The sequence below is a fragment of the Urocitellus parryii genome, chromosome 6 (assembly GCF_045843805.1).
Source record: "Urocitellus parryii isolate mUroPar1 chromosome 6, mUroPar1.hap1, whole genome shotgun sequence".
NCBI lineage: Eukaryota > Metazoa > Chordata > Mammalia > Rodentia > Sciuridae > Urocitellus > Urocitellus parryii.
The window spans coordinates 194,941,819-195,074,050 of record NC_135536.1 but is presented as its reverse complement, the minus strand read 5'-3'; the positions used below and the strand labels follow the sequence as shown (position 1 = coordinate 195,074,050).

At 50.9% G+C, this 132,232-nt stretch overlaps 11 protein-coding genes and 1 long non-coding RNA gene across 24 annotated transcripts; 6 read left to right on the top strand and 6 right to left on the bottom strand.

Moving 5' to 3' along the window:
- Positions 1-4,067: 4,067 nt before the first annotated feature.
- Positions 4,068-7,042, bottom strand: Tnnc2 (troponin C2, fast skeletal type). The gene is made up of 6 exons (XM_026408361.2): positions 6,932-7,042; positions 5,094-5,145; positions 4,840-4,983; positions 4,642-4,756; positions 4,410-4,546; positions 4,068-4,239 (listed from the first exon to the last, which is right to left on the bottom strand). The coding sequence occupies exons 1-6, from the start codon at positions 6,932-6,934 to the stop codon at positions 4,208-4,210; spliced, it is 483 nt and encodes a 160-aa protein (XP_026264146.1). The 5' UTR covers positions 6,935-7,042; the 3' UTR covers positions 4,068-4,207.
- Positions 7,043-13,299: 6,257 nt separating this feature from the next.
- Snx21 (sorting nexin family member 21) lies at positions 13,300-19,228 on the top strand. Of its 4 annotated transcripts, none has more exons than XM_077800269.1 (3): positions 13,300-13,701; positions 14,157-14,307; positions 18,164-18,274. In XM_077800269.1, exons 1-3 carry the CDS (start codon positions 13,440-13,442, stop codon positions 18,180-18,182), a joined length of 432 nt encoding a protein of 143 aa, XP_077656395.1. In that variant the 5' UTR covers positions 13,300-13,439; the 3' UTR covers positions 18,183-18,274. The 4 variants fall into 4 exon arrangements, with proteins under 4 accessions (XP_077656395.1, XP_026264167.2, XP_077656393.1 ...); XM_026408382.2 differs by having other exon boundaries at positions 13,309-13,701; positions 14,157-14,314; positions 18,164-19,228; XM_077800267.1 differs by lacking the exon at positions 13,300-13,701 and having other exon boundaries at positions 14,221-14,307; positions 18,164-19,228.
- Positions 19,229-19,327: 99 nt separating this feature from the next.
- Positions 19,328-33,061, bottom strand: Acot8 (acyl-CoA thioesterase 8). Its single transcript, XM_026408383.2, has 6 exons — positions 32,836-33,061; positions 31,453-31,589; positions 24,559-24,784; positions 21,840-21,997; positions 21,165-21,359; positions 19,328-19,466 (listed from the first exon to the last, which is right to left on the bottom strand). The coding sequence occupies exons 1-6, from the start codon at positions 32,961-32,963 to the stop codon at positions 19,348-19,350; spliced, it is 963 nt and encodes a 320-aa protein (XP_026264168.1). The 5' UTR covers positions 32,964-33,061; the 3' UTR covers positions 19,328-19,347.
- Positions 33,062-33,277: 216 nt separating this feature from the next.
- Positions 33,278-53,272, top strand: Zswim3 (zinc finger SWIM-type containing 3). Of its 2 annotated transcripts, none has more exons than XM_026408374.2 (2): positions 33,278-33,624; positions 51,314-53,272. In XM_026408374.2, the coding sequence occupies exons 1-2, from the start codon at positions 33,470-33,472 to the stop codon at positions 53,235-53,237; spliced, it is 2,079 nt and encodes a 692-aa protein (XP_026264159.1). In that variant the 5' UTR covers positions 33,278-33,469; the 3' UTR covers positions 53,238-53,272. The 2 variants fall into 2 exon arrangements, with proteins under 2 accessions (XP_026264159.1, XP_026264160.1); XM_026408375.1 differs by lacking the exon at positions 33,278-33,624 and adding an exon at positions 48,169-48,230.
- Positions 53,273-54,641: 1,369 nt separating this feature from the next.
- Positions 54,642-58,822, top strand: Zswim1 (zinc finger SWIM-type containing 1). Of its 2 annotated transcripts, none has more exons than XM_026408381.2 (2): positions 54,642-54,711; positions 56,081-58,822. In XM_026408381.2, the coding sequence occupies exon 2, from the start codon at positions 56,201-56,203 to the stop codon at positions 57,569-57,571; it is 1,371 nt and encodes a 456-aa protein (XP_026264166.1). In that variant the 5' UTR covers positions 54,642-54,711; positions 56,081-56,200; the 3' UTR covers positions 57,572-58,822. The 2 variants fall into 2 exon arrangements, with proteins under 2 accessions (XP_026264166.1, XP_026264163.1); XM_026408378.2 differs by lacking the exon at positions 54,642-54,711 and adding an exon at positions 54,721-55,096.
- A 24-nt stretch (positions 58,823-58,846) lies between these two features.
- Positions 58,847-60,906, bottom strand: Spata25 (spermatogenesis associated 25). Its single transcript, XM_026408385.2, has 2 exons — positions 60,040-60,906; positions 58,847-59,675 (listed from the first exon to the last, which is right to left on the bottom strand). The coding sequence occupies exons 1-2, from the start codon at positions 60,092-60,094 to the stop codon at positions 59,044-59,046; spliced, it is 687 nt and encodes a 228-aa protein (XP_026264170.1). The 5' UTR covers positions 60,095-60,906; the 3' UTR covers positions 58,847-59,043.
- Positions 60,907-60,999: 93 nt separating this feature from the next.
- Positions 61,000-63,506, bottom strand: Neurl2 (neuralized E3 ubiquitin protein ligase 2). The gene is made up of 2 exons (XM_026408384.2): positions 62,545-63,506; positions 61,000-61,236 (listed from the first exon to the last, which is right to left on the bottom strand). Exons 1-2 carry the CDS (start codon positions 63,290-63,292, stop codon positions 61,121-61,123), a joined length of 864 nt encoding a protein of 287 aa, XP_026264169.1. The 5' UTR covers positions 63,293-63,506; the 3' UTR covers positions 61,000-61,120.
- Positions 63,507-63,613: 107 nt separating this feature from the next.
- On the top strand, positions 63,614-68,975 carry Ctsa (cathepsin A). Of its 2 annotated transcripts, none has more exons than XM_026408377.2 (15): positions 63,614-63,700; positions 63,888-64,066; positions 64,231-64,342; positions 64,611-64,661; positions 64,751-64,837; positions 65,067-65,222; positions 65,535-65,626; positions 65,949-66,033; positions 66,415-66,506; positions 66,583-66,661; positions 66,754-66,893; positions 67,383-67,458; positions 68,195-68,284; positions 68,435-68,539; positions 68,737-68,975. In XM_026408377.2, the coding sequence occupies exons 2-15, from the start codon at positions 63,888-63,890 to the stop codon at positions 68,818-68,820; spliced, it is 1,428 nt and encodes a 475-aa protein (XP_026264162.2). In that variant the 5' UTR covers positions 63,614-63,700; the 3' UTR covers positions 68,821-68,975. The 2 variants fall into 2 exon arrangements, with proteins under 2 accessions (XP_026264162.2, XP_077656392.1); XM_077800266.1 differs by having other exon boundaries at positions 63,675-63,739.
- Positions 68,976-69,243: 268 nt separating this feature from the next.
- Positions 69,244-79,676, bottom strand: Pltp (phospholipid transfer protein). Its single transcript, XM_026408376.2, has 16 exons — positions 79,619-79,676; positions 78,935-79,045; positions 78,756-78,855; positions 77,748-77,876; positions 77,178-77,333; positions 75,842-75,905; positions 75,696-75,759; positions 74,869-74,960; positions 72,935-73,111; positions 72,789-72,848; positions 71,225-71,389; positions 71,061-71,128; positions 70,113-70,155; positions 69,955-70,018; positions 69,795-69,871; positions 69,244-69,447 (listed from the first exon to the last, which is right to left on the bottom strand). The coding sequence occupies exons 2-16, from the start codon at positions 79,032-79,034 to the stop codon at positions 69,259-69,261; spliced, it is 1,548 nt and encodes a 515-aa protein (XP_026264161.1). The 5' UTR covers positions 79,035-79,045; positions 79,619-79,676; the 3' UTR covers positions 69,244-69,258.
- A 15,414-nt stretch (positions 79,677-95,090) lies between these two features.
- On the top strand, positions 95,091-100,881 carry LOC144255325 (uncharacterized). The gene is made up of 2 exons (XR_013343719.1): positions 95,091-98,189; positions 100,365-100,881. It is a non-coding gene; the product is annotated as an uncharacterized LOC144255325 (long non-coding RNA).
- A 950-nt stretch (positions 100,882-101,831) lies between these two features.
- Positions 101,832-109,566, top strand: Pcif1 (phosphorylated CTD interacting factor 1). Its single transcript, XM_026408323.2, is given in 16 exon segments — positions 101,832-101,849; positions 101,851-102,007; positions 102,096-102,220; positions 103,417-103,554; positions 103,749-103,879; positions 103,985-104,139; positions 104,781-104,928; positions 105,006-105,089; positions 105,314-105,413; positions 106,692-106,854; positions 107,551-107,723; positions 107,854-107,940; positions 108,024-108,208; positions 108,850-108,943; positions 109,033-109,208; positions 109,314-109,566. Coding segments are annotated over 16 exon segments (2,172 nt in total). The 3' UTR covers positions 109,552-109,566.
- Znf335 (zinc finger protein 335) lies at positions 104,147-131,215 on the bottom strand. Of its 7 annotated transcripts, none has more exons than XR_013343718.1 (29): positions 129,298-131,215; positions 128,403-128,653; positions 126,639-126,879; positions 125,759-125,836; positions 125,201-125,506; positions 124,977-125,114; positions 123,476-123,622; positions 122,408-122,660; positions 122,134-122,311; positions 121,096-121,208; positions 120,026-120,044; positions 119,771-119,887; positions 119,617-119,693; positions 119,382-119,542; positions 118,687-118,919; positions 117,696-117,789; positions 117,474-117,568; positions 114,811-115,070; positions 113,798-113,909; positions 113,338-113,712; positions 112,225-112,367; positions 111,991-112,145; positions 111,749-111,852; positions 111,581-111,658; positions 111,320-111,403; positions 111,169-111,234; positions 111,008-111,089; positions 110,723-110,926; positions 104,147-104,425 (listed from the first exon to the last, which is right to left on the bottom strand). XR_013343718.1 is itself a non-coding variant. In XM_077799724.1 (29 exons), the coding sequence occupies exons 2-28, from the start codon at positions 128,601-128,603 to the stop codon at positions 110,799-110,801; spliced, it is 4,038 nt and encodes a 1,345-aa protein (XP_077655850.1). In that variant the 5' UTR covers positions 128,604-128,653; positions 129,298-131,215; the 3' UTR covers positions 104,147-104,425; positions 110,750-110,798. The 7 variants fall into 7 exon arrangements, 6 of the variants coding, with proteins under 6 accessions (XP_077655850.1, XP_077655852.1, XP_077655854.1 ...); XM_077799724.1 differs by having other exon boundaries at positions 110,750-110,926; XM_077799726.1 differs by lacking the exon at positions 104,147-104,425 and having other exon boundaries at positions 110,789-110,926; positions 122,408-122,657.
- Positions 131,216-132,232: the final 1,017 nt, after the last annotated feature.

Genomic DNA, 132,232 nt, shown 5'->3' with positions numbered 1-132,232 from the left:
AGGCCCTGGGAAGAGCAGCCTGAGGTGATGGGCCCAGCCCAGGTCCTGCAGGAAGAACTGCAAGGTAGACTGAGCATCCCAGTTGCTCCAACCCGCCTGGGTCTCTGCCTCAGCACCCAGCCTGGTGCCTGTCGCGATGATTTTCACCCACCTCTTAGACTCCTGTTGGCCAGGGTCTTTCTTTGCCCTGTGTTCCCCATCAAGCAAGGTAAAAGGAATTGAAGTTGTCGGGTCTGGGGTAAGAACTTGAGTATCCTCTGTCTGAAACTGTGTTCAGTTCTCTCTTATGCTGCATAGAGCTTTCTCAATTTAACATACATAGAAACCTACCAAGGATCTTGTTAAAATGCAAATTTTGGGGCTGGGGTTCAGTGGTAGATCACTTGCCTAGCACATGTGAGGCACTGGATTCGATTCTCAGCACCACATAAAAATAGTTTCATTCACAGATTTTTTTTTTTTTTTTTTTTTTAAGTGGTAGGGTTGCCTTTTGATGTGTGGTTCTTCCAGGAGCAAGGGCACCCCCCTGGAACTTGTTAGAAGAGCCAATTCTAGTTCCCAACAAGCTTTCCAGGTTCTGATGCTTTCAACTGTCAGAGTCACCCAGTTAGAGGATGCCTGGGAAAGCAAAGCTCAGAACCTGGTGCTAAGCTGGTTCTAATTAAAAGCTGAGGTGGTGGTGCAGGCCTGTAATCGAGCACCACAGGAAGCTGAGGCAGGCGGATGGAAAGCTTGAGGCCAGCCTCTGAAGCTTAGGCAACTTAGTGAGACCCCATCTCAAAAAGGATTGGGGTTTATAGGTCAGTGGTTAAGCACCCCTGGGTTCAAGCCACGGTAACCTTTCCCACCTCAAAAAAAAAAAAAAGGGTGGCGCACACCTAGAATTCCAGCAGCTTGGAAAGTGAGGCAGGAGGATCACAGTTCAAAGCCAGCCTCAGCAAATGCAAGGCCCTGAGCAGCTCAGTGAGACCCTGTCTCTAAGTAAAATAGAAAATAGGGCTGGGGATGTGGCTCAGTGGTGGAGTGCCCCTGGGTTCAATCCCTGGTACAAAAAAAAAAAAAAAAAAACCTGAGATATACCTATTTTTATCTGCCATGGAGAAGCATCAAAATGGGGTCCTTGATCATCGTGTTTGACCATCTAGATGGCCACTTGGCCTACTCTGTGTCCGTCACTAGGATCCAGCACTAAACTAGTTAAGAATCAATCACGTTTTCTGGAATTAATCACCAAGAAAGAGCAAAATCTATTTAGTGGAATTTCTAAAAGAGGAAGGAGTCAAGTCTCAGCTGCTGGTGAAGACATACAATCGAAGAAAACCAACAAAACCAAATAGATGAATTGGAGACAGATATTTCCAGTCGGTGGCTTGGCACACCAGTTCCATGAAACGTGCCATTTTGCTTAGATTTCTGACACAACAAAAAGAACTCTGAGCAGTGTATCCCTATAATCTCAGAGACTCTGAAGGCTGAGGCAAGAGGATGGCAAATTCAAGGCCAGCCTCAGCAAATTATCTCAGTGGTAAAGCATTCCTGGGTTCAATCCTTAGCGTATGGGGGGGGGGGGGCACGTGCATACCCACCCCCCCACACACACACATATGTATGTATATTCCAGGAAATACCAGATGGTATGATATTATTCCCACTCATGCAACATAATTGAAAGCCATGAGAGATGTGAAAAGCCCATTTCTCAGCAAGCACTTTAGGGGTATGGAGTGAAGGGGAGGAATCCAGGCTGCAGAGGTAGCTGGATGTCAGGTCTCCCAAGGATCTGAAAGGTCATATGAAGCTAACAAGCCTGGGTTTGATCCCAGTACTAAAAAAGAAAAAAAAAGGGGGGGGGGGGGACTTTGAGCGTTTTTTGTGAGAACAACAGGAAGCTAACAACCTGTAAACAGGGCGGCAACTGGATGAGACTGGTGTTTAGAAAATCCTGATGGAGGGCTGGGGATGTGTAGCCCAGCACTGCCAAAAAAAGAAACAGAAAGACGCTGCTGGCTGCCCTCTGGGGAGCAAACCACAGGAAAGAGCCAGGCGAGCTAAGGCAAGCTAGTTATGCTGCCAAGTGGGCCTGAGAGGACAAAGCAGCAGGGCTGGCCAGACGCAGTCGCACATGCTGGGACTCTGGAGGCTGAGGTGAAGGGTCCTGAGTTCAAGGCCAGCCTCAACAAGTTAGCAAGGCCTTAAGCAACTTAGACTCTGTCTCTAAAAATAAATAAAATGTAAAAGAGGGAGTTTGGGATGTAGCTCATGGCAAAGCACCCCCAATTTCAATCCCAACACCAAAAAAAAAAAAAAAAAGGAAGTAATAGGGGTGGAGACTGAGTGCCAGAATTCTTCTCTTGGGCCCCATCCTCAGTATCAAGCCTGAGATGGGGAACACAGGAGAACCAGACAGAGGGGAGTAGGATTCATCCATTTCAGGCATGGATTTAATTTCCTCAAATGTAAAGTGGGAATAACAGCATCTGCCTCTAGGTGTGTTGTGTGGGTGAATGAGACAATGGCTATAAGGCAAGAGCACAGCCCAGAGTGGGCACTCAATAAATACTGATGGTTACCAAACCCCAGCACCAATTTCTGGCTGAAAATACAAGCTGGGAAATATATGAATAGAACAAAAACAAGAAATAAACAGGACAGGAATGGAGAAAGAGGGCTGTAGCAAAGAATATGGTAACAGTGGGGTTCAATTTCAAGAATGATGATGATGTCTAGCACATATATCATATATATACTTCTTACATATAATATTTGAGGGTTTGTTATTTTTGTGTTTTGGTACTGGGGATTGAACTCAGGGGAGCTTGACCACTGAGCCACATCCCGTCATCTTTATGTTCAGACAGGTTCTTGCTAAGTTGCCAAGGTCGCCTGCAATCCTCCTGCCTCTGTCTCAGTGTGCGCCACTGAGTCTGGCTAGCATTTTTAAATATTTACTATGTACCAGGCACTATTCTAAGCACATTGCACACAAGAACTCCTTCTTAAAACCCTGTGAGATTAGCACTGATCACTATCCTCATTTACAGATGGGAAACAAGCAGAGTGGCTGAATTTGTCAAGGCAGTGAGGATTCAGACCCAGCCTGGCTCTACAGCTAAACTTCCTCTACACTTCATTAGCTATAAGGGGCACCTGCTGTGACTGAGTTGTTGACAAAGAGCTTGGGGAGCTATATCCTAGCCACCCAGGGCGGGGATCAAGTGCAGAGATGGTATCTTGTTGTGAGTTGAAGAATTTATAAGAAGGAGGAAAGCATTCTAAGGAGTCAGAACAGCATGTGCAAAGGCCAGGGGCCTGGAAATGTGCCCTGGTCCACAGGAATGAGCAGTGGGAAGGTTGTGAGGGAGAGGAGGGGAAGAATTGGGAGCTGGTTCTAGAAGTTATGGAAAGCCTTGGAGCGTTTCAGAGGGGGAGTGGCCAGGGCAGATTCCATTTTTGCTCCATTATGCTATTGGCCTCTATGGAGTGCTGTGGAGGGGGCTGAAGGCAGGGAGCTGGAGGCAGACCGAGATAGGGGTCCCGGGTCGAGATGATGGGCTCAACCTCTTCTGAGCTCTGCACCCTCCCCTACAGCAAGACACCTAGGAAGCTTGGAAAGTCGTTCAAGCAGCAGTAATGCTGGCTGAGATGGATGGACACCGCGACCCTCCTCAGCCGGATGGCCCAGAAGGAGGCAAGTCGGACACCCCAGACCCAAAGGTTCCAGAAAAGAAGGACAGTGGAGAAGTGAAGAGACTTCACCCCTCTCCCCTGGAGCGCACCTTCATCCTACCCGCCGTCCTGGGCGCCCTTCTGGGGCCACGGACTCCCCTGGACTCAGTTCCAAGTCCCTGCGGTCTCCCCTCCCCTGCCAGGTGCAACCGCTGGCCCAGTGCCCGCGGCCCGGAGCCGGCGGCTACCCCGCAGGGCCACCCCGCAGAGCGCACCCCAAGCCCCCGGGCCGCGCGGCCGCCTGGGTCCCCCACGGCCGCGGGTCCCCCACTGCTGTGCAGCATCCCACCCAGGCCCGAGAGCCGCAGTCCCAGTCCACCCGCGTCACTCAAGTCACGAGCTGAGCTTTGCAACTTGTGCTTTTATTCCCTCCCGACGCAGCCAGAAGGGCCGCGCCTCCGGGTGGGGCAGGGACGACCGGTGGGATGGCGCGGCCCGCGCCCGAGGGACGCGCGGTCTCGGGGAGGCGACGGCCGGCTCCTTACTGCACACCCTCCATCATCTTCAGGAACTCTGCGGGAGGGGAGGAAGGGGGTCAGGGTCCCGCTCGGCAGCAGAGGGGCCACCCGGCCGCCCAGGCACCGGACCAGCCCCGCCCAGCCCACCCACGAGGCCGGGGCACCCGCGTGAGAGCCATCCGCACTGGCACCGCGCCCCAAAGCTCCAGGGGCCCCTGGCCTCACCGTCGAAGTCGATGCGGCCGTCGTTGTTCTTGTCCCCGTCTTTCATCAAGGAGTCGATCTCCTCGTCCGTCACGTGCTCCCCGGAGGCCCGGAAGATCTCGGCCAGCTCCTCGGCGTCGATGTAGCCGTCCGCGTTCCTGCGAGGGCACAGGGCGCAGGGCGGGGTCACCTCGGCCACCCGACCCCCGGCCCCCACCCGGGGCCCCCCGGCGAGCCGCCAGGCCCCGCGCACCGGTCGAAGATGCGGAAGCACTCGGCCAGCTCCTCCTCGCTCTTGCCCTTGGCGTCCTCCTTCATCTGGCGCACCATCATGACCAAGAACTCCTCGAAGTCGATCGTGCCGCTGCCTGGGGAGCGGGGAGCAGGAGCTCAGCCCCAGCCGCCGCCCGCGCTCCCCGCCACCCGCCGCCCGCCGAGGGCCCCCGCCTACCGTCCTCGTCCACCTCCTCGATGATGGCGTCCAGCTCCTCTTTGGTGGGTGTCTGGCCCAGCATCCTCATGACGGTGCCCAGCTCTTTGACGCTGATGTCCCCGCCACCATCAGCATCAAACATGTCAAAGGCAGCCTTGAACTCTGCCGGGGGAAGGAGAATGGGGGGCTGAGGCGAGGCTGACCCTGCCCAGAGGCCAAAACGTTCCCCAACACACCCGCCGCCCCCTGGCGACAGCTGCCCACCCACTCACCAGCGATCATCTCCTCGCTGAGGTAGGACCGGGCCTCCGCCTGCTGGTCCGTCTGCGGAAGACAGAGCAGGTTCTCCCCTGAGCCCCATTCTCCTCGACCTCCACTTTTTAAATTTTTATGTTGTGTGTGGGGGCAGTACTGGGGATTGAACCCCGGGGCTTTCTACCACGGAGCCACAACCCCAGCCCTTTTTATTTATTTATTTATTTATTTATTTTTTGAGACAGGGCCCCCCTAAATTGCTGAAGCTGGCCTCAAAATTGCAATCCTCCTGCCTCAGCCTCCTGAGTTTTGAGGATGGGCCACTGAGCGCAGCCTCCATCCCCATTTCTGTAGGGAAGTGCCCCTGAGTCCTCCTAAAGACCAACTTGGCACACACTTCCTGGGATTTCTCCAAGACACCTGGGTTCCAGGAAACTTCACGTTTTATCTTCTGACACCCACTAACTGCCCCTCAGTGCACCCAGATCAGGCTGAAGGAGACCCAGAGTTTCCTAGCAGCACATTCTGTGCTAAGGACAAGGGAAAAAAAAAACAAAAAACACCAAGGTCTTTCCACTTGTCCATTGGAGGCCAGGTCAGGAACCCCCAATGACCTTGGGCAAGTCACTTTGCATACCTTCGTCTCCAGTGACTTTGGGGAGTAAGGTGAAATCAGGAGTGATGAAGGGCTTGGTATCCTGTCAGCCCACTCTAGCATGATCTTCCAGCCTCCCCCTGTCCCCTAATGGTGGCTTGTACTTTAGTAGTTGCTCAAAAAACATTTGTTCTCAAATAAATAATAACGCAACACAGCTATTGAGCACCTGCTAAGCGTTAGGCCTCAGACCAGACACTGAGACCACCAAGAAGAGATGGACACACAGTCTCTCCCCTCAGGGAATTTGCAGACGGGGAAATTTTAGGTTTCCTTCTCCTACCTCAGTCATTGGAGTGAATGCCTCTCACACTGGGCAAAACGTTATGAGGCTTTGGTGTGAAAATATAATTTCTGTGGGGACCTCCCGGGTCAGGGGCTTTGGGCTGAGGTTGGTGGTGAAGAACCACTGAGGTATCCAAGGAGTTCTTTGGCCAGCTGGTCCTGGCCCCTCCTTCTCCCCCGCCCCTGCCTTCTCCCCTCGCTGGTCCCTGCCAGGAAGACAGGCTATTTTTAGGTGGTCTGGGCACAGCAGCTGGCCTCTGGGGTCTAGTTACTCCTTGAAGCCAAGCAGGGAGAGGACCTCAGAGGAAAATGACAACCCAAATCAAGACCCCTTCTGGGAGGACGGGGTCTCTCTAGTCTGTCACCTTTTGCTTCTTCTGATCATGCTCAGGACCCTGGGAGCCCTGAGACTCGGAGACCACCAAGAAGAGGTGGACACATTGTCCCTCCCCTCAGAGAACTCGCAGACATGGGGATCTTGAGCTTCCTTCCTGCCGTTCAGTCATTGGAGTAAACACCTCTCAGCCAGCCAGCCCCAGACCCTGTGACCGTCCATCCTCCAGAGGACAGGAGGGCCACGGGGCCACGGGCCAACTCACTGTGGCCCTCAGGGTCCGAATCTCCACTCTGAAGGAGACAAGCAAAGACCCCTCCTAGCTCCACAAATGCTGGAAGGCTCAGAAGGTGGGCAGGGGATCTAGGCCCTGAGGATCCGACCCTGGACCATCCCAGCCCTCCTCATCCACGAAAAGTCAAAGGCCTTTTCCTGGGATGTCTCCAAGACACCTGGGCTCCAGGAAACTTCATGTTCTACCTTCCAACACCCCTAACTGCCCCTCAGTGCACCCAGATCAGGCTGAACGAGACCCAGAGACTTCTAGCAAGCCAAGGAAGGAAGTCCCTTCTTGTCCTTACCATGGTTGCTGGTCACTGGGACTCCTCTGCTGTGGGTCACCTCCTCTCCACTCCACCGCCCAAAGATGCTCTGGCCCACTCCAGCCCCCAGGATTTGTAGGGGCACCCTCTCCTCCCACCTCCCTGCTCCCCAGGACTGGATATCTTGCCCAATCAGATCCTGGGGTCACCAAGCCCCACCCCTCCCAGAGTCCTAGCCCATTACCTAATTTAGCCAAGGTCCCTTGCAGAGAAATTTAAGCCTCTGAGCAGGTGGCAGGCCTTGACGTCGTCCTAGATTCTTCTGAGGAGGGCGCGCCCTGCTCCACTACCTCAGAGCGCCCCTCCTCCAGAAGCACACTGGCTTGGAGATGGTAAGGATGGCAGAACAGTGACAAGGAGGCAGCACGGTGGGATGGGAAGAGCACACAGCTTGAAGTTCAAGGTTCGAGTCCCAGGCCTGCCTCTGCGAGCGACCTGACCTTGGGTGATGACCCTCTGAGCCTCCTTTCCTCATGGTTCCTCATAAAGAGACCATGGCCTCTGGGAGTGGTGGCACACACTGTCATCCCAGCCGCTCAGGAGGCTGAGGCAGGAGGATCACCAGTTCAAAGCCAGCCTCAGCCACTTAGCAAGGCCCTAAGCAACTCAGGATACTCTGTCTCTTAAAAAACAAAAAAAAAGAATATAAAAACGGATGGAAATTTGACTCAGTGATTAAGTGCCCCTGGGTTCAATCCCTGGTACAAAAAAAAAAAAAAAAAAAAAAAGAGTATGGCAAATGGGAGTCCAGGTATAAGTCACCTACTGGTGCCAGGTCCATAGGGCCGGTGTTTAGCAAGTGAAAGATCATACCTTTGAACCCTGGTAAGTGCTAGGGGACATGGTAGTGGTTAAGAGGAGAGTGATGGGGAGGCTACCGTTGATTGAACTTCACCCCAGGACACACCCTGTACTAAGCATTTTAACCACATGACCTCATCCTATGAGGTGGCAGCTATTACAATCCCCATGTGCCTGGAGGACTGTGTAAGTCATAGTAAATCATAAAGATCTACAATAAAGATGACGAGTTTTCTTTCTTTTTAAGTCTTTCTTTGAGACGGAGCCTCTGTTTATCCAGCTGGCCTAGAGCTCCTGGGCTCAAGCGATCCTCCTGCCTCAGCCCCCCCCCCCCAGTAGCTAGGAGCACAGTCATATGGGTGCACCTGGATTTGGCAATTCTCATTAAACCTGACTGGGAAGAAGGCGGGACAGTCCTCAGGGACCCTTCAGAGGGAGGAGGATCCAGAGGGCTAAAGGAGAAGGGGTCTGCTTTTGGAGAAAGAAGCATTGAAAACAAAGATTCTTCTCTCAAGTTACCTCTCTCCAGGGAAAGGGGATTTGAGATTCACTTTGGGGGAGGTAGAAGAAAGTGCTCTAAGTGGTAAAGGGAGAGCTGGCCCCTTCCTAGAGCTCAGAAGAAAGTGGAGGAGCTCAGGTAGCCCTCTGGAGAAGAGGGGGTGGGGGATCTAGTCCAAAGGAAGCCACCCTGAGAACCCTTAGGTCCATGCTAGGGCGGGCGGGGTAAAAAGCAAGGCTCCCAGAAGTGGCAGAGTCAACAGGAGGAGCCCTGGACACCAAGATCAGGGACAGGCCAGGAAAGGGAGACTGGACACAGGGGAAGTCAGATGGACAGTGGCAACTGGGCTGCCCCCGCCCCTATATATAGACATTCCCAAGAAAAGCTGGAGGAGCGAGCCAGGCTAAATAAGGCCTCCCGCCAGGCGGGGCCAAGGACTGCTACTCGGGATTCCAATTTGGACAAGAAACACTGGAACCACTCGATTCCTTTGGAACAGAAGGTCTGGAACCCTCCTCAGTCACTATTCATTAATTTATTCTTAGGTTTACTCAGAGAAATAGATAAGGATCAAACTCCTTAGTGTGACCGAGCAAGGTCCCACTCACTGTCTCTCCAATCTTCCTCTTTCTCTCCTCCCTCAGTTGCAGGTTGCTCTCCTCTAGTCAGACTTAAACATGGCCGTGAACACCACCTTTTATGAGCCCCAGGGCCTTTGCATATGATGCCAGAAATGCCCATCTTTCCTCTCTTCACCTGCCTGCTTACCTGTCATCTTTCTGGGTTTTAAAATCTTCTAGTGGGCATGGTAGCACATGACCTCATCCTATGAGGTGGCAGCTCATAATCCCAGCAACTCAGGGGGTTGATGCAGGAGTATCACTCTTTAGCAAGACCTTGAGCAACTTTAGCAAGAGCTTGTCTCAAAATGAAAAATTTTAAAAAGGGCTGGGATATAGCTCAGTGATAAAGTCCCCCTGGGTTCAATCCCCAGGCCCAGAAAAAAAATTACTTCCTCCAGGATTCCCCTTCCCTACACCCAGCCTGGAGGTCCAAGGTGGTCTCCAGTAGTTCCCTTAATCAGAGCACTGAACATGCCTTAGAATCTGTTTAGTCCAATTTTTGTGGGGAAGGGGGTACCAGGGATTGAACTCAGGGGCACTCAACCTCTGAGCCACCTCCCCAGCCCTATTTTGTATTTTATTGAGAGACAGGGTCTCAATGAGTTGCTTAGCGCCTTGCCATGGCTGAGGCTGGCTTTGAACTCGTGATCCTCCCGCCTTAGCTTCACGTGTGCCACTGTGCCCTGCTATTTTAGTCAGCTTTTATGTTGCTGTGACCAAAGATCTGACAAGAGCAACATGGAGGAGGAAAAGTTTATTTGGGGCTCACAGTTTGAGCGGCCAACTCCATAGCTCTAGGCCCAAGAGAAGGCAGAACCTCATGGCAGAAGGGAATGGCTAGGGGAGGCAGTCACTGCGGGTGTGCCTTTCTGGGTTTGAATTTTGTCCTTGTGAGCAGAGCTTCCTGGTGGCCATGTTTGGGCTTTCCTCCTCCACACTCTTTCACCATGACCTTCTGCCTCACCTCAGACCCAGGGCAATGGACTTCACGATTATGGATGAGATCTCTGAAACCCTGAGCACCAAGTGAACTTCTCCTCCTCTGAAATTGTTGCCAGGCTTTTTTGTTTTTGTTTTGTTTTGTTGTACCAGGGATTGAGCGCAGGGGTGCTTAACCACTGAGCCACATCCCCAGCCCTTTTTATTTTTTATTTCCAGACAGGGCCTCACTAAATTGTTAAGGCTGGCTTTGAATTTGTGATCCTCCTGCCTCAGCCTCTTGAGCCACTGGGATTACAGGTATGTACCACAGCACCTGGCTTGTGTCAGGTCTTTTGGTCACAGCATCAAAAACATTGACTTCATCAGGATCACAACCGATTCTGAGTTCCATGGGCCAGAGAAAATTTCTTATTCAACATCAAATCTCACCAGGCACAGTGGCACACACCTATAATTCTGGCAGCTCGGGAGGCTGAGGCAGGAGGCTTGTAGGTTCAAAGTCAGCCTCAGCAATTTAGCAAGGCCATAAACAACTCAGTGAGACTCTGTCTTAAAATAAAAAATTAAAAGGGCTGGGGATATGGCTCAGTGGGTAAGTGCCCTGGGTTCAATACCCAGTACAAAAAAAAAACCTCCCAGGACCTAAGCCAGACATGGTGGTGAACTCCTGTAATCCCAGCTATTAGAGAGGCTGAGGCAAGAGGACCAAACTTCAAGACCAGCCTGGACAATTTAGCAAGACCCTATCTCAAAATAAAGTTCAAAAAGAAAAGAAGAGGGATGGGGTGTAGCTCAGTGGTAGAGCACTTAGCTAGCAGGCAGAAGGCCCTAGCTTCAATCTCCAATACTGAAAAAGGAAAAAATTCAGCACAAGAAGCACGCGGAGGCAAGTGTAGAGTGGAAAGTAGAAGCTTTATTAAAGGACAGCAGCAAAGACTTCTCCCAGAGGAAGAAGGAGACGGAAAGGCGGAATCCATGGAAGGGGAGGTCCTCCCTCTTTTACAGCTAAGGTCTCCTGTTAGTCCTCCCATACTCCTGACCTGTTTCCCTCCCTCCGACCTGCAGTGATGGGATGAGGTGGGAAGGCAGAGGTGGAGACAGTGGGCGGGAGGAGTCTCCAGGCAGGAAGGCTTGGGGTTGGGAGCTGTTTCATCAGCAGTTCCTTAGGATGGGGTGGGTTCTGGCCCTTGGGGACATTAACATTTCAATGTCCCCAAGTACTGCTCTGGTTTCCTGGACTTCATTTTCAATAATGGCCTCCATTTTCTTTATCTTACTGGATATTAGACCTGATTTACCCAACTACACTAACCACCTATCTTTAAATCTGGCTTCACCTGCAGCGAGTACTGAGCAGGGTTTAATACTGTATTCTGTATAAGAATAACTGAACAGTTGAACCATGAACCCAAACCCACTATTACACATAGCTGTAATGCACTAATAAAAGCATTAAAAAAAAAAAAAAAGAGTAGGGCTGGGGATATAGCTCACTGGTAGAGTGCTCACATCACATGCACAAGGCCATGGGTTCAATCCCAGCACCACAGGAAAAAAAAAAAAAAACTTGAACTGAATGTCATTTGATTCTTTAGAAGGAGGAACTTCCTAACCGTCATGGCTGAACCATAACAGGAACGGTTGGCTTCAAGAGGTAATGTCAATGAGTGTGTACAAGTGGGAGACGAATACCCATCTCTTTGGGAGGCTGAGGGGAAAGGCCACTCAGAATCTAAATGGTGGAGACGTCCAGAGAGCTCCTTGTTCTGACCTGTTTATATAATGAAGCATAAGTCCCTTCCCCTCACTAAGCCTTAGTCGATCCACCTGTCCATGGAAGGGACAGGACAGATTTCTGAAGGGCCCTCCTGCTCTGATACCTTGAGTTTATGAGCACCAGTTTTTCAGCCAGACTTGAGAGACATATGCCAAGGACAAGTTGATATTCAGCCACAGTTGATGAGTGAGTGAGGGTTGAGTGAGTAAATGAAGTGCATCTTTTTTATCCCAACATCCTTCCTGCAAGCCAAAGGAAGAGGAATTAAATCTCTGAAATTATGGACTTGAACTTAAATCTCAGCTCCCGTATTTCCCAGAGGTGGATCTTGGGGAAGTGAATTTGCCTCAGTTTCTTCATCTTCAGAACCATGATTGCCCATCCCACCTCCCCAGGATGTTGTGAGGGTGAGACATGAAAGTATGCAAAGAACCTAGAACTGGATGTAGAACACAGTGGAACTGAAAGATGAGAACCTTCCGCTTTATGGAGGCCAGGGAGGGCGGTTCTCATTCAAAAGTATTTCCCCAACCCTCTCTCCTGTGTCACTCAAATATGGGAGGTGCTGCCAAAGAGATTTTGTTTTATTGTGTAACTAGCAAAATCTGCCCTGCTAGGGACTCATATTTAGGTCTTCTGAAAGGAAACAAGAAGAAATTTTTCTTGACCTACAGGTTTCCCTGCAGTGAAAGATAAACCACAGAGCTCCAGAGAAGCTGCTGAGGTTACCAGGATCAATGCCTGGGAAAAGAGCAATGTGCAGGAACCTCCAGGAAGCTGTGTGATCTTGGACAAGCAACTCAGCCTCTCTGGCTGTTTCCCAGCGTGCCTACTTCTCGTGTGTGAGGCTCAAATGACATCGTGAAAATCTGTGAACACTGCAGAAACAATGATCATTGTGTAATTGCCGTGTAAAATCGGGAGCTGGGAGTGTGGCTCAGTGGTGGACTGCTTGCCTGCTATGCACAAGGTCCTGGGCTCAATCTCCAGAGCCTACACAGTAACAAACAATAAGCCAAAACTAGAACATGCTTCTTATTGTTCCCGTTCTACGTAAGAAACTTCAGGCTCTATGAGGTCATGGCTTAGTGACGTTAGAGCCAACCCAAGGCTTTGATTTTTTTCACCAGAGAAATGGGATCCCTTAAATCGCATAATCACATTGTAAAATTAACGAGTGCCAGATGCCCTGCGCTGTGATCCAAGTTACTCGTGAGGCTGAGGCCCAGGCAGCAGGGTCCAAGTTCAAGGTCAGCCTGGGCAGTTTGGCGAGACCCATCTCCAAGTTTTAAAACAGGTAAATAAACAGGGCTGGGGTGCAGGCCGGTGGTAGAGCCCCGGGGTCGGGTCATCCCCAGTCCCGGGCCGGAGAAGCCCGGGGGGAACTGGGGTGCCCTGGGGCTCTCCGGGGATTCCGGGGAGACGGGGCTCCGCCGCCGGCCCAGGACTCCCAGGTCTCCCGAGGACGGCGCCGGATTCCCGGGAGCCCGGGGAGCGGGCGGGGCCGAGGCGGGCGGCGGCAGGAAGCGGCCGCGGCCGGAGCCGCCGGGCAGGTCAGCCTGGCTCAGCCGCGGGCCGCGTCGGGACCCCTCGGAGAGGCGCCCGGGAGTTCACCCGAACGCGGGAGGCAGCGGCGCGTGACGGGGAGAAAGGGGCGGGACCAGGGCCCCGGACCCCGGGAGGGAGCGAGGGACCCCGGGGCTGGCGGCGCCCGCAGCGGCCGGGGCGGGGCCAACGCGGGCCCCTCCTCCTCCGGCCTGGGCCCCGCCCTTGCTCTCCCGCCGGGCGGGGGTCCTCCTCCCACCCCGCCCTGCACCCGGTGGCGCCCGCTCCCCCCAGGGTGCCATGGCCTCGCGGCTCCTGCACCGGCTGCGGCACGCCCTGGCCAGCGAGGGCCCCGGGGAGGCGGCGGCGGGCCCGGAGGCCGAGCAGTTCCCGGAGACCTCCGAGCTGGAGGACGACGACGCCGAGGGCCTGTCCTCCCGTCTCAGCGGCACCCTCAGCTTTACCAGCGCGGAGGACGACGAGGACGACGAGGACGAGGACGACGAGGAGGCCGGCCCCGACTCGCCGTCTCCCGGGGACAGAACACCGGGAGAAGGGCCAGGCAAGTGTGGGAGGCGGAGCCGGGAACGCTGGGGTGGCTGGGCCTCGGTCCGTCCGTCCGGCCGGCCGCGGAGAGCATCCCGGGCGCGGAGTTGAGCCAGCTGACACGCGACACTGCCTGCAGCGCCTCCGAGGTCTTAGCCCTGTGACCTTGAGAGAGTCACCACCCCTGTGACCCAAGAATTCCCTTATGTCAAATGAGAGAGATCACTTCCATCTCAGGGTTTTCAAGCCTATTAAGTGCGCGGGACCTGGGATAGAGATGGAAATGATGTGCCAGCCATGTTTTGGGGATGTTGTCAGCCGGGCTTGGTGTTTGGTACCAGGTGCCTCTCTGACCCTCAGTTCTTTAAAAATGGGGAATAACGCCCACTTCACCTTGGATGAGTGAGGTCATGGCCTACCGTGTATGTTGACCTGAGGTCCTTTGATATGACTGGTCATGTGCTTGTGCAGAACGGTGCCCCCCACCCGATGGGCAGCGAGGCAGTCAACTCCTGGCCCGGCAGCTACAAGATTTCTGGAAGAAATCCCGGAACACCCTGGTACCCCAGCGGCTGCTCTTTGAGGTGACCAGCGCCAATGTTGTCAAGGACCCGCCCTCCAAGTACGTGGTGAGTGAGGTTCCAGGAACACCTGGGCTGTGAGTCTGGGGAAAAGAAACCAGGGAAGATTCGAACTTGATGGAAGTTCTGGCTGTGTAGTTATAAATGGCTGCCCTATTTTACAGATGGGAAAACTGAGGCCAGAAAGGGGATGTGACTTTATGTGAGTTGAGCAAGTCTTCAGGCAAATGACTTAGTTTCTCTGAGACTGAGTAAAGTGGTAGATTAAGGACCTGCTTTCTGTCCCAGTTTTGAGACTTTGAGAACTGGTATGTGTGCTTCCACCTTTCCCCAAGGTTTTTGCAAACTGTGGCGAGACACAGACTGAGAGCCACAGGTTAGTGGTCAAGGAAAGGTGCTTTGGACCTAGGTCAGCCTTGATTCACATCTCACTTTTCATTACCAGCTGTCTGACCTTGGGTGGGCTGTGTGATTTTTGTCAACCCCCAGGTTTATCATCTGAGCAATGAGGATAATGCTGAGGATTAGACCAGGAGTTAAAGGAGACAATGCAAAAAGAGCCCTTAACATTGTGCCTGGCATTATGAGGTGCTCAATAAAATGGTAGCTATTCAGGTTCCACATTACTTCAGAATCTGAAACTTTTGAGTGTCAACATGATGCTACAATTTAAATTCCACACCTGACAGTCAAAATACAGACACACTAAAATACTGAATAAAACCAGACTGAGGGCAAGGGTTATAGCTCTGTTGGTAGAGCGCTCGCCTAGCACATGTCTCTGGGTTCGATCCTCAGCACCACAAAAAAATAAAGATATTAAAAAAAAAAAAACAGACTGAGGGTGTATCTCAGTGATACAGCGCTTACCTAGCATGCTCAGGATACCCTAGGTTCAATTCCCAGCAACACACACACACACACACACACACACAGTATAAATAAATTTTGAACTTAAGTTTCATCCCCAAGATACCTCATTATGTATAGAAAGATTCTACAATCCAAAATCTGAAACACTTCTGGACCCAAGCATTTTGAATCAAGTCTTTTTTTTTTTTTTTTTTTTTTTTTAAAGAGAGAGTGAGAGAGGGAGAGAGAGAGAGAGAGAATTTTTAATATTTATTTTTTTTAGTTCTCGGCGGACACAACATCTTTGTTGGTATGTGGTGCTGAGGATCGAACCCGGGCCACACGCATGCCAGGCGAGCGCGCTACCGCTTGAGCCACATCCCCAGCCCCTTGAATCAAGTCTTATTTAACATTGGATTGGAAATGTCAGGCATCTAGGGCCTGCTGTGGCCCCCTCATAACTCAAGTGAATCTATTCCTGTGTGGAATAATCCTACTGTTCTGCATGGAATCCTGTGTGGAATAGGGGGTTCCGTAGGGGTGAGGGTGAAGAACAGCTGCAGAGAGGGCCTTGGTCTGTTTTCCTTGCTATGGAGGGAGAAACTGACATGCAGAATGAGGGCTGCCAGGTTCTGCTCCCCGTGGAGCCTGCAGCCCAGCGGGTGACTCTTCCCGACAGTGGCAGCTCCCTGCTTCTCACTCCGTCTTCACTACCCTCCTCTACCTCTGACTCAGCAGGAAGGGGGCCCAGAGCCTGTCCCACATTTGGGCCTCTCCACTCCTCTCTGTTGCTGTTACTAACAAAGGCCACACCCATGGGGTGGCTGTTCCAGTTTGAGCAGGGATTGACTCTGATGATCCAGCCTTTGTGTGTGCACACTGGAGACTGACCCCAGGTCCTTCTGCATGCCAAGTCTGTGCTCTACCACTGAGCTACCCTGCTGCCCCTGATGGTCCAATCTTAAGTGAAAAAGGTCCCAGAACTCTGGAGTGGGCAAGGGGTCATACACAGGAAAGGAATACCAAAGATCAGTCATCAAGGAGCACGCAGCTCAGAATAGGAAGGAATGGAGGTGACACTGGGTACCCAGATGGGAAGAAAATGACAAAAAAAAAAAAAAAAGTAGAATGGCAACTATTTTATCCCAGCTATGGAGAAGCAAGTCACCTCCTCTGTTCAATGGGCACCCTGAGTTTCCATATAACCTGTGGGGAGGGTGACAAGCAGGGGTTTTGGAATCCTATCAAATCCTATCCTGGGTTTGAATGCCAGCTAGGCCATTCGCCAGCTGTGGTACTTGGGGCAAGTCTTTGAGGCCTTTACCTCCTCTTTGAGCCTGCTTCTTTGCTGACAGAGATAAGGACACACCTTCCTTGGAATGCTGTTGTGATTAAATGAAATCATAGATGGAAAAGTGCTTGGTATAGTACGAGGCCCAGGGTAAGTGTTCAGTTAATGGAACTATATCATTATTCCCTGTGTTGGTGGGACATTACAAGGATTACATAAAATAATGAGTATTTTAAGCCAGCTGGGTGTCATAGTGCATGCCTGTAATGCAGTTGACTCAGGAGGCTAAGGCAGGAATATTGCAAGTTCAAGGCCATATTGTCACCTGAAAAAAGATCCTGACCTGAGAACTGCCTTTTAAAAATCAACCTGAAGCCTGGCACAGTAATCCCAGGGACTGAGGCTGAGGCAGGAGGATCAGAAGTTCAATACCAGACTCAGCAATTTAGCAAGACCTTTAATAACTTAGTGAGTCCCTGTCTCAAAAAATAAAAAGGGCTGGAGGGTGGGTAGCTCAGTGGTAGAGCCCCTGGATTCAATCCCCAGTACCAGAAAATAAATAAATAAACAAACAAATAAATAAATAAAACCCAAACTGAGAGCTTCTCAGTTTACAGTCAGATTTAAAAGGAAGTCAGGAGTGGTACCACACACCTGTAGTCCCAGTTACTCAAATGCCTGAGGCAAGAAGATTGCTTAAGCCCAGGAATTTGAGGCCAGCCTGGGCAACAAAGGGAGATGCTTTTCTCAGATAAAAAAGATGAAAAAGAAAATTAAAGAGAGGAATCACCTCCCATATCTGATGCAGTATACTCTAGTATACCATCTTTAAAAACTCATTTACTTGCCAGGTGCAGTGGCATACACCTAAAACCCCAGTGGCTCAGGAGGCTGAGGCAGGAGGATTGCAAGTTTGAGGCCAGCCTAAGCAATTTAGCAAGGCCCTAAGCAACTTAGTGAGACCCTGTCTCAAGAAATAAAAAGAGCTGAGGATGTAGCTCATTAGTAAAGCACCCCTGGATTCAATCCCCAGCACCAAAAATAAATAAATAAAGGGCTGGGGATGTAGTTCAGTGGGTAAAACACCTCTGGGTTCAATTCCCAGTTACCCCTCCCCCCCCCAAAAAAAAAAAAAACCCTAATGTACCAACACTTGCACTTGTTCATTCATTAAAGACTGAAGTAGACCCAGAGGTAGACTGCCTTGCCTGCCGTCGCAGAGGGAAGGAGAGAGGCTGACCTTGGGTCTGCACTTGAATCCTAATCCAGTAAACTCCTGGTCCATTGCTCTTAGAGAAGTCTGAGGTCCTGTCCTCCCTCTGGTTTGGAATAGCCTCTCCAGCCCTGTGTGTGTCGGGGGCTCTGTGCATAGTGGAACACTGCTCCAAGCTGGTCCTTAAGTTGGCTCAGCCCCAAGAGATTGATCTGGGTTTCAGCTCATCCCTGGTTTTCCAGAGGGCCATCAGAAGAACTAACTGCCCCATGGGAAGAGGTAACTTTCCTGAAGTGGGAGTAGGGGTAGCAGCCCCAAGCACTGAAGCTCATCTTTCTTTCTTTCCCCGTGCTGCCTTGGGCCTGGGTCATTTCAGACAAGCCTCAGGTAAGATGCCAGTGGGCCTCCTAGCCACTGCCCCACCCTCCTGGGTCCAGTCCCAGAGGAAGGGAAGAGGTGGGGGATCAGAGCTGGGATGGGAGTAGGGAGGGAAGAGGCTGGTGGACAGTTTGCCCCTGGCTGACCCCTGCCCTTCCTGCAGCTCTACACCCTCGCCGTGATGGGTCCAGGGCCACCAGATCGCCAGCCCGCCCAGATCTCTCGCCGCTACTCAGACTTTGAGCGGCTGCACCGAAATCTGCAGCGGCAATTCCGGGGCCCAATGGCTGCCATCTCCTTCCCCCGTAAGCGCCTGCGCCGGAATTTTACCGCAGAGACGATTGCCCGCCGTAGCAGAGCCTTTGAACAGTTTTTGGGCCACCTACAGGCGGTGCCTGAGCTACGCCATGCCCCAGACCTGCAGGACTTCTTCGTGCTGCCAGAGCTGCAGCGGGCACAGAGCCTCACCTGTACCGGCCTCTATCGTGAGGCCCTGGCGCTCTGGGCCAATGCCTGGCAGCTGCAGACCCAGCTGGATGCCCCCTCTGGCCCAGACCGTCCTCTGCTGACCCTGGCTGGGCTGGCTGTGTGCCACCAGGAGCTGGAGGACCCTGTGGAGGCCCGGGCCTGCTGTGAGAAGGCCCTGCAGCTGTTGGGAGACAAGAGCCCCCATACGTTCCTGGCACCCTTCCTGGAGGCCCATGTCCGGCTCTCCTGGCGCCTGGGCCTGGACAAACGCCACTCAGAGGCCCGGCTCCAGGCCCTGCAGGAAGCAGGCCTTACACCCACGCCACCCCCCAGTCTCAAAGAATTGCTCATCAAGGAGGTGCTGGGATAACCCTTGGCTAGTCTTAAAGCCACTGTGGGGAGAAGGGCTGCCCCAGGATTTGGGGGGGCAGGGGACTGAAGAGGAGGACATGGAAAGCAGCTAGAAGGCTGCGTACTGAGAGCCCTCAGAAGTTCCACAGAGAATTTGCAGTGGACGGAAGAAATGTTGTTGTTGAGATGGGCTCAGGACAAGCTTTGGCTGGGGGTTGGTACCCAGGGAATGGTACACGGAGGAAGGCTGACACAGCCCCTCCAGCTTATTCGCAGCCAAGTCAGGCTGAACGCGCCCTTTTCCTTGGGCCTCCAAGCCAGCAAGGCAGCCTGGCTGAAGTCTTGCAGTTGAGAGCCAGAAGAAGGGCTGTAGTTTTGGCCCAGGGAAATTAAAGGCCAGCCACTCCAATGGTGTCAGTCTCTTTATTAAGTGTGAGGGGCAGAAGGTCCAGCCCTCCACATAGCCCCACCTCAGGAATGGTGGTAGAAGGGAGATCCTTGAAGACCTAGGCAAGCTGATACCTCTGGCTACAGCTTGCTCTCTGAGACTCGGGGCTTTACTCGGATGACGCCTTCCTGGGCACAGGACACAGCCAGGACCCCATCCCGACGCCACAGCCGCCCGTGGACTAGCCCCCGAGAGCCACCTGTGGGTGAGGAGAGGGGTGAAAACAGCCTTCTTTGCTCTAGCGCAGCCAAACGCACGTCTTGCAAAGGGTTTGGGCAGAACAAGGCTACCCCACAGGAGGGCACACTGAATGTTGTGACTGCTCCAAGTGTCCCTTTCTGAGCCTATTATGGGCAGTCACTGGGGTTCTCCTACAAGAGAAACTCCACCTGATGTCTAAAAACACTTTCACATGTCCCTGCTCTTCTGCAAAAAGATCAGCAGGGGAGGCGCTCTGGGAAGTCTCCCATAGCTTGGCCAAGCAGATGCGGCAGCCCTGGCTGCTGTGCGAGGAAACCCGCTGGTTCCTTTTATAATAACCATGCCAAGTCTTCCGCACCGTAGTTCATGAGAAACCACCAGCACTGCCCCCGCCAGTGGGAAGACGCCGAGGGGAGACGACCTGGAATCTTCTGGTCCCACCTCTCCCTGCCCAGAGGCTTTCACCTTGTTGGTTTTGGGCCTTAGTTTCATGTTCATGAACAGAACTGCTGGTTTCCTACAAACACAGCAGAGTTCACAATAGAGAAATGAAATTGCCTTCACTTGTTCCATTTTTCTGACAATGATGCTCAAGTCCAAAGAGGCTAGGGAACCTGGCCCCAGGAGCAGGCCAATCCTGAACGCAGGTGTCCTAACATTAAGGTCATTTTTTTTTCTTTTTTTTCAGTGCTGGGGATTGAACCCAGAGTCTCAGGCATGTCAGGCTAGTGCTCTACCACTGAACCACATCCCCAGCCCTCAAGGTGGTTAATCATGTACTAAGATGCCACTGGTCCTTGAGAGAACCCCTCCCCAGAAGGTAGAGAGTTCCTGAGCTTTGCCCCTGTTTATAAAGCAGAGCTTTTCTTCATCTAAAATGTATTTCATTGGGAAGGAAGCCACTGTTCTGAAGCTAGACACTGCATAGGGGTTCTCTCCTTCCCTACAGGGAATGTCCAAGTAGTGAGGCCCTTAGAGACCCTAAGTACCCTGACCCCCAACCATCAATCAACAGAATTACTTAGGAGGCTTATTAAAAATTCACTTTCCTGGCTAGGTGTAGTGGTGCACGCCTGTAATCCCAGCAGTTTGGGAGGCTAAGATAGGAGGACTGTGAGTTCAGAGCCAGCCTCAGCAACAGCAAGATGCTAACCAACTCAGTGAGACCCTGTCCTAAATAAAATAAAGTAAGGCTGGGGATGTGGCTCAGTGGTTGAGTGCTCCTGAGTCCAATTCCCAGTACCAAAAATTCAGTTTCCTGGACCTTATCTAAGACCTGCTGGGTCAGAATCTTGGTAGAATTAGAGTCTATTTTTAAAAAGCTCCCCCTCAAGCAGCAATCTGATGGGTCACCACTGATCTAATGTGTGGAATAATCTGTTTAGATGGGGAAACTGAGGCTCACAGGAGAGACAGGATTTATCCCAGTTCATACAAAGAATCTGAAGTGGTCTGGGGACTAGAACTGAGTCTCTGGGACAAAGTGAATCCTAGTCCCAACATGTTACAGAAAGTGTGAGCTGACACTTGCTTACTCTGCCATTTTGAAGATGAATAGCCCAAACCTGGAGGGGCAGGAGAGGAAGTGACCCGTGCAGTGTCCCCCTGGAATTGGGGAGGAGAGAGCACCACCCAAGAAAGCAGGAGCCCTACCACCCCAAAGTTGGTGCCCTGGTCCCACATGGCCCACACTCACCGGCCCAGGGGCTCTCGCACTCATACAGCATCCAGTGGTCGGCTCGGAAGGGGGCATGGAACCACATAGAGTGGTCCAGAGAGACCGTGAAGTGCACCTTATGTTTCCACTGGTGGGGCAGCAGTGCCGTGCCCAGGAAAGCATAGTCTGAGATATAAGCGGCCACGCAGCAGTGCATCTTGATGTCGCCCTCCCCTGCAACAGGTTCCAGCCCCATCAGCCCTGGGATCCTGGGCTTTTCAGCTCAGGACCTGCAGGGAGGTGGGAGAAAAGGGGGCTTCCAGGCACAGCTGTGTAGGCTGGTCACTGCACCTGGCCCATGGTGTGTGTGTGTGTGTAAGGATAAAGGAGGTGGAGATGGAGGAGGGTGGGAGCAAGCAAGGACTAAAATCCAGTCTTCCCAAGTCTCCCGCTTTGAGTCCTGGAAGGGACATCTTCCAGTGTGCACAAAGGCACCTTATGGTTAACAGATCTATAAGAACCTCAACAAGTCGTCTTGCCTTCTCCAGAAAGGTCCTACAATGAAATTCCAGTGACAAACCCATTCTCCCCATCATGCAGATAAGGAAACCAGCCCAGAGATGGGAAGTAACATACCCAAAGCCACACAGGACAAATAAATGGCAGGCCTAGACCCCTGGAGAGTATTTTCCTCCAATCCATGGGTCCTCTTACCGATATAGCCCCGGGCTCGCACCCAGAACATCTGTTTGGGCTCCATTCTCTGCAGCTGGCTCAGGGTGGGTGGATTTACCAGCTTGATCTCAATGGGTACCTCCTGGGCAGCAATTCGGTTCAGCCCCACTCGGTACTTCTCTTTGAGGTTAGGGTCCCTGAAAGTAAAGGAGAGGGACAGGAAGACCCAAGGAGACAGGGATCTCCTTCTATGCTGCCCCTTCTGATGGCCCTCATGCTTCCAACAGAGACTCCTAATTTATCCCTACGCCTCTCTTTCCCAGGTGGTAGGCAAGATACTAGATTCTGGAACCCTTCCCTTCCACTTAAGAGTCATGTGTAATCTCTGCCAGTTAGTAATCTCTGTGGCTATCTTCTTATCTGCAAAATGTGATTAATTGATAGTAACCTATCATAGGGAACACTGGAAAAAACCCGATGATGTATATAAAACCAGGTCTCACTATAGCAAGGCCATACCCTTCAAAACAGAATTCCAAGCAGGACACATAAAACTCATTCCTCCTGAGACAGTACCGTAGTCACTCTTATGTGATAAATGACATAAGCACAGAGAATCCACATAACTCACTCAGAGAGTGGTGAAGGCAGGATATGAGCTCAAGCAGGCTGCTTCCATGGCTCATACACTTAAACTTACTCTAAACAGTTAAGAAATGAGCTGCCTGACTTGGACCCAGTTACCTAACCCTGAACAGCAGGAAGCCTCATATCCCTTGGAGGAGGTGCCCATCTCTAGGGACACCCTTCAGCACAGAAACAATGACCTTCAGGGCTCTTTGTAGGCACTGCCATGTTCACCCCATCCTCTGGGGCGCTCTCCAGCTGAACTTTCAGTGATGAGGGAATGTTTATCTGTGCCGTCCACTCTGACAGCCACTTGCTACATGTGATTATGAGTGCTTGAATGTGGCTAATGTAATTGAGGAACAGACTTGTCACTTCTATTTTAGTTGGTTTAATATAGCCACACGTGGCTAGTGGCTACCTTACTGAAAAGCACAACTCTAAATTCAGGGTCCTTTAATAACATTTCAGCAAACATTTGTTGAGTTCCAACCACACACCAGGCCTCTGGCTTATTCCTAATAAGAGTGGTATAAACACAATTTATAACTCACCACATGCCTTAGATCTCTTACCTCATTTCATCCTCATAACAGTCTCATGAGGTAGGAATTATGATTAGCACCACTTTATAACTCAGCATACAGGCTCAGAGTAAGCAAACAACTTGCCCAAAATCACAGCTACTAGGGACAGAGTCTAGATTTTAATTCTGACCATTAGGCTCCCAGACCTCAATCATCCCACACACCAGGTTACAAAATAGAGAAGCTCTTTCCCTGCTACCTGGGAAGCAGGTAGTGCATAAATGACCATTCTCGGTTTTTAGGCCTTGAGAGGCTCCATAGTTCCACAAAGTCCCACAGTCGGTGATCACCAGCAGGCATGGCCTGGCCAGAATGTGTGCGCCCTATGTCTAGACTCAGTGCTCTTTCCCATGCACCAGCATTTTTCAAACTTTACTAGCTTTGCTCCAAATAAGAAATATAGTCAAAATATTTAACATGCACTAAGGCAAAGGTAGTGACCAATGAGTGAACCATAGCTCTGCACCAGAGTCCTAGAGGACACTCATCCTTACCAGGCATGAACTCCAAAGCTGCTGAATCAAGCACCTGAATGGGAAGAGGGACCACTCAGGGGACTGGGGAGGTGGCTATTTACCAGGTGGTAAAGTAGTTCAGTGTTTTAACAACCAGGAAAGCTGCAATAGTGCCTGCACTCCCTGAGCACAGGCTCTGTGTCTTATGTCATGACCCAGCACACACACACATGCTTATCTGCTCATACAAAGCAGAAACACACAATGGAAAAAGTTTCACAAAAGGATTCTTCACCTCATTACATACTAGACACTGCAGTATCTTCTAGGTTTTTTGTTTGTTTGTTTTGGTGCTAGGAATTGAATCCATTAGGCTTTACCATTGAATTACATCCCTAGTCCCTTTAATTTTTTATTTTGAGACAGCATCTCACAAGTTGCTGAGGCTGGACTTGAACTTGTGATTCTCTTGTCTCAGCCACCTGAGTTGCTGGGATTGCAGGTGTGAGTCATCATGCCTGGCTCTAGTTTATTAAAATAATAATAATTACATATATGTATGTATATACTATATGTATGTATATCTATATCTATCTATCTATCTCTCTATCTATCTATACACACAGAGAGGGAGAGGGAGAGAGAGAGAGAGAGAAAGGGAGGAAGGCAAGGAAGTTTGCTTTGGCACTGGGAATTTAATCTGGGCCTTGCTGCATGCTAAGCATACACTCTAGTAACTGAGCTACAGCCACAAATTCCTCTCTAGTTTTTATGTTTAAATGCACAGTCAAGACTCATGAAAGGCTGGGCGCGGTGGCACATGCCTGTAATCCTAGTGGCTTGGGAGACAGAGGCAGGAGGATTACAAGTTCAAAGCCAGCCTCAGCAATTTAGCGAGGTACTAAGCAACTTAGTGAGACCCTGTCTCTAATAAAATACAAAATAGGGCTGGAGATGTGGCTCAGTGGTCGAGTGCCCCTGAGTTCAATCCCCATACCCACCCCCCAAAAACAGACACTAAAGAGCTTAATGACCCACTACCAGGTGGTAACCAGTTTGAAAACACTGTAGAGACTCCAGGTCTCTCACCTTAAATACTGGTCAATGAGGGCCTGGTGGTCAAGCAGCTCTTCTGGTGGCGGCACAGCAGGCATGGAGAACTGGTGCTGCACAGGGCTGGGCTGGGTCTGCTGGAAGGAGGCCTGGAAGATGAAAATGGGCTTGCCATGCTGCACGGCCTTCACGGAGCGCACCGAGAAGCTCGACCCTGTTCGTGTCCGCTCCACCTGGTACAGCACAGGCACCTTTGGGTCTCCTACAGTAGGCATAAGGGACACAAGTAAGCCCCTGAGTAAGCCCCATAATTCTTGTCACTGTCACCTCTGTTCTGTTTGTCCTCCATTCCATTCTGCTTGGAACTACTGACCCAGGTATTGGGGATTTTGAGAATGCTAGGCCCTGTCACCAGGCTGCTCCCGGTGCAGGGGGAGCTCTTCCCTATCAATAGCTCAGAACACAGGGACATTGCTGGATTTCCTGCGTTCAGATCTTGGCTTTACAACTCACCAGCTCTGTGACCCTGGAAAAGGCATTTAACTTCTCTGAGCAATATAATCATTTGTAAAATGGGGATCATCACAGTGCTCATACCTCAGATTTTAATAAGAATTAAGTTGAGTTCATAGTTGGAAAGCATTTAGAACACTATCTGGCACATAGTAAATGCTTTAACAAATGTGTATGTTAATTAAATACTCCTAGCTTTTGTTTTGCCACATCTTTGTCTAGAATCTTGTCATGAGTCTTAACCTATTCTTCTAGATCTCAGGTCAAGAAACCTGGCCTGTTGCTTATTTCTGATGTCTTCTTGTGTGTGTGTGTGTGTGTGTGTGTGTGTGTGTGTGTGTGTGTTGCTGGGGATCCACCCAGGGTCTAGCACATGCTGGCAAGTGCTCTATCACTAAGCTATACCCATGAACTCCTCCCTCCCGTTCCCAGTTCCCCATTTTATTTATTTATTGGTACCAGAGATAGATCCCAGGGGCACTTAACCACTGAGCCACATCCTTAGTTCTTTTTTATATTTTATTTAGAGACAAGGTCTCTCCAAGTTGCTTAGGGCCTCACTAAGTTGCTAAGGCTGGCTTTGAACTCACGATCTTCCTGCCTCAGACTCCCAGGCCGCTGGGATTACAGGTGTGCACCACCACGCCAAGCTCAGCTCCCCATTTAAAAAAATTTTTTTTAGTTGTAGATGGACACAGTATCTTTATTTATTTACTTTTATGTGGTGCTGAGGATCGAACCCAGTACCTCACCCGTGCGAGGCAAGTATACTACCACTGAGCCACAACCCCAGCCCCCCATTTTTATTTTAAGACAGTGTCTCGCTAAGTTGCCCAGGTGAGTTTGTAATCATCTTTCCTCACACTCCCAAGTGGCTGTGATTACCAGCATGTGCCACCAAACCCAGCTTTTTCTTTTTGAGAACAAGCAAAGGCTATTTATTCAGAGCTTGATGGAGTAGTAAGTCAGCCACCATTACTTGCTTTCAGCGGAAACTCAAAGGCAGGCAGAGGAGTAGGGAAGCTCTAAAGTTTAAAAAAAAAGGAAAGATGTCAGGTGTGCCCTGCTGGAGGCTGCTGGCGTGGGGAAGCTGTCGGTGGGTGAATGACATGGGACATTTCATGTAATTAGTTAGGGGTACATATTTGGCTTTCTCCAACTGGTCCCAAGTTGGGAAATGGATAAAAATTAGAGAAGCTGTCACTTATTAATCAAGTCCTGGCTGCTTGGTGCTTGCTGATTGTTATTATTATTCTTTGGCTTTCTAGACTGACCACTAGAGATATGATCTGACTTCCTATAGGTCTCACTTGCAGATAGTGGGTTGGCTCTTCTTTTTTGTTTTCTGGGGATTGAACCCAGAGGTGCTTTACCACTGAACCACATCCCTAGCCCTTTTTCTTTTTTTTAAGACAAGGTCTCATTAAATTGCTTAGGCCTTGTTAAGTTTCTGAGGCCAGCCTCAAACTTGTGATTCTCCTGTCTCAGCCTCCTGAGTGGCTGGTATTGCAGGTGTGAGCCACCATACCCAGCAGTAGGCTGACTTCTTGTGCTGGTTGCTGCTTATTGTGGGTCAGAGTTATTTTTACAGAAGGTCTGGCCATTGTTTGTATATTCAGTCTCTCTCAGGAAAGATTTGTTGTCAGTCAGCCATTTGGTCCCTCATATAAATGGAAATCACTTGGTCCTTTTCCTGATGTCTGTGCTCCAATGCAGAGTGGAAGGCACTGGATTAAGGATCATCAGCCTCTAGGGAGAAATTTTAGGGAGAAGGTGCCACCCTGGGGAATGCTGATTTGTGGGCCATAAGACATCTTGGGGAGATTTTCAACTTTCAGATGAAAGAGACAGATCTAGAGCAGTGTTGGCTCCTGCACCCCAACCTGATGCCAAACCAACCAGGCATTGGGGCTCACTCAACAGCAACAAGTATCACTTAGCTGACTGCTATAGGCATTGCCCCAAGGGCACTTTTTTCAGAATAGTAGCTCCTCAATATCAAAGACCTTTGAGGAATGCTTTCCAAGAGTCAGAAGCTAGATGTGGATCCACTCGATCTGACTTCAGGGACTGGGGAGGAAGTCCCCTCTGCCTACCATTGTACCTTGGGGTGCAGCTGAAATGCAGTTCCCCTATGAGGATCACAGAACTTTCAGCACTGTGACTGAGCTCTCAGTGTGCATTGCAGACCTATTCTTGGACATTCTTATTGGACCAGGGCAGACAGATCCTGGAGCACAGTGAAGGAAGGAAGGTAATGGTTATGGATTAAGTGCTCTATGCTTGTCAGAGGCAGTGTTAGATAAGAGGCTGTTTGGGGTTGGTCTCACAATGACTATGTAAAGTGGGTCTTATCCCCACTGAATACAAAAGGAAACAAATGCTTTAAAACAAAAATTTTTGAAATACAGTAATATTCATTGGTTTACCTATTGTCTCTAGTTGCTTTCACCCACAGAACTCAAAATATTTACTACTACCTGGCTCTTTTTAGAATATTTGCTGTCCCCTGCTCTGAATTCTCCAAGCTCTAAATTTATACTGAGTCAAATGACCACTGTACATTATTTTATCTCTGTAGAGAAAAACTAAATAAAACAAAACCCAACTGATTAACATTCTTTCTTGGGCTTTTAGAAAAAGAATTGATGTAATAAATGACCAAGAAACCCCAGCCCCCATTTTTTATTTAAAAATATCATTGAAACATTATTGGTTATAATATTTGATGTACCCAGGAGAGGATCACAATCTAAACTGATAAGAAAGCTTCCCTTTTTGTCTTGCAGCCAGGAAACTCAAAAGTAAATGTTATGGGGGTTGGGGATATAGCTTAGTTAGTAGATTGCTTGCCTCACATGCACAAGGCCCTGGGTTCAATGCCCAGCACAATACAAGGAAGGAAGGAAGGAAGGAAGGAAGGAAGGAAGGAAGGAAGGAAGGATGGGTAAATGTTATGTAAAACTGCAACAATATGCCTTAGCCCTTAATCTGGTTTTGTTGTTTGCCTTGGTTTTGGTTTTGGTACTGGCAGTACTGGTAATTGAACCCAGGGGTGCTCTATCTGCACTACATACCTACAGTCCTTACATTGAGACAAGGTCTCACTAAATTGCCCGGACTGGCCTCAAACTTGCAATCCTCCTGCCTCAGCCTACACAGATGCTGGAATTACAGGCATGTACTACCATGCCCAGCTTCATGTTTATTTTTAAACAAACACTACAGAAGGCATTGTTTTGGACTAGGCTCCCATACTCGGCCCTAACAGATCAGACTAAAATTCTAAATGGAGAACATACATATTTTTAAAAAAATAACAACAAAAAAAAGGAAAAAATTTCTAAATGAAGTCATTGTTGCTGAAGTTCCAAGTCACCAAAACCAAAATTAAGCTTCAAAGAAACCAGAGTGAGAGAAAGCCAGATTTCCCAAAGAAGTCAGCTTCAATTGGCATAATGAAGTTCCCTTAATCTGGTGACAGAGAAAAGGTAATCTGAGGTTAACCAATAAATGATTTTTCTGCCAGGTGTGGTGATAGAGGTCCATCATCCCACATATTAGGGAAACTGAGGCAGGAAGATCAAAAGTTCGAGGCCAACCTCAGCAACTTAGTGAGGCTTTTAGCAATACAGTGAGATCCTGTTTCAAAATAAAAACTAAAAGGAGCTGGGTACCATGTAGGCCTGGAATCCCAGCGGCTGGGCAGGCTGAAACAGGAGGACCGGTAGGTTCAAAGCCAGCCTCAGTAACTTTGCAAGGTCTTAAGCAACTGAGAAAACCCTGTCTCAAAATAAAAAATAAGAAGGGCTGAGGGTGTAGCTCAGTGGTAAAGCACCCCTGAGTTCAATCCCCAATATTAAAAAACAAGAAAAAAAACCACATCATTTTTTTTTTAAAGAGAGAGTGAGGAGAGAGAGAGAGAGAGAGAGAGAGAGAGAGAGAGAGAGAGAGAATTTTTTAGTTCTCGGCGGACACATCTTTGTTGGTATGTGGTGCTGAGGATCGAACCCGGGCCGCACGCATGCCAGACGAGCGCGCTACCGCCTGAGCCACATCCCCAGCCCACACATCATTTTAAAATAAGTTATTTTTCTATTGCTATTTCCCTGTCCCTACCTTACAAGGAAAGTAATTTTTTCTTTTTCCCTTGCTGGGGATGAACCCCAGGCCTTAGGCAAGTACTCTACCACAGAGCTACACCTCCAGCCCCAAGGAAAGTAGCTTTGAAGTGGCCAATGTGCTTTTTGTTCTTTGTGTCTCTTTTCTTCAGCCTTTTTTTTTTTTTTTTTAAGAAGAGAGAGAGAAAGAGAGAGAATTTTTAATATTTATTTTTTAGTTCTCGGCAGACACAACATCTTTGTTGGTATGTGGTGCTGAGGATCGAACCCGGGCCGCACGCATGCCAGGCGAGCGCGCTACCGCTTGAGCCACATCCCCATCCCCTTTCTTCAACTTTTCTATGTCTATAAAACCAACCTACTCTGCTCAGCTCATTGGAGCACTTATTCAGTTTCATGGAATGAAGTATTGCCTGATTCTAGAATTAAAATAAAAGCCTTGAGGCAAGAGGATCACAAGTTCAAGGCCAATCTCAGCAACTTAGTGAGACCCTCTCTCAAAATGAAAAATAAAGATCTGGTAAAATGTGGAAAGAGAAAAAGGAAAAAAAAAAAAAAAGGAACTGGGGATGTAGCTCAGTGGTAAAGCACTCCTGGGATCAATCCCCAGTACAAAGGAAAGAAATAAAGACATTGCTTAAGAGGACTGAAGAAGACAGTGTACATGGCTGTGCTCTCTATCATGCATATTTTAATCGCTCCCATAAGTTCACTATCAAGATGATAGTTATTATTTATAAACTGGCAATATGCCAGGCCCTGCATATGCAGGCCTTGCAGGTATTTACCTGCAAAGACTCAGAATTCAACACAGGATGAAGATTCAGAGAGTTCAAGTAATGCCCCTACTCCACAAAACAAAACAGTCAGGTATTTCTCTAAGCCAGAAGGATTACAATGTTAAAAGGCTAGCACTTCTGGAGCTTACAACCAAATTGAAGTAATAAAATATACTTTTACTCTCAGCTAGCACAAGGGTAAGGACTAGGCTGGGCCTACTGGAAATATTCAAATGCTTTATAGGAATGACTACCTGGGAGGGACAAGCAAGAAAAGGATGAGAAAACGAGGAATCTGATAAAAGTGTATTAATTATAATAACATTTATTTATTATGGTTCTAGGAATTGAACCCAGGGACGCTCTACCACTAAACTACATCTCTGCCTCTCCTTTTTTATTTAAGTTTGAGACAGTCTCACTAAATTGCTGAGGCTACCTCAAACTCACAATCCTCCTGACTCAGCCTCCCGAGTGGCTGGGATTATAGGCAGGCATATGTGCCACCACACTCAGCCCATATTGTAAAATTCGACAAAACCTTCTCAGCTGGTGGGTCTATGCTAAAGATAATGGCACTTAAAACTGGGGCATCTGCCCTAAGGGGGAAGGAAAAAGAGGAAAAGCAAGATTATATATATACACACACACACACACACACACACACACACATACATACACACACACATACATATACATACAGGAGGATTGGTAGGTAAAAATAAAAATAAAATATATTTTTATTTGTAGTTGGACACAACACCTTTATTTTATTTATTCATTTCTATGTGGTGCCGAGGATCGAACCCAGCGCCTCGCCTGTGCCAGGCGGGCACTCCACTGCTGAGCCACAACCCCAGCCCCCCCAAGCAAGATTTTTGTTGATTAGTGTTTTTTAGAGAGCATGGATTTTGAATTACTCTCCCTCATGGACCCCAGAAGTGTAAGCACCTATAGAGGACATGCCACTAAAGAACCTCTATTCTCACCCCTCCCCCCTTTCACAGATGGAAAAACCCAGGCCTCAGGGAAGGGAGGTAATCTCACTGAAGGTCCCATAGCAAATTATTGCAAAACTGAAATGGCCCTAGATCTCTCCTTGTTCTGACTGAGGCTCCCTCTTCTCCACCCTTCTCCAACTTTGCACGTGCCCCCAAGGCCCTAGCAGAGGTTAAAACACTCCAGAGGTTCTAGCAGTCTTGGCATCAGAAAGTGTGTCAAGGAGGAAAAACAAAAGGCCCACTGGGAGCAGTTAAGCAACAAAGTCTTGTGTCATCAAGAACCAAAAAAACAAGTCCCAGTGAGCCTCAGTGAATGTGAGGTCCAAGGTCCTTTGCTGGCCCCAGACCTTGTTCCTCCCTAGGCAGAGGGTTGTTTCTCTTCCCCCTCAGCCTTTCCCTTCTCTAATTTCCCCCATCTCTTATCCCTTCTCTTCAGTCAGCCCCCAAAGCCAGAAAGAAGTGTCTCCTGGTCCACCAGGGCTGAGCTGGACGCAAGACCAGGGTGTTGGGGTTTACCTGCCCGGACAAAGTAGCAGTGCAGGGAGTGCACGTGGATGTCTTCACTCACAGACTTGGCGGCAGCCACCAGGGCCTGGCCCACGATCTGACCCCCAAAGAGCCGCTGGGTGGTGGGTACCCAGTAATGCCTTCCTCTGTGGGGAGAGGAGGAAAGTGGGAAAGACTTGAGGGCTGCTCCAAATTCTGTGTGCCTCCAATGAGCCTCTAGCACAGGACCTCTTATCATTACTGGGGTTTGGAATCCTTTAGAGAATTTGCTGAAAGCTGTGGACTCTTTCCCCAGGTAAATATTCTCACCTCACTGTATAAAATTTCACAGCCTTTATGACCATCCAAATCCTCCTGTGGACTCTAGCTATAGAGAATAGGGACCAGAGGTTGAAAGTGACATGGGCAAGTTCATATTCAAAGTGTTTAAACATTGCCAAGCCTGGGCACTACTTGGGCTTTTGATCTCACATCCAATGTTTCTTTCACTACACAAACCAAGGTAAGGCAGAAGCCTCTCAAGGCCTTGAATGGACCAAAATGAACCCCAAGAGCTGAGCAGTATTAAGGTCTGCCACTTACACTCCCAACTGGGACAGCCTATTTCTTCCAATAACTAGTTTCAGAACTAGAAGGGCCCTCAGACAGCAAGCTTCTCTCTCTCTAGGGCTGTAAAATTTTATACAGACAAGGATACTGTGATTTGGCCCCAGAAGTGAAAAGGCTTGGTTGGGCCCCAGATGTGAGAAGATCTGCTCAGTGCAGGAGGAGCCCACGGCCTGTGCAGGTTAAAGCCTCCCCTACCCAGCCTGAGTTTATCATTGTCCACAACATCCGGGCCCCCACTGGTGAATTATAATTCCTTAAGTGGGAAGGAAGGGAGACCAAAGAGAGCTTCCATTAAAGCCAGTGGGAGCTTTGGAGGTCAAAGCTGTTCTAAAACCCTGCTGCAGACTTCAGTGATGCTGGGAAGGAAGCAGACTCAGGCCTCAGAATGAGTAATGAGCTACCAGACCCCAGCAAATGGTGCTGGGGATGGGGTATGTGAGAGGAAAAGAATAAAAGCAAGTGTGCAGGGAGCTGTGTATAGGTTTTAAGCCTGATCAGCTGTGTGCCCTTGGGCAAATCTCTGCCCTCTCTGGGCTGGCTCCTCCAGTGGAGGTTCAGGGCAGGCGGACGAACAGGGTATCTCAGGTCCCACTTTATGTACCCAGACCTCCTAGGTGTCAGAGAGGAACAGCTGTCAGGGACAAGTTCTCTCCTAAATGCAGCATATCTCGAACCTCGCACAAAGCCCGTTCTATTCCCAGAGCTGGGGCCATGCGGCGGCGACAGTCGAGATCAGGCGACTCGGTGCTAAAGGAGGGATGCGAACCAGGTGCGGCTAGCTACCTGAAGAGATCCTCGTCTAGCGGCTCAAGGCTGAGCACGCTGGTGACCAGGACGCTACGGAGGTCCCCGGAGGGATCGCCGCTGTCGCCACTGCCCTGCCCGTCCTCCGGGACCTGTGGGGACGACATCTTGTTTCCTTGCTGTGGGTCGGGACACCGCTCAGAGCAGGACACACGGAGACCTACATAGGATCCCGGCGCTTCCGGCAGACTGCCTTAGCTACCGGAAGTCCCGTGCAGAGCTCTGAGTCTGAGTGCAGGTTATGATTGGTCAGAGCTCCTGTCAGTTGTCGAGTGGGTGTGGCCATCTCTATCTAGCTATTGGTGTAAACAAATGCCAGTCTGGGAATTCCGTGGGTGATTGGGTATAACGGTGGGGGGCGGAGCCTTGGATATGGATAATATAGGATGAGTATCATTTCCCTTCAGTCAGATAGCAAAGACGCCCCCAGCCCCAAATTGCTAGGTCCTACCTCGGGAGCCTCTTGAGTTTCGTATTAGGCCACCAGGTTGGGTCGCCCCTTAAGGAGTCCTGGGCCCATGCCAGCCTGTGTACACTCAGTGTGACCTCTGACCCCTGGTGTGATCTTGGACCCAGCGAGGACCAGTCCCTGGCGTGGGCCGAAGGGACAGCCATGGAGCTGGGCAGCTGCTTCAAGACCTACGAGGACTTCAAGGAGTGCTTCAGCGCCTACAAAAGGGAGAACAGGTGCTCCTTCATTCTCAGGGACTGCGTCTCCGTCCGCTTCCACAACCTCAACCACGGCACCTCCATCCGCGAGGACATCCTGTAAGGGCGGGGCGCGGCAGGAGGGTGGGGAGAAGGCCGGTCCCGAGGGCGGCCCGGGGGAGGAGGGAAGGCGACGGGTCGGCACTGGCACTCCAGGAGCACTTGCTGTGTGCCTTAGGAAAAGAGGGAAGCCGCCACGGCGTGGCTTTTCGGCCACCCACTTCATTTGCACGCACTGCCGCACGCACAAGCTTTTCCAGCAGTCGTGCCAACTGCGGTTTCTCCAGTGGTTCTGAGCCTCTGCAGCACCCCACGCCCAAAGCGTGGCCTTCACAAATGGATAAAAACGCCTTGGCGATCATTTCCTTCCTGGTCTCCCCTTAGAAAGCGTTAACGTGACCATTGGTTGGTTAATTTCGTTCCTTCATTGATTCATATGGTAAATAGTTCTTGAGCTCTTGACAGCTGTTTTCCCAACACTTACCACGTATTCTGTATTCAAGCTTTGCTTTACAGAGCGGTTTTAAGAATTATAGATAAATCTTATTCTCATTCGACAGAGGAGGAAACAGGTTTAGAGGCTAGGATAAATTGAAAACTCAAATGCCTTTAGGGCTCAGGCAAACAGCTTAGTGTTAAGGAAGTTTAATCTTGGGGGAGGGCAGTGGGAGCGCTGACGCAGGAGGATCACAAGTTCAAGGGTAGCCTGGGCAATTTAGGAAGACCCTCCCCCAAAATAAAACTTTTTTTTTTTTAAAGGCCGGAGATGTAGCTCAGTGGTAAAGCACTTGGTTTCAATAAGAAAGTTTAAACTTTAATTTTACTTTAAGAAGACCAGAATGGCTGGGCATGATAACCATTGCCTGTAATCCTAGCCACTCGGGGGTCTGAGGCAGGAGGATCACAAGTTGGAGGCCTCCCCAATTTAATGAGGTCCTAAGCAATTTAATGAGACCCTGTCTCATGATAAAATAAAAAGGACTGAGGATGTGGCTTAGTAGTAAAACCAGTTGGGTTCAACCTCCTGTTACCAGAAAATGAAAAAGAAAAATGGCTGAGTGGCCCGTAATCCCACCGACTCCGGAGGTTCACAAATTGGAGGCTTGCCTAGGTAATTTAGCAATATCCTGTCTGAAAATAAAAATTAAAAGGGGGCTGGAGATGTGGCTCAGCGGTAGCGCGCTCGCCTGGCATGCGTGCGGCCCGGGTTCGATCCTCAGCACCACATACCAACAAAGATGTTGTGTCCGCCGAGAACTAAAAAATAAATATTAAAATTTCTCTCTCTCTGTCTCTCCTCTCTCACTCTCTCTTTAAAAAAAAAAAAAAAAAAAAAATTAAAAGGGACTAAGGATGTGACTCCGTGGTAAAGCACCCCTAGTACCAGAAGAAAAAAAGAAAAAGATGAAATAAAAACCAGTATCAGGATTTTGTGCTGGATAAAGCAGAAATGTAAACAGCACAAAATGAAAAGCAGGCCCATCTAGTCAACTCAGTGGATGGTTGCTGTGTGAAAATGAAGATTTGATGTTGCTAACATTTTGTTGTCAGTAATCCAGACTACTTCATTTGTCCACTTGTTAGAAATTGGAACTCAGTTCACACTTGAACACATACCATGTAAGCCAACTCTGAGAATCAAAGTATATCTTAAGTTTGAGATCTGGATGGAGATGTTTGGCCAAAACTCCCCAACTGGGGAGCCAGACGGTCTTTCGCTACTCTTCTGAAGTTCAATGGTAGATTACTGCCTAGCATGTACAACACTTGGTTTTGATCTTCAGTACTGCCAAGGAAAAAAGTTAGGAGCACTTGGACTCAAGTGAGTTAACCAGTACAGGATCAGAATACTTTAAAAAAAAAAAAAAATTGTTGCCTACTGAACAGATACAGACTTTTTTGTTCTCATTCCCTGCACAATGTAGCATACAACTATTTACGTAGCACATTGTGTTGTGTATTTTTTTTTAATTTTTTAACATTTATTTTTTAATTTTCGGCAGACACAACATCTTTGTATGTGGTGCTGAGGATCGAACCCGGGCCGCACGCATGCCAGGCGAGCGCGCTACCGCTTGAGCCACATCCCCAACCCATGTGTTGTGTATTATAAGTAATTTAGAGATTTAAAGTTTATGGCAAGTTTTTAAAAAATATTTATTTAGTTGTAGATAAACACACAGTATCTTTTTTATTTTTATTTGGTGCTGTGGATTGAACCCAGTGCCTCACACATGCGAGGCAAGCACTTTACCACTGAGCTACAGCCTCAGCCCCAAGTATATGGCAATTTATATGTAAATACTACATCATTTTATATAAGAGACTTGAACATCCTTGGATTGTGGTGTCTTGGAACCACAACTGTATGTGATAAATGCTTCAAGAGAGATATACAAAAAAAAGAAATAACAAATGCTGGGGAGGTAGGTAAGGCTTCCCAGTGTGGATGAATGTAGAGGGCTAGAGTAGATTAATGGTTAATGACTGAGTATCGTCTAGGATTTGACCAGAAGGAGCTGTGCATAAAGAGCTGTCAGAACAGACACAGACATGTTTGAAAGAAGGTGGCATGTTAGAGAAACCGTGTGGGCTGCCATACTTGGCAGGAGATGAAGTTAGTTGGAATCTATATGAAGGGTCTTTACTTACTATTTGAGATATTTGGGCTTCATCTCATGTCACAACACCCTGCTAAGCAATGAGAAGAATAAAAAAAAAAAGTTACCCTTCAGTACCCTTCAGGTATGCATCTAGCATGGACTATGGCCCATAACAGCCATTTAATAATTTTAGGGAGAAAATGAGTTATCAAGTGCTAAACATGTGACTCACGGAAATGCGTGCTGCAAGAACCAAAGAAAGAAAAACTACTTCCTATGCACTAGAGAAGACAGAGAAAAGGAGTCTTGAGCTGGGCTCACAAATACGGGGAGGTGTTATGAGCTGCATGCAATAGTTTTCTATTTGTTGCTCTAACAAATTACAACAAGTTTAGTGGCTCCAATTAACTTTTTTTTTTTTTTTTGGTACTGCGGATTGAACCCAGTGGTGTTTAACCGCTGAGCCACATCCCCAGTCCTTTTTAGAGACAGTCTCGTCTCACTAAGTTGCTTAGAGCCTTATTAAATTGCTGAGGCTGGTCTTGAATTTGCAGTCCTCCTTGCCTCAACATGTGCCATCCGCACCCAGCATACTTAAAAGAGTTCTCTAGGTTAGAAATCAGACTAGGATCTCACTGGACTAAAATCATGGTGTCTGCAGGGCTGCATTTCTTTAGAGTCCACAGAAGAGGATCTGTTTTCTTGTCTTTTCCAGCTTCTAGAGGCTGTCTACATTCCTTGGCTCATGGCTCCCTCCATCTTCAAAGCTGGAAATTGCAGGGTTGAGTCCTCACATCACATTGCTTGTCTTACACACCTCCTTCTTAGACTTCCTTCTTCTACCTTCCTCCACATTTTTTTTTTTTTTCCTGGTACTAGGGATTGAATCCAGGGCCTTGCGTGCTTGTTAGGCTGGGATTACAGGTTTGCACAACCATTGAGCTTTATCTTTTTATTTATTTTGAAACGGTCTCACTAAGTTGCCCAGGCTGACCTCCTGCCTCAGCCTCCCAAGTAGCTGGGATGCCACTTCACCTGGTTTCCCTCTCTACTTTTCCTTTTCTGAATCAAACCTAGGGCTGCACATGGCAAGTACACACTATTACAAAGCTATCTTCCAGCTAATTTCCATATTTCAAAGCCATCTGATAGAAACCTTTCTATCCCCTTATCCGTTCCTGGTACTGGGGATTGATTCCAGGGATGTTTTACCACCAAGCTACATCCCTAGTCTTATTTTTTTGAGACAAGATCTTACTGAGTTTCCCAGGTTGACCTTGTACTTTAGATTCTCTGGCTTTAACTTCCTGAGAAGCTGGGATTACAGGAGTGCACAACCATGCCTGGCCTGATGGCGACCTTAACTCCCCTTTGCTATGTAACCTGTGTAACCTAACATGTTCACAGGTTTGTTTGTGTGTGTGTGTGTGCGCGCGTGTGTGTGTATACAAATATAAGTAACCCAGGGGCACTTAACCACTGAGTCACATCCCCAGCCTTCTTTATTTTTTATTTTCAGACAGGGTCTCACTAAGTTGCTTAGGACCTTGCTTAATTGCTGAGGCTGGCCTGAAACTTACAGTCCCCCTGCCTCAGCCTCCTGAGTACTGAGTTTACAGGCTTGTGTCACCATGCCCAGCTTCAGATAAGGACATCTTTGAGGGGTCATTCTGTGTGAGAATTAACATCCTGGTGTGAATTGTTAGTGCTGATGTTAACATGATAGGCTTCTGTTAGCAGTGATTTATGTTTACATACACACACCAAACGAAAGCTGCAAGGAGACCTGCTTAGCAAGAAGGAAGGATTTATGCTGGAGCTGCAGAAAAGAAAAATTGGAGGGACCAAGAGATGGGATTAGTTTTATTTTTATTTTTTGAGGATGAACAGTGAAATCTGAATTACTCGTTTGGGGTGTTTTTTGTTTGTTTGTTTGTTTGTTTGTTTTTAATTGTGGTGTGTTGCTGAGGATCAAACCCAGAGCCTCATGCATGCTGTGTAAGTGTTCTGCCACTAAGCTGTACCCCCTGCTTAAACGGGAGCTGGGAGTATAACTCAAAAACAAATTTAATTTTTTTTTTTTAAACAGTAAAGAAGAGTAAAGTTCAGTGTCATTTTCACTACACTATTTAGAGGCTACCAGGGTTACCCTCCAGAGACACTGACCCTGAATACATACAAGCACATTTTATATATGCATGCATGTCTCCCCAATCCCCCCAGTGCTGGGGTTTAAAACCAGGACCCTCATTTGTGGTACTGGGATCAAACCAAGAGTCTTCCGTATGCTAGGTGAGCACTCCACCACACAGCTACATCCTCAGTCTTAATTTTTCCTTTTTAACACAAGTGGCAGCATACTATTTATATATATATCCTTCTAAACCTGATTTTTCTCACCGGTCAGTGAATCTGGGAGATAATTCCACGTTGTTTATTCCATTATATCAGTGTTGAGTTGATTTGATTTTTATTGATTTCACAGATGTTAGCAATTGTTTCCTGAAAAGTTACTCCATGCTAGTGTCTGAAAGTACATGGTTGAAAAAGATAAAATGGATGTCTGTTGCCATGCTGCTTCCTCTCTAGTTGGGGAAACAAATATTAAACTATAATCACAGAAATAACTGTTCCCTTAAAATAGAGGTAAGGACTCCAAAGGCAAAGTCCAGGGCTCTGAGTGGCAAAAGGATAGAGAAACAATCTGTCCTGTGGTGGAGGTTGTGGGGGTGCGGGAGGAACACTGTACCATTACACACTTTTTTTTTTTTTTTTTTTGACGGTAGATTGGTATTGAACTTGGAGTACTTTACCACTGAGCTACATCCCCAGCTCTATTTATCTGTAGATTTTTTTTTTCCATCGATGAGGATTGAACCCTTATCCTTGCACATGCTAGGCAAGTGCTCTTCTACTGAGCCATATCACCAGCCCTTTATTCATTTTTTTTGAGACAGGGTCTTACTGAGTTGCTGAGACTGGTCTCTAACTTACATTCTTCCTTTCTTAGCCTCCCAAGTCCCTGGGATTACAAGTGTGCCCCACCATGTCCAGCCTAGTGCAAGGTATTTTTCTTTTTTTAAAGAGAGAGAGAGAGAGAGAGAATTTTTAATATTTATTTTTCAGTTCTCGGCGGACACAACATCTTTGTTGGTATGTGGTGCTGAGGATCGAACCCGGGCTGCATGCATGCCAGGCGAGCGCGCTGCCGCTTGAGCCACATCCCCAGCCCCCTAGTGTAAGGTATTGATCAGAAAAAAACACTGTTATCTCTGACATTATGCAGAGATAGTTTATAAAGCACGTGCAAGTGCAACTTCATTATCTGATGTGGTCCTCTGAATAATCTTATTGGGGGCAAGTTTTGTTATTCCCATTAAACAAATTAATATCTTGAAAGTGCTTACAACAGGACATAGCACATTAAAAAATGTCCCATAAATAGCATTATTATTATTTTGCTGATGAGACACAGCCAAGAAAAGTCAAATGTTAAGAGATAAATAGTTTCTAGCTCTTTGTTCTACTTTTTGAGGGTTGTTTCTCTGAATTGCACGTGCTTGAGAAAAATGGAGAAGGAATGGATTGATACAGTCAAGAGCAGAGCAGAACACAACCCAGGTGTGATGGCACATGCCTGTAATCCTAGCCATTTAGGAGGCTAAGGCAGGAAGATTACAAGTTCAAGGTCAATCTTGGCAACCTAGCAAGATCCTGTCTCAATAAAAAAAAATGTAAAAAGGGTTGGGGAATGTAGCTCAGTGGTAAAATGTACCTGGGTTCAATCCCCAGTACCAAAATAAATAAATTAAAAGAGAGTCAAGACCCTGAAGAGGAAAATAATAAGTCAATCTGTGACAAAAGCATTATTATCCCCAGAGCTATCTGAATGTTAGCCAGGGGAATCTGAATTTGGTACAGTCAAAGCCAAAAGAATGGGAAGGAACAGAAATGAGGAAAAGTCCCCAGGAAAAAGGGGAAGATATCAAGAAACTGTAAGAAAGCCTTAGGTGTTCGACTGAATACCTACCTACCTTCTTTCCCTTCCTCCCTCTCTCCCTTCCCAGGGTTGCTTTACCACTGAGCTATATCTCCAGCCCTTTTTTATTTTTTGAGTCAGGGTCTCGGTTACTTAGGGCCTCACTAAATTGCTGAGGCTGGCCTTGAACTTGCTACCCTTCTGCCTCAGGCAGGGCATGTACCATCACACCTGGCGATTTCCAGTAACTTTCCAATGTTGCTTATCCATTTATTCCTTCAACAAATTTGTAGGAAGAGGGTGTTTACCAATGACCTAGCACTGAGCTGAGGAACAAAGATGAGTAAATTTTGAGATCTGCCCTTGAAGGCAGAGATTGAACTAGCCCTCACCCTAATCCCTGAGCAGCATTGGCAAGGACAAGTCAACTGCTGGTAGGGCTGTATTATTTATATTTTTCTGTTTTGGGTTGGGTGATTCAAAGGATATTCTTGAATCCTGTACACTGGCTCTTTGTGGTGTGTGTTTGGGGCTTTTTGAGGAATACCTGGATGTTTGGGAATAAGTGCTGCTTTCAGAGACTGGAGGGCAGATGGTGGAAACATTTTTAGGAGGTAATTTAGCAGATGTTTCCATAGTTAAATATGCATACTACTGAGTGACTAGGGTGATGATTTCAACAGTAAATGTTTATGACAGTATAAGCTCCTTGAGAAACAGTAAAGGAAGTAAGCTGATTTAAAGAAAACTGTTTGAAAATAATAGTGTAAATGTTACATGGATGGCTATGGAAGATGTCCAGGTAGTTTTTGTATTCATTCAAGTTCTGGAAAAACTGGCATAATGGTTAAAAGTGAGAGCTCCAGAGTCAGAGAAATAGCTTTTGCCCTTGACATTAGACAAGACTTTTAACCTCTGTGACAGTTTCATCCTTTATAAAATGAGAATTTGGTGAGGATTAAATAAGAAAATGCCTGTATTTGCTGGCCAAGGTGGCACACGCCTCTAATCTCAGTAACTCAGGAGGCTAAAGACAGGAGGATCGGGAGTTCAAAGCCAGTCTCAGCAACAGCGAAGTGCTAAGCAACTCTGTGAGACCCTGTCTCTAAATAAAATACAAAATAAGACTGGGGATGTGACTCAGTGGCCAAATGCCCCTGAGTTCAATCCCTGGTACCCCACCCCACCCCCGCAAAAAAAAGAAAAAGAAAATGCCTATGTTAGCTGAAACAGTGCTCAGTAATATTTGCTGCAGCCTTATCTAAAGTACATGATAGAAAGTGGTAGGTACTTTAAAGAGAGTTAAAGAAATGACACCAGGCACTGTGACTCACACCTATAACCCCAGCAACTCAGAAGGCTGAGGCAGGAGGATTCCAAGTTCAAAGCCAGCCTCAGCAATTTAGTGAGGCCCTGTCAAAGTTAAGAAATAAAAAGAACTGAGATGTATCTCACTGGTAAAGCACTCCTGGGTTTAACCCCCCAGTACCCCCCCACACACACATTGAAAAAAGAAAGTAAGTACCACAGGAATTAGCACTAAATGACGAAAAGTTCCAGTTAAAAAATAAAATCATGTCGGGCGTGGTGGCACATTCCTGTAATCCCAGCAGCTTGGGAGGCAGAACGGAGGCCGAGGCTGGAGGATCTCAAGTGAAGCCAACCTCAGCAATTTAGTGAGGCGCTAAGCAACTCAGTGAGACTGTGTCTCTAATAAAATACAGAATAGGGCTGGGGATGTGATTCAGTGGTCGGGTGCTCCTGAACTCAATCCCTGGTACCCCAAAAATAAATAAAAAATAAAAATAGGATAAAATTAGAAAATTCTTACAAAGTTTATTGTGGAAAAGAACAATTTGAAACGGAGACTTCAAAGTCCACCCTAGTGAGATACCCCTCTAGCAGCACTCTGCAGTTTATGGAAGTATTTTGACTTTTTTCTTAATTGACTGTTACACATTAACATTCTTTTTACAGCAAGTAGAGGTATTTAAGTTGTTTTGTCTATAACTGATTCCTTTAATTTTTTTCCCCCAGTACTGGGGATTGAACCCAGGGGCCCTTTACCACTAAGCTAAATCCCTGTTCCTTTTTATTTTTTATTTTGAAACAGGGTCTTGCTCAGTTGCCCAGGCTTGTCTTGAATTTGCAGCCCTCCTGTATCAGCCTCTGGAATCACAGATGCAAGCCTACACCAGCCTGGCTCTAATCTGCTTTAGGTTTTCCAGTGACCAGTCCCCAGCCAGTTGCCAGCCTTCAATGGTCAGCTCATTAGCATACATGAACACACATCACTTTGGAGAATCCCAAGTGTTTTAGGAGTTACATGCCAGGAAACAGGACAAAGACTAAGTATATATTTCAAAATAGCACCTTTATATCTAAACTGTGGCCTCTGATTTTATTTTTCTCTAATAAGATCTCTTTCAACTAGGAAGTCTGTGACTTTATATGTAGTTTATCCTTTCATATTTTTTGGCTGGTGTGTGTTTTAGTCAGCTTTTTTACTGCTGTGACTAAGTGATCTGACCAGAACAATTTTAGAAGGAAAAGTTTATTTGAGGGCTCACGGTTTCCGAGGTCTTAGTCCATAGAGGGCTGGCTCCATTCCTCAGGGCTTGAGGTGAGGCAGGACATCCTGGGGAAAGAGTGAGGCAGGGGAAGCAGAGAGAGCCTTCACTGGCCAGATACAAATATATACCCCAAGCCACACCCCAATGCACCACCCCCTCCCCACACCCCATCTGGCTTTAGTCATCACCCAGTTGAGTCCATCAGGTGATTATCACTAATTAGGTTAAGGCTCTCGCCACCCCATCATTTCTCCTCTGAACCTTCTTGCATTGTTTCACATGAGCCTTTGTGGGACACCTTGCGTCCAAACCATAACAGTGTGTTTTCCTTTTTATGACTTTCTGGGGATGATGGTCCTCAGGGTCCAGGAAGTACTCTGATTTCTCTCCACTGCATTCAGTTTAATAACTTCCGTTTTTAGCACTTTCTGGCACATATTCCAGGTTTTCTATTAGGAACGTTACAGGCATTGTCTTATTAATCTTTACCACACACTTTGAACTAGATTCTGGTTATCAGAGTTTCTTTTTTTGTTGTTGTTGTTTTTTAATATATATATGTTTTTAAATGGACACAATATCATCTATATTTTATTTATTTATTTTTATGTGGGCCTCGCTTGTGCTAGGCGAGCACTCTACTGCTGAACCACAACCCCAGCCAGAGTTTTCTTTGTTTTGGACAGGGTCTCACTAAGTTGCCCAGATTGGCCTCAAACTTGATGTCCTCCTGCCTCACAGCTTCTCAAGTAGTTGGGATTTCAGGTATGCACCACTGTGCTGAGGTTACAGTTTTCATTAATAGTCACAAAGCTGTGTAGGAAAGAAAAGGGCATAACACAGAAATTTGCCAATGAATTAGTTACTTATAATTCACTATTTAGTAATTATTTCCGATTGTTTATCCCTGCCAGTCCTATCAGCATTGTGGATCTTTTTGGGGGAGAGGGATGGTTTGTTGGGGAGGTACACTGGGGATTGAACCCACGAATGCTCTACCACTGAGTTACATCCCCAACTCTTTGTATTTTTTGTTTTAAGACAAGGTCTTACTAAGTTGTTAAGGCCTTGATAAATTGCTGAAGCTGACCTGGAACTTGTGATTCTCCTGCCTCAACCTCTTTAGTCTCTAGGATTACAGGCATGTGCACCACATCTGGGTTTTGGGGGGGGGTGGTAATTTGTTTTATGTTTTTATTTTTTTATTTTATTTATTTATTTATTTATTTTTAAAGAGAGAGTGAGAGAGATGGGGACAGAGAGAGAGAATTTAAATATTTATTTATTTTTTCTTAGTTCTCGGCGGACACAACATCTTTGTTTGTATGTGGTGCTGAGGATCGAACCCGGGGCCGCACTCATGCCAGGCGAGCGTGCTACCGCTTGAGCCACATCCCCAGCCCCCTATTTTTTCTTTTGAGACAAGATCTTGTTAAATTGTTGAGATAGGCCTTGAACTTAAGATCTTCCTGCCTCAGCCTCCTGAGTAACTGGGATTTCAGACATGTGTCACTGTGCCTGGTCCTTCCTCTTTTTCTATTCCCATTCAACCCATGCTTCAGGATCCAACCAGATCCTACCTTGTTGGTGAAGCCTTTGTGGGTGCCATCAAGCCCAGTTCTGAATTTATAGCATGTATTCTAAAAGCTTGGCAGATTCTGTGTGTGGAAGTATGCCTAATAGTGAGACAAGGGGGACAGTGGAGGCCAACAGCCTAGATTTGAATACCAGTTCTGCCACTCAGAAGCTGTTTAACCTGGGCAAGTCATTTCATGTCTCTGGGTGATTTGTTCATGGTATAGTGAGATAATCTCAGCCAGGCGAGGTGGTACACACCTGAAATCCCAGTTACCCAGAAGCCTGAGGCAGGAGGACTGCAAGTTCAAAGCCAGCCTGGGCATCTTAGTGAGACCCTGTATCACAATAAAAAATTTAAAATAGGTCTGGGGTTGTAGCTCAGTGGTAGAGTACTTGCCTCACACATGTGAGGCACTGGGTTCAATCCTCAACACCATATAAAAATACAATAAATAAAATAAAGGCATTATATCCATTAACAACTGAAAAAAATATTTTTAAAAAATTTAAAAAGAGGAGGGGAGAGGTCTGGGGAGATAACTAGGTGTATTAGCTTTAGCCTAACATGTGCAAAGGCTTGGGTTCAATCCCCAATACTGCAAGTAAATAAATAAATAAAAGATGATCTCATTAGGGTTATCATTAAGATTAAATGAGCCACAGGTAAAATATTTAGCCCAGAGCCTGCTTCAGACTTTTATTTAATAAAAGCTAGCTGCTGCTGCTGCTATAATCACAGCTCCTGTGCCTACAACATTCTGTGGGATGTTTGTATAGTACCTTTCCAACTGGATGGGGATGTCTTCAAGTATCAGGACCAAGTTATGTATTCACACCACCTACCACAATGCTATTCCTTCTGCAGATATGATGAATGATTCATGGACCACCAGTGTGTGGGATGGGTTACACCCCTGCCTCCCCAGGGAGGGACCCAGCCTAAAAGCCAGAGGAGGGGGAAAAAAAATCTCAGCGGCTGACATCACGGAACCACCTAGAAGCCCCACCTACACATTTCCAAACACTCAAATCCAGCTGGTCCTGTTTGCCCACCCTCAGAGGGCAAGTTAGGAAAACAGGATATGTCAGTCCTGTGAGCACAGGGTGGAGGGGCCTGGGTCTGAGAACATCTGCATGTGGTGTGCACTGTGCAGAGGTGGTGCCGTCTAGATCTGGGCCAGGAGGCTGGGGCAGTCCAGTAGAATGGCAAGGCTGCTGAGAGGCGGGTGCTGTGTGGCCTAGGCCCTGCTCACTAGTCTTGTTTTCCTCCCTCTCCAACCTTGTTTTTCTGTCTTAGACAAATTGCCCACAATTTCTTGTGTTCATGGTGAGGAATTTCACTTCCGGGGCTTTCCTCATATTTGTAAATTTGTCTGAAATTACCTTCTACTTTAAAAAAATTTTTTTATTTGTATCTGGACACAGTATCTTTATTTATTTTTATTTGGTGCTGAGGATGGAACCCAGGGCCTCCCATGTCGAGGCAAGCGCTCTACCACTGAGCCACAACCCCAGCCTGACCTTCTGGACTTTGAGAGACCATAATCTTTTCTAAGAGGCCTTTTATCAAGCACTTAAATTGGGCTTTACCCTTCTGCTGGCTCAACATCTTGGACTACTCTAGCTTACCAAGTTATATTGACTGGCCTGGGTGCGTACCTCGGTGGTAGAGTGCTTGCATAGTATGTGTGAGGCCCTGAGTTCCACCTCAGCATTGCAAAAAACAAAAACATCATATTGACATTATGTGAGCTAACCCCAAAAAAGATACTGGTGACTACCAATCATAAAGCTCTTTCCCTCATTCCTGGCTCCATTCTTGCGAATATCCAATGTGTTTTCTTCTCTTCTTTTTAAATGCTGATGAACAAACCAGGACCTCACACATCACACAAGCGCTCTGCCAGTCCCACCCCCACTTTTTTGAAATGATCTTGTTAAATTGCCAAGGCTGGTCTCAAACATGTGATCTTCCTGCTTCAGCCTCCCAAGTTGTTGGAATTATAGGCATGCACCACCATGCCTGGCTTGTTAATAAATCTTCTCCTTGCCATTGCTACATTTACTGAGGATTTGTTATACACCAGGCTATATTAAGTCCTTAATCTGTATTATTATTATTATTACTAGGAAAGGGGTTCTATTACCATCTACATTTTACAGAGGGAGAAACAGGCTTAAGGAGGTTCTCAAGATGAGAATTTAGAATTTAATCCTCCAACTAAGACCTGAACATCTGAGTTGACTAAGTGTGCTTGTGTACAGTCTGACTAGTTAACCATTATACTGCCTGTTTCCTTCAAAAAATATTTCTCCTTTTTCTGAATTTCTTTTTTTACCTTTCTCTTCCTGACCCTCACCATACTGGCTAGGTTTAATAACTTCCTTGAAGATCTCTAAACAGGGCTGGGGATATAGCTCGGTTGTTAGAGTGCTTGCCTAGCATGCACAAGGCCCTGGGTTCAATCCCAAGCACCAACAAACAAACAAAAAACAAACAAAAAAAACCAAACAAACAACCCCCCCCCCCAAAAAAAAAAAAAAAACAAAGATCTGTAGACATACTGTCCTCACTGGCATCATGAATTTCAAACTTAATTCATATTAGATTGAACTTGTTTATATCTAAGTGCATACAACCAAGGTCTGGAGGAGTTAGTTGGTTTCAACTCCTTTCTGTCCACTCTTTAGGAGTTTATATTCTCTATTGTACTGACTCCAGGGTGCAGGGAGCCATTGTGCCCCAGTGTCTGGCACTGCGCCTGGCACATAGTAAATGCTCTGTAACCATAGCGAATAAATGCTTAGTAAGTGATTGTGAGGCATAGTAAGCTCCTCCTATAAGACAAGGAGTATTTTGGGAAGACCACTGGGGTAGAGTTCTGTCAGAGGCTTGGCTCCTAGTCTTAGCACAAGTAGTTACTAACTATAGTTTTGGACAGACTCTTTAATTTCCAACATTTACTGAGTTCTACTATGCACCAAACTTGGTATGAGTTATTCTAAAGGTTACAGAGACAAATTAGAGAGTCTCTCCTCTCAAAGTCTAGTGAGGAAAGATTATTACACAAGTGGCCAGTCAAGTTAAAAATAACTGAATGGTTAGATCTGGGGGTACAACTTGGTCATGGAGTGCCTGCCTAGCATGCATAAGTTGTTTTTGATCACTAGAATAGTGGGGAAAAAAAGTGAATGGCTAAGTAGATATTGCATAATACAAGCAATATACATATAACTGAATAAAGAGTGATTTACTCTGATTATAGGGTTGATACATATTAACTAAGGTTTTTCATTTATTTTACATAAGATAAATATCCCTGTATATAAATAGCACCTTGAAGAATAAATAGGTTTTATTTTGGGGCAGGGGAGGGTGCAAGGGTACTGGGCATTGATTCCAGGGGTACTCTACCAGTAAGCTATATCCCCAGCATTTTCATTTTTAATTTTTTTAAAATTTTGAGACATGGTCCTATGAAGTCATGATCCTTCTCCCTCAACTTTTGGAGTCACTGGGATTATAGGCATGTGCCACCAAGACCAACTGAACAGGATTTTTACAGGTAGAAAATAAGTAAAGCCATTTTAGATAATGTAAGGAGTTAAGAACAAGACTTTGGGATAAAAATATGTTGAAGATTCTTTTTTTTGTGTGTGTGATAATGGGGGTACCCTATCATTAACCTGCATCCCCAACCCTTTTTGAAACTTTTTGAGCAGGGCATTGGCTAAATTTCCTAGGCTGGCTTTGAATTTGTGATCCTTTTGTCTCAGCCTTGAGTTGCCAGAATTTTTTTTTTCCCCTTCCCAGACAGATTCTTACAATGTTGCCAAGGCTGGCAACAAACTCCTGAGCTCAAGTGATCCTCCTGTCTCAGGTTCCTGAGCACCTGGGACTACAGGTGAACACTACCATGCCTGGTTTAAGATGTGAGTTTAATTCCATTGTCAGCTATGTAACCTTGGATTCCTTATCTATAAATGTGGAAGTAAAAATGATGATAGTAGAAAACTGGTCTAAGAATACAATTGGCCTTCCATATCCCTGGATTCTATATCCTCAGATTTAATTTACCATGGATTGGAAATATTGGGGAAATTTTTTTTTTTATTTCTTCTGGGCATGGAGGATTGCAAGTTTAAGGCCAGCCTCAGCAATTAGGTGAGGCCCTAAGCAACCGAGTGAGACCCTGTCTCAAAATTTAAAAAAATAAATAGATAAAAAGGGCTGGGGATATATGCTTCAGTGGCAAAGCACCTTTGGGTTCAATCGCAGCACCCTCCTCCCCACCACAAAATTTCATTTATATTGAACATATATAGGTCCCTCCTTTTTCATTATTCCCTAACAATATAGTATCACAACTATTTATGTTGTGTAAGGTATAATAAGTAATCTAGAGATGACTTAAAGTATATAGAAGGATGTGTGTAGGTGATATGCAAATATTAGGCTATTTTATATAAAGGACTTAACCATCCAGTGATTTTGATATACAATGGAGGGGTCCTGGAACCAATCTCCCTCAGGAACCGAGGGACAACTGTGATAAGTACCTGATCCAAGAACAATTAGCGCTACTTAAAATGAATTCAGTTAAAAGCTGTAATAGGAACTGTTGGTTGCCAACCCAACATCCTTTTGTTCCCTTTCCTTACTAACAAAGAACCAATTTTGTTCAGAGTGCCATTCCCCCTCCCCCTCATAGCTACTTCTTTGAGGTTAGTCTAAGCCAATTAAGGTAATCCCATTAGGAATGGGCATGGATACTGGCCTGATTCTAGACAAAGGAGCATGATACGGAAATCTGCAAGCAAGAAACCAAAGACTTCCTAGGCATGTGTCTTCTGCATTTGTGTCATGTGGGGAGCCATCCTGAGGGCAAGCTAAGACTTGAAGATGGTAGAACAGAAAGATGTAAGCAAGTACCCTGGGCGATGAAAGATCACTTTAAGATCTGGGCCAACTTGTATATTAATTGCAGCCCAAAACACCCCAGAAATATTTCATAGTGATTAATGGAACAAACATTTGAGGAGAACTTAACTAAAATTATGAAGTTAGTACTATATTTAATAAAAGGTTATAATGTTAGTTATATGCCAATTCTTAGAATAGCAAAGAACAATTAAATCATTAACTGTCACCCCTCCCAGTACAATTTGCCCAAACACTGATGTTTCCTGTCTCACTTTCACAACATACAAAGGTGAGTTTTATCAAGTTTCCCAATGGCTGAATCTAATTCTTTGCAATGCAAACGTGCTTTTCAAGTTCCTATCATCTTATGTCCTTGTTGATTTCCCTTTTCCATTTGTTAAATGGTATTGAGGCCGAAAATTTGCTTTCATTACTTTCAGGACTTCACCTAGTCCTGCAACTCCTGGGAGATGCACCATTCCAGTTCACATGGTTTTGTTTATGTTATTAATATCCTGATGTTTACATCTATTCATCAGCTAGATATTAAAAACACTGATTGAGCTGGGGCTATAGCTCAGCGGCAGAGTACTTGCCTCACGATGTGTGAGGCACTGGGTTCGATCCTCAGCACCACATAAAAATAAACAAACAAAGACAGTGTGTCCATCTACAACTAAAAACACAAAAACAGGCTGGGGAACTAAAAAAAAAAATAAATATTAAAAATTCTCTTTCTCTCTCTCTCTCTCTCTCTCTCTCTCTCTCTCTCTCTCTCTCTCTCTCTCTCCTCTCTCTCTTTCTCTTTAAAAAAAGAAAAAAGAAAAAATAGGCCAGGGATATATAGTTCAGTGGTGCAGAGCTTACCTGGCGTGTGCAAGGCCCTGGTTCAATCCCTAGTACTGAAAGAGAGAGAGACCCTTCATTCCCTCACCGGACCAGATATTCAGTTTAATAACCATTCTCCTTTGAATCATCACTTTCAGCCTAAAATGCCAAAGCTAGAAGAGATCCTAAAGAGCTGGGCACAGTGGCACAAGCCTGTGATTCCAGAGATTTGGGAGCTAAAGAGGGCTGTGGATGTAGCTCAGTGACAAGGCGCCCCTGGGTTAAATCCCCAGAATCAAAAGGGGAGGGGTCCCTAAAGCTCATCTAACTCAGTGGTTATCAAACTTTCTTAGAGGGCTGGGGTGTAGCTCAGCAGTGGAGTGCATGCTTACGTGGGTGAGGCCCTGGATTCAGTTCCTGTCTCACACTCCCACACACACAGGCAAATTAGGGTGTGGATATTTTTCTTGAAATGAAAGATGAGCAGGGATGTTCCTTGTTTGAGGGGACCCAGATATACCCTATCCCCTGAGGGCTCTGAAGAGCTCAGTTGATAACCCTGATCTAGTCTAGTTTCTTTTGAACCTTACTTTTATCCTTACTTTCTAGAGAAGAAGGCAGTAGCTTACCTACCCACCCACCCACCAAAAAAAAAAAAAAAAAAGACAACAACAACAGGAACAAGGGGGACACTCTAAACAGAGAGCAATCAGCCAGGCATCCTGCTGCTGCTTGTCTTCTTTCCCTTGTATCCTGCCTCAGATTGAACTGTTGACGTCATCACAAATGGCAACAGAAAGAGAATTAAAGGAGCTGGGGCTTAGAACTGCTATGGAGGAAATTGAGAGGAATTATAGTTGAGGAGGGTCTTAGAGAGCTAAATACTTTGGGACTAAAAAGAGTTCATGTAAATCTTTTTTTTTTTTTTTTTTCTTGGTACCAGGGATTGAACCCAGGGGCATTTAACTACTGAGCCACATCCCCAGCCCTTTTTTATATTTTATTAAGAGGGAGGGTCTCACTAAGTTGCTTAGGTCCTTGCTCAGTTGCTGAGGCTGGCTTTGAACTTGCGAACCTCCTGCCTCAGCCTCCAAAGCCACTGGGATTATAGGCTTGCACCTCTGCACCCAGATGATTCTTTCCATTCCACACTACGTTGTAGTCTCCAGGATGCATTAGCCTATATAAATCCCTACTGGGCCTTAATCATATAAGAGAGAGGGGGTGGTAGCACCTTTCTCATTGTCACCTCTACCTTCCCTAGATATGTGCAGGTGAAATTTGTCTGTATTCGGACCCAGTCAAACAGGAAGAGAACACGGGAGGCGAACATGTGCCCAGCATATTTGCTCCTGAGGTACAACGAGAGACTAGATAGACTATTTATCAGTGAACTTAACACCCACCACGTACACGTTGATTCCAAAACCGCTATTCCTGGAGGAGATGCCGTTTACAAATCTCAAAGGACACTGTGTCTGCAGAAACTCCAGCCTGTGCTGCCCACATTCAAAAAGGACCTTGATAAAGCTGAGAAGTCCCCAGTAGAACCATCGTTTTATCTAAATGATGTACAAGTGCCCTCAAAACCAGAGCAGGAAGGCATCACTCCTTCTGATCTGGCTAAGATAGCAAAAGTGATGAAAAACTTTCTTAAGGTAGATAAGGGTTCCATGGCTTCCTTCAGTGTGGGCACCAGCCGAGACTTGGACCGGCTGAGCTTCCAGAGCAGCAAGATGAGTGACCTGTTCATCCGATTCCCAGAGAATCTCTTGCTGCACCGGGTGGAGAATACCCAGGGCCACATCCTCTACGCTTTCTTGGTGGAGAACAAGGAACGAGAAGGTCGAGTGGTCCACTTTGCTGTGCTCAAGACTGAGACAGCCACCTCTGTCGCCAAGATGCTGAGCATCTTCACAGAGTTTAACTCTGATTGGCCCAAGGTCAAGGTGGTCTTTGTGGACCCTTCATTCCCTCACCGGCCCATTCTGCAGGAGATCTTCCCTGCTGCCCGCATCCTTCTTTCCATCTACCACACAACCCGGCTCTTGGAGAAGAAGTTACATCGTAGTTCAGCAAATCCATCCTTTAAAAGACTCATGAAGGAAGCCCTGCGGGAGGCTGTGTTTGTCACTTCTGAAGCCAGCCTTAAAAATCTCTGTCAGATGTCCCAAGCTCTGCTAGACGAGGATCTCTTCAGCTTCCTACAGGCCCACTGGTTCTCCTGTGAACTGCTGTGGTACATGCACGTAAGGAAGGGCCTGCATGCGTGTAATACCTACATGGACAGCCTAGACATAGTCACCAGCAAGGTGTCAAGCCTCTTTCGGGAACAGCAGTCCCTGCTAGACTGCATCCTCCGTTTCGTGGATTACATAGACTTCTTCAATACTAAGGGCTTGAAGAATTTACCCACAGCTCCTCCCAAGTTAAAGAGAACTCGGCCTCCAAGCATGCCACCAAAGGCCAAGAAGCCTTTTGGAATCTGTGGAAGGAGCCTTAATGGGCTCCCTGTGGAAGAGACGAAGCCAGACTCGAAGCAAGTTCAGTTGCAGCAGCAGCCCTCCCTGGGTGACATGCTAGACACCTTAAACCAAAGTGGCTCTGAACTGGCCTATAAGCTGTGCAACAAAGAGTGGGAGGTGGTGCAGAATTCCACCCATCTGGTGGGCATGGCCGGACCCTCGGTGGATGTTCAGCTGCTAGAGGACTCTCACCAAGTTAGCAAAGATGGTTGTAGCTGCAGCTGTTCCTTTCAGCAATGGTACCACCTGCCTTGCCGGCACATTTTGGCGCTGCTACATACCAGCCAGCAACCTGTGGGTGAAGCCATGGTGTGCAGACGGTGGCAGAAGAAGTATCAGCACCTCCTGGGGCCCAATGGGGAGCTCCAGGACCGTGGTGTGATCCCACACACAGACCAGCCTGAAAAGCAAGGTCGGAACGATATGATTCAGGACCTAAGCAGAGAGCTGGCAAACTTGCTAATGCAGACCGAGGGCCCAGAGCTGGAGGAGCGCTGTTCTACCCTGCGCAAGATTGTGGACATCTGGGCTGTCCCCTGTCAGCCTCCTGAGTCCATTCAGCAGCCAGGAGACTTCAGGGACGTAGGCTGGCTCCCTTTCCTCTGGGGAAAACATGAAGAAGGAGAGGGACTCCCTCCTGCTGAAGCCACAATTCAGGATTGAATCACTTGCACTGGCACAATTGGACCAAACCCCTCTCCTAGGAAGTTTGCGAGTTCGGAGTGGGCATGTCATGATAGGGGTCAGTGTTTTGACCAATGTCTTCCTTGGTAGGGATTGAAAGATTATTTAAAAAAAAAAAAAAAATATATATATATATATATATATAGGAGAGGGACCCCACTGTGAATCTGCCCCTTTTCAGCCCTCCCCTTTGGCATTCCATGGGCACTGCATTCATTGTTCAAAGCCAAAGTTATCTCCATACTGAAAGGTCACCTCTCTTTTTTCCCCAACCCCTGAGAGAAGTCTTCTCCCTTCAAAGATGAACCCCTACCCTAAGACAGGATGAGACAAAATGGACCTGGTAAAAAGGGCCTGTTTTCAGGAACAAAGAGAAGGAGGGTGACTCTTGATTGTTGCTGCTCTTTATGAAGAATCTGTTATTTGTACCTATTTTTATTCATATTAAATAAAGTTGTTTTTTAAAAAAAAAATAAAAAATTACCAGGGGAAATGTGTTCTGCTTGATTAGGCAAAGAAAGACCAATTGCTCAGCAGGACTCCTGACCCTACTGTTGGGAATTGGGCACTCCGGGGTGGGTTTATTTTTTAGTTCTTATTGCTGGGATTGAATGCAAGCCTCTCTGCTACTGAGCTACATTCCAGCTCCAGATGGATTTGTTAATTATAAAGGAAATTGAGTATTGTCTAATGGGGTTGTGGAGCCAAATAGAACCTACTACTATTATAAATTCACAGTTAGCAAGCCACCATTTACTTTGCCCTTTTCCTACCAATTTCAGCATTGATTTCAGGTTGCCTTATATTCTTGTAGGAGGAAGCCAAATAGACTGAAAGAAATCTGAATCCTAGACTTGATTGCCAGCAACTTGCTGGGGGACATGAGCAAGTCCCTAATTTCATTGACCCGCTTAACTCGTCTGTAAAAATTAGTCTGTTGGCCTGTTCTGGTCCAGGATTTCCTCTCTAGGTCTCTATAAACATTTTTGATACGGTGATAAGAATCAACACTGACTTGGTGTTGCTAGTTGGTGGACTTCATTGTCTAAAGCCTGGTAGTCATTCATCTTTCCAAGATTGTCTTCAGGGGAACTGCAGATAAAGATGGAAGTCTATCAGCGCTTGCATTAGTTCTCTGGGACCTTAAGTCACAGGGCCATTCTGTATCTGTTGTGGAAATTCTGGAAGGAATTGGGCTGGACAATGCCAGTGGGGAAGTTCCTGACCCCTAAGGAAGAGGCAGAATTGGAGAACAGGGCTTCAGTTTCTCTGTAAGGGAGGGTGTACACACACACACACACACACACACACACACACACACACGATTTCTGTAAAGCACAGCTCTTTATTTTCATTTTCAGTTTTGGCCTTTGAGGGAAGTTCCCCTAATAAGGTGCCCTGCCTGGCGTCTAGCCTGAAGGGAGGCTCAGGAGTTCAGTCCCGGGGCTCGGAGGTGAGCACACTCCCTTAGACTCTCATTGGTTACTGCCAGTCGAGCCCCTCGTAACCCTGGTAACAGGGCCCGCCCTCAAAATTTCGGGTCTGCGATTGGTCCGTGGTATCAAAGACCGAAAGCCAAGTTCCTCAGGTCATTGGCCTGAGTCATTGCGAGGCTGGCGCTGTGGTTGGCGCGCCTAGAGGTCAATCACGCAGGTCAACTGGGGGAAATGGCGACGGAGCCAGGTGGTAGGAGAGTGCTCTCTGGGGGAGTGGAGGTGTGAAGCACTTGGTCGCCACGGCGGCCGTCGCACAGCTCCCGAAGAGTGGGAGGCTGACTTCAGCTCTGCTGGATTCTGAAAGCCAACGTCAGACATCCCCATCTCCCACCTGGGTCAGAGGTGAGAGGTCAAGGCCCGCATTCCTTCTCAGTTCCGGGTTTTTGGACCTTGTGGGAAATCGTCAGAATCTTGGGCCAAAGACTTGGCTTCCATCTACTGACAGTAATGGAGGGCAGATCACTTAAAAACTTTGAACCTCGGTTTCTCATCTGTAAAATGGGGGTGAAAACCCATTTGGGGACCAACCAGAGGTTACTTTTCTTGTTGCAGTACTGGGGATTGAGCCTAGGGTCTCGCCCATGCCAGGCAAGTGTTCTACCACTGATTACACCCCCATCCCTTTTGGGGTTTTGAGACAGGGTCTCACTGAATTGCCCAGGCTGGCCTTGAACTTGTGATACTCCTGCTTCAACTTTCCAGGTAGCTGGAGTTACAGGTGTTTCCATCGTGCCCAGTTTAGAAGTGTTTGAATAACAAGCCTTGCCTGTGTAGAAGCAGGAGAAACTAAGCACCATTGTTAATCCCATTTGATGGTGGAAGGGATTGAGTCTCAAAGGTGATCACTGACTTGCCCCAGCAAGTCTGAGCCACTTACTTTTATATGTACCAGGACCAAAAGAAAGAATGGATGCCAAGTAGTACTTTGCAAATATAAAGGCTATACAAGTATTTAGAATGCTATTAAAATAAATTAAAAAAAAAAAACCCAAAGACTATAGGCAGCTTTGGCTTTCACACCTATTTATATCCCCTGGAACCATGTGTCTTTCTGTGACTAGCTTCTTGTTGAGGTCTCATCTCCAGTGTCATCTTCCTTACCCCCAAAGAAACCTTTCCCAACCACCTTAAAGTGTCCACCTTCCCGGACTCATTCTCCAACCTGTTACTTAGTTTTATGGTGTTTGTAACCCTCATTATCTGATATATCCCTACTTGTTTACTTATAGTGATGACACATAGTACGTTTTCAGTCAATATAACCTAGATGAATAATTGAAGAGCCAAGACCCTACTGTCTCCTTATACCTCTGCTCCTTTCCATAGGCACATCTTTGGAACAAGATCTGGAAACTACAGTTAAGCCTCAAGCCTTGAGTTACCGGAAGCTTGAACCTGCAGAGAAAGTATTTTGACCTGGGCATTTAGACATTTCCCATCTTTCCCATGGCCCTAACGATGCTGAATGGGCTTCTGATTAAGGACTCAAGCCCACCTGTGCTGCTGCACCAGGTTAGCAGGGCTCCCCAGCTAGATAGCTTCAACTACCAGAGCTGTTTCATGCAAGATGTTTTTTCCCATTTCCCTGAGATCTTATTTATCCATCGGACCTATAACCCAAGAGGCAAGGTGTTGTATACCTTCCTGGTGGATGGACCTCGAGTGCAGCTGGAGGGTCCTCTAGCTCGGGCAGTCTACTTTGCCATCCCTGCCAAGGAGGATGCTGAAGGCCTCGCCCAGATTTTGCAGGTGTTCAAGAAGTTTAACCCAGCATGGGAGAGAGTCTGTACCATCCTGGTAGATCCCCACTTCCTCCCCCTGCCCACCCTAGCCATGGAGTTCCCCACAGCTGAGGTCTTGTTCTCAGCCTTTCATATTTGCAAATTCCTCCAGGGCAAGTTCTATCAGCTGTCCCTTGAACAGCCTATGGAGAGGGTGCTCTTGACCTCCCTGCAGAACACCATGTGCTCAGCCACAGCAGGCAACCTGAGGAGGCTGTATACGCTCCTGAGCAACTGTGTCCCCCCAGCCCGGCTGCCTGAGCTCCACTCACACTGGCTGCTCAACGACCGCATCTGGCTGGCACACCGCTGGAGGAGCCGAGCTGAGAGCAGGCGCTATTTCCAGAGCCTGGAGGTCACCACCCGCATCCTCAGTCAGTTCTTTGGCACCACCCCATCTGAGAAACAAGGCATGGCCTCTCTGTTCCGGTATATGCAGCAAAACCCAGGAGACAAGGCAAGCTTCAACCTGGGCCTGAGTCCCCAGAACAATCATAGCCCCTCAGATGCCAGCCCCGACAGCCCCAAAACAGAGCAGTTGGTAGAAGCTCGCATTCAGCACTCCCTCAATGCCATCTGCACAGGGCCAGCAGCCCAGCTCTGCCTGGGTGAACTTGCTGTGGTCCAGAAATCCATGCACCTCATTGGCTGTGGCTCAGAAAAGATGAACATACAGATCCTGGAGGATACCCACAAGGTGCAGCCTCAGCCCCCTGCCAGCTGCAGCTGCTACTTCAACCAGGCCTTCCACCTGCCCTGCCGCCACATCCTGGCTATGCTCAGTGCCCGCCGCCAGGTGCTCCAGCCAGACATGCTGCCAGCTCAGTGGACAGCAAGCTGTGCCACCAGTCTAGACAGCATCCTGAGCAGCACGTGGAGTGAGACCCTGGATAAACACCTGGCAGTGACTCTTCTAACCGAGGAGGTGGGTCAGCTCTTGCAGCACTGCAGCAAGGAGGAGTTTGAGCGGCGGTATAGCACCCTGCGGGAGCTAGCTGACAGCTGGATCGGCCCCTACGAGCAGGTGCAGCTTTGATCACTGCTGATACCCCATGTGTACACTCACATACTTCCCCTACGTACACTCATGCTGTCGTCCGTCCACGGTCACTCCTTCCACAATAAGGACAAGAGTCTTCTACTCTGCCATAGTCTGCTACCTAGAAGGTGTCTTTAAGAATGGCTCCTTAAGACAGGAGTCAGCATCTTTTCTGTAAAGGGCCCAAGAGTAAATATTTTAGACTTAGATGCTCATGTACAGTGGCTGTTGTATATTCTTGGTTTTGTTTTGACAGCCTTTTCATAAAGTGGAAACAATTCTTAGCTCAAAGATCTTACAAAAACAGGCGACCCCTGGTCCAAGACAAGACATGGGTGCTGAGTTTGAGGACCAGGGCTTGGTAACAGCTGCCCCAGTCATGAGATCACTCACCTGACCCACACCCTATGATTGAGCTGGCCCAGGAGCTTCCCACAGAGGAAGCTGCTCAGGGAAGTGACTGAGCCAGGTTCCCAATATTTTTTCTCCTGGCTCCATCTTGGGATCAATAAATAAAGTTAAATGTTGCAAATTCCAATATTTTTCTAGTTTTTTTGTTTTATACCTGGCAGTTTGGGATATGTTGTGGAAGAAATAGAATTTAGAGTTGGAAGATGATAGATACTACACGTGAATCCAGATGTTTTTTTCTTGGCAATACTGTGGATTGAATCCAAGGTTGCTCTACCACTAAGCTACATTCTCAGCCCTTTTAAATTTGTTTTTGTGTTTGTTTTTTTGAGACAGGGTCTCACTAAGTTGCCTTAGCCTCCGAGTAGCTGGGATTACAGGCATATACCACAGCTTTGGCTCATCCCTGACTTATTTTTAAGACATAGTTCATCTTTTACTAGCTGTGAGACTCAGGATAGGTCAACTCTTTAAACTCAATTTGTAAAAATGGGCATCTTCACAGGGTTGGTCAGATTAAAAAAGAGTGAACTTCTACTCATTCAGATGCTTCATGGTGCTCAACCAGGTGTTCAGTTTCCTTCCTTTCTGCCTTCAGGAGGCTGGAAAATTTAAGGCAGGAGGAAATTTCACCTTGCTAGGACTTCACAAGAAACTTTGATCAAGCTGGGTGTGGTGTTACACCCCTGTAATCCCAGCTACTCAGGAAGCTGAGACAGGAGGATAGCAAGTTCAGTGCCAGCCTGGGCAATATAGGGAGAGATTCCCTACTACTGAGAAGAAAAAAAAAAAAAGAAATTTTGATCAAGTATTCAATACAGGAGCCTCCACTGTCAAAACAGGATCACCTATGTAGGTAATTTCAGTTTTATCTATCCGGATAAGACCTACCTCTTGTTAGTGGCAGCAAGAGAAACTTCTTGGGGTCTGGACCCTAATGAAGAACTAGAATTCGTCAGTGGCCCAGCCTACCTCTGCCATACACCCCCCCGCCAACCCTGTCTACCCAAAAACCATACAGAGAAGCCACCCTATGTGTCTGGTGCTATTTCATCCAGCTACAAGCAGGAGCCAGGAGGCTGGCCCCTCCTGGATCTCATTAGGGACATCTGCCCAGAAGCTGAGTGGGCATGTACTTGCTCCCACCGCGTTCCCTCCACAGCTCCCTCAGGCTCTGGGTGGGCCATCATGAAAGCTTGAGCTGCCCGGATCAGGTCTTCTTCCCGCAGGCCTGGGACAGGCACGGTGGGGATGCCGGCGATCATCATGGCCAGGGTGAGGATGCAGATGTCAGGCTGGGAGCCGGCCTCCTTCCCCACTGCCTCAGAGGGCACTGGCAGAACCCCTGGTGACAGCCCACACAGCAGCAGGGGCCCAGGCCTGCTGGGGCCACTCAGGTGGGGAGCTCTGCCTCTGGAGCAGCCATTCTCCCAGCCCAAGCTCTCTGGTTGCCTCACGTTGGGGAATTTGTGGCAGTATCGGCTGTACTCCTTCCTCCGTGGTATCTCCCAGCTAGCACCCCCAGAGCAGACCCTGGCTTCAGGCACTGCCAGGGTGGGGCCCCAGGTCTGGGCAGCAGGTACCACCTGCTCGGCTTTCTGGTTCAGTGGGCCTAATCCACCAGAGGCCACCACCACTGGCTCTGTAGGACTATAGAGGCCAAGGGACGAACCCGGAGAAGCAGCCCCACCTGCAGAGACAGGAATGAGATGGAATGTTATTCTTGGTCTCTGAAGAAGAGGCCCTGAGGGGCAGGGCTTAGGAGCAGGAGCAATTAAAACCAGCTCAAGAGGACTGTTTAGAGGTTAGGCCTTAAGTGTTACTCACATCCATATCCCCACTTCCCAACACTGAGCAAATGATGGAGCAGTGTTTGCTGAATGACTAAGTGAGCAAGTGGTAGTTAGTAATTGGCAAGGACTTTTGGAATGGCTTTTCTTCCAAGAGTTGACTCCAAGGTCAGCCCCCAAATGCCCGGCAGAACCTCCCCCTCCCTGGAACCAGGAGGCAACTCCCATGTGAAGCTGCTTTGCCTCCATTAGACCCCCTCTCACCTTGGTTAGAAGGTAGAAGACCTGGATGAGTCTGGGGAGACATGAAGTAGGACATGGCTGCCCCAAAGGCCCTGTTTGTGAGGGAATAGTCATATGCCTCCTGTCCTACCCTATCCTTCTAGAATGTCACCTCATAGTCCCTCCCCTTTACACCTGGAACCCATCTCACAGCATTGACCTGTTCATTCTAGAACCCATGTATAACAATGGGATGGGATTAAAAGAGCCCTGTACCAATTCCAGGGTGTTCTAGGTTCTTGCCTTCACCTTGGGCAAGTCACCTGGACAGTTTTGTTCCTTAATGTCCTCATCTGTAAAATGGGAGTAATGACTACCCCCACCAGATGTTATGAGGATGAGGTGGGACTATCTATCTGTATGGAGCCAAAAAATCAGAGACACAAGTAGAGTCCAGGGTTTTGTGTCCTGTAGTGTCAGACAAGGATGCTCTTCAATCATTTTCTATTTGACCTTGAACAAATGCATTCTCATCTCAGGGTCTCAGTTATCCTTCTGCAAAATGAAATAGTTGGTGTAGGGCACTGGATCTCAGGCCAGGCTGCACATTAGAATCTCTTGGGACACTTTGAGAAACTGTGATGCCCAACTCATCCCAAACCAATTAAGTCATAATCCCAGAGCCAGACCAATATTGGTATCTTTAAGTTCCTCAAGCAATTATAATATGCACCAAACCTGAAACTCCTGTTCTAAGGAAGTGTTTCTCCACCTGGCTGTCCCTTCTATCTCCTGGAGGGCTTTTTCAATATACAGTGGCCAGGCCTGCACACATCAAAGGAAAGTTTCCAGGGAGTATGGGGCATCAGTACTCCCTAAGTATCCCAATTAAACAAGCCCTTGTCTAGATGGCATCGAAAATGTTCTCTCTTGCTCTGACCTGCTGATTTGTAGTGATTCTAGAAGTGCCTCTACACACTGCAGGGCAAGGAGACCCTCCAATGATCAGAATGTCAGCATCAGCTGTTTATTTCTAGTCCTGGTTGGCAGCAGTGTTACCAGCTTCAGACAGGGTCTGAAGGCCAGGAGTGCTCCTGTGGGCCCTCTGGGTGGCTGCAGACCTTCACTCATACTTGCAGAAATCCTTAAGCCCTTTGGGCAGATGGAGTCCATCAATGGCCAGCCGGTGCACCACGCTCCTCTGGATCACTAGGCGGCACAGAGTCTGCAGCGATGGCACTGTGGAAAGAAGGCGGTCAAAGGCACAGGAAACTGAAGGGTGGGTCTGAGGCCAGGCCCCAAAAAACCTAGGTTTTCGTTGGTTCTCATTCTGCCATCAGCTTGGGTAACTCCCTTCTGCTGTCAGGCTCAGCTTGCTTCACAGAGCTGATCATATAGCTGAAATAAACACTACTTCCTGCCTGGCATGGTGGCCAACGCCTATAATCCCAGTGATTTGGGAGGCTGAGACAGGAGGATTGCAAGTTTGAAGCCAGCCTCAGCAATTTAGCAAGCCTTAAGCAATTTAGCAAGGTCCTGTCTCAAAATGAAAAATAAAATGGTCTGGGGATATGTCTCAGTGCTTAAGCACCCCTGGGTTCAATCCCCAGTATCAAAAAATTATAATAAAAAAACCACTTCCTGAAGACCTTCAATGATGTAACCCTGCTTTTATAACAACACAGCACAAAGCTCTTCCCCCTTCAGTTAGCAGCTTCTGTGGGCAGGGTAGTGTCTGATTTGCTCATACAACCACAGTTCCCAGTGCAGGTTCTAGTTCCCTGAATCCATGAGATGGGATCCGAGGTATAAATAAAATGTTTGATAGGGTTGTAAGGAAGTGGAACTGGATCTCAGAATTCAAAAGCTCTCGATTTGAGGTCTATGATGCCTCTATGCTTCTAAACGGATAGACCTAAATTTATCAGCATTTTTTCTAGGTTAATACCAAAAACACTGGGGCTGGGGTTGTGGCTCAGCAGTAGAGCACTTGCCTAGCATTTGCAAAGCCCTGGGTTGGATCCTCAGCACCACATATAAATAGAAAATGAGGGTATTGCGTCCAACTACAACTAAAAAATAAATATTAAAAAAAATATTGAAAACATTGTAAGAACTAAAAGGGACCTGCAAGGCACCTTAATCAATCACCTGGGATAGGCAAGGGCAAGGAGACCCTCCAGTGATCGGGAGTGACTGGTGCAAAACTACAAACAGAGGTGCAATTCCAAGCTGGATTCTTCCTGTTTTTGATGCTCTTGCTGCTGTTTCGTCTTTCTGGGAATTAAAGGGACTCTTCCCCACTGAACTACATCTCCAGCCCTTTTTTTAAAAAATATTTATTTAGAGATAGTCTGGACTTGAACTTGTGGTACTAGTGCCTCAGCCTCCAGAAGCGAGATTACAGATTTCAGCCCTCCAGGTTTCCCTCTTCTAAACTAACGCTGGAGAGACCAAGGTCTAGGAAACTGTGGCCCACGGGTTCTAGCAGGTGTCTGTGTCCACACTGGGCCAGGAGGGGTCGCTGCCCAGGAGTGGGATACCTACAGCCATACTCGAGTTGAACCAGACGCACGCTCTTGGTGGAGGCAAACACGTCCACCACCGCATAGAGGGGCTGGGCAGCGGGCAGCCCCCGGGCGCTGGGGCCCATGTCCTCCCCGTTGATGACGATGTGCATGTCTGCGGTGCCATCCGGGTGCGGGCAGAAGAGAACGCCCAGGCGGCTGCGGCGCGCGGTCGGAGGCAACACGTTCAGCTCGTAGAGCTGGTCCAAGAGGTGGCTGTAGAGCCCCGGCCGGCTGCGGCCCACGAGGCGGTCCCGGGGGATTCGGAACTGCTCAATGCACAGATACGGTTCCACCAGCAGGGCCGGGGGGCGGCGCGGGGCCGCGGCCTCTGCCTCTGCCTGCGGTTGGCCGTTCCGGGGCACGCGGTTGTGGTGGCGCGTGATGGCGAAGACCCAGGTGTGGCCAAGGTTGACCAGGTCCGGCAGCGAAAATTCGGGCACGGCGGCCAGACTGGCGGGGTCCAGCGCGGTCAGGCCGAGGCGCAGATGGCCGCACCAGCCCAGCTCTTTCTCCTCGATCTCGACCAGGAATACCTGGCCGGGGACCAGCGGCTCGCGACTGAAGCACACACCATGGGCGAAGCTCTCCACGCGCGTGGCCCGCGTCCCCGAGGGGTCCACGCGGATGTTGGCTCCGTGCACCCGGTGGAAGCGGGTGGGAGGGGGCTCCGGGCGCGCGGGTCCCCAGGAGGCACCCAGCTCCACAGGGTTGGAGGCAGCAGCCATCTGGGGCCATGTGGCAAGACAGACGGCGCCCGGAGCTATTTTGGGCCACCGACTTAGATGGTGACAGTCGGGGAACCATGTAAGGCATTCCCCCCGACTCCCTTCCCGAGGCTCTACTCGGGGGTCCTAGCGCCGCTGGCTCAGGCATCCCCCTAGAGCCCGGGTCCCCAGGGGCGGGGAAACCTGCCGTCCACACCCGGATCATCTGGTCGCTGGCTCCGGACTACGACCTTCGAGGCCCGCGGACTTTGACCCGAAAATTGACCGCTCCCTCCCCTGAGGCCTTCGGAGAGCCAAAAGGGGGCCTGGGGAGGGCTGACACGTGACGCCAGCCTTCACGTGACTCAGGGTACACATGACTTCCAGTCCCCGGCGCCTCCCGGAGAGCAAGGACGCGAGGAAGCAGAGGTGAGGGGACCTCGGCCGGAGCGGATGCCCCCGCCCAGGGTCGGTGGCGGCGGCGGGGCCTCGGCGGGCGGGATCCGGGCCGGGGCCCCCTCGCGGCGCGCCCAGCTCCTCCCGGGGGACTGCGGCTCCCGGGCGCCTGGCCGCGAGCGAGCGGGTAAACTGCAGGCGCCGCCACTTCCTCCCGCAGATGGGCCGAGCCGCGCTGCCGCCGCTGCTCCTGCTGTGGCTCCTGTGCTGGGCGTCCCGGGTCCAGGCGGCCCCCGACCAGGACCAGATTCAGTGCCTGCCCGGACTGGCCAAGCAGCCGTCGTTCCGCCAGTTCTCGGGCTACCTCAGAGCCGCCGGCTCCAAGCACTTGCACTACTGGTCGGCGGCCCTGCCTCCCAGGGCGGGCGGGAGGCGGCTGGCAGAGCCCACCCGGCGGGATGGGGGCTGCAGGCAGTTCCCGAGACGACGGAGGGCTCCCGGGAGCGAGCGGGGAGGGCAGGAGGGGCCCTCCGCCCGCACCAACTCCCTCTGACCCCTCCCAGGTTTGTGGAGTCCCAGAAAGATCCAGAGAGCAGCCCGGTGGTGCTTTGGCTCAACGGGGGTCCGGGCTGCAGCTCCCTAGATGGGTTCCTGACAGAGCACGGCCCTTTCCTGGTGAGTGGACGCTGCCGTCTCCTCCTGTGACCCAGGAAAGAGGGGAAAGGGACAGTTACCCAAGGGAAAAGGGTGGGGAGAAAAGGGCTTCCTGGTCTTCCAAGTGTCTCCTTCTTCCTGAACCTTGCTGTTTTCCCCACTGTGCTGGGGCTTACTTAACCGTCCTTAGGTGCTGGGGGTTGTCCCTGTGTGAAGGACCTCTGGCACTGGGGCCCTTCCCCTCCACCCAGTTGGTCCTTGGTGCTCATTCCCTCTCTTTCCTCCGCAGATCCAGCCAGATGGTGTCACTCTGGAGTACAACCCCTATTCATGGAACCTGGTATAGCTGAGCTGTGCGTCCTGGGCGGGTGTCTGGGCAGTCCAATGTGGTGGGGCCCCCTCTTCACTTCATTTCCTCCTCCCCTCTAGATTGCCAATGTGTTGTACATTGAGTCCCCAGCTGGGGTGGGCTTCTCCTACTCTGATGACAAGGTTTATGCCACCAATGACACCGAGGTGAGTCTGGTGCCTGCCCACCCACTCCAGCTTCCCTGGCCTTCCACTGGGGCGCGAAGAGGGGAGCAGGAACATGGCCTCTGGATCCGTTTCTGGCTGTCATGTGCTACGGATGTGATCGTAACCAAGTCACTTCCTCTCACACCCAGGGTTGGTTTCATTACCTCTTGAGGATTTTTCTAGCTCAGATGTCAGTGCATCCTGATTCTCTCCATCCTGCCACCCCCAGGTTGCCCAGGGCAATTATGAAGCCCTTAAAGATTTCTTCCGCCTCTTTCCGGAGTATAAGAACAACAAACTTTTCCTGACGGGCGAGAGCTATGCCGGCATCTACATCCCCACCTTGGCTGTGCTGGTCATGCAGGACCCCAGCATGAACCTTCAGGTGCAAGGCAGCTGCAGGAGGGCAGGGAGGCCCCTGGGGACCATACCCTTGTAGTTCCAGGTCAGACTGCCCAGCACCCTGCCCAGCCTGGTCTCCCTCCCAGCCACCAGCGACCCTATCTCTGCCTGCCTGCCTCCCGTGACTAGAAGCCACCTGTCAGGCTGCCAGCTCTGTTCTGTACCTTGAGTGACCCCCCCAAACCCACCCCACAGACCACCCAGGGATTCTAGGTTGCAGAAGGTCTAGGTGTGGGTCAGGGAGCTCCTCCTCCTCCCCACCCTCCAGATGAGCGAGCCCTGGGTGTTTTCACAGGGGCTGGCTGTGGGCAACGGACTCTCCTCCTATGAGCAGAACGACAACTCGCTCGTCTATTTTGCCTACTACCATGGCCTTCTGGGGAACAGGTATGGGAGACAGAGTTGGGCAATCTAGGGTGGGGCCAGTCATGGGATCTCAGGTCATCCTCCAGGCACGATATCCTGGCCCTGCCCTGGCCTATGAGCTAGTGGGGTTGCCAGAAGAATTTGGTGCTAGAAGGTCAAAAGTAGACATATGAATGTAAAGGAACTAAGGAGGGCCATCTGTGTGGCATGGACCCATATCCACACCCTGTGATCTCTTTCCTAATCTCTGCTGACAGATCCCTGGGTCAGGTCCTGGTGGAGGCTAGAGGAAGGAGGGCGCCCACCTCTGCCCACAGCTGAGCGCTTCCCCCATTTCCTGCAGGCTCTGGTCCTTGCTCCAGACCCACTGCTGCTCTCAGAACAAGTGTAACTTCTATGACAACAAAGACCCGGAATGTGTGACCAATGTGAGGTTCTGCCTCTACTTCACCTCAGCCCTGCCCCCCACAATCCTGAAAACGGAACCGCCCCCCCCCCCCCTTAGTGACTCCCTGTCCCCTCGGCCCCGTTGCTTTTCTGTCCTGTACTTTTGAGCGATGTGTTCTCTGGAACCCCAGTGAGGAAACCGAGGCCAAGAATGTTTGTCACTTGCCTGAGGTCACAAGGCTAGGGAGTAGTGCTAGGATGTGGACCCAGGTCTGGAAGATTCCTTCCACTGAGCCTCAATTTCCCTGTGAAAAAAAGATGGGTGAAGGGAGGTGATGGGGATGTAAGCGGGAAGAATCTTGGTGAGGGGCCAGGTCACGGAGGACCAGGGGTCTGTAACACGTGGTGTTGTGTTGTCCCAGCTTCAGGAAGTGTCTCGAATCGTGGGCAACTCTGGCCTCAACATCTACAACCTCTATGCCCCATGTGCTGGGGGGGTACCTGGCCGAGTGAGGTAGGTGCCGCTCTGCACCCCGAGGCCAGCCAGCCCCACCTGGAGCCCAGCGCCCACCCCTCCACTTCACTTGCAGGTACGAGAAGGACAGTGCTGTGGTCCAGGATTTTGGCAATATCTTCACTCGTCTGCCATTCAAGCGGACGTGGCACCAGGTGTGCGAGAGCTTGGGGCCCCTTCCCCATGGGGTGTGGGGTATGGCAGGGCAGGCACATGAAGATCTGACCCTGTGTCTGTGCCCCACCAGGCACTGCTGCGTTCCGGGGACAAGGTGCGCATGGACCCCCCCTGCACCAACACCACGGCCGCCTCCACCTACCTCAACAACCCGTATGTGCGCAAGGCCCTCCACATCCCCGAGCAGCTGCCCCGCTGGGACATGTGCAAGTAAGGCTCTGCGCCACAGGTGGCTCTGGGGGGCGAGCTGGGGGGCTCGTAGGCCATCAGCAGGTTTTCCAGGGGTCCTCTGGTTGAGACTTCTCAAAGGCCCATGCAGCAAGGCCACCCAGGGCATGAGAATCACCTGTTATCCCAGATGTTTTGTAAATGGCCACACTGGCTCAATAATAGGCACTGCCTGACCTCCTCCAGTGCCACCTCCAGCTGGCACAGCAGGGGCCATCCAGAGATGTCCTATGTGGTGACTTTCAAGCCTGTTGGTCCCTAGATTCCAGATGCCAGTTGCATCCCAGTCACTGTAACAACCAAAAGTATCCCTAGACCTTTCTAAATGGGGGTGGGTCGAGGATCTTTGAATCCCAGCCCCTGTCCCCAGGTTAGTGCTGTCTGCCTCCCAGGCAGGAACTCGGGGATGGGAGAGAGGTCTGATCTGTTGACGGTTTCTCCCCCTGTGGCCTGTGCACATGCTCCTGGCAGCTTCCTGGTGAACATACAGTACCGCCGGCTCTACCAAAGCATGAACTCTCAGTACCTGAAGCTGCTCAATTCACAGGTGTGTAGGGGCAGCACAGCTGGATCTAATAGCAGCTGTAGGGCCCTGGAGTAGTTCAGCAAGCTGGGGGCCCCTTCAGAGCGCTTTCAGGACTGGGGAAGCTAAAACTCCAAGAGGTAAAGTCCTGTGCCAAGTTCCTATGGGTAGCAGGGAAAAGATTTGAGCCCAGGTTTGTCTCCACCCCAGGCTGCTCTGCTTAGGAGGCTAAGGGGTCTGCAGCCACCAAAGAGCCTTTAGAATGGGAAGAGCTGGTTAGATCACATCACAATGCAAATGGAGGTCCAGGGCCAGAGAGGGCTTGCCCACAGTCCTGCCAGACCAGTGGCAAGTCCTTTTAGGAGTCACATAGCCCTGGGGGAATTTCTTAAATACCTTTAACTTGATGTCCCAAAATGAGGATAATTATGGTTTAATTAGTGCACTAAGTTGACAGAAAACAAGAATTTCCTGGTCTGTGCTATTTAGCTGGGCCCCCTTAAATTCCCTGGAGGCCTAGAGCTTAAGCCAGGGAAGAGGTGGGGCCCAGCTGAGTGGGGTGGCCTGTCATCTCAGGGGCTTGGGAGGCTGAGGCAGGAGGACTACGAGTTTAAATCCAGCCTAAGGAATTTAGCAAGACCCTGACTCTAAATAACATATAAAACAAGAGCTAGGGATATGGTTAAGCACCCCTGGGTTCAAGCTCTAGTACCAACAACTGGGCTAGGCCTGAGCTCATTCCCCATTGGCCCTGCTCCAGAGATACCAGATCCTGTTATACAACGGAGACGTGGACATGGCCTGCAACTTCTTGGGGGATGAGTGGTTTGTGGACTCCCTCAACCAGAAGGTAAGGCAGGGCTCCTGTCCGGAGGCAAGTGCTTGGGGTGGCTCTGGTCCACGCTGGGCAAACCTGGAGGGTAGTTCCTGGACTCCAGGTCTCGCTGCAGCTGTGGGCAGGGACGGTGGGGCTACGGGCTGATGTCTCTCCTGGTGGCAGATGGAGGTGCAGCGCCGGCCCTGGCTGGTGGACTACGGCGAGAGCGGGGAGCAGATCGCTGGCTTCGTGAAGGAGTTCTCCCACATTGCCTTTCTCACCATCAAGGTGGGCTTGGGACCAGCAGGGGACAACTGGGGCCCGAGGGAAGGGCAGAGCCCACCCATCCTTACCCCTGACCTCCTTTTATTCAGGGTCACTTCTGGCCCTGTAAGGGCAAGTTTTGGGGGCTCGGGGGAGGCTGAGCATGAAGGAGGAGGGAGGGAGCCAAGGGGGTCAGAATCTCACAGAGCTTTGTTCCCCAGGGCGCTGGACACATGGTCCCCACTGACAAGCCCCAAGCTGCCTTCACCATGTTCTCCCGCTTCCTGAACAAAGAGCCATACTGAGGACCGGGGGACACGTGGAAGCCCTCGCTGTCTGATGCAAACCCTCCCACCAGGAGGGAGCTCCTCCTCTATGCAGGTCCCCGACTCAGGACTGCCCCACTGCCCACAGCCCCAGCCCTGTGCAGGGCAGCCTGGGCCCAGCCTCTCCGTAGACAGCCTGGGGACAAGTGAGCACTTTATTCCTATAGCAGTACCTGGAGGGCATGGCCGGCCCTCCCTGCTTAAATGCCCTTCTGGATGTGTGGGTCCTATCCCGGGACCCCAGCTGAGCTCTCAGGGCAGCCCTTGGGAAGGCAGAGGGGGGAGGGAGGGGACGGGCTACAGCAGACGGATCGATTATGAAATTAAATTGCCACGGCTTCAACCCATCTTCTCTGGCACTGGGGACTAAAGGGGAAGAGGGGAGGGCTGAGGGGGTGGGGTCCCCAGCGGAAGCTACTAGGGTGGGGGTGGGGCTGCAACAGCTGCTGTGGAGGATGGAGGGGCACTGGACGCCTGGGGGTCCCTGGCCTTGGACGGAGGAGCACTGGACGCCTGGGGGTCCCTGGCGTTGGCAGGCCGGTTCTTGTTGATCACCTCTCGCAGCCCTTTAGCGAAGTGGAGGTCAGCGCCAATGGTGAGGAAGCCCTGTGCAGGGGGCAGAGAGGGTCCCAGTCACTCATCCCGTCACTGAGGCCAGAGCTTGAGAGAGAGAGCCCGTGACTTTGAGGGGTCTCACTAGTGGGACAGATGGGCAGAGCAGTTCCTTCCTGTGACTCAAGGGGGCTAAGAGGCTTCTGGGCATCATGGAGGGCTGGCATGAAAGAGGAGTAGGTGTGGAGGCTGGGCTGGAGGAGAGCTGCACACCTACTCATCTCTCAGCCTGGCCTGGGAAAGGGCCGGGGGGACAGGGGAGGGCTGGGGGGACAGGGGAGGGCTGGGACAAGCTTCCGGGGCACTGGGACTCCTCCTGCCCACCTCCTGCCCCCACGCACCGCATGGTTCTTCACCACCTCACGAACAAAGTTGATGCCCTCGGGTAGGGGGATCTGGACCCCACGCCAGGTCCGTTCTGTGGGTGGGAGCAGCAGGCTCGGTCCTGGCCCACCCAGCTCTCCCCTCCCTCCCCCTCCCCCCCTCAGTACCCAGCCTTACGGTTGAGCATGGGCATCACCCCGACCTGCAGCATGGCCTTCAGAGGGGTCTGGAGCGGGATCAGCTGGCAGGCAAGAGGGGTAGAGAGGGCAGTGCGTGGGTGGTGGCCTCGCCTGACTGCCCACCCCCGGCCTGGCCCACCTCCATTCTCAACTCACTGCCAGGGACTCCAGTGCAGACTGGTTCGAGTAGATTCGGAACCTGTGGAGAAGCAGTGCCCATAAGGCTGGGAGCGCCCCCTTCCGCGGGCCACCCTGCGGGAGGTGCCCACCTGTCTACAAGCCTTTCCAGGTGGCACTACCATGCCCCAGGTGTGCATCCAGAGCCAGCTGTCTCCTCTGTGGGTCTCCTCCAGGTCTGCTAGTTTTTATTTGCCAAGCACCTATATATGTCGCTGCTGCTGACAGCTCTGCGGGGGTTACTTACTCGGTCAGACACTAAACATGTTAGAGAAGTAAATATTATCTGAACTACTTTAAAATACCAGTTGATTTGGTCCTGACAACAACCCCAAGAAGCAGGCACTATCAGGAATTGCACTTCATAGATGAGTAATTGAGGGACAGAGGGGTTAGGTAATTTGCCCAAGATCATACAGCAATAAGTATCAGAACCTGCCTCTGGAATTTAAGTCCCTAACCATGACCCTGCATTAACTCATTTAGCTCCTAAAACAGCACTGTCCACTGTGGAAGCTACTAGCCTTATGTGGCTAATGAAGTATGGCTTTCTGCACTTGAGTAAATGGTTAATTTAAAGATGAATAGTCACACAAGGTCAATGGATACCACACTGGACAGCACAGCATGAGGGGTAGGTGCTAGCTGGGAGGAGTGGCACGTGCCTATAAAGTGGCACTTTACCACCAAGCTACATCCCCAGCTCTTTTTATTTTGAGTCAGGCTCTCTCTAAGTTGCTTTGGGACTCACTAAGTTGCTGAGGCTGGCCTCCAACTTGGGATCCTTCTGCCTCAGCCTCTGAGTTGGTGGGATTAGAGGTGCGGCTCAGTGTTAGCCCGGGTTCTGTCTCTGTTGGGCAGGTGTGGTCACCCTGAAGACCAGGGCAAGGAGGTTGGGGCCTGCCCAGGACCTCCCTGTCTACGTACTTGCGCAGGTCCAGGTGTGTGCGCAGAGCCTTGCCCCGGAGTGTCATCTTGGCATTAAATCGGGCGTCCTGAGGGGAAGTGCAGGGTGGGGGCACATCACAGAACTGGAAGATTCACGACCCACTTCTCCCAGACCTCCTGCTGCCCCTGCTTTGGGGCCGCACCATGATCATGCTGGAGAGCTGGACCTCGGGCTGGTTGGGTGGGACCAGGGCGATGGTGACACTGGCTGTGACGGAGATGGTAGTGCCCGAGGGCTTGATGGTGCAGCGTGGGGGGGCCATGGCCTGCAGCTCCAGCTTCAGCGGGGAGTCAATCACTGCAGGGCTCTGGGGACAGAGCAAGGAGGGCAGGTCACACCAGATCTGTTCCCTGGTAAGCCTCCCCACAGAGGACCGCACGCAGCCCTGGCCCTCAGGTAGCCCAGGAGTGACCAGCACCAAGACTGCTGGGGCTTCGCAAACCCCTCCTGTGTGCACCTAGCCTTTGCCCCGGGCTGCAGCCTTACACAAAGGGATGCTCCTTCCTTTTCTTCCTAGTATTTTCTCCCCAATATCCAGGGGCATGAATGTTCCAGCTTCCTGCTCCCTCTCCCAGGAGGTTCTGCAAGGTTTCTCCCAGGGGCCTCGGAGGAAGCTGTCCAAGTGCTGACTCACCCCTGAACTTGACCCTGCACACTGCACACCGTGAGCTCCTTTCAACCTCACTGTGACAGCATGTGCCAGGTTTTGTTATTGTCGTTTTTGAGACGACAAGCCAAGGCCTAAAGAGGTTGCGTGGCTTGTCCAAGGCCATGTAGGCATTCGGTTGGGGGACAGGGAGGGGACTCGGGCAGTCTGCAGGAGTCCCTGCTCTTCACTGCTTGGACGCACGTGTGAAGAGGAGGAAGAGGATCGTCATAACAGCAGCTGGTGTTTATTAAGCACTTGCTGTGTACCAGGTGCTGTCAATTGCTTTACGTGAAAATTCATTTTAGTTTTCATGACCACCTTGTGAAGTTGTGTAATGCAGAGGAGGCCAGGTTCAAATCCAAGTTCAAATTCCAGCGCTTGATTCACAAAATTGAAAATGATAACTGAAAACTTTCAAAGTTTTGAACGCCTTCCCCTCTCCCCATTAAACAAGGGGAATTTTTTTTTATTTTTTAGTTGTGGGTGGAAACAATATTTTTATTTTTAAATCTTTTCTTTTTGGTTATAGATGGACACAATACCTTTATTTTATTTGTTTATTTTTTTAATGTGGTGCCAGGGATCCAACCCAGTGCCTCACACATGCTAGGCAAGTGCTCTACCACTGAGCCACAATCCCAACCACAATATTTTTATTTCGTTTACTTATTTTTATGTGGTGCTGAGGCTCGAACTCAGGGCCTCACATGTATGAAGCAAGCTCTCTGCCACTGAGCCACAACCCCGGCCCTAACCAAGGGGAATTAAAGAATACATTCATCCTCATTCCTTGCCCATCCTGCCCTGTACTTGCAGGGCTTGGGCTCTCTCCCAGCCTCACATGAGCCGCGTGGAGACAGACAGGGCAGGAAGTAGCGACCCCACTTCACAGACTTGGAATGGGCTTGGCAAGATGGGGACTTGGCCACAGGCAAGAGGCCAGGCCTGTCTCCTCCAGGGCTGCCCTGGGGGTCCCCCCTCCACAAGCTGCCTCAAAGGTGTGTAGGTGGCATGCCCCCCAAGCTTGGCTACACCCCCAGCCCTAGTCGATGCTCACCAGAAGGACGATGCTCCCAAAGTAGGTGGCCCTGAGCAGCATGTCCAGATCGTGGGGCACCTGAACAGGGAATCGGGGATGAGGCAGGGCCCTGGGGAGCTCCACCTCGCCCCCTGCCCACCCTGCCAACAGCTCCTCCGGCACACCTTATCTCCCACCAGGGACAGCTGCAAGGCCCCCGCCCGGAAGTAGCTCTCCATGGCAGAGTCAAAGAAGAACTCGGAGAAGGCCACGTACACCATCCGCTCCTCCTCCTGCAGCTGGGGCTCCACCGCCTGGTTCAGGAGGCTCCAGTTCCCCTCGGCCAAGGGGAAGAATGCTCCCTGGGTGAGGGGTCAGGGTAGAGTCAAGGCGGACGGGCCCCCACCTGTGTCTCCCAGCCCTGGGCTGGCCCTGTGGGGGACGGTGGGGTTGCACCGGCTCTGTTCTGGGGGGACCCACAGGCATGGCTAGGAGAGCAGCTGCAGGCAGCAACCCCATCCGACTGGAAAAGGGAAGATCAAGAAAGGTTTCATGAGATGGGTGGCATTTGAGTGGGCCCTGAAAGCTGACGGCAGTAATAAGCCACTGTTTGTGGCTCGGGAGGCTGAGGCAGGAGGATTACAAATTCAAAGCCAGCCTCAGCAACTCAGTGAGGCCCTGTCTCCAAATAAAATATGAAAAAGGGTTAGAGATGTGGCTCAGGGGTTGAGCGCCCCTGGGTTCACTCCCCAGTACAAAAAAGAAAAAAAAAAAAGCCACTGTTTGCACAAGCAGAGTGGTTCCCCCGTGCCAGGTCCTATGCCAGCCTCTTGGTCTAGTAGGACCCCTTTAATCCACAGGACAGCCCTTATGAGGGGCTTTACAGGCTGTCACTGGCCTTTACAAATGAGGAAGCAGGCACAGGAAGTTAAGCCACTTGCATAAGGTCACACAGCTCTTCAGTGGCGGAGCCAGGATTTGAACTTCAGCCATTCTAGCTCTGGAGATTGTGCTCTGAAGTTCTCCGAGAGGAGCGAAGGTAGTAGCCACCTACTCCCGATGTGGCCTTGGGCAAGGGTCATCACCTCCCTCAGCAAGTCTTGACATCCTAAAGTGAGAATAGTCAGCCCTCTGAGCCCAACGAGTCAACCAACTGATAAGTGAGAAAAACTGTGCCGGGCAGTGGCGCACACCTGCGATCCTATTGGCTTGGGAGGCTGAGGAAGGAGGATCATGAGTTCAAAGCCAGCCTCAGCAATTAAGCAAGACCCTCGTCTCAGAATAATAATATTTAAAAAAAAAGGGTGGGAAGGCTGGGGGTGTGGCTCAGTGCATAAGTGCCCCTGGATTCAAGCCCCAGAATCAAAAAGAAAGAAAATACATTGCATCTGTACCAAGCCCAGGCAGACATTTTTGGTCTTTATTCTCTACACAATGCAGTAAGTATTGTGTAGCTCTTTATACAGCATTGACATTGTGTTAAGGGTTATAAATAAACTTTATTTAGGTACTGAGGATTGAACCCATGAACACTGAGCTACATTCCCGGCCCCTTTATTCTTTATTTTGAGAGAAGGTTTGCTAAGTTCCTGAGGCTGGCCTTGAAATTGGGATCTTCCTGCCTCAGCCTCTTGAGTCATGGGGATTACAGGCATGAGATGGCTTAAAGAATGCATAGAGCCTGTGCACATGCTATACCATTTTATATAAAGGACTTGAGCATGCTTGGATCCTGGGGACAACTGTGTAAGTGTTAGCACCTCACTCTCAAGGTTGTGAGAAAATGAGATGAGATTATGTACGTAGAACTTTATGTCCATCTCCTTCAGGGAGGTGGGGGTAGGCTGTGCATGAGCAAAGGCCCTGGGGTGGGAAGTGAGAGGCAAGAGTAGCTGTGGAGAAATGGGATGAAGTTGGAAAGGCAGGGCCAGATGTAACTAACAAAGCTCAAACGCCAGAGGCAGGAGGTTGAACCTACTTCTGCAGCAACAGGGAGCCATGGCATTGTCAGTAATGAGAGTGGCCTCATCAGAGCTCTACTTTAGGAAGCTAAAATCAGCCATGGGGGTGGGGGGGAGGGAGGTCAGAGGTCACACACACCCCAACTTGGGTGGCTCACCCGGAATTCCATGTCCAGATTGCTGGTTGAGACCACAGGATCCTTCAGCAGGGAATAGTCGATGCCCACAAGCTCATCCACAGAACTGCGCACTGCAAGGAGGAGCGCAAGTCGTTCAAAGCTGTGTGAGGTCTGTGCTCAACCTCTCTGAGCTTCTCATCAATAAACTGGCGATAACTCCGCTTATAGGTTGTTAGGAGGATCCGATTAGTTCTATGTGGAAAGCACTCAGGGCCTGGTGTGTAGTAAGTGCTTTTATGACTACTACAAGGGCTTCAGCAAATTGCTAAAGAAAATGGCCAAGGGCTGGGGATGTGGCTCAAGCGGTAGCACGCTCGCCTGGCATGCGTGCGGCCCGGGTTCGATCCTCAGCACCACATACCAACAAAGATGTTATGTCGCTGAAAACTAAAAAATAAATATTAAAAAAAAAAGAAAAGAAAATGGCCAAGGAATCCTCTCCTTGGTTCTTCCTCCTTTCCTCCAGGCCCTGGGTGTCGGGCACGATGGGGTAAGATCTCTCTCACAGCAGCCAGGGGTCATCGCTGGGGAAAAGGAATCTGTTCTTGAACACCTGTTACGTGCCAGATGATGAAGCCGAGTGGGGTCCAGTGCGCATCCAAGGGGAAGCGCTGGCCACCAGGTGGAGAATACAAGGCCCAGAGGGAAGTGAGTCCTTACCTAAGGTCACCCGGCAAGTCGGCAGCACACTGACCCCAGGACTTCCCACGGCTGGGCCTCCTGGGGTACTGGTGGCAGCCACCCTCCTCCCCACCCACCTTCCCCAGGCCTCCCCCGGGCCCCGGGCCCCACAAGCACTGACTCACCAGGCACAGTGTCCAGGAGGGAGTTGAGCAAGACCATTCCCGCATGGTAGAGCACAGGGCAGATCTGGAAGGCGGGGGCCAGAGTCAGGGCCTTCTCAAAGGAGGGCAGGCCCACCCTGCTGCCCCTGACCTGCCCCTGCCCATACCTGCTGGTTGAGGAGGAAGCGCATCCCGGAGGTGATGAACGTAGACAGAAATTCATACACCTTCCTGCGGGAGGGGAGAGGCCGGTGAGCCCAGCCCTGCCCTACCCCATCCAGATCCAGGACAAAGGACAGCAGCCAGAGAAACGGTGGTGACAGGGACTCCTCAGCAGATGTTTCCAAGATCCGGCCCCAACCCACCCCCTGCCTGGTTCTCAAGGCCCCTGGCCTGCTCCAGGCCCTGCAGGCCCAGTGGCTCCCAGCTGCTCGGAGCATCCTGCTCCTGCGGCTTCGGCCTCCCTCCACCCTCGGTGCTCTGCCCTGTGTCCTCCACTCAGTCAGTCCACCCAGATCACCCTCTTGGCATCCCAGAGTGCTTTCTCGGTGCCCCTCTCAGGACCCTGAGGACGAACGCCTCATGGCTCCAGCTAGGCCCTGAGCTGCTCTCCAGATCCTCAGGCTCTGGCACACACTCGGCAAAACACTGACAGTACACCAACCCAGATGAGGAATCCACCCCCCAGGAGCAGCACAAAGTCCCCTTCTCAGATCAGATCCGGAATTGGGCTGGGCCTGGGGCTCATTGGTAGAGTGCTGGCCTGGCATGCGTGAAGCACTGGGTTCCATCCTCAGCCCCACATAAAAACAAAGATACTGTCCCCCTACAACTAAAAAATACATATAAAATTTTTTTAAGAGCTACTAATTGGGGGCTGGGGTTGTGGCTCAGTGGTAGAGCACATGCTTAGAACGTGTGAGGCCCTGGGTTCGATCCTCAGCACCACATAAAAATAAATGAAATAAAGGTATTGTTTCCATCTACATCTAAATTTTTTTTTAAAAAAAAAGAGCTACTAATTATTGAGAACTTAGTCATGCCCAACTATCCATACTAATCTTCACAATTACTCCTATCTAAGTGACTAGCACTTATATGGTCATTTATCATATGCAAGGTACTATTCTAAGTGTTTTTATAAATATTTTATAAATTTTGTGATATTTAATTTAATAATATTGTAAATAATGTAAATACTGTAATATCTGTAATATTATAAATACTGCATTATTATTGTAAATATCGTAATGTTTACAACAATATTATAATAATATTGTAAATATTAACAAAATAACCCTTACAATGATCTTATAGAATAAGTTGTATTATCATCTCTAATTTACCAGTGAGGAAACTGAGGCACTGAACTTCGATGACTTGCCCAAGTTCACACAGCCAGTTGGAGGAGCTAAGATCTGGAGGCTGTGGGTCTGACTTCTGAGTCCTGCATGATGCAAATGGGCTGGGGGGCTCAAAGGGGATGCAGGGGGGGGGGCTCACTTGAAGGTTCCGCTGAAGACCATATGCATTCTGGAGACAGAAGCCTGGCAGGAGACATTGGACACTTTCATCCGACCAGAGGAATCCTGGGAGAGCTGCAGACCCGTGTGGATGGACACACCCTCCGCAGAGGCATTGATGTAGCCTCCATCATAGCTGCCATAAGGAAGTGGCTGTGAGCCTGACCGAGTCTGCACGGCCCTCCAACCCCCCATACCTCCATCGTGATAACCACATCAACTTTTTTTGTATTGTTTTTAATTTTGAGACAGGGTCTCACTAAGTTAATGGGGAGGCCTAGAAATCTCAATCCTCCTGCCTTAGCCTCCCAAGTTGCTAGAATTACAGGTGTGCACCACTGTGCCCTGCTTGAACCTCTTAATAAGGCCTCATTTCTTCATACTTTACCAGACATCCTAGTCAACCCTCCTATCGATAGTTATAAAGTAGACACAATTGTTCCTCGTGTATGGATGCAGAAACTTAGAAAATGTAAGGGGTTGCCCCAGGCCCACAGTACCCCGGTGCAGCTGGCACTCCCTCCACCCCGCCCAGGGTCAGTGTCCTCACAAGAACCAGTAGAGAAGCTGTCTCCGAAAGCGCAGCCCCAAGGAGGCGTTGGTGATTTGTAGCATAAGCTCCTGCTCGGGCTGGAAGTGGAGCTCAGAGGACGTCAGCTGCAGTTCCGTGACCCTCACCCTGTAGGAAGCCCCAGGGTCAGATCCAGATCCAGGGCCAGGAGAAGATTCCACCCAACCACAGGAAAGCCATTCTCTCCTCTTCCAGTGCAGCGGGGAAGCTGGTGGGTGGCTTGGACTTGGGTGGCTCAGAGATTAGCTCCTGCTAACCTAAGTGTTAAAAGTAAACTTCACCCATCTTTCTCCCTCTCTGTGGCCCAGGCTGGTGTGTAACTCTTGAGCTAAAAACGATCCTCCTGCCTCAACCTTCCTAGCTCCTGAGTAGCTGGACCACCATGCCCACTAACCCCATCTCTTAGAAGTCTTGTTGCTTGCACCCCCTCCCCTGCTACACCCTCCCAAGCTAAGCTCTGCCCGTACACCAATTCTCCTATCCCTCCTCTCCTAAGTCACCTTCCCATTAGCGCCAACCCATGCCCTGGAGTTCACTCTCCTCCACTGCTAAATGCCTCCTCTCCTAAGTCACCTTCCCATTAGCGCCAACCCATGCCCTGGAGTTCACTCTCCTCCACTGCTAAATGCCTCCTCTCCTAAGTCACCTTCCCATTAGCTCCAACCATGCCCTGGAGTTCACTCTCCTCCACTGCTAAATGCCTCCTCTCGGCCTTTCCAGGGCACTGGGGCTAGGCTTCAAAACCACCGCCTGGATTCGTCTTGGTCCCGCCCACATCCTCCAGACCACGCCCACCTCCTGGTCCCGCCGACGGTAGCAGTCTTGGCCGTTACCTTGAGGGCCATCCTGTTTAAGTCCCGCCCTTTCAATTTGGCCGCGCCCCCAGTCGGCTCGGCCTCGATCCGTCAGCGCCCCCTCCGGAGGCCAGGGCACCCGCACCGTCGAGGCCCCGCCCCGGCCCCGAGGCCCCGCCCCGGGCCGACTTACTCGGAGATGTTGTAATAGAAGTGTCCCTCTTGGCCCCGCAGGTCGGGAATAGTGATGGTCTCCAGCTCTTGCTCCAGAAAGCGCAGCCCTTCCTGCTTCACTGAGGCAGCAGTGAGACCCTTAGCTGCGCGCCCCCCACGGCGACCGCTGCCGCCCCCGAGCCTGCACCCACGCCTTACCCAGTTCCAGCGCCTTGGAGGTGACGCGGATCTTGCAGCCCGGGAGCTCCGCGCGGGCGCCTGCCAGCAGCGCTAGGAAGAGGGCCCCCAACAGGGCCATGGCCAGCGGGCCTGAGGGTGGGAGGGGTCGCAGGGATCGTCTGGGCGCTAAGACCCGCTCCTTGGATGTCCAATAAGGGGGAACTGGGCCGGACCGTTACCCGCTTATAACTCGCCAGGGAGCTGGGAACCAATAATCTTGCCTCCATTTGGCAGATGCAGAAACTGAGGCTCAGAGAGGCCAGGAGACTAGCGCTTTGTCTACCGAAGGATTTGGGCACCCGGAAAGGGGCATTCTCAGTTCCCTCGTGCAACCGCCGCGTGACGAGTTTGGACCTCCGGGGAACCAGCCCCCATCCCCCCAACAACCTCCCCTTTCCCCTGGAGACCGGCGGGCTCTGGCTGGTCCGTTGCCGTGGCAACAACCGCACGCGCATTCCTGGAGCGAGGTTTGGGTCTCCTAGGTCCCATGCCGCAATGGCCAGCCGGGTCTCCCGGTTCCCTCTGGCCCTAAATCTCTCCCATTGGAGATTCTGCCTGGTGCCCCCATCTCAGCGCCCTCCTTCGTCGGCTTTCCTCCCCAACCCGGGTTCAAAGGACCTCGCGGCCAGGGCCGGGGTGGGATGGGGACCTGCCCCAACTCACTAAGCGGTGGAGCTGGGGCACGGCGCGGTCGCGTGGGGCGGCGGGCAGCGCTCGGATCCGTGCGGCAGGGTCTGGCGGGCAGCGCTCTTCCAGCGCCTTTATAAAGCCTGGCCTCCGCGACCCCCCTCCTCGCTGCAGCACTCCCCTCCTCCCTGGGGGCTGGGAGGGGACGGGGCGGGACGCTGGCAGCCGGGAGGGTGGAGAGGGTTGAACCGAGCCCCGTGACAAGTTCGGTTGCTGTCGAGACAAGTGGGGGACTGAAGCCCCGCAAGAGGGAGGGAAGTACAGGAGCAGGCCTGCTCAAGCACAGCCATCGAATTCCAATTACTCATCTCTTCCTGCACCATCTTCCTGCATGATCTTGGCCAAATCGCTTCACTTGGGTCACTGAGCCTCAGTTTCTTCATCCAGCAAAATATGAGTGACAATAAGAACTAGGTCTTGGGCCTTGCCATCCTGGCCTAGCTTTGCTGTGGAGTCCCCCAATCGACCTGGGGACCTTAGGACCCAGAGACCCTTCCCATTTGGGAAAGCAAGTCCAAACAAGTGTATCAGCCCAGGAAGGCAACACCCAGGGGACCGGAATCACCCTAGAGGGGGGTCTGCTGTTTCCTTGGGCCCTAGTTTGGTGACTCCTTGGCGCTAGGTGCTCCGGACAGTACCCTGTTTCCCATCTACTGCCTACAAGGTTCCAAGCACCTAGGACAGGAGTAGGGGCTGCTACCTTTTTGTTGTCAAATAATGAAACAGAAAAGGGGAAGGAGTCTTAGCACCAAGCACTCACCTAGCTAGGACGACCAGCTGGCTTCAAAACTGACTTGGGAACCCACTCTGTGCCAGGTAAACCAGGAGAGCTGGTCACCCTATATCTCGGCCAACTTATATAACTTTCCTAACAACCTGTGATGTCACTCTTATGAGCTCTCTTTGGTGGGAAAGATTGAAACAACTTTGTGACTGTGTTTATGGGGGAGTGGGAGGTGGGTTTTATAGCCCATTAAAGTCAGGCTCAGTGGTACTCGCCTGTAATCCCAGCAACTTGGGAGCCTGAGGAAGGAAAATAACAATTTCAAGGCCAAAGTCAGCAATTTAGTGATACATAGTGGGCATTAGCTTTTCCTCCCAAGGAGCTGGGACTATAGACTTCAGCCACTGCACCCAACTTACCTGTTATTTTCTTTGCTGAAATGCAAGCTCCATCTTTGTATCATTTTTTATCTCTTACAGGGTCTTGTTCCCTGTAACCCATTGTCCCTACAACAGCTCCTGTGAGCACTCAATAGAGCTTTGTGTCCCTGGACCAGTGTTTCCACAGCCCTGGGCCTCAGTATCCTCATCTACAAAATGAGGATAATCAGGGCACCTCCCTTTTTGGATTGCTTGTGGGCATTAAATGGGTCATTGTGTTGGAAGGATTAATAAGCAGTTGGCACTTAGTGCTCAAAAAACTCGAGGTACAGTCTGTAGCATTAATGGGCATGGCTTTTTAGCAAACTGAAGATGAGATTCCTGCCTCTGTGCTCTGGCTTCCAGGCATGTGATTGGGCCTCTCGTGGTTCATCTCTCTCCTCTCAGCCTTATTCCTTCTGCTTCAGCCACACTGGCCTTTCTGTTTCTTGCTCAGGGCCTTTGCATGTGTAGATTCCTCTACCTGGGACACTTTCCTGCTTGAACTTCCCAAGGCTGGTTCCTGGTCATTCTGGTCTCAGCTTCATCGTGTTACTTCAGAGATGTGTCCCTCCCTGCCTCTCTAGCAGTTCCTCTCAATCAGTCAGCCTGGTTTATTTTCCTTATAGATCTTACTACTTTGGGGAGTGGGCGGGGATACATCTCAAGCACTTTTAAATTTTAAATCTGAGACAGGATCTTGCTAAGTTGCTAAGGCTTTGCTAAATTGCTGAGGCTGACCTTGAACTTGCAATTCTCTTACCTCAGCCTCCCAAGTCGCTAGGATGACAGATATGTTTTGAAATATTTTCTTGTGTATTTGTCTGTCTCTGTAAGAGCTGGGATTTGTTCAACACTTTATCCCTAGTGCTTAGAACAGTGCATGGCACACAGAAGGTGCTGAATACATATTTGCTCAGTGATGGAATTGGTTTGGAGCCCTGGAATACCCTGGGGAGAAGGCAGGACCTAGAGCACCCTGGGGTTCTTTTCCTCTGCTGCTCCTTCTCGGCCTCAGCTCCGTGGACTCCGTCCGTCCGCACAGCCTGGAGCTGGGCAGGTGGGGGAGGAGGTGTTACGCAGCGAGCAGAATGACAGACCACCACACTTATGAAGCCAAATTGAAAGGGGAAAAGCCCTTTAATGAGTGTGCCAGGCAAGCCGTTGGGAGCGGGCTAGCGCCTCCCAGAACTCCCAGCTCCTGGATTTTGAAATATAGAGTTTATAAAGGCAAAACCCACAAAAACCACAAAGACAGTTGAGCCAGATGTAGGTCAGAAAAGACCTTGTTGAGACATATTTTGGTAACATGAGAGAATTGTTTGGATTATCCATTTCAGAGTCATTTCTGTTGTACATCAGGGCCTTAGCCAGGGGCGGGAAGGTCCTACTGGACTGTCAGGACATCACAGCGTCAGGAGGCTGGAAAGAAGACATTTTAAGCAAGCATAAAATGGAGGCAGGTCAAAGCAAAATGGCATTCCTTTGGTTCTTTTCCATTTCAGAGGTGCCCTGATTCCAGGGACCTGCCCACTCAGCCTGCCTCTCTCCATTACCTGGGTTTCCCTTTCTCTCAAAACCATCCTCAGGCCAGCTGCAGTGGTGCACGCCCGTGATCCCAGTGACTCCGAAGGCTGAGGCAGGAGGATTACAAGTTGGAGGCCAGCCTCAGCAACTCATTGAGGCCCTAAGGAATATAGCAAGACCCTATAAAAAGTAAAAAGGAGTGGACATGTGGCTCAGTGGTAAAGTCCCTCTGGGTTCAATCCCAGCACCAAACAACAACTGTCCTCAGCCCTCACAGCTCAGAATGATGTTGGAGGACCGGCTTTGGTTGTGTCCCTGACCCCAAACTTCTTGGCTTTAAAGGATGACAGATGAGAATCCCCAAATCCCTTCCACTGAAGAGGGAAAAGGAGTATTCCCAGCACTCAGAGGGACTGGGAAGAAATCCTTCCTACATTTTAAGTAAAGTACTCACCGTGGATAGGAATTTATATTTTGGAGGTGCTTGATCTATCTACAAAGAAAAATTAGGAATTAATTTATGATAAAATGTTCCTAGAAGTCTTTTTTTAAATATTTATTTTTTAGTTTTCGGCAGACACATCTTTGTTTGTATGTGGTGCTGAGGATCCAACCCTGGCCGCATGCATGCCAGGCGAGCGCGCTACCGCTTGAGCCACATCCCCAGACCTCCTAGAAGTCTTCATTGTGTTTATTTTTTAAAAATACTGTAATGTTAGACCTTTGTGCAGGAAGTAATTAAGGTACATAATTATTGTAGTTTAAAAGTTGTACATGGTAAGACATTGTTTGTTTTTATGTATGTTTTTACCGAATGATCTATTCCCCACCCCAAGGCAAGCATGAATAAAATCAGGTTGAATGTAGCATGCGCATCGCAGTCTCTTAGGATCTGTCCGTCTATTTTATTTTACTCAGTTCGTCTGTATCTTGGCTGTCCTGTTTGAAGAAAAAAGACAAATAAAACATGGCCAGCAAAAGAAAGAGATGCTTTTCTACATCTAGAGTGAGACCCAGGCAGGAAAGCCCTAAGTGCTTGGTCCAGACAGACGTGGTTCCAGTCCTGCTACTTCAAAGCTTTCCGGTAAAGCACCAGATGGTTCGTATTTCGGGTTTTGTTGAGTCCACCACTGCGTCTCGGAAGCTGACTCCAGAGTGTCCAGACAGCAGGCTGCTGGCTGGAGTCACTGCTCAGCCCTGGTTCACCAGCCCTTGTTCTAGAGGAAATAGAAAAGCCAATCTGTTCTGAGCTTCAGCTTCCACCTCTGTAAATGGGGATGATCTGTCCTGGGGAGCAGTGAGGATTTTTTTGTTTTGTTTTGTTTTTTGGTACCATGGATCAAACCCAGAGGCGATTAACACTGAGCCACAACCCCAGCCTTTTTTATATTTTATTGAGAGAGAGGGTTTCACTAAGTGCTGAAGGCCTCCCTAACTTGCTGAGGCTGGCTTTGAACTTGCAATCCTCCTGCCTCAACCTCCCAAGCCACTGGGATTGCAGGTGTGAGCTACACACCCAGCTAGAAGTGAGGATTTTATGTGATTAAGGCATATAAAGTGCTAGAACTACTTCATGGTGTACCAAAGGGCCCAATTAATGATTCTGATTATTAGCCTTAACCAGTTGTTAACAAGCAGAAAGTACTTTGCAAACCCTAATTCACTTACACCTGGTAACATCCTGTAAGTATCATCAGCCCCCAGATTACAGATGAGGCAACGGAGACCAGAGAGGTCAAGTAATTAGCTCAAGTTGGTCTGGCTCCAGAGCCCATGCTCTCAACTATCCACTCTGTGTCTTTTTTTTTTTTTTTTTTTGTATGGGGGATTAAGCCCAAGGGCACTTAACCACTGAGCAAAATCCCCATCCACCCACCCCACCCCCTGTTTTTAATGTATTTTATTTTTAGATAGGGTCTTTTTTTTTTTTTAGAATTTTAATTTTTTTTTTTTTTTTTTTTTTTTTTTTAGTTCTCGGCAGACACAACATCTTTGTTGGTATGTGGTGCTGAGGATCGAACCCGGGCCGCACGCATGCCAGGCGAGCGTGCTACTGCTTGAGCCACATCCCCAGCCCCTAGATAGGGTCTTGTAAGTTGCTTAGGCCCTCACTAAATTGCTGAGGCTGTCCTTGAACTTGCAATCCTCCTGCCTCAGCCTCCTGGGCCACTGGGATTACAGGTATGTAATCCCACATCCAGCTCTTTCTTGTTTTTTGTTTTTGCTTTGATTTGTTTTTTGAGGGAGTTTTTATTGTTGTTGTGGTTAGTTGTAGGTGGACACAACACCTTTATTTATTTTTATGTGGTGCTAAGGATGGAACCCAGGGCCTCATACGTGCTAGGTGAGTGCTGTACCGCTGAGCCGAAACCCCAGCCCCCGAGGGAGTTTTTATGCCTTATTTTGAGACAGCTAAATTGCCCATACTGACCTGGAATTTGTGATCCTCCTCTCTTAGCCTCCCAAATTCTCCCAAATCGCCGAGATTACAGGTGTGCACCACTAACCCCAGCTTCCCCCAACTTCTCTGTTTATTACCCCAGTTAATGCTCACATGGATCCCTGAGGAGAGCTAGTATTGCCCCTGTTTTGCAGGTTGGGAAACTGAGGTGCAGCAGGAAGAAATACCTGGTCCAAGTACGTAAGCACAGGTGACAGTGGCCATAGGATGCCAAGCTGGGTTTCTGCCCAGGATGTCAGCTGGGTCACCTGGCTTGCTTCTCCTGTCTCCAGCTGTGTTTCCTTTGGATCTCCGCCTAGCTTGGAGAAGCTGCATCGGCTCTTGGCTCCTCTCCCCTCTGACCGTCCCCAACCTCCGTGCCCAGCCAAGCTGCTCCTCAGGAAACGGCACCACCCCTGCTGCTCACCCTGCCGGGCCAAGAGCACGCAGCTCATGTGTCTGTGTGGGTCATCCTGGGTGTGCCCAGGACATGTGACAGGGGCTGCAGTCGGAATGAGGGAGAGGCCTGAGGGGGACACATAGCAGCCCAGGAAGAACTTGATTACATCTGTTCCCACAATGTAAACAGCTAGACAGAACAAGCCCCTTGGGGACTGGACAGTTACCAAATAGAGTAAAGGGGAAATATAAGACTTGGTGGCTGGGGCTCAGTGGTAGAGCGCTCGCCTAGCACATGCGAGGCCCTGGGTTCAGTCCTCAGCACCACACAAAAATAAATAAAACAACGATATTGTGTCCAACTACAACTAAAAAATAAATATTAAAAAAAAAAAAAAAAAAAAAAGACTGGGGCTTTCTAAGTTCAGCCGGGGCAGAACTGTTGGCTGAGTTTCTGTGGCTTCTAAGGCTAGGAGGAGACCTGTCCCTGTGTTCTCCTTTCTCATTTCCTCCTTGAAGACAAGTTCCTTTATCCAGGGACAGAGCTGGCCACCTGGTCCCTGAAGGGCTTTCCAGGTTTGAAACTCAAGGACTGTGAGGTTTCTGACAAGGTGCTGCTTCCTGGGCCCTGGGTCATCTGCACTGGTACCTGCCCTCTCGGTCTTGGCTTGAATGTCGACCTGGAGCAGCTCATTTTCCCTCTGATTTCCTTTTTTCTTGGTTCCACCCATCTTTCTAGGCCTGTGTCAGCTGCTGGTTGACGCTGATTTACTCATGGGGGCCAGTCTCTCTCTCTGTTCCTCTCTCCCTCTCTGTTCCTCTAAGGTAACTGTCGGTTTCCTTACACTCTGCGTGGGTTTTCCAGCCTCAGATTGTTTGGAGAAGGGGATGGGGCATCTGTAACGGTGCCACCTAGATGGCTGGATTTCATAAACCAGTTGACATTTCAAAGTGACTGAAGGGAGGAGGTGATAAGTGGTAGGGACTTTTTCGGGGAGAGGGCGCACTGGAGATTGAACCCAGGGTGCTTTACTACTGAGCTACATCCCCAGCCCATTTTATTTTGAGACAAGGACTCACTAAGCTGCTGAGGCTGGCCTTGAACTTGTGATCCTCCTGCCTCAGCCTCCTGAATTACAGGAATTATAGGCGTTGAGCACCACTCCTGGTGGGACTATTTCTTTTGATAATAATGTTAGGTCCATCTTTAGCTTAAACTTGTCTCCTTTTTGGAGGGCCTTCCTAAAAGTTGCAAGCAGCAGCCAACATCTTCCAGCACTGACTGCTTCCAAGATGTCCTAATACTACAGTCTCTGGAGCCCCAACGTAGCATGTGCATTGGTCTAACAAGGACTGCCCACCCATAGCCGGCAATCAGGACTCCGCAGCCCTTTGACCTTTCTCCTCTTTTCCATGTTTGAGCAAGCCCCCCCCCACCAGTGTAACATGCTGTTCCTCTCTCTCTCTCTCCATCCCAGAGCAGAGCCCTGCCCTTCACACAGTGCTCAGGTCAAACATTCTTGCCCCTCTTATCCTATGCTTCATGTCAGCAAATCCTGGTGTCTCTAACTCCAAAAGACGTTCCACATCCCTCTACCTGTCCCCACGAGCACCCACAGAAGTCCAGATCACCGTCCTGTTCTCCTGGGCAACTGGCCTCATCCCCCTCCTCACAGTTCCGACTGTAGGGCTAGTTTCTCTGTACCAACCAAAGTGATCTTTTGAAAAATGCAAGCCATGACATTTTTCTACCCTTTTCAAACTCTCCATTGGCTCCCCATGGTGCACAAAATTCAACCTGGATCACTGGTCGTGACCCCCAAGACATTCTAGGTGACCTAGCTCCTGTCCCCTCCCTCTGTGGCTCCACCTTATCCCGCCGTTCAGTTCAGAACACACCAGTTTGAGCAGCGTGGGCTTCCCACTAGCTTTTCCGACAGTGCATCTTCAAACACATGCCCGATGTAGATGGCTTCCCCATTCACTCAGACCTCTACTCCAATGTCACCCCAATGAGAGGCCCCATCCCCTCACTGCCTGTCCTTCTGTCTGCCTAGATATTTATTGATTGTGCTGCCCCACGGGGGTGGGAGGGAGCGAGCCTGGCATTCTTACTCCTGGCTGAATGTCCAGTGCCTGGCCGAGTCTGGCGCATGGAAGGGCTCCATAAACATTTGTGGAATTCAAGAATGGATGGTTATTATCCTCCACAGACTCTTCAAAAAGAGGAAATTTATGGCAGCCTGTGTGGCCCTGGCCTACTTCCCAGCTGAGCCTCTAAGCTCTCTCTGCTTCCGGTGGCACCATCCATCTCTCTGCGATTCTTCAGGGTTGTCTGGAGTTGGTCTGCAGCCAGGAATGCCATTCTTCCCTAATCTCCTCAGGGGCCTGACCGACCCCTAAGGTCATGGGAAGTGGCCCGTTGCAATCTTAGCTGGCTAGGCAGAAATTGGGACTTTTCTTTCTTCTTTTTCTTCCTTCCTTCTTTTTTTTTTGGGGGGGGGAGGGGATACCAGGGATTGAACTCAGGGGCACTCAACCACTGAGCCACACCCCAGCCCTATTTTGTATTTTATTAGAGACAGGATTCCACTGAGTTGCTTAGAGCCTCACCATTGCTGAGGCTGACTTCGAACTCTCGATCCTCCTGCCTCTGCCTCCCGAGCCGCTGGGATTACAGGTGTGCGCCACCTTGCCCAGCTTCCTCCCTTCCTTCTTTTTTTATCGTGTGTGTGTGATGGGTCACACCCAGTCTTTTTTATTATATTTTTATTATTAGTTTTCATTTTCAAAACTCAAGTATATTTTTCAGTCCCCAGACAATTATTTCGATGTGATTTTCTCTGCTCTCTGTAACACAGCCTGTCTGTCTGGATATTTTGCTCAAGTACTGTACATACAGTTTGACTTGGCCTTGAGCTGTCCATTGCAACCAGGCTCAACAAATCACGTGGAGGTTTGAAGATTCTCCAGAATAATGCTATATTAAGATTTTGCTGAAGCAAGTGTTTTCTTCTAACTCCTTTAGCTGCATAGTGCCCTGAGTAATCATCGTCCGGATTGCATGCTCTTTGGTGGCACTTTTGTTTCTTTTGAATCCTTCTTGCCCAGTCTTTCAGGTACTTGCGATCAGAATCATTTGAAACTTGGCAAATTGCTTGCAAAATCTTTCTGTAGAGCAGGGAACTTGCTGCCTTCTCATGAACTGTTTTAGCATTTCGTTAGCATCGCTGGAGGTAACCCAGAAGCAGCCAGCTCCACCATACAAGGCGTTCCACCTGGAGGCTCACTGCTATTTTTTATTTTGAGGAAGGGTCTCTTTTTTTTTTTTTTTTTTTTTTTTTTAAGAGAGAGTGAGAGAGGAGAGAGAGAGAGAGAGAGAGAGAGAGAGAGAGAGAGAGAGAGAATTTTTAATATTTCTTTTTTAGTTCTCGGCGGACACAACATCTGTTGGTATGTGGTGCTGAGGATCGAACCCGGGCCGCATGCATGCCAGGCGAGCACGCTACAGCTTGAGCCACATCCCCAGCCCGAGGAAGGGTCTCTTTAAGTTGCTCAGGGCCTTGCTAAGTTGTTGAGGCTGGCCTCGAACCTGCAATCCTCCTGCCTCAGCCTCCCCAGTCGCTAGGATTACAGGAGGCATGTACTACCATGGCTGGAGAAGTTGGGACTTCTTCACACAACCCACTTCTAAGCTCCTACACTTTCCCTACCAACATGCCCTCCCACCCCCCATACTAGGGATTAAACTCAGGGTCTCACACATGCCAGTTATTTGTTCTACTGTGGAGCTACACCCCAAACCCTCTCATTTAAAAAAATATTTTGAAATAGGATCTTGCAGAGTAGCCCCAGGTTGGCCTCAAAATTGCATCTTCTTACCTCAGGCTCCCGAGTCTCTGGGATTACAGGAGGGCATCATCATGCCCCATCAACAAGCTGGTCCACCCTGGGACCACACACGTGCTTTCTTGGAGGGAATCTTGTCTCCCATGCCCCAAATCATTTGTCTCTTGGTGTGGGGGAGACGGCTGGCCGGCTTGAGCTCCCTTTTTAGTGCTGGGTAAGGCAGAGCTTCTGATCGGAGGTTGAACCTCTAGTCCCTTACTCTTCTGCATAGCAGCACCTTTTAAAGTAGATAGGTTTTTGTTTCGCATACCTATGCCAAGGTCCCAAACCCCAAGATTCTGATGTGATTGGTCTGAGATAGAGCCAAGGCATTGTGTATATTTTTAAAAGTTCTGCAGGGGGCTGGGGATGTGGCTCAAGTGGTAGCGCACTCGCCTGGCATGTGTGCAGCCCAGGTTCGATCCTCAGCACCACATACAAACAAAGATGTTGTGTCCACTGAAAACTAAAAAATAAATATTAAAAAAAAAGTTCTGCAGAAGGATATAACAAGAAAGATTGACAGCTGGGCCAGGCAGCGTGGTATATGACCATAATCCAATGACTCAGGTGGCTGAGGCAGGAGCATTGCAAGTTTCAGCTAGTCTGGGTAATTTAGTGAGACCCCATCTCAAAATACAAAAGTAAAAATGAAGGCTGGGGTTGTGGCTCAGCAGCAGAGCGCTTGCCTTGCATGTTCGAGACCCTGGGTTTGATCCTCAGCACCACATAAAAATAAATAAATGAATAAAGTATTGTGTCCAACTACAACTAAAAAATTAATATTAAAAAAAAAGTAAAAAGGACTGGGATAGCTGGGCACAGTGACACATGCCTGAAAACCCTAGCAACTCAGGAGGCTGAGGTAGAAGGATCACAAATTCAAAGCCAGCCTCAGCAACTTAGCAAGGCCCTAAACAACTTAGTGAGCCCCTATCTCAAGATAAAAAATAAAAAGGTCTGGGGATATAGCTCAGTGGTAGAGCATGTGCTTGGCATATGCCAATCACTAGTACCAAAACAAAAACAAAGCAAAAAACTCCAAAGACTGACAACAATAAGTGAACAAATGTTGAAAAGAACATAGAACAGAGAAATTAGAATGCTCATTCACTGTTGGCAGGAATGTAAAATATTAAAACTGTTTGGAAAACAGTTTGGCAGGGGTTTTTTGTTTGTTTGTTTGTTTTTGTGGTGCTGGGAATTGAACCCAGGGCCTTATGCATGCAAGGCAAGCACTCTACTAACTGAGACATATCCCCAGATTCATTTGGGCAGTTTCTTTTTTTTTTTTTTTTAAAGAGAGAGTGAGAGAGGAGAGAGAGAGAGAGAGAGAGAGAGAGAGAGAGAGAGAGAGAGAGAGAGAGAGAGAGAAGAGAGAGAGAGAGAACTTTTTTAATATTTATTTTTCAGTTCTCGGCGGACACAACATCTTTGTTGGTATGTGGTGCTGAGGATCGAACCCGGGCCGCACGCATGCCAGGCGAGCGCGCTACCGCTTGAGCCACATCCCCAGCCCAGCATTAATCTTGATAGTAAAAAAGTAGATATAAGGGACTGGAATGGTGGCTCAGTGGCAGAGTGCTTGCCTAGCATGAGTGAGGCACTGGATTCGATCCTCAGTACCACGTATCAATAAATAAAATAAAGGTCCATTGGCAACTAAATTTTTTTTAAAAGTAGATATAATCTAAAAGATTATCAACTGGTAAACAGATAAAATATGATATATCTGTACAATGGAATACTACTCAGCAATAACAAATAAAGAACTGCTGTCATAAGCTTTCACATGAATGAATCTCAAGAACATCATGCAAAGTGGTCCAGAAAAGGGAGATTATTATAGAGACAGAATGCAGATTAGTGTTCACCTGAGCTGGGGTGTCAATAAGGATGGACTGCAAATGGGTACAAGAGATCCTTTTGGGGTGATGGAAATGTTCTAAAACTGAATTGTGGCCGGGCATGGGTGTATGCCTATAATCCCAGCCACTCAGGAGGCTGAGGCAGGAGGATTGCAAGTTCAAGGCCAGACTAGGAAATGTAGAGAGACCCTATCTTGAAATAAAAAATAAAAAGGGCTGAGGATGTACGTCATCCTTAATTGTGGATGGAATATGTGCTTAGTTGTGTGAAGCCCTAGGTTCAATCTTCAGCATCAATAAATAAAAAATAAAGCTGACTGTGGTGACAGTTGTACAACTCTGTAAATTTACTAAAAATCATTGAATTGTATATTAGAAACAGGAGAATCTCATAGTCTGTTAAGTTACACCCTAATAAATCTATTAAAGATACTTTCCTCCACTAGTGTTGAGGTCTCTGTGTTAGAAGCCAAGTGTTGAGGAACCCCTTAGCTGGGACCCAGTCTCAACTAGATGTCCTCCTCTTCCTCCTCTCTAGGTCAAAGTTTCCTCTGATCTCAGACTTTCAGGAAGCTGCGAGCTGTCACCCTGTCTTCTTTTTTTGAGAAGTCTGGAATTTAATTCTGCAGACTCAGCTCATGTAAACATCCCGGTCTTGGCCATTCTGCTCAAAGTAGAAAAACAATGGGTATCCTAGGGAATAGGTGGGAGCATGGAGGGAACAATCCAGGGGTCGTCTACTCCTGTCCTGATATGATCAACTGCCACCTGGAGATGCTGAGCACTAATTCAGGACAGGGACTGAATATGGATTCCCAAGGCCCTGGAAAGACCACATCCCCCTGTTGTGCTCAGGTTGACCAGTTCTCCAAACACGTCATTCCCTTCTATACCTCTAGGTAGAGGCCATACCCTTTCCCTTTCCTTGCCTTCCTGGAATATCCAATTCTATTTGCAAGATTCAGTTCATTGCCAACTCCTCTGAAGCCTCCGTCCTTAAGCACCCACTTGCCTGGCTGTCCCTGGGAGCGCTTATCTGCCTGTGGCAGAGGGTTTTTTGTGATGTGCCTCCCCACTGCTTTGTGGGCTCTGAAGACAAAGGGCCTGTCTTACCTGTTCTCAAGGCTCTCAGACCGGCTCAGTACTTATGGGTCTGGCCACGTGAAGCAATGGAGGGAACACACACCATATCAGACGTTCACAGGGCCAGGAAGACCAGAGGAGACGCCCATTCCCCTCATCTATTCTTGACTTAAACAACTTCTGCCATCTGGTTCCAGAATGGCCAGAGAGCCACTCCCTGTTGCAACCACACTTTGGGCTGGAAGCCTCCCTTCCACAGCTTTCCTGGGGCCAGGCCCACTTGCTTGGACATTGCCTCAGTGTAATTTCAACCTCAGAGAGTCCTTGATGCGCAACTCCTGCTCTTACTACACTGGCAGAGAACAGGGGGCTAAGATATATGGTATTTTTTCCAATATATTATTTTTGACATAATAGTATACACATTTAGGGGGCACAATGCGACACCTCAACACACATACACAATGTATGATGATAAGATGAGGGTAACTGGCATCTCCATCATCCCATTTCTTTTTTTTTAACTGCATATTTTCTTGTATTTCTAAATATATTGCATTTTAACCAAAATTAAATAGTAAACTTAGTAGCTGTGCGTGTTTATGCCTGTAACCCAGTGGCTTGGGAGGCTGAGACAGGAGGATTGTGAGTTCAAAGCCAGCCTCAGCAAAAAGCGAGGCACTAAACAACTCAGTGAGACTCTGTCTCAAAATAAAATACAAAATAGGGGTGGGGATGAGGCTCAGTGGCCGAGTGCCCCTGAATTCAGTCCTGGGTAAAACATACACACACACACAAATAGTAACCTTAGTGAAAAACAATATAATAAATTGGGTTCCATCACCTCACTTCATTGTGTTGAAATAGTCCAAATCCTTTCTACTGAGCTAGTATGTTTTTTTTTTAATTTTATTATTTATTTTTTAGTTATCGGCGGACACAACATCCTTGTTTTGTATGTGGTGCTGAGGATCGAACCCGGGCCGCACGCATGCCAGGCCAGAGCGCTACCACTTGAGCCACATCCCCAGCCCTGAGCTAGTATGTTTATGTTCTGCTTCAACATGGAGGCCAGCCTTTGTCCTGAGTTGAGACCGGGGTCCTCACAGGCCCTGGCAGTGAGTTCCTAGCCTGGAATGGCTACATGATTTTTAGGGACCAGAATACAATGAAAATGTGAGAACTTTCTTCAAAACTTTGAAGGATTAGGGGCTGGGGATGTGGCTCAAGCGGTAGCGCGCTCGCCTGGCATGCATGTGGCCCGGGTTCGATCCTCAGCACCACATACATACAAAGATGTTGTGTCTGCCGAAAGCTTAAAAAAATAAATAAAAATAAAAATTCTCTCTCTCTTTCTCTCCCTTTAAAAAAAGAAAAAAAAACTTTGAAGGATTAATATGGTGACGGGAGCCAGGGACACAGCTCAGCAACAGAGTGCCTGTCTAGCATGTGTGAGGCCCAGGGTTCCATCCCCAGCACTAAAAAAAGAAAGAGTGACAGAACATCAAGCACAGGCCTTTCTAAACCCACGAGGCTGCCCTGGTCCCAGCTGAGGATCCTGCTTATCTCAGCCACCTAGCCCAGGCCTGCTGTCAGCAAAGCTTCTTGGTCCAGAAACATTGCTGGAGAACTTCAAAGTCCCCAAATCTTTGCTGAAAGCTTCATCCCTATCTTGGGTGTAGAGGATTCCAGCTGGTGACAGAGATCAAACAGGCAGCTCATGCTTTCCTTGGCCCCCCCAAGGACACTGCCTTGGTGTTCCCACCACAGAAACCAGATCCTGGAATAGAAATGGGGACACCAGAAAGAAATCACTCAGACCTCAATTCAGTGTGACTGACACAGGCTGAGCATGGTGGCTATAAGGGCACACAAGCCCCAGCTCCCACCCCTATGTAGCCCACAGTCTAAAGGATAAAGAAAATGGTCAGATACTTGAGCATGGGGCAGCAGGGGAGCACAGAAGAGCCGAGCTGACTTCGCCAGAGATGGGATATCTTTTAGGGAAAGTTGCCAGTGGAGGTGCCATCTAAGGCCTGAGGGAAGAGTGAGAGCACACAGCATATGCCACGGTCCAGGGTCAAGAGAGAACCTGGCACATTGAGGAAAACTGCAAGCAGTTCAAGATGGCTGGGACCAGATCAAGAAGAGAGAGCTTAAAGGTCTCGACTGTGAATGTAATGAATGTAGTAAATGCTCTGCTGTGGTAGCTCTTTATAATTACAGGCCTTGAAAGCCAAGCTAAGGGTTTGGGATTTTGTCCTGCACTGAAGAAACACTCAAGGGCTTTAAGCACAAGGCAACTATGTCAGGTTTGCCATATGACTAGACAGATCCCTGAGGCTGAAGATTGTAACAGACTAAAAGAGGGGCACTGCTGGAAGACCAGCGGACCTCCCAAACCAAGAGGTATGGGAGGTGCGAGGCTTCAAATTTCCCTTAACAATCAAATAGATAAATGTACAGTGAAAGACAAAACACAGCAATGGAAAGGAACTCACTGTGACTCCATGTGACAACAGATGAGTACTGCAAGTGCACTGCTCATGAGAAGAAATCAGCCACAAAGTAACGCTGTATGATTTCATTTATATAAGATTTAAGGAAGGGGTAAAGCTCTAGTGTTTAGGAACAAATGCTCAGATGGTTCAACTGCAAAAGCAAGGGATAACTGCCACAAAAGCAGTCAGGCCAGGTGTGATGGCGCACACCTGTATTCCCTGCGGCTCAGGAGGCTGAGGAGGGGGATCACAAGTTCGAAGCCAGTCTCAGCAACTTAGCAAGGCCCTAGACAACTCAGTGAGACCCTGTCTCTAAACAAAATACCAGAAAAAAGGGCTGGGGAGTTGATGGGGTGAAGGCCTCCTAGGTTCTACCCCAGTATGGGGGTGGGGAGATACATTATTAAGCTTCACGCTTTTTTTTTTTTTTTTGAGACGGGGTCTCATTATGCTGCCCAGGCTGGTCCTGAATCTGCTGTGCTCAAGTTATCCTCTTGCCTCAGCCTCCCTGGACTATGGGCATGCAAGCATGCCTAGCTCATGTGTGCTTTTTTTTTTTTTTTAATACTTTTGTTTTAGGGGGCCACAATATTTTTTTAACGCGGTGCTGAGGATCAAACCCAGTGTCTCATGCATGCCAGGCGAGCACTCTACCATTGACCCACAACCCCAGCCCATGTGTGCTATTCTTTTTTGATTCTTTAGTTATAGATGGACACAGTACATTTATTTTTATGTGGTGCTGAGGATCAAACCCAGTACCTCACACATGCCAGTTGAGTGCTCTACCACTGAGCCACAACCCCCAGATTATGTGTGTTATTCTTTTTTTAAAATTTGTTTTAGTTGTAGTTGGACAAAATACCTTTATTTTATTTTTATGTGATGCTGAGGATGGAAGAACCCAGGCCTTGCACGGGCTAGGAGTGCTCTACCACTGAGCACAACCCCAGCCCCCCATGTGTGCTATTCCTTTTTTCTTTTTGGCAGTGCTGGGGATTGAGCCCAGGGCCTTGTACTTGCGTCCCAAGCACTCTACCAACGGATACATGTGCTATTCTTAATAAAAGGAATGAGGCTCCCTCTTTTTGGGGGTGGGGAATTGAACTCAAGGGCACTCGACCACTGAGCCACATCCCCAGCCCTATTTTGTATTTTATTTAGAGACAAGGTTTCACTGAGTTGCTTAGAGCCTTACTTTTGCTGAGGCTGACTCTGATCTCGGGATCCTCCTGGCCTCAGCCTCCAGAGCCCCTGGGATTACACGCATGCGCCACCGCTCCTGGCAGAGGCTCCCTCTATAGTAGTGGAAAGGAAGATGGAGGGAGAAGGCTGATTTTGACTGTGAAAAATGAATAGAGGGGGGCTGGGGATGCGGCTCAAGCGGTAGCGCGCTCGCCTGGCATGCGTGCTACCAGGGTTCGATCCTCAGCACCACATACCAACAAAGATGTTGTGTCTGATGAAAACTAAAAAATAAATATTAAAAAAATTCTACTGGGCTGGGGATGTGGCTCAAGCAGTAGCGCGCTCGCCTGGCATGCGTGCGGCCTGGGTTCGATCCTCAGCACCACATACAAAGATGTTGTGTCCACCGAGAACTAAAAAATAAATATTTTAAAAATTCTCTCTCTTTAAAAAAAAATGAATAGAGGAAAGAGATAGGAAATACATCAGAAGGGGAGGCAGATTAAGGTGAAGAGCAAGGACAGGGTCCTGGGTTCAAGCCCCAGGACCACAAAAACCCAGAAACATGAAGAGCAGTGCTGAACACTCTGGTTAGAAGTAACCTGGAAGACACTGAAGTGGTAGGTCCATGGCAGCTGGTGAAGTCAGATGAGTCACCTCCCAGGAGTTGGGACTCCATTCCCCACAGAAGAGGCAAACCAGGGAGGGTTAAGGTTCTGATTCTGAGACTATTACAGTCCTGTTACTTCATGGTTGTTCATCCCTGACCTGCCCTAGCCTCAGTTTCTTCATGGGCAGAGCCTACGCTGTCATTCCTACTCAGAACTCCTGGTAAAACTGGAACAGGTACTCGGGAAGTTTGGTGCCTTGGTTACCAATCAATAATTAATGAGAACAGATAACAATCACTACATGGTTCTTACACTTTAGTGTAAAAATGAACTACTGGTGAGCTTGTAGATTTGGGCAGTCTTTAGAGTGACTGTAACTCCATGTCGCAGGCAAGGCATGCCATTTGGTCCTCGATGCAGGGTGTGAGATAGAGCCCAGGTGTCTGGCTTCCTCGTCTTCCATCAAAAGGTGAGAGGACAGGACTGCTGCACTGCGGTGCTTATGAAGCTGGCTTGTTCTTGTTTCTGGAGGGCTCGAATCTACATGGAGCAGGCCTCGCAAACCTGTGGGCCGACTTCAGCTAACATTTATTAAGCACTAAGTGTAAGGTGCTGTGCTGAGTACATCAGCTGCATCACCTCAGTTGACCCTCTCCAACCCTTAAGGAGGTGGGTGAGTTTATTATGTTGTATTGAGGAAGCGAAAGTCTAAAGAGGTTAAATTCTTCAGGTCATGTATCTTGAATCTGAACCCAGACTGAGATGCCTGGTTCTTAGTGTTTTTGACCGCCCTCATCTGCAGGCAGCAGCGTCTCGGCCTCACACCTGCGCTCCGGTTCCCTCGGCTCTGCACAAGCACTAGTCTTGGGGCAGGGGGCAAACCTGCCTCCCAAGCTACGGGGCGGTGGGCTCCCTCGGCAGGCCAGACGGAAGGGTGCCTAGCCCAGGAAGCTCGCCGGCCCCCACCGAAGGCTGGCAGGGGGCGCCCAACAACTGCCAATCTCTCGCTAGGCTCTGAGGCTCAGCGAGGCTTGCCATCGGGTTTCTGCGGCGCTGGGGACAGTACCCAGGGCCTCGCTCATGCGTGGCCCACGAGCTCTAATGGCCACCGATACGTAGGTGCTGGAAAGCCTCTCCGATGCACTTAGTATTTAATTTCCTAACTCTGCCAAAGCCGCCTTCATTCTCAGCGCCCCCAAGCACTCCTCCACCGCCCCACGGCTAAGTGTCTTCTACTCCGAGCACTTACAACTCGTGCAGGCGCTAACGGGAGGGTCACTCGCACACAGCCTGGACATGGGGGCAGGGATGGAACACACTCTGGAACCCTACGAGACGCTGGTCCAGAGAGGGCAAGAGGCTGGCTTGAGGCAGCACAGACCCGCGGAGGCTAGGACCCAGATGCCCACTACGTTAAGCCTACGTCACCAGGACTCCGCCCCCGAGTTGGCGTCTGAGCCCGAGCCCCCAGAAGATTCCAAATCGGCCCCGAGTCCCCTGGCGTGCCCAACTGGGTCCTCTGGACCCTGCAGGTGTACTCTCGGGGGAAACTGAGGCAGGGACGTTGGTGAATTCATTTCTCGCTCTGTTCATAACCCGGGGGGAGCAAAGCTGTTTTGCTCTCCTCAAAAACGCTTGGGACAGCAGAGAAGGACGGGAGGAAGGGGAGGGGGTCAGAAACAAGCAAGTTCTAGGGAGCCAGACAGCCCCGCCACACTCAAGATGGCGGCACAGTCGTGGCGAGGTCCCTCAGAGGCGGTACCAGCGCATGCGCAGCGCGGAGTCCCGGCCCGGGACACAAGATGGCGGCAGCGGCGCTGGGGAGGGCGAGGCGGAGGCGGCAAAACGGGAGGTCGAGCAGAACGTGTAGCCGCATCTCTTCAAGTCCGCTCCGGGCAGGTAAGAACCCCAGGAAGCCATGGTCTCGCCGCGAGCCGCGCCAGGGTCCAGGAATCCGAAGCCGGGCAGCGGTGGCCTTTCCGGCGCTTTCCGCTCAGGGCTGCCGCTGGCCTGGACTCTTTCGCCGCCGCCATCTTAGACCCGCGGGTGGGCAGCCGGGCCGGTGGCCGGAGTGAGGAAGGTGGGCCCGGAGAGCGCGGGCGGAGCGGCCTCCAGGGCCCCTCCGCTGCTGCCGCCGCCACCGCCTTTGTGTCGGGCTCCGACTCTGAGTCGCCTCAGCCCGGGGGCGGGAGCGCGCGGCGGGGCGGGGGGCGGAGCCCGGGAGATGGGCCGGCGCGCGCGCGCCAAACAACCCGCCCCCGCTGGGGTTGGGAGAAGGGCAGGTGCACGCGCGCTGCGCCTCGTCCTGCCCTGCCTTCGCGCGTCCTCGCGCCTGCGTACTTTGCAAGTCCTGTGGCTCCTCCTTCCTGGGCCGGAAAGTTCTGATTGGTACACTCCTGAGATGCTCCCGCCTCGTCTTCCTCCAATCCCGGAATCGGACTCTTCCTTCTAGTGGGTTCCTCGGGTTGCGCAGATACAGTTGTTTGTCCTTAGGCTCCGCTGCGCTTCTTGAACTGCGGTACGCGTGAGGGTCGGGAGGCCACCTGCGGAATGAGTACATCACGTTGACAAGGACAGCTTCTCGTGCGGGGAGTGCACGAGGGGTTAGGCGCTGCGCGGAGAGGTTGAGCGGTGCCAGTGTAGAAGCCGGGAAGCGGCAGCAGGGCCTGGAACTGTGTCCGACCCAAAGCTGGTACTTGTATCAGCAGTAAGGCCACAGACTTGTTGCACCCCAATCTCAGCGAATTTATTCATTCTTAAAATTATTAATTTTTCGAACCCAAGGACTCAAGTATGCCAAGTAAGCGCTCTGCACCAAGCCGCACCCCCCCCTTAGAGAATTTAAATTGGTAAAGATTTCCAGTGGTATAAAGTCATCCAGAGTCCCAGTTCTACCGGAATGCGTGTAAAAATTATAAATTCTCTTGAACCTCCTCTCGCCGTTTCTGGCTCTTAAGATGTGGAGTGAGATAGAGGAATCTGAGGTATTTTCTTTTAAAAGCGCCAAATGATTCTGATGCATAGTTTTGAAAATACTGCAGTGTCCTCATTTGGCCTCAAGCTAAACTGTGCCATCTCATCTAAAAAGTGCATCTACCTGGTGCATCTGTATGACAGGACGTTTCTTGGGAAAAATATTTTTCAATAAAGATGAACGAGATGTGTTATATAATGTGTTTATGTTTTAATTTTTTAAAAGACATTCAGAGAAGTGTGTCTTTCTTTCAGTGTGGGTGGCTTGGCCTGGTGCCCTCAGATCTCTGATACGTATGTGTGTACATTTTTTTCTTTGGGCTAAGGATTCTTTATTTGGTGGGTCCCAGTATGCAAAATGAAATCGTGGGCCCTTTGTTTAAAAATTATTAAAAGCTGGACCAATGGTGTGGCCTGTATTCTCAACCACAGGGGAGGCTGAGGCAGGAGGATGGCTTGAGGCAAGGAATTCAAGACCGGCATGGGCAACAGAGCAATATGCTGTGTTCAAAACAAACAAAACGTGTATATATACATACAGATACATGATATTTTTTATCTTCCTCTTCATGCCCTCACCCCTTTGGGCAGTACTGGGGATTGGGACACTTTACCGCGGAGGTACGGTCACAATCCTTTTTGAGACAGGGTCTGGCTAAGTTGCCCAGGCTACCTGGAATTTGTGGTCCTCCTGCCTTAGCCTCCGGAGTTGCTAGGATGACAGGTGTGCACTACCACATCTGGTTATATAGATTTGAAAAATTCTGGGCTGGTAGAGCCCTTGCCCAACCAAGCTTTGGGTCCTCTCGAACATGGTCCTGGTGCAACCATGCAGGCCAAAAACCTACTCAGTAAACCTTTTGGTTGGACGACTGGAGAAATACCATTTTCATTTCCTGAGTTTCCAGATTCCCTGAGGCCAGCCTGGGCAACTTAGAGACCCCATCTCAAAAAATGTGTATGTGTTAAAAATTCCAGGCTGGGTTTGTCTACTGCCTGCCCTGTCTTAGTCTCCCAACTTGCTCTTTGTCCTTGTCCTTATTGTCCTCTCCCTGCAACATTTTACAGGTCAGTGATTGTCTTTTTTTGTTTGCTCTCCAGTTGCTGATACAAGGAGTTCCTTGAGCCCCTGTCCACTCCGCTGCTGACCAGTTCACCCACCTGTGCTGAGCCTTCCTCTGCTGCAGGCCTTCCCCAATCTGTGTGGGACCTTGTGACGTGGGGGTCAGTCCAGCTGCAGAAGAAAACCCTCTCATGCTAGCATTGCAGACCCCAGAGGGTGAGAGAAAGGGGACCTCATTCAGCCTTGGAACCTATGGGCTCAGCCCCCAAGGAACAGTTCCAAACCCTTTTGTTGGCAAGGCACTCTTCGTTGTATATATATCCTGTGCCCCTGCATTTTATCTGCCAAACTGTACTGATGAAGTAATCATTGACTTTTCCCTTTCCAAATTAACAAAGATGACTATGACTAAGTGTACAATAAAATCAGTGTCCCAGTGATTGCTATGATGTCGTCAACAGCCAACCAGAGCTCCTGATCAGCATGAGCTAATCAGTGTGGCCACAATGAGTTGGTAAAATTTCAACATGCAAAGATAATGAATGTTTAAATCTGCTTTTGTGGTCTTATTGTGGGCAAAGGTTTGATTTCTTGTGGGTATTGTGACATATTGAAAACAACTCCAGCATCAACAATTTGATCTTGGTTGGCCCCCTAGGGATATAACAATCCCTGGCCAGAAACCACTTTGGTCATCAAAGCTTGTGCTGGGTGTACTTTGGGTGGGGCTGGTAGGGAATACAAATTGAAGGAACTGGCCTCCTTGCTAATACTTAATGCTAGTTTTCACTTGGGGATTCTGAAGACTTGAATTAGGTAGTCTTTTTTGGTTGCACTGGTTCTGTTAGCAACAGATTGCTTCCTGCCCTGTAGTGTAAAACGAGGTGACCAATTAGATCCCACGCTCCTTCCCCAGCTGTGCTTTGGTTTACTTATATATCTTCTACTGGATGTGAGTGGTAAAAATCCTCTCACGAGTAGGGGCTCCCATTCTTTCTTGTAGAAATAGCTTCTCAAGGGCAGACACTGTTCTGTCTTGTTTGCTAGTCTTGATTTGTAAATGTTTACAGAATTAATAGAGCTCCTTTTGGGTCCAGGTACTATGTTGAGCTCTGGAGAGAGATACATTGGCATGAATTCCTGTTCCTGGAAGGGTTAAAAATCTATAATGAGGAGATAAATCCAGTTTACACCAAACCATCTGAGTACTCAGCACCGGTGTTCATGGCGCTGGGGAGGGCCCTGACCATCTAGTCTGGGAGGGGGCAGTCGAGGAAGGTTTGTTGGAGGATGTGAGCCTAGGGGCAAGCCAGGCAGAGAGTGAGGGGAAGGTCGTTTTGGCAGGGGAGTAGCAGAAGGGCACCTAATTATCGTTGAGGGAACTGCAGCCTAGGTCCCAAGGCTCCTTCTGAAGTACCATACTGGCCTTCCAGGGCAGGACTGGGTTAGATTTCAGCGCATCTGCAGGTGGTCACCAGGGCCCTTGGTTGTAATTGGAGGGCGAGATGGAGCTGACTCTTTGGTCCTCTGTGTGGCAGGTCCCGTGTGGGTGCTGAGATGGCCAATGAGAATCACGGCAGCCCCCGGGAAGAAGCATCTCTGCTGAGTCACTCCCCAGGCACCTCCACCCAGAGCCAGCCCTGCTCTCCAAAGCCAGTCCGCCTGGTACAGGACCTCCCAGGTACTGGCAGGGGCAGTGGTGGGCAGTGGGGTAGAAAGGGTCCTCCGAGGGCAGCCATGACCTTGGTGGGTTCTGCGCTTGTTTGCAGAGGAGTTGGTGCATGCGGGCTGGGAGAAGTGCTGGAGCCGGAGGGAGAACCGCCCCTACTACTTCAACCGATTCACCAACCAATCCCTGTGGGAGATGCCCGTGCTGGGCCAGCATGATGTGATTGTGAGTGCCAGCCTAGCCCAGGGGTCTCAACAGCCTCTGGCACATGGGTCGTCTTCCCCAAGTGTACTCTGAACATCGCTTAGTGCCCAGCCCTGTGCTGACACCAGCAGACACAGTGTTAAGACAGATACAGTCCCTGCCCTCCTGGAGCCTACATTCAAATAGGGCAGACAGACAAACAGATGATTATCATAGAGTAGCACAGTGAAGTTCGGCTACCTGTTGGGCACTGTGCCAGGGAGACAGGTGTGAGAAAGATAGACATGCCGTCTCCCCACAGTCACTAGAGTGGGGCCATAGGATTACAGGTGCAGATGTGTGTGAAGTATGGTGTGAAGAATACAGCAGAGGGGGTTAGGGGTGTTTGCCTAGCATGTGCAAGGCCCTGGGTGTGATCCCCAGCACCACCCAAAGGAAAAAAACCATATGGCAGGGATCCTGACTTGGTCTGGGGAAGGGGAAGGTACAGGAAGCGCTCTGAGAATCAGCATTTAAGGTGAAGTTAACTAAGTGAGAGTGGTAAGAGGAGAGAAGAGTGTTCTAAGAACTTGAATGTCAGAGTGCTGAGGAAGGGCAGGGAGAGGCTGTCTGGGGGGAATATGGGCTTAAGGTTCCTCAGCTGGGGCAGCTTTTATTAGATACAAGCAAGCCACGTGGCATCTCCATTTTATAGATGAAGACGCTGGGGTTCAGAGGGACCAAATGGCCTGATGCCTCACAGCTAGCAGTAGGCAGAGCAGGAACTACACTTTGCTGTGATTTCAGGACCACATGCTCACATACCACACATACTTTTGGTGTCATCAAAGGAGGTCCACTCACAGGGTCTTGATCTTTTGAATATGAACATTTCTGAGTCTCTTTTATTCCTTTCATTCTTAAGAAAAATAAAATAATGTACCAAGCACCGATCTCATGCTGTATGTTGGACTCGCTGATTCACGTAGTAATCTCCAGTGTGAGGTGGGGCTCTGTGTGGCCATTTGGAAGGTGAGGAAATTAGGAAGGGAAGTAGCTCACCCAAGGCCACACAGTTCCGGGTAGCGGGCCAGAGCAGAGCCCGGTGTTCTCTGCCAGCATCCCAGCCTCCGTGTTCTCCGCTGAGTAGAGCAGGGCGGGAGGGCATGAGAGTCCGAAGTACTAGGGCTCCGAAGCACCTGGCCCTGGTTGCAACTCTGCTGGTCTCCCTCCACCAGTCGGACCCTTTGGGGCTGAATGCGACCCCACTGCCCCAAGATTCAAGCTTGGTGGAAACCCCCCCGCCTGAGAACAAGCCCAGAAAGCGGCAGCTCTCGGAAGAGCAGCCAAGCGGCAATGGTGTGAAGAAGCCCAAGGTGAGTGTCCGGGGCTCTCAGGACCTGGCTGGTAAGTGACCAACTCAGGCAGGCAGCCAACAGGCTCCCTGCAAGAGTTGGGCTTAGGCAGGCTGGTCAGGAGGGGGGCCCAGGACACAGCTCACCAGATACGCAGTGTTGGAGCTGGTTGCTAAGTCTTCTGATCCAGTCCCTTTGTCTCTCTTTTGCTCTAGATTGAAATTCCTGTGACACCCACAGGCCAGTCAGTGCCCAGCTCCCCCAGTGTCCCAGGAACTCCAACGCTGAAGATTTGGGGTGCATCCCCTGAAGATAAACAGCAAGCAGCTCTCCTTCGACCCACTGAGTGAGTCCCTGTAATTGGCTTGGGGGTGCCCATTGCTAATGGTCAGCTTGGGGGATATGGTGGCAGCAGGCAGAGCATCTTCATTGCTTCTGTGTGTGCCCCAAGGGTGTACTGGGACCTGGATATCCAGACCAACGCTGTCATCAAGCACCGAGGGCCTTCTGAGGTGCTGCCACCGCACCCTGAAGTGGAGCAGTTCCGCTCCCAGCTCATCCTGAAGCTGCGGCAGCACTATCGGGAGCTGTGCCAGCAGCGAGAGGGTAATCCTTGGGCCCCAGCCCCCTGGTTTCCAGCCACTCTTAGCAAGAGCCAGGGCTTTGCCATCTGGTCTTAGGGATGGTGCAGGGAGCTTGGTCAGAGCATGCACTGTGGAGTGGACAGACCTGTTGGGCTCCTGGTTCCATTACCCACTACTTCTGATTCTAAGCTCAGCTCTCAACACTCCACATGTGGTTCCCTTACTTGTAAGGAGGGAGTAGAAGCAGTGCTTACCTACAGGGTGGCTGGAGCTTACTATTTGCCAGGCACTGTCAACTCTCCACATACCTGAAAAAGAACATAAAAAGAATACATGTATCTTACAAGTGTCAAAACCAGTGAGTGAAATGACCAAGTGTCCTATTAGTGAACTGCAGTTTTTAACTTTTACATAAATAAACCTGCTTGACATTGCTGAAATGTAGGTCCTTCTCTTCCCTTTAACCCTATGTGACACTTACTGACATGACCATAGACTAGCGATTCTCAGAATATATTTTGGAAAATGAAATCTAGAAAATAAACTTCTGAAGTAACAGGGCCCAGGTCTTGTTTACTGACCAGTGTGGTGCCTCTTGTGTGCCCACCCCAAAGTGGAACCTGTTGACTAAATCCAGAGCCTCAGCAGCTCTCTGTCCCTCAGGTATTGAGCCTCCACGGGAGTCTTTCAACCGCTGGATGCTGGAGCGCAAGGTGGTGGACAAAGGATCTGACCCCCTGTTGCCGAGCAACTGTGAACCAGTTGTGTCACCTTCCATGTTTCGTGAAATCATGAATGACATTCCCATCAGGTACATCTCTGCAGCTGCACCGCTCAGTGCTGTCCAGTCATGTAGAAGGGCTCTAATTCTGCCCCCCTCTAACCCAGGTTATCCCGAATCAAGTTCCGGGAGGAAGCCAAGCGCCTGCTCTTTAAATACGCAGAGGCTGCCAGGCGGCTCATTGAGTCCAGGTGAGGCCGTCACTGCACCACACAGGATGGGTCTGTGGGCAGAGTGGAGGTCTCAGGCCAGGTGGCCTGTGCTCACACAGGCAGACAAGGGCTGGGATGTGAGCCTGGGGGCTGATGCCCTGGACACCAGTGACGTGGAATTGGGAGGGGAAGGTGGCGCAGACACCCGAATGGTTGGGCCCTACACCCAGCTGAGCCTGCCTTCTCTCGTCCTTGACTGGCAGGAGCGCATCCCCCGACAGCAGGAAGGTGGTCAAGTGGAACGTGGAAGATACTTTTAGCTGGCTTCGGAAAGACCACTCAGCCTCCAAGGAGGACTACATGGTGAGTGGACCCCAGGGAGAGGCCACTGGGAAGGCTCTCTGGCCACTTCCCTCCAGGAAACTCACTCTGCCTACCCAGGCTGGCAGGGCTCCCGTGGCAGCCTGTCCCGTGCAGTACCGCAGACCTTGACATAACCAGTCCCCAGACTCACGACTGTGGAGGCATCTGTCTAGGCTCCTGGCTTTCTCCCCAAAGGACATCCCTTCCCTTCTTTTTTTTTTTTTTTGGTACTGGGGAGTGAACCCAGGGGCCTTAACCACTGAGCCACGTCCCCTGCCCTTTTTATTTTTTATTTTGAGACAGGGTCTCACTAATTGCTTAGGGCCTCGCTCAATTGCTGAGGCTGGATCTGAATTTGCAGTCCTCTGCCTCAGGCTCCCGAGCTGCTGGGATTACAGGCATGCGCCACCAAGCCCAGCTCCCTTAACATTCTTAACAGAACCTTAGCCTTGGCCACACACATATGGCTGCCTTTCCAACTTAATGAATGTTCAACATCTCCCAAGTGGATTTTTGGAAACAGATTGACAAACTGCTTTTCCTTGTGTGTGTTTATATTACAGTTAAAAGCTACCATCAGATTCAACTCCCTGCTCTTAATGTGTCCAGAACCATTCTGTTTTCTGGCCAAAACCTTTCACTTCTTAAGCCTCTCCACCAGCACTAGCAATGGGCTTTCTTTTCAGGACCATTTTTCACAAGAGACAAGGTTTCGCACTTCACGATAGTAACTGTGTACTTGACACGTAGAGAGTGACAAAGGTAGGTGTACTCACTAGCTGGAGTGACTCATTTTCACTCTGCAGTTTCACAGGCGTGATTCAGCAAAATTACAAATGCCTGCAGTCATCCTTGCAAGTAGCTCAAAGCTCAACTTCTAAATCCACACCAACCAAGCTCCTTGTTTTGTAATCACTGTGCCCTGATAGATGGAGCACAGATGCTGTGAGCTGGGACCACTGCCTGGCTGGTCTGTTCCCCTTGCAGTCATCATGGGAACCCAACAGAAACTGCTGGCATTTGTTGGACACTTGTTGTATCCCAAGGGCCTGGTTACATTTAATGTTCAAACTGCCCTGTTAGGTATTTTGTGTTCCTTTGACCATTGAGGAGTAATATTCAAAGAACCTGAGGGATTTGTCTAAGGGACACAGCTAGTAAGTAGTGAAGCCAGTTTCAAAGCAAGGACTGCTGGAATTCAAGAGCCCTGCAGTTACTTGCCAGCCCCACTGAGGCCCTTTGGTCCCCACAAGTGTCTTGATCAGGAGTTTTCTCCAGGACCGCCTGGAGCACCTGCGGAGGCAGTGTGGTCCCCATGTCTCAGCAGCAGCCAAGGACTCCGTGGAAGGCATCTGCAGTAAGATCTATCACATCTCCCTGGAGTATGTCAAGCGGATCCGAGAGAAGCATCTTGCCATCCTCAAGGAAAATAACATCTCAGGTAGGGGCAAAGTAGTGGGGAGCCTCTGTGATGCCACCAACTCTGTCCCACACCCTGACTGAAGGAACAAATAAGGCTGAGCCTCAAGGCCAAGGACAGGCTTAGGGGAGTCCATGTCTCCCCGCAGTGTTTGGGGAGGGCCTACTGTGCCCTTTGGCTAGGAGCTCTCAGCACTCCTTGGGGAAATGCGGAGATACGATGAGAAAGGCCAGTAAGCAGTGAGGTGGACTGGATTTCTATCCACTCTCTGCAGGCCTCACTTTCCCCAGACTGAGGCATATTACCTGACCATAGGATCTTGAGTACTCACATGCAGCCCAAATAAACCACCTGGACCCCAGGGGTCCCCAAATAAGGTAGTATAACTATTATGTTGAAGGCAGAGTGATTCTCAAACCCGTGCCCAGCAGCAAGACCTTTGGCCCAAGCCTACTTGCACACTAGGCCCCAAGGCATGCTGAGTGGGGTCTGCATCAGTAGCTATATCCACAGCACACGGACACAGGCCATCGGTTTATTCCTCTGCCAACTGGTAGCTTTTAAAAATGCTTTTTTGTTCCCTGTTACTGAAACTGAGCCACAATTAATTGATCCATGGACTGAAACTTCTCTCCCTCGGTGTAAAGCACTTGGCCACATAGTAGATGCAGAGGCCATGGGGGAAGGACAGCCCCTCACTGCTCTCCCTGCCCACAGAGGAGGCGGAGGCCTCCGAGGTGGAGCCCCGCCTGGTGTACTGCTACCCAGTGAGGCTGGCTGTGTCCGCACCCCCCATGCCCAGTGTGGAGATGCACATGGAGAACAATGTGGTCTGCATCCGGTATAAGGGAGAGATGGTCAAGGTCAGCCGCAACTACTTCAGCAAGCTGGTAAGAGCCGAGGGGAGAAGGGCCCTAGCTGATGGCATGAGTTGGGGCCTGGGATCTTAACCAAGTCCTCAGGAGGCGGCTAGTGACCAGGGTGTGGGCCACTGCTGAAGTCAACGCCTTGGTCTTGCAGTGGCTCCTTTACCGCTATAGCTGCATTGACGACTCCGCCTTCGAGAGGTTCCTGCCCAGGGTCTGGTGTCTTCTCCGACGGTACCAGGTACAGGCTTGGGGTCCCAGCGGGAAGGCTCCTCTTGGGGGGGTGGGAGGCTGAGCCCAACACTCACTGAGGCCACTCTACAGATGATGTTTGGTGTGGGCCTCTACGAGGGGACTGGCCTGCAGGGATCACTGCCCGTACACGTCTTTGAGGCTCTTCACCGACTGTTCGGCGTCAGCTTCGAGTGCTTTGCCTCACCCCTCAACTGCTACTTCCGCCAGTACTGTTCCGCCTTTCCTGACACAGATGGCTACTTTGGCTCCCGCGGGTGAGAGCCAGGGGTGGTTGGGCCCCTTCTGCCCATGCCTAGGAAGCAGGCCGCCAGAGCATGGGGCCTGCCTTGCCCGCTGCTTCCTAACGTCTTAGGGCTTTGGAGTCAGGCAGTCTTGGAGGCAGTCCTTGCCTTCATCACTTACCAGCTGTGAGACCCTGGACAGGAGGCTTAACTCTGACAGCTTCAGCTTTTCGGGCTCTGTGGGCAGGCATGTGAATGCCCTGATCTGGTCTGGGGGCTTCTGGGTGATTTAGCTACATGGAGGGCAGCTCTGAGCAGTGTCCACCTCAGAGCCCTCACAGGTAAACTCATGGGGTGGGATGAGCACTGATGGAAGCACACAGCTGTGTTCAAGGGGAAGAAGTGGCCACAAGAGCAAGAGGCCACAGCTCAGTAGCCAGGGAGCCTTGGGTATGCCCTGTGCTGTGGCAACTGCAACTCAGCACAGCTGCTTCTCTAGTGTGGAGCACATGGCACCACAAATTCCTGAGCCTCTGTCCTCTCACCCATTCAGTGTATAGGGTCATGCCTTGCCCCAAGATACACGAAGGGCAAGTGTTAGCCTCTGGCCTGCCTATGGGGTATGGGGGTGACAGGTAGGTCCGATGGGACTGAATGTTCACCTCTGGCCCTAGGCCTTGCTTGGACTTTGCCCCGCTGAGCGGTTCTTTTGAGGCCAACCCTCCATTCTGCGAGGAGCTCATGGATGCCATGGTCTCTCACTTCGAGGTGGGTGTATCACCCTGCTGGGGGAGAGGCAAAATTGCCAGCCACCTGGAGGGCAGCCTCTGATGTCCACCCTGTTCTTCCTCCCACAGAAACTGCTGGAGAGCTCACCAGAGCCCCTGTCCTTCATTGTGTTTATCCCTGAGTGGCGGGAACCCCCCACACCAGCGCTCACCCGCATGGAGCAGAGCCACTTCAAACGCCACCAGCTGGTCCTGCCCGCCTTTGAGCATGAGTACCGCAGTGGCTCCCAGCACATCTGCAAGAAGTGGGTGCCCCGGGGGAAAGCAGGGCCAGGAGGGATGGCTGGCCAGGCCAGGCTCATCTGGCCTAGGCAAGCCCCACCCTGAGCAGCTGCCCGCCTTGTCCACAGGGAGGAGATGCACTACAAGGCCCTGCACAACACGGCTGTGCTGTTCCTGCAGAACGACCCTGGCTTTGCCAAGTGGGGGCCGACGCCTGAGCGGCTGCAGGAGCTAAACGCAGCCTATCGGCAGTCAGGCCGCAACCATGGCTCCAGTTCTTCCTCCTCCTCCTCCTCCTCCTCAGAGGCCAAGGACCGGGACTCAGGCCGCGAGCAAGGCCCTAGCCGCGAGCCTCACCCCACTTAACACACCCTGCAGGGAGGAGGAGCCCCAGGGGTGCTGGTATGGACTGCTGGGACCTGGGCCTCTGGAGGCTGAGCAGATTCCAGGGCCCGCCCCTGGGGTAGCAGCAGGACTTGGGCTGCCAATGACATAGGAATCTTGTGGCTCTGCCAGGGCTCCCCCTCCCTGCCCATCCCCACTGCCTGCCTCAGACTCACTCCAAGTCCCTTGTAAATAGGAATAGGCCCAAAGCCTCCCTCACGCTGCCCCCGTTGGCGCCTTGTTTCATTTGTAAAAGGAAATACAGACAAACCCCCCCCCCCCGCACTTGTGAGGGTCTTGAGGACAGAGAAGGCTGAGAACCTGGAGCTACTTCTGGGACCAATTCCCTTTCACACCCAGGCTCACCTTCTCATGACCCCTGGGCCTTCACACCCCATCAAGGGATACAACTGGTCCCTTGCATAACAGGTTGGAAGAACCCAGAGCCTAGAGCCTGCACTGTTTAGCTCCAAACTCCATAGTTGGGCCTGCCCAGACACTTCTTGGGAGATGACCAACAGCTATGCCTTGTACCCAGGCCAAAAGCCACTTGCTGGCCCTGGTGCCACCCTGTGAGTGGGCAGCTACATGTTTTATTATAGTCAAAGATTAGAAGCTAGTCAGCCTGAGAGCTGCCTCAGACCTCAGGGTGTGGTGCCTACTCTCTAAGGACCTCTGAGCAGAGACCCCAGGGCAGAAAGCAGGCTGGAGGTGCTCGGCAAGGCTCCCTCCAGCTGGGCCTCTCCTGAGATGAGGCATCTGCAGCGAGGGTCTGCCCTGTGGTGGGACCACCGTACTTACAGAGGCAGGGCCAGCTGTGCTTCAGGGCCAGGTAGCCTCCACCTCACTCTCCCACCTGTGGTGGGCTTTTCCTGGCGCCTGCCTTCTGCTTCCTCGTCCTTGTCTGGTTCAGACTGTTAGCAGCAAGTGGACAAAATAAGATGGCCAGGGCTGGACTCTGGTCCCTTTATTGAGACTGAGGGACCAGTGGGTCCATCCAAACAAAAATAAAATTTCTTTCCCAAAGCCTGCCTGCAGGCTGGGCACCCAGCATGTCCTGGCTGGGGTCCACGGCTGCCTCCCAACCCCCTAAACACAGGTCTGGCTTTCTGGGGGTGACAGGATGCTGGCTGCCCAGTGTCTGGAGACCTACGTGGGACAGGGAGGTGTATGCCCCCACCCCAGGAGAGCTGGCCCCGTTATCCATGATCTGCGTTGGGCCCTTGGGCTCAGTCATCGGCCAGGGTGATGACGTCGTACTCGATGCCCTGGTGCTGCAGCTGTTGCACGTGTTCGGGCACTGCCTCCTCTGTGCCAAACAGGCCCTGGGCTTGGGCCATGGCAGCATCAGCCACCGCTGCCAGGGGAGGGGAAAGCATGGTGAGCCCAAGGCCCCAGAGCTGCACGTGGCCCCAGCCCCCATACTCCAGCCCTGTACCTGTGACGGCAGAGTGGGCTGCAGCCTCAAGCTGAGCCTGTGTGACCAGCTGCTGGCCTGGGGATACAGGCACATACTGGATCTGGAGGGGGAGAAACTGATGAGATGTGGTCCTGGAGAGGTTCTCCAGGCCCGGCTTGTCCAGTCCTGCAGTGCCCCACCTGGGACTCCTGGAGGAACGGGGCTCCTTGTTCATACTGGATGTGTGTGATCTGGCCCTCCTGTACCTGGAGAGAGGAAGCCGACCGTGACCCCCTGAAGGAGGTTGTACAGCCTTCCTCCCAAACCTACCTCACGCCATCCTGGCCTTACCTGGATGTGGTGGCCATCAGGGACCACGACATATTCCTGGGGCAGCAGGTGCTGGACACCATCCTGAGAGATGATATACTGTACCTACAGAGGAGCGGGGAGGAAGCAGGTAATAGGGCCTAGAACCACGGACACCCGTGGCAGCTGCACACAGGGACCATGGGAGCAGTGGCATGGAAATTACTGCTCTCTCCCAAGGTGGGGTGAGCATGGTGAGGAGGCACATCAAGAGGTCAAGTCAAGGGGTGAGTAGGAGCTCACCTGGTTGTCCGAGGTCACCAGGTGCTGTACCGTCTGACCATCTGCTGTGGTGATCTCTTGGATGTAGGTGGCTTCCTCCTGCCAAGACCAAGCCAGCTCTAGCTTCAGCTCTGTCTGCCCCCATCCTGTCCATGACCTGCCAGCATGGTCCTTGGCCCTGGCTCTTACCTGATTGGTCACTGTCTGTTCCTGGGCCACAATAATGTGTTCCTGGCCCAGGGCCTGCTGTAGCCTCTCTGGGCCCAGGACCCCGTGACTGGACTGGAGGGCAGCTGGGTAGAGAGGAAGGTGCTCATCAAAGGGTTCTGGGGGGTCTCGAGACTATCCCAGTCCAGAGATACATTCTGGGACAGTGGCTCAAGTCTCTGGACCCCCCTGGTGCCCACCCTGTGGCCCCAGGAGCCACTCACTATGCAGTGTGGCCAGCGTCTCGTCGTCACTATTCAGGATGATGGTCTGGGTGGGGGTCCGTGCTGGGGTGCGGACTGTCGGGGTGCCAGACTTCCTCCCGTCAGGACTGTGCAGCCGCTGGATGTGGAACTTGAGGTGCCCGTTACGGTTGAAACTGCATAGGAAGGAAGGAGGCTCAGGGTGGATCCGCCAGACGGGCCCAACAGCCCCTGTCCAGCCGCACCTGGCCTCACCGCTGCCCGCAGAGATGGCACGAGAAAGGCTTCTCATTGGTGTGGGTCAGCATGTGCCGCCGCAGGTCCTTCTTGTTCTTTGAGGCGAAGCTGCACTGGCTGCACTGGTGGGGCCGCAAGCTCGAGTGCTGTGCCATGTGGGCCTGTGGAAGGGACAGTCAGGGCACCACCAGGGTCAGGAGAGGTGGCAACAAGCCCCTGGGTCCTCGGAAGCAACTGGACTGAGGGAAACCCAGACCCTGCAGGCTGGGAGGAGCTGGGTGGAAAGAACACACCAAACCAAGACGGGGCGGCTGCGGCCCTGGAGTGAGGGGCCAGAGGCACCACCGTTAGGTCGCTTGGAAAATCCTGTCCCAGCTCTATACAGATGTGACTGACAGGCGCAGCGTGAGGGAATCTGTGACATTGTAGGGCTTAGTCCTGCTTAGCTGGGCCTCAGCCTTCCCATTTGAGGGGGGGGGTTCGAGGTCCTAGCCCCTCAGTGAGCTCAGGATGCAGTGCATGACGAGATCTGGAAACTGGGGATCCTCAGGCTAATGTTGGTGTGGCTGGACCTGGTCCACACCTGTCACACCAGCAAGTTGGGAGGCCAAGGCAGGAGGATGGAGACCAGTCTCAGCAACCTAGGCCCTATGTGACTGAGATACTGTCTCAAAAACTAAAAAGGGCTGGGAAATAGCTCAGTAGTAAGGTGCCCTGGGTTCACACTCTAGTACTGGAGAAGAGTTCAACAAGAGATGCACCTGGGAGCTGCCCCGTGTGCCTGCACAGCACCCCGCTGCCAGCCTCCAACACAGCTCAAGCTCCCCACCCACCCTGTCACCCTCTACACCTGTGCCACGCAGACCCAGCTCCACCATCACTGGTGTGGCGTCCCCCTCAGCAGGACTCCCCAGTCCTCCCCACTGACTCGCACTGTGCGGCACTCCCTGGCCTCACGCTGGCTTCACACTGGGAATGCTGTCTGGCCTTACTTAGTCTAGCTGGCCTCTGACCAGACTGAGCTTCCTAAGAGCCGGGACCTTGCTGAGGGGTCGCCTTTAACTAAAGGACAGCTACACAAACTCATGGCCAAATGAATGACAGCAGAGGTATGGTGGGGGTAGCACTTACCCGGACCTCGGGCCACTGGCGGGCACTGAAAGGGCAGTCAGGGCACTTGAAGGTGCCAGGCCCAGCATGGGCCCGTTTGTGACTCTCCATCTCAGCTCGGCCAGGGAAGGCCTCAGCACAAATCTTGCAGGAAAACTTTTTTGATGCTGCAGTGGCTGCAGATGGTGGGGAGGGGGGCACTGCCAGGCCCAGGGTTTTGCTGGCTGCAGGAGGTGGGGAGGCAGAAGGCTGGGAGTCCCCTACCCGGAGGGTCTTGGCTGGAGACGGTGGCTCAGAACCATCTCTGGGCAGCCCCCCACACTGCAGAAGGGGCCACTTGGCTCCAGAGGCCAGGGCATCTGAGCTGGGGAAGGAGATGGAGCCATCTGCAGTCAACTATGGAGAGATCACAGCACAATATGAGGTGCCGGGGAAGGGCTGGGAGGGGCTGGAGATTGGAGCCAGCTACTGCAAGACTCACCTCAATGTGGTGCAACTGGGTCCCATCAGCAGCCATGATGTAGTGGGTGCCAGCTTCTTTGAGGGTGTCACTTACAACCACAGCCTGGGCTGCCTCCCCTGGGGGCTCTTCACTGAGGGCCCAGAGAAGGGGATGGTGAGATGGAGTTCTGGGTGAGGATGAGGACCACAGGAAGCCCCTCTCCCAGGCAGCCAGCATCAACCCCTTCCTCAGATAACTGCCATTACAGATGACCTGGACATCACCGGATGAACCCTGGGGCTCTGCCCTGTGCCAGCTGAGCCTCTGCTGTCTCTTCTATAAATGGTTACCAAGTGCTCAATAAACTGTACTGCTCAAAAAATGGTCGGCTCTGTCCCTTTGATGGGCAGGAGGCAGCCAGGCAAAGAGCCCTAGGAGTCTGACCCAAGTCTGGCCAGTGGGATAGGAGAGGGCTGGGCAGGAACAAATGGGTGGATCTGCCACCATGAGCCTGGTCCCTGTGGAGGCAGGGCCAACTGGGACCTGCAGCCAAGAGCACAGTGAAGATGCAGAACCAGCCTGCCCAGGGCTGCGGACACTGTCACAGGCTCCCGCAGTGGCTGGAGTTCCCCAAGCACGTTCACATCTCTGCTCACACTCACTCACTGCAGGGAAGCCAAGTGCTGACCTCAAATGTGGGCAGCACCTTGACCATCGAACACAAAGGGCACTGGGATTAGAAACCAGAGAGACCAGGCTTCACAGCCTTACTCCCACGTGTCTGACTTAGTCCACTTACTTGACCTCCCTGGCCTACTTCGTTGTTTGTAAAGGAGGGAGACATGGATCTCAACAGGAATGAACTAGATGAGATCCGGATATCAAGTTCCTTGAACAGCTAAGTGGCCAAAGAATGGAAGCTCCTGACCCAAGGACAGAATCTTCCAGCAGCCTGTGACTTCCTACCACCTAGGGTGAGTGGGATGGCCCAGACCTGACTGCCACAGACACCTTCAAAAGGTGGTATGGGCCTTGCAGAAGACACATCTCACCTGTAAGGTGTGCCAGGAGCCGATGTCCCCTCCTCCATGGTGGGTGCTGTGATGACACTGTAGCCAGCTCCACCAAATGGACCAGGTGCCAAGGTGATCTGCTGTAGATCAGGAGTGCCTAGCTGGCTCTCAGCAGCCACACTGCCCCCAGGCTCTGCCACGTGGAGGGTCACCACCTGTGGAGTGGTGTCTTCGGGGGAGGGCTGCCCACCAGAAGACGCTAACCCTGCTTCCACGTCCTCTGACTTCACCACGGCCACCTGCAATGGCATGACTGGGCATGATGGGCAGAGCCTGGCAGAGGAGCTGATAAGACCCTCCTCCATCTCAGCGCCTCGAGGCTCATCCACACTCTGGCCAGATCCGGTGCTGCCACCACTCGTGTGCACAGCCCAAGTTTTCTAAAACACACCCTGGTTTTCCAAATCCCATTTAGCACCTGGAAAGAGCTAATAATAATGGGACAGTAACAGTACTCTCTAGGGGACATTTGACAATGTCCAAAGACATTTGTTTGTCACAACTAAAGTAAGATGTCACTGGAATATAGTTGGTAGAAGCCAGCTGCTAAACATCTCACACTTCCCAAGACAGTACCCACAACAGAGAATTATCTGGCTCAAAATGTCAATAGTAGTGGGTGTGGTGGCACATGCCTGTAATCCCAGTGGCTTGGAAGGCTGAGGTAGGAGGATTACAAATTCAAAGCCAGTCAGTCTCAGCAACTGAGCAAGGCCCTAAGCAACTCAGCAAGACTCTGTCTCAAAATGATAAACAAAAAAGGCTGGGGGTGTAGCTCAGTGGTAGAGCACCCCTAGGTTCAATCCCCAGTACTAAAAGAAGAATAAAAAAAGAGTTCTTGTAAAGTAATATCAAAGATAATAGAAAAAGAGACAGAGGATACAAGCAGGTGATTCAGGAAAGGAGCAAAATGGTCTTTGACAAACATATGAACAGGTCCAACTTCAATTATAATCCTGTTTTAAACTAAGACCATGAAATGTGCTTCCATCAGATTACACTGCTTGAATTAGTGAAAAAAACAGAAAAAACCCAACCAATAAAGAACTGACTAACTGCCAGAACATCTACGTGATGAATGAAGAGCATGGCGTGGAGACGTGGAAAATGAGATTCGTAGGCGCTGGGTGCTGCTGAGGAGCATAACTGGTGCGATCCCATTTTTTAAAGAAATGAACGTCTAGGGTTGTGTGTGTAGATGGGCAAGATCCTAAAGAAGTTCTTACTCTGTTAACTGGTATCCGAAGGAGGGAGGGTGTTAAGGACTTCACCTTGTAGACTGGACAGTTCCTAGTCGTGTTTTTTTCCCCAAGTGTATGTATACTTTTTTTGTGTGTGGAGGGGGACACCAGGGATTGAAGTCAGGGCCATGTGACCACTGAGCCACATCCCCTGCCCTATTTTTTGTATTTTCTTTAGAGACAGGGTCTCAGTGAGTTGTTTAGCACCCTGCTTTTTGCCAAGGCTGGTTTTGAACTCGCGATCCTCCTGTCTCAGCCTCCTGAGCCAAGTGTATGCTTTTATAATTAGAAAACAAAACACATGTGACAGGCGCCTGAGCAGCAATCAACAGGACAACCGAAAGTCCCGACACTCACCCACACATGTGGAATCCAGCCCATGATAACGGGTCCCTTTCAAACCATAGGGATACTACGGTTTTTTAACATGCCTTGTCAGACAACTTTTGGAAAAAATTAAGTTAGACCCCTGCTACCTTTCTGTATACCCCAGAACCAAATTCTAGGTGGAATAAAGATTCAAGTGTGAAAAATAAAACCCTAAAAAAATATACAGATGCATGTTTCTATGCTCTTAGTGTGAAGGTTGGGGTAGGTCTTTCTAGGGATCATATCAAGGGCAAAACCCATCAACTATGTAAGAGCGTAAACTCCTACATGGCCCCGAACACATGGACTCTGTTCCATGACCATTTCCAGGCCACGCCAGCCCTTCTTCGCAGACCCCCTCTCTTCTCTGCCTGGCTCAGCAGTATGGTACTGCTCCAAGTTTTTAGAGCTCATCATCTGTGACGCACATGCTCCATCTTTCCCAGGGTCTGGGACAAAGGAGGCACTAGCAGACGCCCTCTGCCTTGGAGGTGGCCTGGATGTGTGGGGGCAGAGAGGAGTGTGGGTGATCCCTGGCAGTGGGTGGAGGAAGGAAGGGGTGAGGATGAGGACGATGAACTGAGGGTGGGGTGCAAACACGCCACAGTCACTGGAGTGCAAGAGAGGCCCAAGCTGGGCAGTCTCGAGAGTCAGTCTCAGGAGGTGGCTTGGGACTTGTTGAGAGGGGAAGCTTGTTCAGACCCTGAGGGAGCATCCACAGGAGCAGGGTAGCCTCAGAGTGAGGACAAAAACCAAATGAGAATAGGGCCCAGAAGCCACAGGCAACATCACCTCTGCTCAGAGTGGCAGAGGTCACTAGGAATTGGAGAGTGGAGAGAGATCCCCTGCCCTCCTTGGTCTCCTAGAGCCCCCCGGCTGTGAGCCAGGTCCCCGAGTCTGCCCACCAGATTTCAGTGGGCCTGTGCCCCCACTAACTGGGAGCTTCCGTGGGCAGGGCAGGCCTGGGTTGCTGCTCTCCATTTTAGGACCCAGCATGCAGCTGGGTGCCGGGTGGAGGCCCAGGCAGCTCACCTGCAGGGCTGTGCCCCCCAGCTCCCGCTGGGCACTCATGTTCAGCAGCAAATCCAGAGCCGTCTGGGTGGCCATTGCCGTGGACTCCTCAGCTCCTGGGTGAGGTGAGACCTGAGCTTAAGAGAGGGCTGGCACCCGGCACCCACTCCACGCGTCCCCCACCAGCACTACTACCCTAACCCTGCGCTACCCACCTGGAGCTCCCAGCCCCCCAGAGCTCACCTTGCTGGTAGATGATGGTGGCACTGCCCAGAGTGTCAGAACAGAGAAGCGGGGGAGTCTCAGGAGCCTGGAAAGGTGCTGCCTCCGAGGGGATCTGTGGAGTGAGGACAGGACCGAGCCTGAGGGGGGTGGCCCAGATTCAAGCGCCACTCACGAGCGCCCCGGAGGTGTCAGCATTCCACCTCCCTTGGCTTGTTCACCTCCCAGCCACTCTTCCAGGATGCTGACCAGTTCAGTGCTCAGACGGACGGACCGAGCTCAGAGACTGACCGGCTAAGAAGGGCTAGGACTGGAACCAGGACCGTCCACCTCTGGCGCCTGTGTTCTACCAGCACACCACGTGCCCCATGTTTTCTGGGGCAACTGCAGGCGCTCACATGGCAGAGAAGGAGAGCCACCAACCCAGAATCCATCCTTCCCTTCTTTCTTGCTAACAGCACTCTGAGTTTCACCGCAGGAGGAACAAAATCAACTTGAAGACTCCATCTCTCAGCCTCCCTTACAGCTAGGTAAAGTGCGGCCACGCAGCCAAAACAGGGACTTCTGGTAAAGTTCGAGGGAAAGATAGAAAGGCAGATGGCAGGTATCCTTTTTACCCCCCCATCCCTCCCTCTTGCTTCCTCTCTGGGATGTGGCTGAGAAGGCTGGTGTTTCTACAACCATACTGGACCATGGGCAACCGCAAAATGGAGTTGTGTGTCTAGAAAGGCTGAGTGACAGTGCTGACAGCCCGGTCCTCTGGAGCTGCCACACGGGTTCTGGACTCCTGACCTTTGGAATTCTGCCTGCATTTCCCTTCTCTCCACGGATACTGGAAGCCATGCCTGCTCTACGCCTGAGGTGGCACACCTGACTCAGCTGGCCTTTATCACAGTGTAAAGGGCAGGGATTGTTCCGCTGAGCCCCAATGTGCAAAGGAAGACACTGAGGTCAGGAGAGGTGGCATCACACCTGGCCCTCGCCCCAAAGCCCTCCACTGCCACCTGCTCACCTCAGGAGGCCCCGGGGAGCCGGGGGGTGGCCCAGGGGCCGCGCTGTGCTGCTGCTTCAGTTCCTCAATCTGCTGCAGGGAGAAGAAGGGGCGGCGGCGGGAGGGGGGCTCCTCGGGGTGGCGCCGCCCCCACTCCTCGAAGCTGCTCGCGTGGCGGCAGCGCACGTGCAGGCGCAGGTTCTTCTTGTGGCGCGTGCTGAAGTGGCAGTACTCACAGGCAAAGGGCTTGGCTCCTGCGGGCACAGCAGGGAGCGCTCCCTCACTGCCCCCAGGAGACGTCCCCAACCCGGGACCTCTCCGCTGCCACTCCCAGCAAATCATCCTATGCTTCTACAGTGGTGGCCAGGACTGCAATGGATCAGGCCACCAGCTGCACTCAGTCTTCCTGAGAGTGACAGTTTCCAAGGTCACATGGCCACACACCCCCAGGGAAAAGCGAACCTGGCTAAGGGAACTCTAGCTCCTTCTCTGCTCCCCAGCGTGCTGACCAGCGGCTGGGCGCCAAGGGGACAGAACACTGCCTCTCCACGCCGGGCCTGCCTGCTGCACTGCAGAGCCCGGGTGCGACCTGGCCGCGCAGGGAAGGCCGTTCACTCCTGAGGACTAGGTGCTCCCAGGCTGAGCTGCCACGGAGAGGAGCCTCCGACCTGGGTCATGGGGAACCGAGGGTGGGGGGCGGGTTGTGCCAGCCTGACCTGTGTGCTTGACAGCCACGTGGGACAGCAGGAAGTCCTCCCGGAAGGTACGGTAGGGACAAAAGCTGCATCTGAAGGGCTTGTCGCTGACATGGGAGAGCTGATGGTTCAGCAGGGCCTTCTTGTCCTCACAGACGAACTCACAGAACTCACACTTAAACCTGGGGCGGAAAGAGGGGGGAAGCTCAGCAAGGGGAAGGGTGCTCCCATCACCGGGGGCCTCCGCGGGACGTACCTGCGGTTGGCGACAGCCTGGATGTGTGTGAGCAGGTGCATTTTGAAGGTGTAGCGCTTCTTAAAGGACTTTCCACACTGCAGGGGGTGGATGGAGTCAGAGGGGGAAGGCCTGGGGAAGGCCCTCGTCCCCACCCAGGGCTTGGCCCACTCACCTTGTCACACATGTGGGGCTTCTCAGTGCTATGCGTCTTCATGTGCTGTGTCAGTCTCTTCTGCATGGGGTACACGCGGCCGCACACAGGGCAGGGGAAAGAGCTCAGTTTTGGGGTCTGGGAAGACATGAGAGGAGGCCAGATGAAGAGGACAGAGGAAGAGAAGAGAGGAGGGTCAGACTTCACCTCCTGTCCACTGCTGGTCCCAGCCCCGGCCCCCAGGCTGGATCCTCCCGGGTCAGGGCCCCCACTCACCGGGTCTGGCCTCTTCTTCCTAGGAAAGGAAGACCCAGGAGTTAAGGCTCAGCCTCCTCAGCCCGCATGCCCCTCATATCCCCCGACTCCATCTTAGTCCTAGTTCTTCTCTTCCCCCCTAAGATCCTTCCTCAGGTTTCCGGGATGGGGGTTCACTAGGGACAATGCTGAGAGACACGGTGTGACACGTCCTGCACTTGGCCACCTTGGAAAACCATCTCCCTTCCCAATCACAAAGTACTGAGAAAGTCCCACAGGAAAGAGCTGTGGGATGACAGGCACCCGCCTGGCGGTCCCAATCTTACCTGGCCCCCAAATTGCCTTCCATTCCCCCCGCATCCCCTTCCCTTTCCTTCCTTCCTTTCCTCTTTCCTTCTATCCCCCCACATCCCACTGAACCCAGGGGCTTGCCTCCACTCAGCTACACCCCAGCCCTTTTATTTTGAGATAGGGTCTAAACTGCCCAGGCTGGCCTTGAACTTGTGATCCCTCCTGCCTCAGCCTCTCAAGTAGCAGAGATCACAGGTGTGCAATCCCACACCTGGTTTTTAAGGAAACCCACAGGCATCCTGGAAAGCCGACTTCTCTCTCCACAGACCCACTCTGAGCCAGGGCCCCAGTGGTCTCCCCCAACCTGCTCACACACTGCTCCCAGGGAGGCCATCCCTTGCGGAAGCTGCAGACCTGACTAATTTCGGCAAGCAACCACCAGTCTCCAGGCACACCTGCTGCTTCTGGTCCTAGGTCTGTTCTCAGCACTGATAGAAGTGTGATGCGGAGCGCACAGGATCGCTCATCACTTACAGAACCCCCAAGCACAAAATTCCCTTCAATCCCCTCAACTGTCCCCATTTTCCAGATGAGAAAAGAAAGCAGATGGGGGCCCCAAGGCCTCACTCCTGCCCTATCCTAGCGGACGTGACGGGAATAATCACCCTGGCTTCCTGGTCCTGTCTCTAATTCATTGTGAACCGGGTGGGCCCGGAGCAGGAGTGTGGTAACTGGGAACCATGGTGAACCGCCACCTCCCCCACCCAGCAGCCCCTCCCCACCACCCCACACGCACCGACCTGTCTCGGCTGTGAACAGCCGCATGCCGAATGACGTCCTTGCGGTAGACACTGGTGTAGCTACACTCGTCACATTTGTAGGGCTTGCTGCCCACGTGGTTGAACATGTGCTCCTGCAGGAGAGGCAGAGACCGGCTGGGCCCAGCTTCCCCTGCTTGCACCCACAGCCGTGGGGTTCCACAGGGCTCACAGACCAAGGGTGTGCAGGCAGCAGGCGCATTACAAGGGCCAAGGCCTGTGAAGGCTGGGCACTCTCCCCAGCAAGAGCACCCACTCTGCGCCAAGCCTGTGCCAACTTGCCATCTGATAAAACAGGAAACAGGCTCCAGGTGAAAGGCCCTGAGATGCAGAGCCTGGAGTGTGGCTAGGCGGCCCGGCTCCTCAGCTCCGCCCTCCCCACTGTGCTGTGGAACACCCCTGTGGCGCCCACAAAACAACTTCCAGGTCAGGGTCCCTGTCTGCAGGAAGCAGTACATAAAGAAAGCCTGTGACTCGGACCCCAGTGCCTGACGTACCCCACAGCTGCGACCTGCCATAGCACACTGGCCAGGCCAAGTAGCAGCTTGCTGGGACAGTAAAATGGGGTCCTAAAACCCTGCACCTCGTGGGCCACGGGAGGACAAGATTAGCCAAATGAAGATGGGCTCGGGGCTGCTGCAGGCCCACCTGGCACCCTGGGTTAGGGGAAAAGGAGCCCCTTTCTCGAGACACATCGCTGCCCTCTGCTGCAAAGCTCCAACACTGACCGAAGAGGCCACTCCCGCCAGAGTGGGGTGGCAACAAGCAAAGCTATGACATCCACAATGGGAATGGTACCCGTGAAAATAGGGTGCCACCAGGCCACCTCCACACCACCTCAGCAGCCCTCTGCAGGCCCCTCCCAATGTCCCAGTGAGGCTAGGACTACTGCTTTGCACATGCTGAGGCCAGAGGTGTCCTGAAAGGAAGGGACAGGTGCAGCATGCTCAGGCCACCCGCCCCAGCACCACCAGTGGCCTCTGTCTGCTTCTGCGTCTCCCCTTCCCCCCGCTGTGGCACCTTGAGTGAGGACCAGCGGCGGGAGCGGTAGCTGCACTGCAGGCACTTGAAGAGCTGGGGGTCACCAGCCTCGTGGGAGTTGACGTGGAAACGCAGGTCCTCATGGGACAGGAAGCGTGAGCCACAAATGCGGCATAGATAGGGCCGCAGAAGCGGTTTGGGTGACTTGTAATAATACCTGCCAAGAGGGTGTGGGGAGAGGTCTGGCTGGGGGCTCCAGGGGACCCCAAGGAGACCCTCACCCGCCTCTCCCCCCAAGCTCCGCTCCGCGTACTTTCGGTATTTCTTGCCCAGAAATCGCCGGGAAGGTCGACCACGGCGGCGCGGTGGGGCATCGGGCTCCTCCTGGCAGGATGGGGCTGCAATCTCTGTGTCGGACTGGCTCACACCAGGCTCCATGGTGACCTTGCCGGCCTTGCCCAGGGCCTCCAGGTGTCCGGGGCCTGAGGAGCTGGGAGCCTCAGGATCTGGTGGCCCCAGAGGGCTCTTGGTGCTCTGCGAGCTCACTAGAGGATTTCCCCCATCTGCTACAGACGTGCAGGCCGCAGATCAGCCAGACGCACAGGACTGATGTGGACAGGCGGGCCAGAGGCCAGCCAGATAACCCCACACCCAGTCACGGACCACCAGTGCACACACTGGGTCACCTGCAGACCACCCAAGGTCAGAGAGGCAGGCTTAAATGGGACAGTCTGGGGTGACAGCAAGGGATCTGGGGACCTCCCAGGCAGGATGCTGGGCTCATGTCAGCTCCCACTGACTGCTGTGCATTCTCAGGGAACGTCACGCCCCCTCCAAGCCTCATTTGTCCTATCTGTCGAGTGGTCTACTGTGGGCTTGGGAAGTGACAGCAGTGCTCTACTGCTGGCCTTCCCAGGGAGGCTGTGGCCAGGGGCCAGTGGGAGGCAGGGAGGAGGAGGCACTGTGCCGCTCACACCCTCTGTAGGGAAGCCATCTGAGTGTGTCACCTCTTCAACCAATGCCCAGTCGGCCACTTTAAGAACCAAACCTCACAAATGAGAGGTGGGAGGTGGCGGGCACGCGCCAGGTTCTCCCCGCACTGCCTCAGGCCTCAAGTTTGTGCTCTCCGTTCAGTAATATTTACACTTGGTGACTGTTCAGTTACAGAGACCCACACGCCTCTTCTGCTGTGACAACTTGCCACTGGATGTCACCTTCACAAGCTGTGCTAGAGTTTCCCTGGCTGGGGCCTGGAGAGCGCTCCCGTCCCCCACAGGCCTGTGGGCCAGCCCGGGCAAGGCTGCTGCCCTGCGGGCAGACTCAGTGCTCCATGGGAGCGCGCAGGGAGGAAGGCCACCCTTGACCCACTGACAACCCTCACCAGCAGACAGGTCTGAGGTCTCCAGACGAGGCAGCTTCCGGGGCCGGCCAGGTCTCCGTCGTGGTCTTGGGGAACTGGGTGTGGGACGCTGGAGCCGAAGCTGCCGGCCTCGGGGCTCATCCTCAGCTGGATTGTAGTCGCTGTCCTCTGTGGGGACAGGAGGACAGTGGCTGGGCCTGCCCTTCCAGCTCTGACCCCTAGCTGGCTCCCCTGGGAAGAGGTCACCTCCCCATCTCTGCCTGCTCCTCCCCAAAGCCTACCAGTAAGACCCCCCAGGAAGCCCTCCTGGGCCCCATAGACTGACAGCTCCTCCCTCCAGGCCACTGTCTTCTCTGCGTCCTTCCTGGCACCTGCTGAGCTCGAGCAGTATCTTTATGTGAAGCAGAAAACAGCGCCCTCAAGACAGTCACCAGAAAACCGCTGCAGCGAACAGGAGTCCACAAACTGCACCACTACCCAGCGGCCACCAGCCAAGACGGCCACTGAGCACTTAAAAAGTGCCTCCTCCAACCCAGCACAGTGGCACAGGCCTGTCATCCCAGTGGCTGAGGCAGGAGGATCTCCAGTTCAAAGTTGGCCTCAGCAAAAGTGAGACGTTAGGGGCTGGGGATGTGGCTCAAGTGGTGGCGCGCTGGCCTGGCGTGCGCAGAGCCCTGGGTTTGATCCTCAGCGCCACATACAGACAAAAAACAAAGACATACGTCCACCTAAAACTAAAAAAAAAAAAATATATATATATATATAAAAAGTGAGATGTTAGAAAAACTCAGTGAGACCCTGTCTCTAAATAAAAAATACAAAACAGGGCTGGGGGTGTGGCTCAGTGGCCAAGGGCCCCTGAGTTCAGTCCCCAGTACCTAAAAAGAAAAAAAAAAAAAAAAGTTCCATGACAAACTGAGATATGATCTCAAAAATTAGCACAAATAACTGAAGTAAAATGACTTAACTTTTTAAAAATAAAATAAACGATTATGGGGGCTGGGGATGTGGCTCAAGCGGTAGTGCGCTCGCCTGGCATGCGTGCGGCCCGGGTTCGATCCCCAGCACCACATACCAACAAGGATGTTGTGTCCGCCGAGAACTAAAAAATAAATATTAAAAATTCTCTCTCTCTCTCTCCTCTCTCACTCTCTCTTTAAAAAAAAAAAATAAATAAACGATTATGTGTTGAAATAGTATTTCAGATGTCAGGTAAACAAGAAATATGATCAATTTTACCTTTTTCTTTTTTACTTTTAGCATGACTACAAAAAAAGCCCCAAAGCTGCCAGCCTCGGGCAGCATTTTTGCTTACATTTCTGTTGAATAAATGGGAATAAGGCCCCGGGCTCTCTTTTAAGTGTGCAGCCTGCACAAGTGCAGAGTCCTGGTCCCACAGCTGGCCTTCGCTCTTACAGTGGAAGTCCCCTTTGGTATATCTGCTCCCACGGGGGCCAGAAGGATCTCAGTGAGTGTCTGAGATGGGCAGGGGACGGCAGGCTTGGGAACCAAGGTGGCTTACCCTCCAGGTCATCAATGGCACCGGCATCTACAATGTCATCCTCCTCCTCCTCCTCGGGCCCCTCCTCCTCCTGGCTCTTGGTCGATGGGCTGCATTTCCGGAGACGTCCCTTCTTACCGGCTGCTGCTGCTGCTGCTGCTGCAAGGGTAGACGAGCCTGCTGTGTCCGGCTCTCAGGACTCCACCCTCCATGCCGTCCACGCCAGGAAGGCTGCTGCGATGTACCTGGGCGGAAGTGCCGCTCCCGCATGTGCCGCAGCAGCGTGGCCTTGGTGCCGCTGCGGTACTGGCACATCCTACACTTGAACTGCTGCACCACCACCACCTCCATCATGGCCTCCAGGCTCTGGAGGTCCAGCTCCTCAGTGCCAGAGGCCGGGGGCAGCTGTGCCAGGGAGCTGGCCCCACCCTGCACCTCCTCCGGTGGCTCCAGGCATGTGGATGTGGACGTGGGGCCATCTGACAGGGCCTCGATGGCGGCCAGGCTGCGGGCCAGGGTGGAACTCGACATTGGTGATGTCATGGGGGCACCTGGGAACAGGTCAGAGGATTGGGGGAGGTTAGCATAAGGCAGGACTGGCCATGAGCTCCAGCTGTCCCTCCCAGGCAGGCCCAGGGATCCTAGAACCAAATTCCCCACCAGAGGCACTTTGCCAAGAGGGAAACGCGAGGCCAGAGCAGCGGACAATCTGCCAAGACCACACAAGGTCTGCAATCTGTGGCAGAACCTGTGCTCTCCCGTCCCTGCTCCCTGCAGGGCTCCGGGGCTGCTATTGGTCTCACCATCATCAGGGCCCTGCAGGATCAGATATCGAGTGGCCTCAGCCCCAGCATCTTCAGCACTGGTCACAGTGATGCAGCCTGGGCAAAGAGAGGACGAGGGTCACCCTCCTGGAAGGGGGTGACAGGGCAGGCCCACTCACAGGTCCCCCACCTCCTGCAACTGGAAACCAGCTCCATGGTCCACTGACCCTTGGGTGCATCTCTGCAGGGCAGGTGGGAGGCTTGGTGTGGGTGAGCCGCAGGCCCAGTCACCAGGATTCTGCGGCTACCCCATGTCCCTGGCCTTTTGAGACCTGGAAAGTGCTCCTCCTCCTGTTCCAACTTCTTCAGGGTCAAGAGTTCCCTGTGCCACTTTCTGAGTTGGCTTCCCAGACTGTCCCAGGGCTCTGTAAGTTGCTAGGGCCTCTGTCATGCCACTAATGACAGAAAGCATAGCGTGGTACTTAACAGCATGAGCTCTGGGGTTACGTGTTTTGGCTTATGGCCCAGGACCATCCTCTGCCCCTGCCTAGTGACAGTGGTGACGTACTCTGTGCCTCAGGTTTCTCTTCTGGACGGTAAGGATAATGACAGTATTCACCTTTGGGGTTACTGGGAGGATTAATGAGCTCCTGCATGTAAAGTGTTGAGAAGTGTCCCCAGCACAAAGTAAGCGATAACTGTTTCTGTCATCAATCGAATGCTGTCCCATGGGGGCACCACATGAAGAGCGTTACTGCACTGACTCATTTGATCCTGTGTCATCTGCCACCATGAAACAGGGGTTATCCTTTCCCTCTCACACACTTGTCCCAGAAAGGTAAGTAGCCTGTGTCCACACAGCTGGCGCTGGACTTCGTGGGGAAGTCCCTGCGAGGCAGCTCTGTGGCCTCTGACTCACTCTGGATGAGGTCGGGTCCGATGGTGGACTCGATGATCTTGTCAATGGCAGAGCCCAGGTCTGAGGAGGAGGCTGCGCAGTCGGACACCAGCATGCTGGGGTCGGGGAGCGCGCTGGAGTGCACCAGTGCTGGCGGCCCGCCTGGCACCCCTGCCACAGGCCCACGGGACACGGAAGACGAATCAGGGAGGTAGCCATGAGGCAGAGGGTCGGTGCTTGAGCTGCTCTCAGACACCTCTTCCTGGATGGCAAGAAATGGGGCAGTTCAGGAGCCAGGGAGGGGCACCAGGGAACCTGCAGCTCCCCCCGCTGTCCTCGGCTCTCCAGCCCAGGACACGGTAAGTGGGGCCACCCGCACCCTTAGCCCCAGTGAGGCCCCGTGGGAGCAGCTCTCTAGTCAGAGTCTACTGAAAAAAAGACCAGTTGACTCTCGTCAGGGGCTGCCCCCAAATAAGAGAAGGGGTCTCTCCACACCCCTGCCACAGCCAGCTGGAGGCGTCCCAATGGGCTATGGCAGGGACCCTTCCTTCAGCCTACACCTTCCACACTGCCCGAGGCCAATCTCTACTCAGCCTGCAGCACCACTTAGTGGTGCCTCTTTTAGAAAGCCAACCCTGAGCCCGAGGTCAAGCGAGGACCTCCCTGTCCTCTGTGCTGCGGCCACCCGTGTCCCCATCACTGTGCTACATGATGGCAGGTGCTTCTGCACTTCTGAGGCTTTCCCAGAGAGGTCTCCCAGTGAATCCAGGCAGGGCCAAGACGTGAACCAGGACGCTGCCCCTCAGGGGTGGGGACACTGGCCGTGCAGTGGAGAAGCCCAATGTGGATGCAATTCCTCAGCCCTACAGAAGCACTCCCCCACTCGAACCCCAAACCTGCAGGATGCTTCCTGCACCACGATCACCCCCATGCCCGGCTGTACTCTCCATAAGGGCGTGGACCACACCTGTCTTGGCCCCAACTGTATCTCTAGGGTCTAGTGCATGCTGGACACATGGCGGGACCATCTCTGGTGACTTAATGAAACTCCAATGAGAGACAGGGCCACTGCTTTGTAGCTCTGTCGAGAGATGTCCTGCAGACCACCACCTGTAGGTAACACCACCTGCAGGTAACACCACCTGCAGGTAACCACGACAAGTGAGGTGTGCTTACTACGAGCTGAGAGAGGTTTCATCGGCTTTGCATATACTGACTCCTTTAATCCTCACAAAAACTCTACAAGGCAAGTATGGCTGTCATTCCCACTTTTGAGATGAGGAAGTCAAGGGTTAGAAGTTGGGGAGCTTGCTCAAAACCTCAGAGATACAAAGTGGCAGGGCCAGGGAGAGATGACTTGCAAAGTGCTCCCAGAGAATGGTGGCAACCCCGCAGGCATGGAAGCAGGGACCCCGCTTCACTTCTCAGACAGGTCTCCCAGTGAACGCAGGCAGGGCCAAGACGTGAACCAGGACGCGGCCTCTCAAGGTGTGGGGACACTGGGCCGTGCAGTGGAGAAGGCGAGAAGCCCAAGCCTAGATCTGCGCCCTGACTCTGTCCACAGCCTGTGCCTTGATTTCCTTTTTCTTTAAAGAAAAAGTGGCGTGTGCCTTATAAGAGATGAAGCTGAGCTGAGAAAATCCACGTCAGGTGTTTGGCATGATGCCTGGCTCAGAAACGACCAATATCAGCACCAAGCAAGCCTTGCTGGCTGCTGCTCCTGGGCTGCCAGGTACGGCTGCCCTGGTCCCTGCCTCCACCCACGCCGTCCAGCCCGGTCCATACCAGAGAGCGGCCACCGCGGTCTGAGCTTTGCCCCACGCCAGAGTCGTCGACCTCCCCGGGTCCTGGGACGGACGCGGCGTCGCTGCTATCGGCAGACACGGCTTCTGAAGTGCACACGCACAGGCCGCTCTCCGAAGGTTCCTCGGGCCGCCCAGGACGAGGGGCGGCGTCGCTACTGCTCTCCACCTCGTTCTCCTCCATCGGTTCAGGGGGCCGCCTGACAGCGGGGCGCAGTGTCTAGGGCTTTCACTCTGCGAGAAGAGGTGACCAGAACTGGAACAAGTGGGCCACCTCCCTGGCCTCGACGCCCGCGACTGCCCCGTCCGCACTCTTGGGCCCATTTTGCAGATGCGAAGACTGAGTCTCCGACGGGGCGGGGCTTCACGTGTACTGCGAGGGGAGCTCCCGGAAGAGCACGGGGAAGCCTTCCTCCTAGGCTAGGGCCGTTCCCCGCAGGGTGGTCACTGGCCGGTAATCTTGGCCCTTTCCCCGGCCCCGCACAATGGCTCCATTTACTGGCCCCGTGGTTCAGCCCTTCGGCCCCCCCACAGTCCCCCCGGGTGCGGGGTCCGTGGTACAACCCGCAGGCCCCCTGGGTCAGTGGTTCGCTCCCCCCGCCCCTGGCTCCCCTGCGGAGGGGGCTGACAGAGACGGTCTCGGGGCCTGGTGACTCGGGGCTGTCCCCGGCGCTGCCTGAGCCCCAGGCCCGACGCCATCTTGTGGCGGCGCCGGGTTTCCGCTCAGGCAAGTGCGAGAGCGACTAAAGGGCCTGGGACCCCGGGGCCCTGTTCGGACAGCCCCGCCGGCCCGGGACCTAGCCGCCGGCTATCTCGGCAGTGGGGCTTTACTCCACAGCAGGGTGCAGGGTGGCGGCCTGATATTACCCGACGCTCACCTGAGGCTTTCGTTGCCGCCTTCCTCTCCGGCTCCGGCATCGACGAGGTCGCCATCCTCTTTTCCCCGCTGCGGAGGAACCCATCATCCTACTGTGTGCCGGAACTACTTCCACCGCAGCCCCAGTGAAAAACAGATTCCCAGTGTTCCGAAAAGTCTCTCTGAGGCCTCAGAACCATAATTGGGTCAGGAGGGACTCTAGAATTTTACCTGTTGCCTAGTAGAGCTGACGGGTCCGAGGGGGCGCCTGGGACTATTTTCTCTCGCGGCGGACGGCTACGGAGGAAGTCGTGTGACGTCACTGCAGGTCCCTACCCCGGGCCGCAGGGTGGGGCGCGGCGGCGGCGGCGGCGGCGGCGGCTTGGGCTCTCCCGGGGCGTGGCTCCTGGTGTGTCGATCACGTCCTTTCGGGGCCGCTCTGGAAAGCGTGCTGCGGCGGGAAGTTCAGACTTGGCGGGAGAGGAGTGAATCCTGCCATCGCCTTGCCTGTCTTTTTACCGATTGCCTAACGCCGACCTCGGGCCTGAGGGAATCTCGTCCGATTCGGTTTGATGTGCCCTGGCGGAGGGGAGCACGTGGTCCTTGTCGTACAGGTGGGGAAACCGAGGTTTCTAGACGGGAAAGACTGGTTCCATTTCGTGTCAAGGAAGGGACTTAGCAGGCAAGCCGGATGGCGAAGTCAGAGGACTGGAGCGTCCTCTGCATACGCTTGTCCCATTAATGGGACTGCCGGCCACGACACCCTCCCACAGCTGCCTGGGCCTCTCATAAATAACGCACGTGTATGTAAAGGTCTTCCTCCAACCTTTCAGAAAATGTATGCCCCTTCCCCAGGATGCCCCAAGTGCCACCTTCCCTTGAAGCTTATTAGCATTTTGCAATGGAAGCGCACTGGAGAGGGAGTGAGGCACCCTGGTTTTGTCCTTAAGTTTGTGTTGCACAAGTGTTTTTTTTTTTTTTCTCCCCTCAATTGGAAAATACACATTTTTGGGAAAAGAATCTTAAAATCCTTCTGTGGAGAAAACTTATTGAAAGGGGCAAAAGTGCTTTGAGCTGTTATTTTTGTGCACTGGAGCATGAGGGGAGCATGAGGAGGTTCCCCGGTTTTTCCCTAGGTGAGGTTTGCCTTTCCTAGGCTTCCTTCTGTGCTAGAGGCAATAGAGCAGGAGACTGGCCTTTGCCACCACGTCACAAGATTGCAGTCTGTCATGATACCGTGGAACAGACAGGAGACCAAGGCCCAGAGGAAAGACTCATTGGCCCAAGACCTTGTGGTTCCTTGGAAACAACTTATTAGAATCATTCCATTCTAAAGTCAAGTGACCAAATCTTGGGCTTTTTTACTGGGAATCGAGCGTTCTCCGCACCAGGGCATGCTGTTGGAAAGAATTCTGGAAGCAGTGAAGGAAAGGGCTCTAGGTCAGAGGGGTGTTAAAGTGGACCATTGAGAAAAGGGCATCCGAAAAGGAGGAGGTGTGTGGAGCAACGTATGGGTGGCACAGGCTTTGGCACAGCATGGTATCTTAAGAAAGCAGGGCTTATCCTCCATGTGGAGAAGAGAAAGCTGAGGCTCTGAGAGGGGAAGTGACTGCAAGGTCAAGAGTGTGGAGCTGGCATGTAGACCCAGGAGTGTCTGATTTCAAGGCCTGTAGAACTTAGGTGCCCTGTGAAGTATGCCTAGTAATCCTGACTTTTAAGATACTCTGCCAGTCACTTCCAAGAGCTTTATATAAAATAATTTATCCTCAGAACCACCTTATGAAGTAGTTGTGGTTATTATCATTTTGCATATGAAGAAACAAGCACAGAACAATAAAGTCATCTAAGAAATGAAACAGTGTATATGAAAAACCAGAGATATGAAAAATTGTGCTCTATATGTGTAATATGAATTGTAATGCATTCTGTTGTCATATATAACATTAAAATTAAAAAAAAAAGAAATGAAACATTAGAAACCAAGCAGCGCCATCCTTTTATATCGCTGTACCATTTCTAGTGTACCTCTAATATTAGCTGGTTCTTGAATGGATACTTTGTCTTTTCCTCAGACATTTTACAGATGAGGAAACTGAAGCCCTGAGAAAGGAATTGACTTGCTCAAAATCATACAGCAAGTTTCCTGGTCTGTTGGAGAGGGCATGAGTCCCAGCCAAGTCTCCTGCAGCAGATAATAGTCATACTAGCCAGTGTTTATCAAGCACTTACCAAGTTCCAAATGCTGCATCGAGTTCTTTAGACTGTAATCACAACAACCAGAAATCCTAGATCCTCTCAGAATTCCCACCTTGCCGATGAGGAAACGGGCTCAAGAGCAGTGAAGTGGCTTGTCCAAGCTCAGGCACTTGATGGTCAGCACTTTTGGAATTTCAGCCCTGGTTTCCTGGCCCAGCCCAATCTCCTCATGCCCAGATGCCCCAAGTGGGCAGCAGGGCTGAGAGTAGGCCACTAGCAGGTGGGTGCTTTGTGGCTCCTCCCTACCTTCCCTCTATGCCATTGCCATCTAGGGCTTGGCTAAACCTGTTTTTAAAAACCTATTTATAGCTTAAAACTGTACCACCACTTGGGATAATGAATCCCTTCAGTTGACACCCTGTGGTGTAAATTAAGGCTTCCTTTCATTTGTCCTAAATCTTCAGGATTGGAGGTGGGTGGGGCAGTGGGGAAGGTCCCTAACATCTCAACCCTTAAATTCAGAAAATAGGCTGAAGTCCAAATAATATTTGCCTGTGTGTGTGGCAGTGATTTTTTTAATATTTATTTTTTTGTTGTAGTTGGACACAACACCTTTTATTTATTTTTATGTAGTGCTGAGGATCCAACCCAGGGCCTTGCACATGATAGGCGAGCATTCTCCCACTGAGCCACAACCCCAGCCCATGACAGTAATTCTTGATATTCAGGTAGCAAGTAACATGCACACAGGCATCTCGTCT

Excerpts from the sequence above, each read along its gene's own strand:
- Tnnc2 (XM_026408361.2), bottom strand. Across the intron at positions 4,984-5,093 it reads CAGCGAGGAGATGATCGCTG|AGTTCAAGGCTGCCTTTGAC; the intron begins GTGAGTGGGTGG and ends TTCCCCCGGCAG. Across the intron at positions 4,547-4,641 it reads TGCTTCCGCATCTTCGACCG|GAACGCGGACGGCTACATCG; the intron begins GTGCGCGGGGCC and ends GTGCCCTCGCAG.
- Snx21 (XM_026408382.2), top strand. The coding sequence starts at position 13,440 with ATGGCCTCGCGGCTCCTGCACCGGCTGCGGCACGCCCTGGCCAGCGAG. Across the intron at positions 13,702-14,156 it reads AACACCGGGAGAAGGGCCAG|AACGGTGCCCCCCACCCGAT; the intron begins GCAAGTGTGGGA and ends GTGCTTGTGCAG. Across the intron at positions 14,315-18,163 it reads ACCCGCCCTCCAAGTACGTG|CTCTACACCCTCGCCGTGAT; the intron begins GTGAGTGAGGTT and ends CCCTTCCTGCAG.
- Acot8 (XM_026408383.2), bottom strand. The coding sequence starts at position 32,963 with ATGTCGTCCCCACAGGTCCCGGAGGACGGGCAGGGCAGTGGCGACAGC. Across the intron at positions 24,785-31,452 it reads CTGCTACTTTGTCCGGGCAG|GAGACCCAAAGGTGCCTGTG; the intron begins GTAAACCCCAAC and ends TGCCTACTGTAG. Across the intron at positions 19,467-21,164 it reads GTGCGAGAGCCCCTGGGCCG|GTGGCTCTCGGGGGCTAGTC; the intron begins GTGAGTGTGGGC and ends CCTCACCCACAG.
- Zswim3 (XM_026408374.2), top strand. The coding sequence starts at position 33,470 with ATGGAGCTGGGCAGCTGCTTCAAGACCTACGAGGACTTCAAGGAGTGC. Across the intron at positions 33,625-51,313 it reads TCCATCCGCGAGGACATCCT|ATATGTGCAGGTGAAATTTG; the intron begins GTAAGGGCGGGG and ends TACCTTCCCTAG.
- Zswim1 (XM_026408381.2), top strand. The coding sequence starts at position 56,201 with ATGGCCCTAACGATGCTGAATGGGCTTCTGATTAAGGACTCAAGCCCA.
- Spata25 (XM_026408385.2), bottom strand. The coding sequence starts at position 60,094 with ATGTCCTACTTCATGTCTCCCCAGACTCATCCAGGTCTTCTACCTTCT. Across the intron at positions 59,676-60,039 it reads TCTTCTACCTTCTAACCAAG|GTGGGGCTGCTTCTCCGGGT; the intron begins GTGAGAGGGGGT and ends CTGTCTCTGCAG.
- Neurl2 (XM_026408384.2), bottom strand. The coding sequence starts at position 63,292 with ATGGCTGCTGCCTCCAACCCTGTGGAGCTGGGTGCCTCCTGGGGACCC. Across the intron at positions 61,237-62,544 it reads GGTTCAACTCGAGTATGGCT|TGCCATCGCTGCAGACTCTG; the intron begins GTAGGTATCCCA and ends TTCTTTCCACAG.
- Ctsa (XM_077800266.1), top strand. Across the intron at positions 66,894-67,382 it reads CCCCGCTGGGACATGTGCAA|CTTCCTGGTGAACATACAGT; the intron begins GTAAGGCTCTGC and ends TGCTCCTGGCAG. Across the intron at positions 68,285-68,434 it reads TGGACTCCCTCAACCAGAAG|ATGGAGGTGCAGCGCCGGCC; the intron begins GTAAGGCAGGGC and ends TCCTGGTGGCAG.
- Pltp (XM_026408376.2), bottom strand. The coding sequence starts at position 79,034 with ATGGCCCTGTTGGGGGCCCTCTTCCTAGCGCTGCTGGCAGGCGCCCGC. Across the intron at positions 75,906-77,177 it reads GTCTTCAGCGGAACCTTCAA|GAAGGTGTATGAATTTCTGT; the intron begins GTGAGCCCCCCC and ends CCCCTCCCGCAG. Across the intron at positions 73,112-74,868 it reads ATCTGGACATGGAATTCCGG|GGAGCATTCTTCCCCTTGGC; the intron begins GTGAGCCACCCA and ends CCCCTCACCCAG.
- Znf335 (XM_077799724.1), bottom strand. The coding sequence starts at position 128,603 with ATGGAGGAGAACGAGGTGGAGAGCAGTAGCGACGCCGCCCCTCGTCCT. Across the intron at positions 122,661-123,475 it reads GACCTCAGACCTGTCTGCTG|CAGATGGGGGAAATCCTCTA; the intron begins GTGAGGGTTGTC and ends GCACGTCTGTAG. Across the intron at positions 111,853-111,990 it reads GACGCTGGCCACACTGCATA|CTGCCCTCCAGTCCAGTCAC; the intron begins GTGAGTGGCTCC and ends CTCTCTACCCAG.